We start from the raw sequence: 137,238 nt of genomic DNA, 5'->3' as shown, positions 1-137,238 counted from the left end.
CTATAGCAAGACACCTTCCTTGGGCTTTTAAGATGCAACACAACCAGCCATCAACATAGTCACCCATCAACAGGCTGCCTCCTTTTGTTTGGCATCAAGTGGGCACTAAAGGGGCCTCTCCGCTGGGGTGTGCAGGTGAGGAGACGTTTTGTCCAGGGCTGGAGGCAGTTTCCTTCCCTGGCCTTCTCTGAAACCCCCCCCACCCCGCCCCGACAACAACAAAACGATATCGCATGGGGGGAAATGGTGAAGCCTGGGGTATTCCTTGGGCAAGTAAGCGAGGCTGATGCAAAGTCAAAAGGGTATGGGGAGCAATGCCAGGGCCACCGCTGGAGCCCCACAGCTGCCCACCACTGCAGTCCTCTGCAGGAAGAATCCTTCCTTCCGTTCAGCTTCCCCATTCCCCCACCCACTCAGGTTTAAGGCCCCCCTCCCAAGGAAAGAACTGGGGCCACGCAGAAGACCACAACAGAGACAAAAGGAGAGGACAGGGAGGGAAATAGAAAGATTGAGGGAGATGAAAGAACAGAAAAAGCCAGAGACCCTGTCAAATTCTAGAGACAAACGGACGGTCGGCTTCTAGACAGAATGGCTAGCGGAGGTGGCCAGGAAGGGCCTGTCACTGTGGCCGCTCAAGATGGCAGGGCAGACGGAACCGGCGGCGGGCGGCGGGAGCGGGCGGCCCGCAGGGTGCGGGGGAGGTTCTGCCGCCGCCCCCGGCCCGCTGTCCCGGCCGCTCAGCGCCTCATTTCACACCTCGCCGCCCCCGGCCCCGTCTGTGCGGAGCCGGGAATACCCCCCGCCGCCCAGCCCGCACCTGCTCCTTCCTCGCCGCCCCCTCGCTTCCTCGCGGCCGCCCGCTGAGCCCGAGCAGATCCCCGGGGCCGTGCCCACCACTGGCCGCGGCTGGATGGGGCGCCCCGAGCTCGGGTGCTGAGCAAAGGATCCGGGGCCTAAAGCCGGGTTTCCGATGCCCGGAGGCGAGGCTCGCGGGGCAATGCGGACATCGCTGTGCCTGGCCCGCTCGGTCCGACGGATCGGCGGCCACTCGCAGCCCCAGCCGCGGCGGAGGCGCAGGGGTCGGGAGGCTTGGGGCGCCGCGGCAGGTGACTTGCTCGAGAAAATGGGTGTCGGACAGAGGCGAGGCGGGGAGGGGGGCGGGCTTCGGCCGGCGGGTCGGCGCCGCGAAGCCTGGGGACCGTGGGGCGCTGGGGAGGCGGGCCGGGCCAGCGCCGAAGGAGACAACAACGAAATGGACCGATGGCATGAGTCTGGCAACCCCGGGCTGACAGCCAGCCCAGGTCTGTCCTACCTCTTCAATCGCAGGCCGCCGCCGGCGCTGCTGCGGTCTCTGGGACTCACGAGGCGGGTGGTCTCCGAGCCTCCGGTGGCGGGAGAAGGCTCCATGTCCCCACTGCCGCGACCGTCTAGGCCGCACGAAGCGGGAGAGGCGGGGCTGGCCTTGCGCCAAATCCGAGCGGCCCGAGGACCACCCGGACTCCCCGCAGGACCGTGGGGCCACCAGAGTGGAGGGAACTGCGGCGACTGTGGCGCTCTGAGTCCGAACTGCAGAGCCCGCGGCAGCGAGAGCCCCGCCCCACGTGGAGCGAACTCCCCCCCCAAACCCCGCCTCCAGGCTCCGGAGTCTCTCTTTCTCTCTCTCTCACACTTAAGGCCCGCCTCCCGGACCCGCCCCTAAATCCAAAGCCCCATTCCCCCCCCCCCCCCCCCCCCCCCCCCGCTTTGAGCGCCAAACCGTGGGGTGGGGTGGGATAGCCACCACGGTACCCTGGCACTGGGGTTCTAGCAAGCGCTCCATCTGCACAGTCCTGCTCTCGCCCCAAGTCCCGCCCACCAGTTCCTAGTCCGGCTCTTCTCACCTAGGGACCCCTCTGGCACCAAACTTTGGGAAGAGACACTGCCCTATGCATGAGGGTTTAGGGGCGTCGTCCCACCACCCAATCACTTTGTGGCTCTGGCCCCCACGCGGAGGCAGAAACAGGTGCCAAATTGATCTGGAGAGAAACAGAGAGAATCTGGGGTGAGCAGTGACACATTCCCAAACAACTCTAAGGACTCCAGCCAGAAATCCCACTGTGGAGGCTCTGGAATAGGAATTCATGAGCAAAATCTGCTGCCAAGCACGGTACCGCTAATTACCATTTATTTTTATACAGAGATCTTGGGTAACAAAACCCTTTCTGCTGTCCTTCAATCCACACATGATCCCCACTTTCCAGATAAGTAAACTAAGTTCTAGAAGCGTCATGTGACCTGAAACAAATGCCTCATCCTTCTCCCCACCTGGATCAGGGCTAGAAATTGAATTCCTCTCACAGAGAGGTTGGGGCGGCAGGAGGTGCACTGTCACCTCTCCAGGGTCACCAGTCACTGTTTATAGAGGGAGGCTGCTTGTTCAGCCTGTCAGCACGTGACTCCTTCCTTGCCTACTTACTGTAACACAGTCTGGTGTGCTCATCTGGGGGAAGATGAAAGCCCAGAGAAAGGAGTGACTTACATCCCTCGGCGGCCAAGGCTGGAGTCGAAACTTCAAATGTTCAGTGCTCCATACTCCTTGCACCTGCCGCCACTGTGGAATGAAAAGGGGAGGGGAACTGGGTTGTACATTCTCAGCTGTGAGTCTGTGAAGACGAGGGTCCGTAGGAGGAGGAGAGAGCAGCCGTGGAAAGAGCGCTGGAGGTGGCGGGTAGTGAGCCCAGGCAATAAACCCACCAAGGGCATCTTTTGGAACTCACCGATCCTTCTGAACTCAAGGTCCTGGGAATTGACACCTGCCCTCAACATGGTTCTCACAAACAATGAGATCGTGTGTGCATTTCCAAAAGGCAAACCAAAGCAAACAAAAATGAAAAAGTGAAAGAAACGGTGAGCTCGCCAGTGTTTGGAAGTGATGGGGTTAAGCCGGGAGAGCTTCGCGGAGGAGGTGAGGCTTAAAACGGATTAGGCAAACCGGGCAGCGGGCTGGCTGTTCCGGCGGGGGAAGAGTGTGGCTACGCCAGGTTTGCCGGGCGGCTTGTGCAAACGGATGGCAGTGAGCAGAGAAGTGGAGTAGAAAACTCGGGTCTGCAGGCCATCGGCGCGGGCCTCTGCCCACGCGCGCCTAAGGCCACTGTGGCTTTCCCTCTGCACCCGCGCCTGGACCAAAGAGGGCTCTTTCCTCCCGCTCTCCCCTACTGTCTTGGGGGCCTCAGCTCTTGGGCTGAGTCTCAGGACAAACAGAGGGGAAGTCAAGGGAGGTCACCTTGCTAGCCTACGTCAGAGCCAAGGTGGAAATCACGGCCCTGCTCAGCTAAGCCAGCGCCTCGGGCTCGTCTTGCCCAGTGCCGTCGGTTTTCTAAACTCGCTGCTTGCCCTGGGGTTCCCGATTCCAATTGCGCTCGTGCTGGGGGTGCTGGAGAGTCATACTGCATTCCAGAGACCGTGTGTTAGCCTCGCCCCCAGTGGTCAGGGTGAGCTCCAGAATGGGGAACCGGCTCGTAGGCACGCCTCGGCCGATGACGACAGCAGGGAACATGACAACAATGACTTCCTCTGGGATTTCCCTTCCTGGGCAGCCCGCAGCGCGCAGAGCATCCCCGACTGCCCAGGAGGGGGCGCGGGTTTTGGCACGTGCCCGACCCGCCACCGGGTGGGAAGCCGGCAGGCCTGGAAGTGAAAGGAACGTCGAAGAGGATGGATGACAGCCTCACTGTGTGTCTGGCTGCCGAATGCGCCGCCTCCAGAAGCCCAGAGCGCCGGCAGTGGGAAGACCAACAGTTGCCTTCGCTTGGGAATCTATGTTAGGAAAGCTTGGCAGTAAAACCGGTGTTTGTGCCCGCTTCTCCGGGAGCCGCCAAGAGGCCCTACCAGGATTTCATAAAGGATCCTTAAGAACCACAGAGTCACCTGGAGAGGACGCTGGAAGGCCAGTCTAAGGCTGGTGTTCCTTACGGAACTGTCAAATTTACTCAACACAACACCTCTCACCGCCATCGCCACTACGCCACCTTAGCTGGGAATTGGTGCTGAACGAGATAGACAAGGTCCTCCTCCTAGCGATTTCTAGATGGTTTTCTTCTACAGTCCTTTGTTAAATCAGTGCGATATTGATTCATCCACATGCCTTATTACTTGCCCTGTTCTGCCTCTCTAGCAATCTTCTTTAAGGTGACTCACTGGTCATTCTTAGTCCCAAAGGCTTGACTGATGCAGGAAGCCCTGCCTGTCCCCAAGAGGACAATTCAAGGCCAGATTCCAAAGGGCCTCTGTCAGAACAGCCTGGAAGAAGCTACAGGGGTACCCAGGTTAAAACTCCACCTTGAATCAGCTCCTGTCGGGAGAGGAGGCAATGAAGTCAGGATTAAAGCCGGCAGACAAAATTTGCAATCTAAGCATGCTGTGCCCCAGCGCCCCACTAGTGGCTGCCACAGGGCTCTCAATTAAGCCATTCCAAACAGGAGAAGTGGGTTGTGAGATGGCAGCCGGGCAGAGGAGGCGGGCTTTTCGTTGGTAATAAAGAGAATGACAAGAGCCTGCAGCTTAAATGCCTCCTTGCCTCAAGGAGACTTCCCTGGCGCGTAATTAGGTCAGGTCTCACACTAAACACTCTCCTGCATGCTACTTTTTCTTCTTAGTGTCCACCCCTGAACTGTAATTGTCATTCGACAATTGTTTGATTCTTCACCTGGCTCCCAGGATAGCACTGTTTTTTCCTCCTGCTTTGCTGACCCCTTATTCTCTCTTCTCATCTTCTCAACCTTTTAATGATGAACTGATCCAGGACTTGGTCGCTGTTTCTCTTACTTTTCTGCACTCACTCCTACGGAGTTATCCTATGGTCTTAAGCCTTCATATGGTGTCAAGTAATAACAGAAAGCAGTGGTTTGTTAAGGCTGGATGTTGGGAGTGGGAAGCCATTGTCCTATTCAAGTTTTATGCTTGGAATTTATTTTAAAAGAATCAAAATAAATGACATCTGCAGATGATGGTTCCCTCGAAACTCTCTGCCCAGAGCTATTCTTGATGCTGTCTCAAATATCTAGCAGGGAAGCATCTTGGGTTATAAAGTTAAAAACCGAGCTCCTGATAACTGCTCAACCCCAAACCTCCTCTTCCCACAACGCCCTCAGGCCAGAACATGACACTATCCTCCATTCGCTCAGGTGAGAAACCTTACCTTGATTCCTCCGTATTCACCCACAACCACCCACCCTCCACACTGCCACCACCTGGCCTCCCAGTGGCTGTGCTCACCTCCCAGGTGACCTCCCCACTCCCATTTTTCCTCTTACCCTGTGACTATATTCCCAGTCCAGTCCAGTAGCTAGGCAGCACAAGTCAGAGTCTCCTCTCTCTCTCCCCTCCCCCTGCCCCGGGTTTCTCTGTGTAGCCCTGATTGTCCTAGAACTTGCTTTGTGGATGAAGCTGGCCTCAAACTCAGAGATCTACCTCTTTTGCTTCTCAAGTGCTGGGGATAAAGGAGTGGGCCACCACTGCCCTGCTAGACGTTTTCTCTTATGTAGAGTACAGGTCAAGACCCTTCTGCTGGCCTACAAGCCCCTACACTGACCTCATTTCCCCACCCCCCTGCTCCACTCCCCAACCATTCTAGCCTTATGTGAGTCCCACAGCGCTACAATGTACCAGGCATACCCCTGCCACAGGACGTCTGCACTCGCCCATATCACTAACTGTAGTGGATTCTGCCAGATGTGCCAGTGACCTACTTCCTCATCCTTTTTATTACAACAACGGGGCCAAACCCAGGGCCTGTGCATGCTTGGAAAGAACTCTCACACAACCAGTGAGCTACAAGCCCGGCTAACCAGCCTATATATCTTTTACTTATTTTTCTTGCCACTTTTGCTCAACAGAATGTAAACTCCAAGCCAGATGTGGTGGCATTTGCTTGGAATTTCAGCACTCAGGAGGCTGAGGCAGGAGAATTGAGAGTTTGAGGCCAACCTGGGCTACAATGTGCGTCCAAGCCACACTGGGCTGCAGATAGCAATCCTGTCACATTTAAAACTAAAGCAAAGCAGGGCCAGAGTGTTGGCTCAGTAGGGAAAAGCACTTGCCACCAAACCCGATAACATGAGTTCAATCCCTGACCTACACGGCCAAAGGAGAACACCGAACGCCACAGGCTGTCCTCTCACCCCCACACAGTGGTGCACACACACAAACTAAACAAGCAACATTTAAAAAGGGTCTTAGCTCAAGAAACCAAGGCAAAAGAAAAAAAATGGTTTTTAGCTAGATAGAGTGGCACACACCGTTGACCCCAGCACTCTGGAGGTAAAGTGAGTATGAGATCAGCCTGGCCTATAATAGTGAGTTCCAGAAGAGCCAGGGCTAATAGTGAGATGCTGTTCCACTGTCCCAAAAACTGGAGAAAAAAAAAAAAAAAGCTTTTTCAGCCTTGAATCCCAGTGCTCGGGTGGCAGAAGCAGGTGGGTCTCTATGAATTCAAAGCCAGCCTAGAACTATACAATGAGGCCTAATTTGTCTCAAAAGAAAAAAAAAATGGGGTGAGGGTGATGAAGAGATGGCTCGGCAGTTAAGAGTGCTTGCTCTCCTCTAGAGGACGTGAGTTCAGTTCCCAGCAGCCATCACCTATATCAGGGAGCTCACAGTCATTGGTAATTCTGTTTCCAGTGGGTTTGGTGCCTTCTTCTGGCTTCTGGACACTTGTGCTCTCTCGTGTGCATATACTCACAGATACACAAATATACATGAATTAGAAATTAAAAGTAACTCTTAAAAAGTTAAACAAAATGCTTCAAAAAAGAACATACACTTTGGAACATGTATGTGTATACATTTACACACATATATTAAATGTGTTTATTGTGTATGTATGTGGATACATGTGTACCACTGTGCTCAGGGGGTACCTGTAGGAGCCAGCTCTACCCTTCCTCCATGTGGGTACCCAGAATGGAACTCAGGTCATCAGGCTTGGCAGCATGTACCTTAACCCACTGAGCCACCTTGAGGGGTCCTAAAAGTTTTGTCTTTATTCCTGGCACTTAGACCAGGCAGACATGAATGATAACACCCAGTAAATATGTGTTAAAGGAGCTAATGGATATCTTATGAGGGTATGAGACTAGACAATAAGACAAGACTTTGGGGACTGGAGAGATGGTCCCTGGTTAGAACGTTACTGCTCTTGCAGAAGGCCAGAGTTTGATTTCCAGTACCCATGTCAGGCAGCTCACAAACACCTATAATGTAACTCCAGCTCCATTTTTGGCACCCATAGGCATCCATACACAAGTACACATACCCATACACATGTACACATACCCACACACATAAGACAAAAAAAATCTATTAAAAAAGACTTCGGAGGATTGGAGGGACAGCTTGGTAGTTAAGAACACTTGCTGCTCTTGCAGAGGACCTGGTTTGATTCCCTGCACCCATGTACTGGTTCACAACCATCTGTAACAGGTCCTGGGGATCTAATTCCCTCTTTAACCTCCATGGGGCACCAAGCACACATGTGACAAACATACATAAATGCAAGCAAAATACTCACACATAAAACAAACTGAATTTTTTTTAAAGTTAAAAAGAACTTTGGCCACTTATAAATGTATCTAAGGCATATTGGCAGTACTTAGTGGTTACTTCTTGAACAAGTTAATTGATAATTAATTAATTAATTAGATGTTTAATGGGGTGCATGGAACAAGAGCAGAAAACAGAGCTGAGGAACATCTGGAATATGGCAGACTAGCTAGATGACTGAGGAGGGTTCTGTGAAGACAACGGGAGACACCGAGTTTGGAGAGGTACAGAATTGATTGTCAGACTGAAGCACACTGGCAGAGAGTAAGAAACAGGGTCTAAGAGCCTGGGAGAAGGAGCAATAAGCAAATCTCAGAGAAGAGTCTTTGATTTTCTTCCTTCCTTCCTCCCACCCTCTCCCCCTCCCCCTCCTCCTTCCCCTCCCTCCCCCCCCCTCCCCAAGATGGAAAGCAGCTTCTTTCTTTTTGAAGTCAGGAGGAGACAGGACAGAATCATTACAATGATAGTAACAACAATAAAAAATCAAATAGGATAAATATACCTGGTGTGGTGCGACGTGACAATTATCCCAGTATCTGGGAGAAAGATGCAGGAGGAGCACAATTTCAAGGCCGTCTTCAGCTACACAGAGAATTAAAGACTAGCCTGGGCTACATGAGATCTTGTCTCACAAAGGCAATGCAAATTTCTTATAAAGCACACTGGGGCCAGAGCAATGATTCGGTAGGTAAAGGCACTTGCTGTCAAGCCTGATGACCTGAGTTCAATTCCTGAGATCTACACGATGGAAGGAGAGAACCAACTCCCACAAGCTGTCCTTTGACCTCCACACATGTGCCATGGCGCATGGGCTTGAACATGCACACGCCCCCGCACACACACACACACACACACACACACACACACACGGTCAATCAAAATATAATTGACTTTGCATCTTGAGACAGCCAATATTAGAATAGTCACGATGGAGAATAAGGTAGAAAAGACCAACTATCAGATGCTGATCTAGCAGTGGCTTACCTGCCTGCACTGCCTATTTATCAAGCATGGCTTCACTTGCTTGCTTCCTGAAAGAAAAGGACCTGGAGAAATAGCTGAAACAACAGATCATTGCCCTTAACAACCCAATGACGGCCATTCTGTAAACTCTTGCTTGCTTGGCCGCCCCACCTTGTGGTTTTAGAGTATGAAACAAAAATACAAGGGTACCAAGGATTTTCAGTATCTGTCTTAGCCTAGTTCTACCAACGACATCTTTTGTTGTCCACGTGTTCATTACCTGGGAGCCACTCTAAAAGTTCTTGTATCAGCTCTGTCTTTCTGGGGCAGGGGTCCCAACCTTCCTAAGGCTGCAGCCTTTAACACAGTTCCTCACGCTGTGGTTATGTTCATCACCACTTCACAACTGTAACTTTGCCGCGGTTATGAATCGCAATGTAAATATCTGATACTTCCAGTGGTCGTAGGTGACCCTTGGGAAAAGGGGTCCTAATTCACAGTTTGAGAATCACTGCTCTAGAGAGGGCACCCTGACTAACATAGAACAGAAACCATAGGGGCAGCCATTACACCACTGGGTGACCTTCAGCAGCTCAGTCCTCTTTGGGTAATACCTACTTCAGCTGGGAAATGAAATAACAGGCCGGGGTTAAATCTCCATGGTCCCTTCCAGCTCAAAACCTGTAATTCTAGAACCTGCTTGTTAGATGTGACAAATTATGATGTCTCTCTCTCTCCAGTTACATATGTTCCAGCGCATGGTGTTTTGGATATAAATATGCTAGGGTTTGCGTCTTGTATATGTGTGTATTCTAGCTATATGACTACAGTGTTTGTTTGTGGACAAACAAGAGATGCTTCACGGGTTCTTCAGACAGGACCAAATGGCTGTGGGATACAGTAAGCACTGACTCATGGCATTATGGAAAGACAAAGTACTCAAGAAATTTGACAAGGTTATTTTGTTGTTTCTTTTCCTAATATTATTATCGTTATTATTTTAGTTTTTCAAGACAGGTTTCTCTGTGTGGCCCTGGCTGTTCTTGAACTCACTCTGTAGACCAGTCTAGCCTCAGAGATCTACCTGCCTCTGCCTTCTGAGTGCTGGGATTAAAGGCATGCAGGGGCCTTTATTTCCAAAGAATACTTCCTATTTTTTTTTTTTTTGCAACTAAATCTAATTAAGTTTTGGAATCAACTGGGATCAGTTCCCACAGCTTGTTTGACTCAGAGCCAGGGCAATGATCGTGATATTCAACGCCTGACCTGCGCACTCGCACAGTGAGGAGCCATCAAAGGGCCTGTGGTTTCTGGAGAGCACAGCGTGCCAGGCCCTGCTCTGTCCCAGTGCTCTGCAGCCGCCTGGCTGCAGCACCTTCTCAGGTAGAGCAGGACCTCACAGGACTGAAAGGCTCTCTCGAGGACCGTGAACTAAATGTTAGAGGGCATAGATGAGAAGTAATTGTGGAGCCTCCGACAAAATGTGAAGGCTTCTTAGTAACTCCTTCCCAGGGCTCACCTCAGCAAACCAGGATGTGATCAGGCCAGCTCTAAGGGGCACGGCGGAGGTGCTCTTTCATTATGGCTTTATTATTACTTATTTAATAATAATAAATATATCATTTTAATATTCACCATTAATTATTAGTATATTTATTATATTAACATTATAAAATATATAATTATATACTATGATATAATTATGCTATGATACAATAATTATTAATATAAAATATTATATTTATTATTAAGACTAAATAAGCAATAATATCTATTATTACTTAATTATTACATTATTGCTTTCATTATTGCTTACACCCAGTACTCCAGTTGCTGTATTAAGAACTGGAGGGATACTCAGACAAAGAAATACCGAGCTCAGGATCGTGTTCCAGGCTCTCGGTCCTCACCATTTCCTTTTATTGGTCTCTTCACCTCTAGAAGCGTAGGAAGGAAGGTTTCTCCAGCCCCTACCAGGCTTACACTCCGCGGGGAGAGCGACCCTGTAGCTTTAGCTCATTCAACAGGTCATTCATTTGCTTATTAAGAGCCAGGCATAGCTGTAGGTACTGGAGACACCAACCAACAAGGTCCCTGCCCCTGTGGGCACTGTCAACCGAGAAAACCAGACACTGAAGAAATGAATATGAAAACAATGTTATATGTATATATGTAATGTCTGGTTTTGTGTGTTTTGACACAAATCAGAGCCATCAGAGGAAGGAGTTTCTGTTGAGGAAATGCCTCAATGAGATCCAGCTGCAAGGCATTTTCTCAATTAGTGATCAGTGGGGTAGGACCCAGCCCAAGGTAGGTGGTGCCATCCCTGGGCTGGTGGTTCTGGGTTCTATAAGGTGGGCTGAGCAAGTCATGGGGAGCAAGCCAGTAAGCAGCACCCCTCCATAGCCTCTGCGCCAGCTCCTGCCCCCAGGATCCTGCCGTCTCTTCCTTCCTGATGAACAGCAATGCTGAAGTGTAAGCCAAATAAATCCTTTCCTCCTCAACTTGCCTTTTGGTTGTGGAGTTTTGTTGAAACAAGAGAAACCCTAACTAAGATAATACAGAAATCATGGTGGAGGTTCTGAAGTAAGGAGGCGGAAGGAGAACCCAGTTTGTCTGAGGAAGCATGCTCCTGAGACCTCTGGGGGATGAGCTATAAAGCAAGGGCACCCTCCAGCCAGAGGAAACAAGGTCACAGGAAACACAGCGTCTTCACAGAGACGTGACAAGAAAGAAAAGGGGCAGATCCCAGAGCAAGCGGGATGGTGGTTCTCAACGAGACTGGAGGAAGAGGCAGGGCAGAGCCACCCTGGCCTGGGAAACCGAGGTAAGGAAGCCTCTGTCCATTCACTCTGCTTTAGAGCCTGATGCTCCCCCTCCCTGCGCAGTGCAGAAATGATCTAGTTTGTCCCACCGGTTCTACTGGCCCTGGGTGCTGTTGAAAATTGAGGTTAGAAGACTGAACACAGCACAGACCACTAATGTGGTCAGTTTCAGACTTTCCTGTAGGTTGGGTAACCTCAAAACTCCTCTGACCCATCCCGTGGGCTTGGTGAGTATGGTTTTATGTACAGACTCAGTGTGCCTAAAGACTGGCGTTCCAGGGCTGGAGTATTGACTCTGCATTTAAACCCTAGGAGAGGGAGCAAACTGCGACAACAGCCATAATAAAGAACAAAAGCTACAAAAGGAGAGATGGATAGGGATTACTGAGTAAGAAAGCTCATGCAATTACGTTCCAGGAGACACTGAGAACAAAAGCTACAAAAGGAGAGATGGATAGGGATTACTCAGTAAGAAAGCTCATGCAATTACATTCCAGGAGGCACTGAGAATTCTCCTCCGCAAGGGAAGTCAACGCCACAAATACCCCTCCTGTGAAGAATGAGAAGTTCCATCAGAGCCAGGTAGCCATGGCACACGCCTTTAATCCCAGCACTCAGGAGGCAGAGGCAGGCAGATCTCTGTGAGTTCGAGGCCAGCCTGGTCTACAGAGCAAGTTTCATGTCTTGAAAAACCAAAAATAACAACTAACACTGGCATTTGCTACAAAAAAAAAAAAAAAAGCCCGCTGACCTGCGTTTGATCCTAACCCATGTAAAGCAAAGCACCCATACGCGCCAAATAAATAAATCTTAAAAAAAAAGAAAAAAAAGAGCCAAGTTGGAAAAGTTTAAAATATGTATATTCAGGACCAGTTAGATGGCTCCTTGGGTGAATGTGCCTGTCACCAAGCATGGCCACCTGTGTTCAATCCCTGCGACCTGCATAATAGAAGGCGGAAACTGATTCTCACAAGGTGTTCTCTGACCTTCAAACGCCAGCCACTACCAGCATCCACACACTCTGCACGTGCGTGCGCGCACACACACCACACACACGCACACGCACACACACCACATAGATTTTTTTTTTCTTTCAATTTGACTCAATCCTTCCATTTCCACTACTCTACCCTTGGACAAAAATCAGAAATGTGTTCAAGCATTCTCATGAAAAGGGTTAGTATACCATCAATAATAACTCAATATACAATCTAGATTACATAATTACTTGATGGTATCTCCTTATGGAAGCACGGGTAATAGCTTTTCGAAAGGATTTTAAGGGCTGTGCCAACTACCAGTTACAGTCTGATGGTGCCTTAACAGGCAAGGTGGGGGAAACCCGAGGGGTGAAGGACAGATTTCCCGGAACACTGACATTTGAGGTAAGTCTCAATATTTGTAGAGAAGTTTCTAGGTGTAAGGGAAATAAAAAGGACCAAGTGAAGACTCTGAGGAGATCTGGAATGATAGTCCCCGCCTACCTCTCCTCTGCCAGGTCACCAAGCCCGTAGTGTTCCCAGTGTTCCCGTGAGTGAGCTGAAGAGCCATGACGGTGATCCGGATGGTCATGGCCTCTCCCTGGATTAGAGGGGTGATGTGGAAGGCTGTGCCTCTGCCCTGGGGGCTGGAAGTAACGCCCAGCCCTGGGCCTGAGGGTCAGGCTTCTGGAGCGAAATAAGTCCCAGGCCCAATATAGGCTTTCCACTCAGTCCCGCTAGGGGCGCCAGAAAACGACTCGCTGCTCCTACAACGTGCGCAAGCGCAGTTGTCCAAGGCCCAGCAGCAATATGAAGCTTCGCGCCCACCAGAAGGAAGAAGGCTTGTGTGAGACCTACCTGGCTTAATAGACCAATTCTGAGGTAAAGAGCCAGGTCGGGAGTCGACACAGGGCTAGGCTGTCCCAACACACCCGAAGTTCCCAAGTTCCCTGGATCCAAGTTCCCTGGATCCTCCTGGGGCCGACGAGCCTCCCAGGCCTCCGCCCCACTCTGTTGGGACCTGTTCTGGATCCCTCAGAGTGTGTCCCCTGCAGCAGCCCCTGCAACAGCTCCTGTACGCTTCCCTCCAGGGAGCCATCCTGCTCTCACTGCCGTGGGCTCTCTGAAGGGTAGAGGTGAGATGGCCAGAGACTGAGGGGCAAGCATCCTTGGCCTAGGCCCTCCTGGGATCCTGAATCTGAACCCGACCTTCAGCGGGCTTTGGTCTGGCTAGTTCTTTCCTGCCTGTTGTTACTTTTCTCCATTTCTCATCCACCCTTTATTTAATGGGTGGGTTACCCTGGTCTTTCAAACCCAGCGACCACCTTGGGCAGGTGTGGGGCGGTTTACAGGAAACGCAAAGAGAAGATGGATCCTCTTTACATTTCTGCATTCTTCCGATTCCAGTCACAGTAGCCATAGACCGTTGTCTTGTAATGTTCGTCCTTTTGGTCCAGAGCATGAGAGCATGCCTCAAAGAGATGACACACCCCGGCGACTGTCCAAGACTGGAACAAGCCTCTACGCAGTACTGGAACTAAAGAAAGGTGCCCGGCCTGAAGAGGTCAAAAAAGCCTACAGGTTCAGACCCCTGCCATTTATTCAACCCTGGCATTTCCCCTCAATCCCTTTACTTCAGCAGACCTTTTTTTTTTTTTTTTTAAATCCTAAGAAACTTTTATTTGGGGGCCAAAGAAGGCCACCCCTTCTTCAGTTGTGACCTAGTCTCCATCCTGTGTACACCCCATGTACTCCATGCATCATCTAAAGACCCCACTCTGCCATTCCTCCTAACCCTCCCTTCTGGGTCACTTCCTACACCTTCCACACTGTCCTTTGGGTATCGCCTGGGTAGGAAACTGGCCTTGCAGTATCATCCCGACAAGAATCCAGGGGACACTCAAGCAGCAGAATTCTTCAAAGAGATCAACACAGCCCATGCTGTACTCAGTGACCCTACCAAAAAGAAAATCTACGACCAGCATGGCTCACTGGGAATATATCTATTTGATCATTTTGGTGAAGAAGGCGTCAGATACTATTTTATTGTGAACAGCTGTTGGTTCAAGGTATTGCCATTCTTCCTAGTCCCTCAAAGTAAGAAAGGAATTAGGGGTGGGGGCTGGAGAGATGGCTCACAGTTAGGAGCGTTTAATGCTCTTTTAGAGGACCTGGATGTTATTCCCAGCATTCACATGATAGCTCACCACATCCTGTAACTCACATCCCAGAGCTATCATCTGGATTCTGAGGGCACCAGGCACGCACATGGTGCACAGACATACATGAAGGCAGAACACCCACACATAAAATAAGATAAAGCCAGCTGCGGTGGCACATGCCTCTGAGCCCAGTCCTTGGGAGGCACTGGGTAGCCTGGGCTACATAGTATGATTCTGTCTGTGTCAATAGAGTAAGGAAGCGGGAAGGGCTGCCTTCCTCTCTAGACAGATGCCTCTGTTCTCACTTTCTGGGCGTGAGGATGGAGAGAGGACCTTCAGGGAGCTACAAAAGGAACAGGGTGCCATGGCTCCCCTGTCTTGTAGACACTTGTCATCCTTTGCTGCCTCTTGACCGGCTGCTGTTGCTGCTGCTGTGGCTGCTGCTTTTGCTGTGGAAATCTTATTCCACCACCCGAGGAAGTTTATAGGAAGCAGCAGAGGAACGTCTGTGCTCAGCCCGGGAGATTAGGTAGGGAGGAGGGGCAGGGGTTGGGGTAAGGGATAGCAGAGCGAGGGACTGGTGAGAAAGGCCTGTGAGACGGGCAGTTAACCCCAAAATGGGAATGTTTCTAGTCTTGCATTGGAGTGAAGAGAGACTGAGAAGGCCCCTGATGCCCCTTCTGCTGCAGACTGACAGGTTCAGTGTAGTGTGGGGGAAACACACCTTGAGGAGGAGAGGTGAGGACAAGTCCACAGATGCGGACTCTTGTGACTGAAGGATGAGCTAGGGACAGAGTGCTGGCCCTGCACGTGGAAGGCCCTGGGTGCTATCCGCAGCCTTGGGGGCCCTGCACGTGGAAGGCCCCGGGTGCCATCCCCAGCCTTGCTGGCCCTGCACGTGGAAGGCCCCGGGTGTCGTCCGCAGCCTTGGGGGCCCTGCACGTGGAAGGCCGTGGGTGCCATCCCCAGCTTTGCTGGCCCTGCACATGGAAGGCCCCGGGTTCCATCCGCAGCCTTGCTGGCCCTGCACGTGGAAGGCCCTGGGTGCCATCTGCAGCCTGGCTGGCCCTGCATGTGGAAGGCCCCGGGTACCAACCCCAGCCTTGCTGGCCCAGCACGTGGAAGGCCCTGGAAGCCATCCGCAGCCTTGGAGCTGGGGGAATAAATTGTTTGAGACTGTTCCCACACCAGACAGTTAAAAGTATAAAATGGGATGTTGGCCGAAGTTCACACAATGCCACCTGGCGATGCCAGTGGGTAACGGTTGTTACTGTAGATATGCGAGCATGTTGTAATTCCACCCCAGGAGCACAGTGCAAGGTTGAAGTAGAGGATGAAGACAGCGATAACTAATACGGAAATGTGCATAAGAGTGAGGTATGCAAACGGGGAGCCGCAATGGCTACCAGGTAAGAGAAGCCCCTGAGATGGCTCAGCTGGCAAAAGGCAACTGCCACAAGCCTGACTGCCCGAGTTTGACCTCTGGGACCCATGTGGTGGAGAGAAGGACTCCTGCAGATTGTCCTCTGACCTCTGCACACTTGCCATGGCTCGGGAACCTACACTTGTATACACAGGCACACACATTATATATCATATATAATCATCTATGATATTCGTGTGCATGTGTGTATATAACACATATCTATATGTCTGTATTATATACTTTAAAGCATAGATAGTACTTCAATTATTGGTGGTTATCCTAATAAGGTTCCAATGAAACTGTTTCCGCCATTAGGTGCTGAATCAGTGAGAGCCTCCTGCCACCCAGCCCACTGGACTCACTGAAGAGAGAAGCAAGTAGCCCTAGCCTGACATTGACCCTGACTTGACTCCTGTTCTTAAAAACAATCGATGCCGACGTCAACCTAGAAAGGGCAGCATCTCCCTGTGCCCTCGGGGTGCCACCGAGCCTGTCCACACAGAGCCTTCTGCCGCTCTTCCTTAGCTCTAGCTCCATCCCCCATCTCTATCCACTCGAGGTCTCAGTCCATGGTGGCAGGCATTTCCTGAGAACTCCTTTTCCATTGCGTACCTAGCTACTTGTCATGTCCGGTGGGTCCCTGAGCACTTGCTGATCAGCTTCACCAAGACCCTCATCACCAAGCAAGGTGACTGCTGTCCCAAGGGCTGGTGGCCCAGTTAATCCTCCTTAATTGCAACTTTGTGTACCGAGAACTTCTAGCACCGGCCAGCCTCATTTCTTAGCGATGCCCCTTAGGGAGGCAAGTCTCACTCTCTTCTCATACCTCCACATTGGCATTGACATCCTACTCATAAGACAGCTTGGGAAATATGTGAGTGCATTTGAGGTTTGTGGTTTCCCTTTGGACTTCAGCCCCATGCCTGGACCCGTTATCAGCCGTGGTCCTGTGGACTGGCTACAGCCCATGCAGCAGTGCCTGCTGCCTCCACCCTTTAGACACCTCATACAGGCCATCACCGTGTATTTGTTCCTAACACGGACGTGGACTGTGATGGAGACAGACGGTCCTCGGGAACGTCACTCCAGCCTCAGAGTGCTGCTGGCTTGGCGCCCTCTCCATATCCTCTTCACCGTTTGTTACTCACATGGGACGGGGTACGAACCCTCAAACCTCTGTGCCCCCACTGGGAGAAGGGCTAAATAAAGAATGTTGGTAATAAAAAGCTTTGTCTGATTCCAGTGTATGTTGGTCCTCCCAAAAGACAAGTTATGTGGGGGACAGAGAAAAAGTTCAATGACTGCTGCTCATGTCTGGGATGAGGCTGCGTGCTGTTGTAGAGTTGATCACCATGGAGTTGGGGGTGGAAGAAGATGCCCAACGCTCCTAAGATTTCTCTGCAGACTGGCTCACTGGTGTTCCAGATATCTGCAGCATGTGGATTCTTTCTAGCCACATCTGTTTCTCACAACTTTTTCTTTTTTTTCTCTTCTTTCTTTTTTTATCAAGACAGGGTTTCCTTGTGTAACAGCTCTGGCTGTCTTGGAACTCTTGCTTTGTAGAAGACTAGGCTGGCCTCCAATTCATAGAGATCTGCCTGCCTCTGCCTCCCAAGTGCTGAGATTAAAGGCATATGCCACCACACCCAGTTTAACGTCTTTCTTTTTATTTATGTGTGTGTGTATCTGTGCATGCCTGTAGAGGCCAGAAGAGGGCGCTGATTCTCTCGGAGTTGGGGTGACTGGTGGTTGTGAGGGTTGGATTCTGAACTCCAGTCCTCATGAGTGAAAGGCAGGCTGCCTTAGCCACTGAGACATCTCCAGTTCACGCTTGTCTCAGTTTCTAAGCAATTTTAACACCCTTGAAATGGCGCCACTAATATAGTGGTGGACCAGAATCACACACTCTTACGTCCGCATCATAAGGCAGGCCTGGGCCCAGCACAGCAGCCTTCTCTTGCCTCTTCAGCTGCTCTCCCAGGATGATATAACAGGCTATCCAAGGGTGACATAGTTCAGTCTGTGGAAATTGCTTCTCTAGCACATGAGACCCTGCATTGATTCCCAGCACCTCATCTGTCTTTAATAAGGGAGAGGGAGGTGTGTGGCCAGATTTGTCACCAAGTCTGATGACCTGAGTTCGATTTCTGGAAGCCACACGCTGGAGATAAAGAACTGACCCCTGTCAATTGACCTGTGACCTCCACATATGCTCCATGCTTTCCCCCCCCTCCCTAAGTAAAAGTAACTTTATCTATTTATTTATTTATTTTTTAGGGCTGAGCAAGAACAAACATAGGCCAGAGAGATGAGGCAAGAAGTTCTTTCTCAGCCAGGCGGTGGTGGCACATGTCTTTAATGCAGAGGCAGAGGCAGAGGCAAGCAGATCTTTGTGAGTTCAAGGCCAGCCTGGTCTACAAGAGCTAGTTCCAGGACAGCTAGGGCTGTTATACAGAGAAACCCTGTCTCGAAAAACCAAAACAAACAAAAAAGTTCTTTCTCTAGTGTCTGTTGTTCTGAATCCTAATCTCCAGCAGGAGGGTCAGGGCCGCTGGCTAAGCCATAGAGGGAGAGACAGCACTGTCTACAGATCTGTCCAGACCTCCCTCCCACCCTGAACCATGTGTGGTATCTCTCCCACATGCTAATTTATGGAGATTGTATCACTATTTGGAATAAGGTCTCAAGCCAGAACCTTCCTAGTGACGAGTGAGCCCCACATCTTTGCTGGCCCGCCTTCCACTGAAAGCCGTGACATTCCTGCTCTTCTTGCTCAAGAAAGCCACTGGTTCCTGAGTGAGTCAGGGTCACTTGGTCCGGGACAGCTGTGGCTCGCCTTACACGAGCTAAATTGGGAACTGGAATGTCACACAGATGCCCCGTGTCTCCCTGCCCCCACAGTAATATTAATCTCTCTGGGGAGTGAGGGACAAACAGTACTGCAGAGTGGACAAAGGGTGGTTTAGGGGAGCAAGAGGATTTCACTGGGGGGCTAAAGCGACAAGTGCCTGGAGAGGCTTCTGAGCAAGGAGAGCAGACAGAAGAGTCTGGAAATAGCCAGGGGCGAGAGGAGCTGTTAGAGGAAGAGACAGGAGACATCACTCAAGAGGGAGCAATAGCAGGGATCCTAAGAATCCACAGTCTAGAGTTTGCAAGGAAGGGGTGCACAGAGAGCGAGAAGGCCAGGAACAGGGCCACAGCCAAGGCAGGCACGAGAGCGCCGAGGGATGAACTTCACGGTGGGTTTCAAGCCGCTGCTCGGGGATGCACACAGCATGGACAACCTGGAGAAGCAGCTCATCTGCCCCATCTGCCTGGAGATGTTCTCCAAGCCCGTGGTGATCCTGCCCTGCCAGCACAACCTGTGCCGCAAGTGTGCCAACGATGTCTTCCAGGTGGGCTCCGGGACAGATAGGAGGGCACAGGGTGGGAGCTCCCACAGGTGGGAGGTGGCGAAACTGCCCTGACTGAGCCGCAGCAGAGCTGGGGTCGTAGGATCCCGGAGTAAGCGTGAGTCAGCAGTGTTCTGAGGATGGCAAGCTCAGCCCATGTCCACAGCAGCCAGACAGTGGCATCTGAGGGAGACTGGCAGGGACTGGCAAGGAACAGTGGTCCTGCCTGGGTTATGTGGGAGCTTTACTAGATTTTGCTTACTTTGAGGCTTTGATTTTTTTTTGTTTTTTACAAACTGTACAAGAGATCAATGAAATATTGAGGTACTAAAAAATAATAGGGTCAACAAGATGGTTAGTTGTTGAAAGCACTTACTACCAAACCTGACAACCTGAATTTGCTCCCCAAAACATAACGTGGTGAAAAAGAGGACTCCTGAAAGCTGACCTCTGACCTCCATTTACAGGAGTGCACACACACACCCTTAAAATAATAGCTGGGTATGGTGGTGTACACCTGCAATTCCAGCACTTAGGGCCTGGGGCAGGAGGATTGTCATTATTTTGTTTTGTTTTTGAGACAGTCTTTATGTAGTTCTGGCTGTCCTGGAACTCACTATGTAGAGCAGGCTGACTTCGAACTCACAGAGATCCTCCTGCCTCTGCCTCCCTGGTGCTGGGATTAGAGAGACATCACCACCACCGTGGCTTGACGATCAATTGTTATGATTTTTAGGCTAACCTGGTTTACACAGTGAATTCTGAACCAACCTACAAGACCCTGTCTCAAACAGAAAAGAAAGAAAAAAACCTAAAATTAAAAATAAAGCCATGAGAAGGCGTATGAGCCCAGCAGAGTGATGTGCCTTTGAGACAGAACTCGTCTGTCCTTGACAGGGCTAGTTAGATACAGTGGCCCAGGGAAGCAGGAAGTCTCCCCAATCTCATACCTGTGAGCCTTTCTGACCTGGTAAAGAGGCTCATGGACTAACACTCAGGTGGCTTACAGACAGACAGACAGACAGACAGACAAACAGAAAGCAGAAGCAGAATGGTACTTTCCAGAAATGCCTATGTAGCTGTGGTCATGAGGCCAGGCATAGCTAAGGTATAAGTCACTGGTATCATTCTGTCCACACATTTCAAAAATAAAAACAAAAAGTCGGGCATGGCGATGCATGGCTGCAATCCCAGCCTCGGGAGATGGTAGCAGAATGAGCTCAAGGTTGGCTTGGGCTATGAGACCCTGTCTAACCAACTGAATAAATGCAGATGCCAGAATTCCTGATAAATTCATAGGCTTGCGTTCCTGCCCTGTGTCATTTGTAGAGGTTCAAGCAGGCTATAGACGGGGTCAGAGGTCAGGGAGAGCAAAAGGACAGGACACATGTGTACAGGCACGAGACCTTGAAGTAAAAACTGCAAGAGCTGGCTGGCTTAGTGTCTAGATCCATGACAGGAGCATCAGGAATAAGATTCTGGCCAGGCTCTGTGATCGAAGTGCCTGGGAGGAGCATCACAAACCGGAAGCTAGCCTGGTCTATGGAACAAATATACCAGTATAACCAGGGACTATATACAGCAAGACCCTGTCTCAAAAAGGAAAAAAGGTGTGTGGGGCTGGAGAGATGGCTCAGCAGCTAAGAACACTCATTGCTCTCCCAAACAACTCAGGTTCAGTTCCCAACCTCCACAAGGTAGCTCACAACCAGCTGTAACCCCAATCCCAGTGGATATGATGCCCCCCTCGAAACCCTTCCTGCATGGGCACCATGCATGCAGACAAAATACACAAAAATAAATCTTCAAAAAATTAAAAGAATTATCCCCACTTTTCACAGACTATAAGGAAATGAGTTGAGCAGTTTCCATGCCCCTTTACCCCCTTCTCTCTTTGGTGTTTTGGTTAATCCTGGGCATAGTGTGTGTTAAGCATGCACCCTACTATTGATCTATACACGTTTCAACACAAACTATGTAAAAATATTAATGAGTGTGTGTGCATGTGTGTGTGTGTGTGTGTGCGTGCATGCGTGTGTGCGTGTATGTGTGTACATACAGGTGCCCACAGAAGCCAGGAGAGGGTGTCAGACTCCCTGGAGCTGCAGAGTTTGTGACATGGAAGCTGACACTCAGAAAGAGCAGCTCAAAATGGCTGGGCTGCCTCTCCACCCTCAACACAAGCAGGTCTTACTTCGCTGAGAATAGTCTTTTAGGTTCCTTGGTGTAGCAGGCTTTCTTGAACTGGAAGCCCCCAAATCATGACACAGAATCTCTTATTAATTATGAATGCTCGGCCTAATGCGTATCCCACTAGCTCTTATAACTTTTTTTAACCTGTTTCTCTTCGCTTACATTGTGCCTAGGGGCTTCTTACCTGTCTTTCATTCTGTATAGCCTTCTATTCCTGCTTCTGTGAGTGACTGGCAGCGGCTGCCTGGTTCTGGATGTCTCCCTCTTTTTCGGTCTCTCGAGCTTAGATTCCTGCTCCTACTTAGTCTCTCTGCTTGCCAGCTTCGCCTATCCCTCTACTGCCTCGCTATTGGCCATTTAGCTTTTTACCAGACCAATCGGGTGCTTTAGGCAGGCAAAGTGCAACAATGACACACCATTACACAATTAAACAAATGCAGCATAAACAAAAGCAACACACCTTTACACAGTTAAAGTAATATTCCACAACACCTTGGGATAGGATGTTTGAAGGCAATACTGGGCTGTTAGGCCATCATAGCATGTCTATATGCCCTGTCTTCTGCCCCCTTCACTGAGTCTACTGCCACTGAATCCTTGAGTTATCTTCAGAGTTCCTTTTATTCTGGGTGTCCAAACCTACCATTATTTGGCTATTGAGACCTGAATCGCCCTGTCTGGAGTCCTAGATGGCATGTTGTTCTGACCCTGTCTCAAACCAAAAATTCTTACCAGGTGTGGTGGTGCACTCCTGTAATCCTGGAAGCAACAGGATTGTCATGAGTTTGTGGCCAGCCTGGGCTACATAACTAGTTCTGTGTAAGCGGTTATCCTGGAAGCATCAGGATTGTCATGAGTTTGTGGCCAGCCTGGGCTACATAACTAGTTCTGTGTAAGCGGTTATGTCTTTCCCACCATCTTGATTTCTCCTTTGGTCTGAAAAGCTGATACCTCTTAAGCTGAAATATCCAGAAAAGACATCTTTCCTGTGTGTTTATACAGACACATCTACTGATTTCTGTATGTGTGTGTGTGAGAGAGAGAACCTTCTCCTTCCTTGCCTTCCCCATCCCTACCTCCCCCCCCTGCATGTGCACATGTGTGGAAGAGGTTCCACTAAGTGAACGTCAGACTTGACAGGCAACTTTACCAACTGAGCCATCTCTCTGGCCCCAAGACAGCCCATTGTTAGAACCCAAAATATGTGAAGTCAAAGAAACATCTGGAACGCTAAGGAAAGTATTTGGTAAAAAGCAGCCAAGGGGCTGGATGGTGGTGGTACACACTTTTAATCCCAGCACTCAGGAGGCAGAGGCAGGCAGATCTCTGTGAGTTTGAGGACTGTCTTGAAAAGAAAAAAAATAAAGTAGCCAAGGGGCCAAATATGGTGGCACATGCCTTTGACCCCTGCACTCAGAAGTTGGAGACAGGTGGATCTCTTCTGAGTTTGAGACCGACCTAGTGAATTCCGGGCCTCCCAAGGCTATATATATATATGAGAGAGAGAGAGAGAGAGAGAGAGAGAGAGAGAGAGAGAGAGAGAGAGAGACCCTGTCTGAAAAGCAAGCAAACAAACAAACTGGAGAATATCTATTTTCAAATGATAAGGTATCTAGCACAGAGCCCAGGAATAGCCACTAGACAGACTACAGAGTGAGCGTGTGACCTTCCTTCTTCAAGGCACAGTGCTGAAGCCTGAATACATATGAATACATATCTGGGCCCAGAGAGATCTAGGAAGGTTCTGGGACAAGCCCTGTGCGAAAGCAGATTCGGTGGCACACCTGCTGGTGCAACTCAGGAGGCCGAGGTGAGAGGGTCACTTAAACCATCAGTTTCACATACCGAGATCCTGTCTTTAAAGAAATGGGAAGTGGGGGATGTTCTTAGTGCCTGCCTAGTAAACCCAGATCCCGGAGTTTAATCCCAGCACCAGGTAAACAGGGTGTGGCAGCTCACACCTGTAATCCCACACCTAGGAGGTGGAGGCATGACAAATTTGAGGCCAGCCTGGCCTACGTGAGACCCTGTGTCAAAAACAAATGAACGAGACCCAAGCCTGTGTAGATTATTTGAGCGGTAACGTGGCCAGCAAGGCCCTGAGATGGTTCTGTTGCAGAGCAACCAGCTCTCCTCAGGGAAGAGAGCGGACAGCTCGCTGCTCCAGGCTTTATTTGGTGAGGCCTGGGGGAGGCTGACCCAATTACCCAGCGGCACCCGTGTCTATACATCTCAGCTCCGTCTGAAAGATGAGCATATTTCGTGTTTCACACATTGCCTCCACATTTTGACAACTCTAGGCATAATCAGACTGTCTGTTTTCTAAGTATGGCGACGGGAATAGGACTTTTCGTCCCTCCATCTTCAGATCTCTGAGGAGGAAAGCCTTCAGAACACTACCTAGAAAGTTGGCAGTCGTGAACATGGTAACAGTGTAACACACTTAAATTTTTATGTGTACATTTTTTTTCAAACACCTTGGAAGTTCACAGCGTGAAGTTCATAGCATGGATCTGCCACTAACTTCAGATCTTAAACTCCCTTCACCAAACACAAACAACCATTACCAGCTTCTCTGAGAATCTTTCTAGAAATTTCCATGCCTAGGCACATGCTTGCACATATAGACACACTTACACTACACCAAGCACCTCTGTTCAATTCTCTTTTTTTGTTGTTTTGTTTTAGTTTGGGTTTGGGTTTCTCGAGACAGGCTTTTTCTGTGTAGCCTGGATGTTCTGGAACTCAAACTGTAGACCAGGTTAACCTTTAACCCAGATAGTCACCTGTCTCTGCCTCCCTAGTGCTGGGATTAAAGGCGTGGGCCACCACTGCCCTGCTGGTTTTTTTTTTTTTTTTAATTTGTTCCCTACATAGAAGACAGAGTATGTCTTCTGTTTTATCATTGCTGCTGTTTTAGCTTTTATACGTATTATTTTGGGTGGGGCATATGTGTTGAAGTCAGAAGACAACACTCTACCTTGTATAGTGTCAATTCTCTCCTTCTACCTTTACTTGGGTCCTGGGAACCAAACTAGAGCCACTGGGGTTGTGAAGCAAACGTCCCCCCAGTCCTGCTGGCTCCACTTGAGATAAGGTCTTACTCTGACCAATCCAAGTCCAGGCTGGCCTTGAATTCAAGATCCTCCTACCTCAGCCTCCCAAGGGCCTGAACACAGGTGTGAGTCGCCACACCCAGCTGTCTTCTGTTTCCAATAGCAGCACAGGGTCCATTGTTATGAGCAGATGACAGTCTATCTAATCCACCTGCTAAAATGTTTACCTGCCTTCAGGAGTTGTTGTCCGGTGTTTGTTGGAGGGATTGTGGTGGTTGTGTTAGGCTGGGGATGTATTCAGCTGATAAAATACTCACCCAGCACACACAAAACTCTGGATTTAATCCCTAACCCCGCATTTACAATCTCAACACACAGGGGAATCGAGGTCATTCTCTGCAATTTGGATGAGCACCTGGGCTATGTGAGACTTTTTTTTTCCAAAGGAAATTATAGATCAAGATAAAGGATCTGAGGAAACCATCTGTAATGTAATCCTGCCTCATCCAACTCAATTATCTTCATTTTTGCCTACTTTATCAACATTGCTTGAGACAGAATCTTACTATAGCGTTAGCTAGCCTGGCACTCACTAGGTAGGTGAAGTTGAATTCCTAACACTTCCTGCCTCAGTTTCCCCAGTGTTGTGATTACAGGTATTTACTGTGATGTCCAATTTATGTTCACATATTACTTGATTACCTTCAAGCCCTCGTCTCCCTAGTATTTTACTTAGCTGCTGCTCTAATTCTATTTAAAGCCCTAATCCTCTTTTTCTCTAATAAAAAACAGAAAACTTCAAAATATGACATTAGCCCCCTCTAATCACCCCCCCCGTCCCCACACTTGCACCCACTCAGCCTCCAGAAATTTGGACGAGAGCAAAGCTGTTGACGTGGGAAACTGACATAAACATCTCCCCGTGTGCTTCTGTCTGTATTTGTAAACCCGGTTCTCATCCAAACTACTTTCAAGCAAGCCTTCAGAGTATTTTTGTATCTGCCTCCGCTTTGCTGTGGGCACTTGTTTCTGAGAAGCAACCTGTTGTCATTTAGTAGAAAACCAGAAGGTACTGGAAGGAGGTTGCTGGAAGAGCCGTCTCCTTGGAGGAGGTCCAGGCAGGGAGGGCCTTACAGTGGGAGCTGTCAGAAAAGAGACCTTCTGGACTGCGATGCACAGTGCTTTCCCGCTGGGCACCAAGCCCTGATTTTGATCCCCAGCACTGTAGAAACCAGGCATGGCGGTGTGATGGTTTGCGCCTGCAGTCCCAGCGCTCGAGAGGTAGAGGCAGGAGGATGAGAAATTTCACAAGTCACCCTTAGCTCCATATAGTGAGTTCAAGGCCAGCCTGGGCTATATCAGACTGTGTATGGCTGTGTGTGTGTGTGTGTGAGAGAGAGAGAGAGAGAGAGAGAAAGAGAGAGAGAGAGAGAGAGAGAGAGAGAGAGAGAGATTCCCAGCAGCCTGCTGTATTTTTGGCTTTTTGAGGCAGCGTTCTGCTACGTATTTCTGACTGGACTTGCCTGATATGTAGCTGAGACTGGTCTAGAACTCACTGCAATCCTCCTGCCTGAGCCTTCCAAGTGCTGTGCCTCAACCCCCAGCTGAACACCAGGGCTTCTCCAGCCCACCTTGACCTGGTCTCCTTTTGGAGAACCTGATTTGTTGCAAGACTGAGCTGCAGTGACCTTGCTTGAGTTTGGGATTTTAATTCCCCAGGGAGCAAAACTCTCCACTGCTGAGACATCTCACCCTTCGCTATTTCTCACATCTTTAGATTAAAAGTGTGTGTGTGCGTGTGTGCGCGTGTGCGTGTGTGCGCATGTGCGTGTGCGCGTGTGCATGGTTATGCAGAGGACACAGGTTGACATCAGGTGTCGCCCATCTGCGGCTCCCTGTCCTCTTTCTCCTGCCCCCCTTGCCATCTCTCATCCCTGCCCAGCACTAGTTACATACCCGGCACCACACTCATCTTTTACACGGGTACCCAGGATCTGAACTCATGTCCTCAAGCTTGAGTGGCAAGCTATTTATCTGGCGACTCAGCTCCTTAGTTCCCAGGGCTGTTTAAACTAGTATGAACACCTCTTGTAACTTTAATAATCTGCTTTTAAAAATTCAAAACCAAAATAAGCTGGTTAGTGGTATACACATTTAACCCCAGCACTCAGGAGGGAGAACCCGGCAGAATCTCTGAATTCAAGGCCAGCCTGGTCCACAGAGTAAGTTCTAGAACAGTCGGGGATACACACAGAGAAACCCTGTTTTGAACTCTCCACCAAGAAGTTTTACAATGATTATGAATGATCATCTCTCTTACACACATGAACACATGCGCGTGCGCACACACATACATGGACGCATGTAGCCCAGGATAGCCCCAAACTTGCTATGTAGCTGAGACTGGCTTCGAACTCTTGACTCTCCTTTCTTTGTCTCCCAAATTTTAGATGACAAGCAGGAGTCACCATGCTTCGTCTGGATGACCGCTTTTAAGGCCTTTCTATTCCACCAGAGTCCTCCCTCAACCCATTCCTCTTTGCCTCTTAGTCCCTGTTTCCACAGAGGGGCTTGTTTTTCAGCCCCAGGGCCGTGTATATCCTAATCTCTCTTAGCCAGCATTTTAGATTGTAGTAAAATCTGGATTCTTCCACGGCTGGGCCATTTTCATCAGATGTCTTCTGCCCATTTTTGTGTTCCTGTACGTTCTCCAGTTACAACCTAGGGTCTTGTTCACAAACTTTACAAGGCCATCAGGTCTGCGGTGCTAGCTCATCCAGGGCCCATATTAGCATTCCCTGCATAGCTAGGGAAGAGGACGGGCCCTGTGAGATACGTACACATCTATCAGGGTGACTTCAGTACAGAGCTCCTCTAGACAGACGACAAAGGACCTAGAAGAATCACGCAGCCCTCAAGGGAAAGCTCTGTGCGTGGTTGGTCAAAGTCTTGAACAAGGGCCGAGAATTAAATTCCCTTTACTTGTTCCATTTTTTGACACAGGGTCTCCTGTGTTCCAGGATGGCCTTGAACACAAAATGTGGAGAATGATCTTGAACATCACATCCTCTTGCCTAGTGCGGGTCCAGGCGTGTACCTGCCAACCACACCCAGCTCATCCGATGCTGGAGATCAAACCCAGACCTTGTACATGCTAGGCAAATGCTGCCAACTGAGACACATCCCCGACCACTTGCTCCGTTCTCTGTTGTCTGTGGTGCTGAGGATGGAGCACCGTAAGCATCACTGCCCCACCAGCCCCGTCCGTGTCATTTTCACCTTCTCAGTGGAGAAAGAAGTTATTTCATGCCCCATGGCTCTATGCAGTCTTTTATCTTACCTCATGTTCATTTAGTGCTTTATAATTGATTGGACACCTTCACAAACATGATTCTGTAGAGCGGTACTATGGCTACCATACAGGCAAGCACACGGAATACAGATTACAGTCACACAAAGAGACAGGGCAGGGACATCCACCGAGGTGTTTCCTAGAGTGATGGCGTTTCCTTCACACGTCACATGGTTGGCACATGAAATTGTGCTTTATGGGGCTGACTCTGAGAATGACTTTTTTTTTTTTTTTGAAACAGGGTTTCTCTGTGTATTTCAAGCTGTCCTGGAATTCACTCTGTAAATCAGGCCAGGCCAGCCTCAAACTCAGAGATTCCCGTTTTGTTTTTGTTTTTGTTTTTTCTGTTGTTGTTGTTTTAGTTTTTTGAGACTGGGTTCTCTGTTGCTTTGGGGCCTATCCTGGAATTCACTCTGTAGCCCAGGCTGGCCTTGAACTCACTGAGAAACACCTGTCTTTGCCTTCTGAGTGCTGGGATTAAAGGCCTGCGCCACCATTGCCTGGCTTCCAAGTATGACATTTAAGGGAAGAATAAGACAGTTATGTGACATGACAGAGCATGATACATGACAACGCATGATACATGACTGAGCATGGCAACCAGTTTCCTGAAGTAGCAAGGTAAACAGGAGCAGAGGAACAGATTTGGCTAACTGAATATTAATTAGGTAGAGAGATTTTTAGCCCAGAATAGACATTACCATCTTTTTGAAAACTTCTTAAGGTTTCCACCAATACCCAAGAATCTGTAATTCCTATTTGTGATGACAAAGTTTAGCGGCCTGCAGTCAGGGCAGAAATTAATTTTCTTTCCCTCCTGTGGATCCAACTGTAAAGCCCAGGATCCCTGCCAAACTTGATCTTAGACAAAGGGCCAAGAAGCAACTCAGGGTTTCTTCTTCCTTCCTTCCTTCCTTCCTTCCTTCCTTCCTTCCTTCCTTCCTTTCTTTGAGACAAAGCCTCACCATGTAGCATTGCCCAGCTTGGAGGTTGGCCTCAAACTCACAGAGATCCTCCTGCCTCTGACACCGAAGTGCTGGGATTAAAGTCATGAGCCACCACACTAGCTATGGTTCCATTCTAAAACCAATGTTTTGTCAGGTGAGGTGGTCTACACCTTCGATTCCCAGCCCCGGGGAGGCAGAGACAGGTGGATCTGTGAGTTTGAAGTCAGCCTGGTTTACAAAATGAGTCTCGGGACAACCAAGGCTACACGGAGACCCCATCTCAAAGCCACCAAAAATAAACAAACAAGCCATGAAATCAGCAGAGGGCCTAATATCACAAAGAGGAGTAATCCAAGGGAAACACATGAAAACAACTGATATCTGTGGGGGAGCCACAGCTGCCGTTTGAACTGCTGTGGTTTGCAGTTTGCCTTCGCCGTTGGGGCAGACACTCAGTTCCACTAGAAGTCAGTAAAAGAGAAGATGCTGTCGTGTCTGAGTTCACAGACTCCCTGAACTCTCTTCATGGATCTTGCCGAGTCTGTGACCCTCGGGTGAGTCCTATGCCTGAAGCACAGCATCTTCCCAGTCACCCAACCCCAGAACCTCCCACCTCCCTCCTCTCCCCACGTCCGAGACACTGGTTAGTCCATATCCCACCTCTCAGTCAGGACTGTTTTTAGATCGCTGTCACCAACATCCCGTGGCCTGGCCTTGACTGTGCCGCTTGCCCCCTCTCCGACCCTTGCCTTTGCCCATCCATGTTAACTGGAAGTTCAGATCTACTCCCTGTCCACTCCCAGTCTAGAAACCCAGCCCAGGAAATCAAGTTTAGATCCTCACAGATTCAAAAGCCTTCTAGGGTGACCCCCACCTTTCCAGCTTCTCCCTGCCCCCACCCTCAGCTCCTGCAGTCCCTCCCCCTCCCCCTAAGCCCTTTCCAGACCCTCCTTCTTGGCTGCTTGTCTACCCTGACTTCAAGCCCCCCTCAAGTGGCACCTTCAATATCAGACCCTGTAAACCAACAGCAAACTCAGTTTGGGTCTCGCAAACCTCGCTTTGTTGGTTCTTCTTTACTATGGCACTCTAGCGCCCTCTTTTGTTCTGTTCAATTCGTCTTTCCAAACCCCAGAGTTCTTGGAAGAAATTTGGGACTGATAAAAAAAGTTGGGTGTGGTGGTACCCAACAGCAAAACCCAGCACGTGGAAGGTGGAGGCCGGAGGATCACGAATTCAAAGTCATTTTCAGCTACACAATGGAGTTGGAGGCCAGCCTGGGTTACTGTCTATTTATATAGCTAGTTACTGTGGTACTTTTAATCTCAGAGGAAAAAAAAGATAAAGATGGATGGTGGTTGGACCCGCCTTTATCCCAGCACTCAGCAGGCAGAGGCAGGTGGATTCAGTAAATTTAAGGCCAACCTGGTCTATAACGTGAGTTCCAGGGCAGCCACGGTTGTTACACAGAGAAACCATGTCTTGGAAAAAAAGAAAAAAGAAAAGAGGTAAAAAGGGAGGAGGGAAGAAGAGGTGGGAGGTGCCACAACCCAGAATGCATTGCTGTTGCCTGGAAAATACTGCTGGGGTTACAAGCATGCACCACCATGCCCCGCACTTTCGTGAGTTCTGGGTTTTGAACTCAGATCCCCATGCTTGTGAGGCAAGCATTTTACCAACTGGGCTATCTCAGAGCAAGCATGCATGTATGTATGCGCGTGCACACACACGCACGCACGCATGTACGTACGCACGCACGAATGCGCGCACACCTGCATGCACCCTTTTGTAGAGTAGGTCTCTTATAGCCCAGGCTGATCTTGATCCTCGGCCTCACAAGTCAAGTGTGCAGCAACGTGGCCAGGTTTGTCCACTGTCTTTATAAAAAGCTCTTGAAAATTAGATTAGACTCAACAACATCCGGGAAGCCTAGAGAGCCTGTGCTTGACCACAGCAGGCCCTCAACACCGGGTAGAATGCTAACAGTGAGTCTCACGTGTGAGGAAGGGCAAAGAGGGAGAGTAGCAAGTTTTGTTGGAGGCCTATAACGTAGCTGCTCTGTGCTCTCAGGAAACACTTCCCAGAAGATTTCACGTCAGTGAGGCTGGTCTCTTCTTAACCACTGCTCATTTTTTAGCTCCAGCCGACCAGCATCGAGTATCCCAGCATAACAAGTTTTGCTGTAGTAGTCCTGGTATCTTGTTAACCACAGTTGATTCTGCAGCCCCAGCTAATTAGAACCACGGGATCTTAATTAGAAAAAACAAGTGCCCCTGAGAGTCTTTAAACTTCACAAGCCAGGCCTCCATCCTGCCCTACTCTCAACATCTTATCTCCCAAGCTTCTAAGGAACATCCCACTGTGCTCTGAACACTCAGTGGTTCTTCTAGCTCAAAATTCCAAAGTCCTCCCCAAAATCATGGCCAGGTTAGTCACAGCAACGCACCACTGCACTGGTACCAACTTGTCTTAGCCAGGGTCTCTACGGCTGTGACAAAACACCATGACCAAAGAGCAAGCAGGGGAGGAAAGGGTTTACTTGGCTCAGACTTCCTCATTGCTGTTTATCACTGAAGAAAGTCAGGACAGGAACTCAGACAAGGCAGAATCCTGGAGGCAGAAGCTGTTGCAGAGGCTATGAAGGGGAAGCTTACTGGCTTGCTCCTCATGACTTGCTCAGTCTGCTTTCTTACAGAACCCAGGACCACGAGGCCAGGGATGACACCACTCACAATGAACTGGGCCCTCCTCTATTGATCACAAAATGAGAAAATGCCTTACAGCTGGATCTCGAGGAGGCATTTTCTCAGCTGGTGCTCCTTCCTCTGATGACTCCAGCTTGTGTCAAGTCGACACACAAAACCACCCAGTACAACTGATCCCTTGACACCCGGACACACAAACACATCACTATTAAGCCACAACCATTCCTTTCTTATTCATTCTCAAGATGTTAAATAACTTTAAAAGTACCACAGTCTTTACAAATTCAAACACATTACAATTTCACTTCCTTTAAAATGATCAATCTCTTTTAAAATCTAGTCTTTTAAAATTCAAGTGTCTCATCTGTGAGCTTCAGTAAAATATTTTCTTACTTCAAGAGAGAAAAATCAGAATCCCAGCACTTGAGAGGCAGAGGCAGACGGATCTTTGTGAGTTTGAAGCCAGGCTGGTCTACAGAATGAGTTCCAGGACAGACAAAGCTACATAGTGAGACAGTTTCAAAAAAAATTTTTTTAAATAAATAAAATATCTTTGTAGAAACATCAGGAAAGGGGGTTACAGTTAAATTTTGAAATCTCCGTCACATGTGCCGGGTGTTATCGGATGACATCTTTAATTTGGGGAGATAGTGGAAGCCCATGGTATGCCTGTACATTATAAAAGGAATTTGCCCAGTAGCCACAGGGATGGATATTAGGCCGAATGCAGCGGTGAGCAGTGGGCAACTGTGCAGAGCAGAGGACGGCTGTGCAGAGCGGAGGACGGCTGTGCAGAGCGGAGGACGGCTGTGCAGAGCGGAGGACGGCTGTGCAGAGCGGAGGACGGCTGTGCAGAGCGGAGGACGGATGTGCAGAGCAGAGGACAGCTGTGCATAGAACTACAACCAGCCCAAGATGACTGGGCTGCAGACTTGCAACACTGCAACGTCCCAGCTCCCTGCAGCCATGGAAGTTCACAGCCAGTTAATCCGCCTCGTAGAATCTTTATAATAGGTGTGGCTCTTGCCACCCCCCAATTTCAGTTCATTCCTGTGATCACCCCTTTTAAAGTTTCCCTAAACTTAACAGTGTCCAGAAAATCCTAAGAGGCAGTCTAAGAAGGACAGATGACAAACCCAACCTCGGGTGGCCTCAAACCCTCCTTTCCCAACTTTGTGATTCTTCAGGAAATCCCAAGAAAAACTGTCTTTACAGCAATGCTATTTACTCCACACAAACCAAGCTGTTGGTCTCAGTAGGGCCATGATTCCTGCCTGGTCACCAGAGGAAAGAATGAGACTCAGACTTGCATGTTCTGAGTGTAACGGATATTGCCTTACCCTCTGAGGGTCCCACCCGTCCCATCTTCCAGTTGGTACACAAGGAGCCCCCTGGAAACCCATTGGCGATATGCCAAGTCAAGGGTCTACTGTTTCCTTTGTTCTATGAGCTCATGATTCTCCAGCTCAGTGGCGCTTAACCTCCCTAAAGCTGCGACCCTTTAATACAGTTCCTCATGTTGTGGTGACCCCAATCATATCATCATTGTTGCTACTTCATAACTAATTTCACTACTGTTATGAATCAAAATGTAAATGTCTATGTTTTCCAAAGGTCTTAGGTGGCCCCTGTGAAAGGGCCATTCAACTCCCAAAGGGGTCGCGACCGAGAGGTTGAGAACCACTGCTCTAGCTGACCAGGTTAGGATTTTTACTGTAAATGGAAGGAAACGTGAAACAACTGGTTTTAAGGGCTAGGGTATGTAACTCAGTGATAGAATACTTAATATTTGAAAAGCCTTGGGCTAGACCACTAGGAGCAAGCACTCCCATGCCTCAAGTGAGCAATAACTTAGGGAGGAAGACACTTGATTTTCTCCACAGAGCAAGCTGGAAGGGCCATCTAGGATTGTCCCTGAGACTCTTGTTCCTTGATCTCCTTGCCATTCTCAGTGGGTGTCTACTACATCCTGACTCCGCACGCTCCTTCAGCACAAGTCTACACTCCAAATAGGAGAAAAGGAAGAATGGAAAAGAGAGGGCGTGGCTCCTTCCTAACACGGCACAAAACCTTTCTATCTGTGGCTCCAGAGCACAGTCACCTGGCCACACCCCACCAGGAGGGCTCGACACGGTCTTTATACTACGGGTCTTGCCAACTCAGACCATCTGTTTCTGAAGAAAGGAATGCAGGCGCATCCCTCCCAGTTGTTCACCTCTGCTTCTCAACAAAAATGCTTTATATAAACCGGACAGTGGTGGCGCACACCTTTAATCCCAGCACTTGGGAGGCAGAGACAGGTGGATCTCTGTGAGTTCGAGGCCAGCCTGGTCTACAAGAGCTAGTTCCAGGACAGGCTCCAAAGCTACAGAGAAACCCTGATCGAAAAACAAAATAAAAGTTAAAAAGTGCTTTATATATATTTCCTACATTTATTTACTTATGTGGGTGAGTGAACGACACGGAGTGGGTGTGGGTGTCAGAGGCAACTGTGGAGTAGGGGTCTCTCCTACAATGTGGATCTCAGGGGTCAAACTGAGAGCACCAGGCTTGCTGGAAAGTACCTTTATCCATTGAATCATCTTGCCAGTTCCAATAAATGATTCTCTTCACCTCTCTGTAGGCCAGCCTTCAGTGTTAATAGCTTCTGTCTCCCAGTTTCCAGGATGACCACAGATGAGTTCTTAACCCAATCCCATGAGCCTTTACAGTAGTCCACTTGGCTTCTGTATCTCAAGCCAAACTCAGGGAGAGAATTGGTTGCATCGGGTCAGGTGATCACCATCAGTCAGCTCTATGGTAGCAGGATACCTCTTTAGGGTCACCTGGAGCAGATCTCTAAGAAACGCTGTAAGGGCCTCTGCTAGGCCTTCATTGCGACGTCCCTGTAACTGCCCTAGCCTTCCCAAAACATCAGATGCAAAATGAGCAATCTCATGCAGCCCGTAACTTTACCGAGGCTGAATACTGCATAGATTTCAGAAGAAAGCATTGTCAAGGGCTGTGCAAGGGTCTATGTGTCCTGATTCACAACTTCCCAGAATTATCCAGCTAATCGTAGTTTCTTTTTCTTTCTTTCTTTTTTGTTTGTTTGTTTGTTTTGTTTTGTTTTTGAGACAGGTTGTCTAAACATGGTTATCCTCACCATGTAGATCCATCTGGGATCTAAGGCATGCATCGCTGTGTCCAGTCTTCCTTTTCTTTTCTTTTCTTTTTTATTTTATTTTTTTAAAAGGAGATACTCCTTTTTTAAATTTTTTATATGATTTATTTATCTTTTTATTTTATGTGCATTGGTGTGAAGGTGTCAGATCCCATGGAACTGGATTTTCAGACAGTTTTGAGCTGCCATGTGGGTGCTGGAAATTGAACCTGGGTCTTCTGGAAGAGCAGTCAGTGCTCTTAACCACTGAGCCATTTCTTCAGCCCCTTCTTTTCTTTTTTAGACAGGACCTCATGCACCCTGGGCTGGCCTTGGATGATCTCAAAGGATGGCTCGAACTTTCACTGGATCAGATCCTCCTGCCTCTACCTCCCAACTGTACCACTATGCCCTGTTTATATAGTGCTGTAGATCAAACCTAGACGCGCACTCTCCAGCTGAGCCACATCCCAGACCCTGGTCGCAATTTCTTTATCCCACTCTTCAGCACCTGGTATGTGTGCCTCTGCCCAGGACTAGAGAGAAGCTCCCTTAGGGCCCAGTATATTATCCCAGCATCAGAGAGGCGGGGGGCAGGTACATAGACATCCAAGACCAATTTTGTCCTTGCAGAGTATTTGAGACCAGTCTGGACTACACAAGACCATGGAGGAGGGGGGAGATGGTAATGGGGGAGGTACACCTATAATCCCAGCACTTGGGAGATTGAGGTAGTAAGGTTGGGAATTCAAGGTCATCCTCCACTACACATTGAGTTTGAGACAAGCTTACAATATCTTGTGAAACATGCACACACACACAAACACACACACACACACGCACAAACATTAACAACAACAACCTCCCCACACACATAAAACACCTCACATGTGGCCCATAGGGGTCCAAGCTGGAGGACACTGGCAATGCCGTCAGTCCCTTGCCTGTTCTGCCAAAACTCCATGCTGGACCCCACTGAGGACCAATACTGCTCAGGCCTTGGCCAAAGTGAGCTTCTGCATGCAGGGCACTCAAGGAGCTGGGCTGAGGGATGAAGCAGAGACAGACAGGAAGTCATCTGTCAGACTGCTCCTTGGGGACGTCAGATGCAGAGAAGAGCTAATGCCTCCTCCTTACCACTCCTGTGCCCACCACTTCCCTCATGCCTCACTACGCCTCTGTCGTCTTGTCTCCTGTCCTCGCAGGCCTCTAACCCTCTGTGGCAATCCCGCGGCTCCACAACTGTATCTTCGGGCGGTCGCTTCCGCTGCCCATCTTGCAGGCATGAGGTTGTCCTGGACCGGCATGGGGTCTACGGCCTGCAGCGGAACCTCCTGGTGGAGAACATTATTGACATCTACAAGCAGGAATCCTCCCGGTGAGATGTCTGGCTGCCGGCCTCTCTGGAGGGAAGAGCCTGCACCTTCAGGGATCAGAGGGGCTGTTTAGTCAGGGTTACCAGGGCTGTGGTGAAACACCATGACCAGAAACCACGTGGGAAGGAAATGGTTTATTTGGCTTATGCTTCTACATCATAGTCAATCCCTGAAGGAAGTCAGTTCAGAAACTCAAACAGGACGGGAACCCGGAGACGTGAGCAGATGCAGAGGTTGTGAAGGGGTGCTGCTTACTGGCTTGCTTCTCATGGCTTGCTCATTCTGCTTTCTTATAGAAACCCAGACCCAGCAGCCCAGGGATGGCCTCACCCACCCACAATTGGCTGGGCCCTCCCCATCAATCACTAATTTAGAGAATGCCCTACAGGCTTGCCTGCAGCCCCATTTTATGAAAACATTTTCTAAATTGGGGTTTCTTCCTCACAGATGACTTTAGCTGGCATCAAGTTGACTTAAGACTATCCAGTGTGAAGGGGGTAAGGGGGTGGGGGGTAGGGGGTGGGAGGAACAGTTGAGGGGAGACACGGACACACACAATGGGGAAAGAAGAGGAGGGGATTGGCTTCCTACCCAGGGAGGTCTGATTTTGTCTTTTATTATTATTATTATTTTTGGTTTTGCGAGACAGGGTTTTCCTGTGTAACAGTCCTAGGTGTCCTGGAACTAGCTCTTATAGACCAGGCTGGCCTCAAACTCACAGGGATTCACCAACCTTTGCCTCCCCAGTGCTGGGATTAAAGGCATGTGCCACCACCACTGCCCGGCTTTGTCTTTGGAGTCAGTGTTCAATCTTACTGCCTCTGGTCTGTGACCAAAGCCCACCCCAATGTTCTTGGCCTCACCAGCACTCACGACTTCCTGCCCCATGGGACCTCTTTGCCCCCTGCAATAGACTCTTCTTGGGCCCAGTCTTCCTTGGAGGCTCTTTTCTTCCCCAGGGTGAGAACACGGTATACGTTTCTCACCAGTCACAGCCTGGCCCCCTGACAATCGCTCCTCCCTTGTCGTGGTCCTCAGGCCGCTGCACTCCAAGGCTGAGCAGCACCTCATGTGTGAGGAGCACGAGGATGAGAAGATCAACATCTACTGCCTGAGCTGCGAGGTGCCCACCTGCTCTCTCTGCAAGGTCTTCGGGGCCCACAAGGACTGTGAGGTGGCCCCTCTGCCCACCATTTACAAACGCCAGAAGGTATCTAGCCAGGGAGGGACTCTGGAAGGGGGTTTAGGATAGGGCAGTTCTCACTCTGCTTAGGTGAGGTTTAGCAGATCAGGGCCAAAGCCACAGGTCTATTCGAGTCCACACGCAACCTTAAGGAGTCACCTGACCTCTCTGGTCCTGACGTCCTTCACTTGTCTGACAAGGTGAACACTAGGTTGCTGTCACCACAGCAGTAGCTAATGCAGGGCAGCAGCCATGGCACAGAGGGCTGCATGCCCTCAGGGGTCTTTAGCCACGCCTTTAGCTTCTCCACATGCTGTCATTTTACATAGGAAAAGAAATGGGGGGTGGGGAGGACAGGGTCAGAGAGACATTGCAAATAGAATAAATATCATTTCTCAGACGACCAATGCTGGCTGGAGTCAGGTAGTTATATCACGAAACCTGCCGAAGGTGTGTGGGGAGGGATGCCTTTTAAGACTCCTAACACCTCAGCTGGGACTCAGTGTGGGAGTCCCAGGCTATCAAAGCAGTCAACTGTATTGCCTGGTTTTTGACAGAAACAAATGCAGACTCTAAGCTGGACAAAGATCCCTTCAGTGTAGACCCTTAGGCTGAGCTTAGATTCCTCCCAACCAGTCATTCACAGCTGAAGACACCCAGAGGCATGGACTGTGAGCACAGTGAGCAGGAACAATTACAGTTCAGACCCCTGGGTGCCGAGAGCTGCTGGGAGCAGTGTCTTGGTCATAGGCCACAGAATATTTAGCAGATGGTCACTGATAGTTCAGGTGTCCACCCACCAGATGAGTCATTCTCTGATGGGGAAAACCATATCAAGTAAGGCTTACGGGGCCACGGACTCTGGAAACTGGCTGCTTCTGTCTGTAATTTTTCTCCTGTGCCTACATTCCCTCCCTAACAACAGCTGTGGGTATTTTTCCCACTGCCTGTGTTTGTCTCATGTGTATATTCCGTCTGCTGGGCACACTTATAGCTGTGGGTGGTCAGGAAGATGATATCTGCTTAAGTGTGTGTACAACTTTGATGACTAGAAATAATACTTCATAGCTCAGACTGATACAGGAAAACTGCATTGTTCTTAGTCACAAAGACAGCTTTTTACACGCCATTAGCTGATTTTAGATCTCAAAACAAATTTAAAATAGACTAATTACTCGTGCAAAATGTGCACATAGACACGTTACCAGGTGTCTGCTGACCTAAAGTCAGTCTGATAACATTAAGACACAAGTCCCCACAGTAACTGACTTTCTGCATGGACTCCTAAACCTCACTCTTATGATACAAGGCTCAAGGTTCAGCCAACTGTTTATTGCTTAGGTCCCGAATTTCAATGTTACTCTCTATGATGTGTCTCAGGCTACATGCAGACAGACCATGCCTCCTGCCTGCACAGTTGAGTGTTGCCATGGTTACTCATTTCCAGCTGGTCAGTGTGACATTCTAAGCCTGAGAGAAACCATATGATTCCTTGTGTATCCGAATGGTTTTGTCTCAGCTGTTTACTCAAGAAATGCTATGTGACCCTGAGAGTATAATGTTGGAGCCCATGTGGCTCCAACACAAATATCTATTTTCCCTAACTGGACTGGTACGGAGGTGCAAAGAATAACCGGGCACAACTTACACCATTATTACAGAAAAAGGCATCTCAGGCTTCTTCCTCCTGCAGATCTCCCCGCGTTTATTCTCCAGACAGCTTTTATACCAACACATAAATTGAGCGGGAAAATACACCAGCATTCTGTCACGTAGGCAACCAGGTGACTGGCCTTTTGTCACGTCCACATCTACCTGTCTGCTGAGTATGCTAGCTGTCACATAGGCTTGAATTAGCATCTCTATAAGGCATCCTCTAAATTACAAAGAAAGGGAGCAGCCAACATCCTGACATTTGTCAGGCAGAGACAGGCTGTCTGCAGGGCTACGTGATCATTTCGGATCGGCCCAATGGCTTCAGAGCCTGGCTGCGACACCATAAAGAAATATGGGCCTACAGTAGAATTTACATATTATCCAGAGTTTGTTCTAAGAGGAAGTGTGTGAGTGACTGTATGAGTGAGTGTGTGAGTGGAAGTGTGTGTGAGTATATGAGTGTGTGTGTGTATGTGTATGTGAATGAGTATGTGAGTGAGTGTAAGAGTGAGTGTGAGTGGAGGTGTGTATGAGAGTGAGTGTGTATGAGTGTTGAGTGAGAGTGTGTGAGTGAATGTGTGTGAGTGAGAGTGAGTGTGTAAATGGAGGTGTGTGAGTTTGTGAGTGGAGGTGTGTGTGAGTGTGTGAATGGTTTGTGTGAGCGAGTGACTGAGTGTTGTGAGAGTGAGTGTGTGAGAGTGGAGGTGTGTGTGCATTGAGAATAGTGTGAATGAGAGATATAAAAGAGGAATGTATCAGTGTGTGAAGAAATGTCACAGAGTAAAGAGAAGTGTATATAGAAGAGGGATGTGTGAAAAATGAGATGTAGCTGTATGTAAAGAGATGTAACTGTAGAGAGAATGTCAAGAAAGCAATTATTCAAGATGAATTAAAAGAGAAAGTTACCCTCAGGAAAGTGTATGCTTCTTCCTTTTTTCTTAAATTATCACCAGACTGTGTAAGTCTTTCCTTAAGACCCTCAGATGGATAGGAATTTTCTCTAAGTCCCACTACTCTGAAGGCATTCTTTCTGCAGCCCTGGGTGTGGTCCTGGAAGCTGGCCTCTCGGGCTGTAATACTTGGGGAATTCAGATGCTGGAATTATTGAAGAACAGAAATTCACTGTGCACACAAAGTTTTTAGAAGATGGAATAATGCCAGGCATGGTTGAGCACAGCACTCAGGATACAGCACTTAGGATACAGAGGCAGGAGGATCTCTAGTATAGGCCAGCCTAAGCTACGTAAGGAGTCCCAAGCCAAGCCTGGAATATATAAGGAGACCCTGTTGTTAAAGAAAAATAAAGATGAAATAAGATAACAACAAAAAGTAGGATTGGAGATGTACAAAATCTTGCCTAGCACAAAATCTTGACTAGATTTCCAGAACTGAAAACATAGATGTAAAATGACCATACAACAGCCTGTTGTGGTGGTGTACACTGTAATCCCAGCAACTAGGGAGGCTGGGGCTAGAGGATCATAAATTCAAAGCCAGTTCAGACAATATAGAAAGGTCCAATCCAAGAAAACCAAACCAAAAACAGACAGGAAAATAAATTTGGCAAGGAACGGAGTAGAGTCTTTAGAAATCAACAACTCTTGAAACACCGGTGAATGGATCAGGTGATGGAGTTCTCAGAAGAAAGAATCACTGCACACAGAAGAGTGCAAACAACCCACCAACCCAGAATGCTCCGGGAGGTTGAGGATGAGTAGGTCTAACGTGAGTCCTACCTGACTCGCAGAATGGCAGGCATAGAAGGGAGGCAGTGTTACTGAATGGGTAGCCCTAAGTATTTTAATGGCTACTGATAAAGCACTCAGGACAGTCTGGTACATAGTGGGTGATTAGAGAATGTCACTTGTCTTCACATCTGGGGGTGGGGGACTTCTAGAACCCACAGAAGGTGCTCCCAAACTTCTAGATCGTTGTAGATGTCCCTGAATGGGTGAGGTGGGGACAATCCCGTGGGATAAGAGGGAAGCCGCTGCTGGAGGGAGCCTCCATCTCTAAGAGCTGGCCCACATGTGTGACAGAGCGAGCTGAGCGATGGCATCGCGATGCTGGTGGCAGGCAATGACCGCGTGCAAGCAGTGATCACGCAGATGGAGGAGGTGTGCCAGACCATTGAGGTGAGCCTGGGCCGGGGGGACAATAGTCAATAGTCAGTAGTCAATAGTCAATAGTCAGTAGTCAGTAGTCAGTAGTCAATAGTCAATAGTCAATAGTCAGTAGTCAGTAGTCAATAGTCAATAGTCAGTAGTCAGTAGTCAATAGTCAATAGTCAATAGTCAGTAGTCAGTAGTCAATAGTCAATAGTCAATAGTCAGTAGTCAGTAGTCAATAGTCAATAGTCAATAGTCAGTAGTCAGTAGTCAATAGTCAATAGTCAGTAGTCAGTAGTCAATAGTCAGTAGTCAATAGTCAATAGTCAATAGTCAGTAGTCAATAGTCAGTAGTCAGTAGTCAATAGTCAGTAGTCAATAGTCAATAGTCAGTAGTCAATAGTCAGTAGTCAGTAGTCAATAGTCAGTAGTCAATAGTCAATAGTCAATAGTCAGTAGTCAATAGTCAGTAGTCAGTAGTCAATAGTCAGTAGTCAATAGTCAATAGTCAATAGTCAGTAGTCAGTAGTCAATAGTCAATAGTCAATAGTCAGTAGTCAATAGTCAGTAGTCAGTAGTCAATAGTCAGTAGTCAGTAGTCAATAGTCAATAGTCAATAGTCAGTAGTCAGTAGTCAATAGTCAGTAGTCAGTAGTCAGTAGTCAATAGTCAGTAGTCAATAGTCAGTAGTCAGTAGTCAATAGTCAATAGTCAATAGTCAGTAGTCAATAGTCAGTAGTCAGTAGTCAATAGTCAGTAGTCAGTAGTCAATAGTCAATAGTCAATAGTCAGTAGTCAGTAGTCAATAGTCAATAGTCAGTAGTCAGTAGTCAATAGTCAATAGTCAATAGTCAGTAGTCAGTAGTCAATAGTCAATAGTCAATAGTCAGTAGTCAATAGTCAGTAGTCAGTAGTCAATAGTCAGTAGTCAGTAGTCAATAGTCAGTAGTCAATAGTCAGTAGTCAGTAGTCAATAGTCAATAGTCAATAGTCAGTAGTCAGTAGTCAATAGTCAATAGTCAGTAGTCAATAGTCAGTAGTCAGTAGTCAATAGTCAGTAGTCAGTAGTCAATAGTCAATAGTCAGTAGTCAGTAGTCAATAGTCAATAGTCAATAGTCAGTAGTCAATAGTCAGTAGTCAGTAGTCAATAGTCAGTAGTCAGTAGTCAGTAGTCAATAGTCAATAGTCAATAGTCAGTAGTCAGTAGTCAATAGTCAATAGTCAATAGTCAGTAGTCAGTAGTCAATAGTCAATAGTCAATAGTCAGTAGTCAGTAGTCAATAGTCAATAGTCAATAGTCAGTAGTCAGTAGTCAATAGTCAATAGTCAATAGTCAGTAGTCAGTAGTCAATAGTCAATAGTCAGTAGTCAATAGTCAATAGTCAATAGTCAGTAGTCAATAGTCAGTAGTCAGTAGTCAATAGTCAGTAGTCCGAGGGGTAGAGGTAGAATAAACACAAGTCTCAGGTCAGCCTGGATGACGTATGGAGATCCTAGCTATAAACAAACAAACAAACAAACAAACAAATAAGCAACCAGGACGCGGTAGTCCAAGACAATAATGCCAGCACTCTGAGGCTGAGGCAGGAGGATTTCTCATCAAAGGCTCACTTGACACATATCAAAAATAAATGAATGGGTCTGGAGAGATGACCCAGGGGTTAATAGAAAGAACTGCCATTGCAGAGGACCAGAGTTCAGTTTCCAGCACTCACACTGCAGAACTCAAAACTGCCTGTAACTCAGCTACAGGGGAATTCAATTCCTCTGGCCTCCATGGGCACCCACACACCACGCACATATACCTAATTGAAAATAATACAACTAAAATTGTGGAATAAGTAAATAAGCAAAATAAATATTAAAAGATAAAAGAGGCTGGGAAGTGAGAGTAATCAGACTATATATATATATATATATATATATATATATATATATATATATATATATATGAAATTGTCAATGAATACACCTAATTAAAATTTTGTGGTGAAAAATAATTATATGCCCTTATTATGTCATATTAACTAAATATATTTGAATATTGAGACAGTATTTCCAGTCAATTAATTTTAGAAATTTAGATTCATTGTTTTCTTTCTAATTATGCATATCTGTGTGTGTCCATGTATGGGCATGTGCACATGACTGCTAGTGCCCGCAGAGGCCGGAAGAGCTTATTGGATCTCTTGGGGTTACAGAACCTTCTGGCATGGCTATAGGAACAGAATTCAGGACCTCTGCAAGAGCAGAACACACTAACAGCTGGAGTCATCTCTCCAGCTCTCTAACCAATGTTTATATTTAAAAATAAAGCTTAATTTCATAGCAGAGCAAAAAATTAAAAATACAAAATTCAAATAGTTTTTTTTAAAAAAAAAAACAACCTGCTGATAGTAACATGGTAGCTACCTCATTTTATTTCCTTTATAAAGTAAGTGACAATTAATGCAAAGCCAAGCCAGGGTCAGTGACATACATGGCTCCCAGAAAAAGCTTTGAAATTTGTTGTCATCATTGTTAATTGAAAAGATCTGAGCTGGATATTGTGCCCCTAACTCGATACCCTGCCAGCCGCGACCTCCTTCAGGCTTGCTCTGATCTTTCAGGACAACAGCCGCAGGCAGAAGCAACTGTTAAACCAGAGGTTCGAGACCCTGTGCGCGGTGCTGGAGGAACGCAAGGGCGAGCTGCTGCAAGCGCTGGCCCGGGAGCAGGAGGAGAAGCTGCAGCGCGTGCGAGGCCTCATCCGTCAGTACGGAGACCACTTGGAGGTTTCCTCTAAGCTGGTGGAGACCGCCATCCAGTCCATGGAGGAGCCGCAGATGGCTCTCTACCTCCAGGTGGGCGGAAACGGAGGGAGGCAGGCACCCAGGGTGGCGGGAATCAGGGTCTGGGTAGCCGGGTCAAGTCTTACCTGCGGTAATTTCTTGTCACCACGACCTGGGAAAAGTTACCCTTCTACGCGCGCACACACTCTCTCTCTCTCTCCTTAACGAATTGGGATGTACGCCCCCACCTACCCCGCAGGACTGGTGAGAATCAGAAATGGGGCTTTGCCGGGGCTGGCCCAGCGCTCACCTTCGCCCTCCTTTTCTCCCCTGCAGCAGGCCAAGGAGCTGATCAACAAGTGAGTGGTCTGCGCGGTGGGCAAGGAAGGGACCCTGTGGCTTCCTTCCGTTTGATCTGGGGAGGGGCTTGAGGGAGCGGAGGAGTCCTTCTGCTGAGCCCTGTGGCCATCACAGGGTCGGGGCAATGTCCAAGGTGGAGCTGGCGGGACGGCCGGAGCCAGGCTATGAGAGCATGGAGCAATTCTCTGTGAGCGTGGAGCACGTGGCCGAAATGCTGCGGACCATCGACTTCCAGCCGGGTGAGGGAGCCGAGGGAGTGACTGTTTAGAGCCGCCGTAAGGGTATGAAGTGGGCGCTCCAGTCAGTGGAGCAGGGGCTCCACATCACCAGCCCTGCCTTTCACCTAGGCGCCGCAGGGGATGAAGAGGATGACGAGGTGGCTTTAGACGGGGACGAGAGCAACGCAGGGCTGGAGGAGGAGCGGCTGGATGGGCCAGAAGGTGAGAGAGTAGGACGAGGGCTTTGGGGTGAGGAGTGGTTAGTCAGTCTTGGGCGATTGCCTTCCTAGCGGCACCAGGACGCTGGTAGCCCCCACTCCGGTAAGTGTCACTCAACAGGAGCCACAAAGCGCGCCCTCTAGCGCGCGCAGAAAAGCGCACTCTCTTCCCACGGTTGGTTCCGCACGGCTTTTGGAGACTATGGTGGATCCGCTAGTAGGAGAAACCCAGCTACCTGGGGAAAGCTGGTTGTCAGGGGTTGGGAATTTGTTCTTCTAGATCACCCGCCCACCAAACTGTCTTTTCCGGATACAGGCCTGCACTGACCAGACCCTGATCCAGAGCGCGCATTCGTAGCGGGAGGCAAGGGATGCTGAGGATCTACTCAGAGACTACCGCGCCTCCCAGCTCGGCGACCCGCCCCGGGAAGGGTCTCAATAAAGGACTCTTGAGTCCCACGTCCTTGGCTCTTTTCGCTGCCCACTCCTAGTCTCGGCTGTAGAAGCAAGCTCGCCATCAGTCTGTGTCTCCCTCCACCCCCCACGCCCCACGCCCTGAGACCCATTTGAAGGGGTGGAGGTGAAATAATAACCCCCTCGTGGGAAACTCCTTTACACCAGAGGTAGAGTCTTAAGCCCGAGACCTCGAAAGGGGGTCTGGAGTGGATCTCAGGACCTCTGAGTTCCGGATTTGGATAGGCAGGGGAAGGGGCAATGAGACCCCAGGGGCTTAACTGATAGTCTACCTTTCCTACCCCACTTAGCATGCTTGTATCTCCTACCGGCCTGGGGAACCCCACTCCCCCAAAAGTTTCCACCCTTCCTTAGTGGCCAGTGGCCCCCACGACAGAAGATAGAGGCTAAACTCTTGGGCAGTTTTATTAAAAAATAGCCACGCGGAGTGCTCAGGGTGACTCTGGGTGGCGCTGCACCGCGGGACTGAGCCAGCTTCGGTCGCGCGAGCTCCAGCCCTGGGGTATGTAGGGGAAAGGGTCGAGCCTTTCGGGGGCCCCACACTAGGCGGATCACTTGCCCACCGAATGAAGTATAATGCGGTTCTGCTCTGCGCGCTCGCGCTGGCTCTGTGTCCGGGCCAGCTCCAGCAGGGTCCGCAGCAGGTGGAAGGTCAGGTCGATGGACAGCGGAGGGTCGTCCCGTCGCTGCCGCTCGCCGCCTGGCGTCCCCGATCCCGCGCGGCGCGGGAAGCGCTCAGCTAACAGCAATAGGAGCGCGCGGGCGCCGCCGCCCTGATTCTGTGCCCCAGGACTCCATCGCAGATTCGGATCCTGGACCTCGGTCGCTGCCGCAGTCACCGGACTCCACTGACTGCTCCCAGGGCGCAGCTGTGCCAGGAGCAGCAGTGCCACTAGGAGTGCAGCGCGTCCCCTCTGCCTCATGGTGCCGCCTGCCCTGGACACACAGGGGCAGCATAGGGTGAGGTGCGCTTAGAGCAGCCGCAGGTGACACGAGCCCCTTCTCGTGCACGCCCAGTGCCCCCGCCGGGACCCTCCAGCTGTTGCCTGGTGTCCACAAGCCTGCCCATCAGCCCCAGCCGCTGAGCCAGTCCAGTTCCACCCTCCTCTCCCTCCTTCCCTCCCGGTGGGTCGCAGTGGGTGAACTGAGTGCAGAGTCTTGGTGCTAAGGGAGTCTGGATCGTTGCTCCGAGCCACTCACAGGTTGTCGGAGTGTTTGCCCGGTGCAAGATGGAGCTCCAGTCTCTGTCCCCCGGGACGGGCTGAAGACGCCTTGGGTAGCACGGGGTCTGTCCCGGGACCGTCGCCAGCCTTATATAGCACCAGGACAGCTCCGACTGACGTCAGCGAAGAACATGAACTGATTGTAGAAGCAATGACAGCGGCAGCTTCGAGCCCACAGAGGGGCGCGCGTCCTGACCCTGGAGCCAGCTTTGGAAGCACCTTGGCTGTAGAGGAGGGAGAAGCTGGCTGAGGCATAAAGATTGCTCTTTCCGGATGCAGGGTTCTTCCCCCACACAGAATAGTCTCCAGAACAGAGTAGTCCAGGGGCGGGGTGGGGTGAGGGGTGGGGGAGACCGAGAGACCCGTGGAGCTGTCCGTGGTCCTGAATGTCCTGATTTTTTTTTTTTTTTTTTCTTTTTTTTATCCGCAGCCGAGAATCTGGCCAGAAATTCTGAGGGGTGTCCTGTGCTGCTTAGACATAGGACCCAGGCTGGTTATCGAGTCCCTAAACTAAGATCACACAGTCCCGTCCAAAGGCCCGCTGGCCCAATTGGTCTGTCAGGATTCTTGACCATCTTACAGCAGCAGAATCTAAAATCTACAGGTGTCAGATTGTGTATGACATAAAAAGGTGTTTGGCTTTCAGAACTTAACGCACCAGTCTGTCCCGAGTTTGACAAGGTTAAGTCTTTCACCTGGAAACCACAGAAACGGTACTAGTATACCGTTTTGCCTTCTAGTTAAGGTCACCAAGCAGGAAGTGAGGAAACGTGGGCTGGAGTTCCTGCTCTGCCATCAACTCGGGATGCCATCAGCTTCCGCACTTCTGGAGCTGCTGCTGTCTTTGTAAATCAAGGCCAGGCTTGAATAGCCTCCACTTCTTCCCAGTTATAGACTACACATTGGTAGTCCCCTGAAGGGTTTTATCCATGACTGCTGCAGACTCCAGAGAACAATGTATTTATTTCTATGCCCATAAAGACACTGAGAGGGTCTGAAGGAGCACTGGGACTGGGGAAAGTTAGAGTGAAGATGTTCTAGGTTAGGGATGTAGCTCAGTGTTAGAGCACTTGATTAGTATGCACAAGGCTGAGTTCAGTCCTGAACACTGGACAGGAAGATGTATCTATAGAAGTGTGGATGAGCTGGACAGTGGTGGCCAACACTTTTAATCCCAGCACTCAGGAGGCAGAGACAGCTGGATCTCTGTGACTGAGAGGCCAGCCTGGTCTACAGAGGAGGTTCCAGGACAGTCAGGATTACACACAGTGAAACAAAAATCAAAGTGGAGATGAGTAATTTTTTTATTTATTATGTATACATTATTCTGTCTGTCTGTACGCCTGAAGGCCAGAAGAGGGCACCAGACCTCATTACAGGTGGTTGTGAGCCACCATGTGGCTGCTGGAAATTGAGCTCAGGACCTTTGGAAGAGCAGGCAATGCTCTTAACCACTGAGCCATCTCTCCAGCCCGAGTATTTTTTTTTTTAAGGATGGGTATTAATTGTTGGGACATGGGTGTAAAGTTGACAAGGTCATAGTATTCTACAAGCATTTGTGGAATATATACTATGTGGTAAGCAATAAGAGTAGTCATGCTGCATAATGACCTTTTAGTCAATGGTGACAACTTGTACCATGGTGGCTTCATATACTGACAACAGAGCTGAAACATTCCTACCACCTAGCAACATTAGCTGCCATAATGCTTAGTTCAACTCATTATTCACGTCCTTGTGATGATGCTGGTGGAAACATACTATGTTGGCAGTAACATGGAAAGACAGCTTGGGTAATTATGTACAGTGTGTACAACTTAACGATAAATGACAATGTCACTGGTTTGTGAATTTGCTATATTTATCATTACTTTAGGATGTACTACATATGAAAAAAAAGGCCCCTGTAAAACAGTATACCATGTGTACTGGCAGCAGCAGAACACACCTTAGTGCACTCAGAGCCCATGCTAAGCATCTGTCTGTTGCTATCGGTTTAAGTATATCCTATGATGTGTACACAATGACTACACTACTGTGCTTCTCACAGTGCCCATCAGTAAGTGCCAGAGTGACACAATGTTACAGAGGTCTTGGTGATTTCACAAGCAGTTACATCTTTAGAGTGAAATACGCTGTTTCCGAGTGGTAATCCATCCCGATCAGCACCTCCATACTTTGGAACTGAGAGACTCTCTTTTTACAAAAGATTTTATTTTATGTTTTATTATCAGTAAGTGTCCATTCATGCGTATGTGCGTGTGAGTGCAGGCACCCAAGAGGCCAGAAGACACGGATCTCCTGAAGCTTGAGGTGGTTGTGAGCCACCCGATGTGGCTGCTGGAACCAAACTTAGGTCCTGTGTAGAGCAGTTCGTGTTCTTAGTTAGCAGCTGAGCTGCCCGCCAGTCCTGATGTGCTCTCTGTGAGGACCATGTCCAAGCATTCCAGGGTGAAGATGCATCCGTGCAAGGTGTAAGCCACGGAGGCAGGCATGCTTAGAGCTGATGCGCCTTCCAGGACAGGTAAGAGTTCCAGACAACAGCAACACACTGGACGACAGCCAACCTAGGGGGAGAATGGGCAGGGTAGGGAGAGTGATGGTCAAGGACTTACAAGTTGCGGGTTTGGACTTCCTTCCTTTGAGCCCCATGGAGGAGAGGGACTGTATGGTTTGGACCAGGGGACAACCAACCCTGCTCTGCCTCAGAGCTCTGCCTCTCAGATGAAGCCTCAAAGCCTGAATAACCCCACAGCTCACCCCTTTACTTACTAGTTTTGTATGTGTGTACGTGCATGCACATGGAATTCAGACAACAACTTTGGGAGTGGGTTCTCTTCTTGCACCATGTGGGCTCCAAGGAACGAACTCAGGTCATCAGGTCTGGCAGCAAGGGCTCTTATCCACTGAGTCATCTCACCAGCCCACCAGCAGCTCTCTTTCAACAAATGACTCGTCATCCATGCCTCTAGCTAGACCTTTCCAAATATATCTGTACACCTTATACCAGCCAAGATTTCATTTCCAAAAATAATGCACTGCCCGTCATATAAAGTAACCATTTTATACATATATATATACGATTTATTTACTCATTCTTAGGCTCTCATATAGTCTAGGCTAGTCTTGAATTCTTGTAGACACTGTCACCAAAGACAGTGTTAAACTCCTTTGACTCTTTTTTTGTTTTTTCGAGACAAGGTTTCTCTGTAGCTTTGGTGCCTGTCCTGGAACTAGCTCTTGTAGACCAGGCTGGCCTTGAACTCACAGAAATCTGCTGCCTCTGCCCCCCACCCCACCTCCGAGTGCTGGGATTAAAGGTGTGCACCACCACTGCCCGGCTACTCCTTTGACTCTTTAGTGTTCCAGTATGCACCCTCATGCCTGGTCCCTCTCCCTGCCCTGTCCCATGTTCATTGGTGTTTGTCTGCATGTGTGTCTATGTGACAGTGTCAGATCTTGGAATTAGAGACAATTGTCAGCTGCCATGTAGGTACTGGGAATTGAACCTCAGTCCTCTGGAATAGCAGTTGGTACTCTTAACCACTGAGCCCCCATGCCTGGCCTTTTGCAGAAGACCCAAGACTGGTTCCCAACACCTACAACTGACAGCTCACAGTAGTCTATAACTCAAGTTCCAGGGAATCTGATGCCATCTTCTGATGTCTGTACATCCACATACATATGCATACAGCCACACACATAAAGAAGGTTTTCTGTTTGTTTGATTTGATAAAGGTCCCACTGTGTAGCCTTGGATAGCCTGGAAACTCACTATACAAATCCGATTGGCCTTGAACTCATGGAGATGCAACTGTCTTTATCTCTGTGTGCTGAGACTAAAGGCATGTACCATCCAGTAAAAGACTTTTAAAATCTTAAAAAAATAAGAATCTTAAAATTTGTACTTTTAAATTTATGTTGTTTTATCTATTTAAATATATTTTTATTCTTAAAAAGTTTCTTGAGGGGCTGGGGAGATGGCTCAGAGATCAAGTACTTACGGCTCTTGCAGAGGACCTGGGTTTAGTTCTTGGCACCCACATGTCTGTAAATTCAGTTGCAGGATATCTGACACTCTCTTCTGACCTCCATGGGCACCAGGCATACATGGGGTACACATACACTTATTCAGGCAAGACATTATATACAAATAAAAATAAAAGCTTTTTGGAGACAGAACCTATTGTGTCTCGGAGGGCCCTCAACGCCTACTCTGCCTGCCTCCACCATGGCTAGGGTTACCAGCATGGGACACTATGACTGGCCTAGTGCTGGGAGTAAAGGTCTGCACCTGGTTGACCTTGCTTTAGTTTTGAAGACTGCTACCAAAGACTCTGATGCTTAAGACCTGACTCACGTTGTATTCTTTTTAGTTAAGCTATTTAGTAGCTGTCAACCACAGTTTTATATTTTCCTGTGTTCTCAAGATCCCTCATCTGGAAGCATTTTTCCAGCCCCTTCTGAATGCCACTCTTAATTTTTTTATTTTAGATTTACTTATTTTTATGATTATTTTGTCTGGATGTATGTGTATGCAGTGCCCACGGAGGCCAAAACGGAATCCTCTGAGACTGGAGTCACACACAGTTGTGAGCCACCATGCGGGTGCTGAAACTTGAATTTGGGTCCTCTGAAAGAGCAGCAAGTTCTTTTAATCACTGAGCCATCTCTCCAGAACTTTTTATTTTATTTGATTATTATCATCATCATCATCGTTATTATTTTGGTTCTTTGAGACAGGGTTTCCCTATGTAACCTTGGCTGCCCTAGAACTCACTCTATAGACCAGGCTGGCCTTGAACTCACAGAGATCCACCTGCCTCTGCCTCCCAAGTGCTGGGATTAAAGGTGTACACCACAACTAGGCATCTTTTTTTTTTTTTATATTGCAGTTCAGCAGTAAGTTTTATTGCTAGAACAAAATAATCCTCCGAGGTGAACTAACCAGATAAGGCTCCTCCTTAGCATTTGAGTCTAGGCCTTTTTGTCTGACTTAGGCTGCCAGTGTACTGCAGCCAGGTACTGTCCCTGCAGATGAGCCACCAAACATGGAACTCAGGATGGGTGGATAAAGGTTTGTGGGAGCAGAAGTCTCCCAGGGGAGCTGACAGGTTAGCCAGGGGCACTCTAAGATGATCTCTGTAAAGGATCAAAGGTTCCAAATGAAATACTGGAGACTCTGAGGAGGCCTGACCAGGACACAGTGTGCTAGTGAAGATCTACAGTAGGTCAAGGTTGTGATGATTCTCATTTTGTCTCCATATGGGAAACAGGGGTCTTCCTTCAAGGGCAGGGGAGGGATCTGTCATACCTGTAATGCAGGGGAACCAGGTAGAAGTTGGCTAACTGCACAGCAGGCCAGATCTAGAAGAAGAAAATATGAAAGTCAGTGGGTGCTGCTACCTGACCACCAGACTCCCTGTCCTGCCTGTCCTGTTCCACAAACCACACATACGAATGGCTGGAGGAAGGTGCCTCCCTGAACAAGGCACCCATGGGAGACTGATCCTAATAGAGGGTTCCTATGTGATGAGCCCCAGTCTCAGAGATGCTCTAGACTAACGGAGGCAGAACAGCTAGCGGAGGGTCAACTCTTACATAGTAGTTGGTGATGAGGGCATCAGGGTAGTCCTGCAAAGACAGAGGGACCAGTTAACACGCATAAATCGTCCCTGCATGAATATCACACACAGATTCTGTTCCAAGAAGACACACCCACCCCAACTCCCCTAGGCTCCTTTTCTCCCAAGACTCTCCTTGCACAACGCTTGTGCCTGTCTCCTTCCCTTGGGGCAGCTGGCCTGCTAGCCAGAGAGCCACTTACCCGCTGTAATTTGGCCCAGTTGTCCTGGGCTGACATTCCATTGAGTACTCCTACCAGGGGGAGGAAACAGCCTAGAAAACACGGGGCAAAGGCCCCCTAGGGAAGAGGAGTCAAGGGAATGCTGTGAGGGCCCAGAGCCAGGCTCTCCTCCCCAGCCCCCTGTCTCTCAGCTCACCTGATCTAACAACATCTTCTTCAGTGCATCCACTTTGGTGGTGCCGGGGATAAGACGGTCTAAAACCTTATACCAGCCTCCGACGACAGGGCCCTAGGAGTAAAAGACAGGGCCGCAGGGCACAGTGACAGAGACCCTTGGCTTTTATATCACAAAGCTCCTCCCCAAGGCACCAGAGACCAAATCGTGAGGAAGGCAAACTTGAAGACAAAAAGAGAGCAGGGCACAGGCTGGCCTAGGTGTGAGAGGCCCAAGGGAACTACAGGGTGGCAGAGAATGAATGCCACTGCCCAAGGCACTGCAGTCCCACCGGAAGCAGAACTTACCACAAAGCCACAGCCCATGGACACCATGGTCAGAGTCCGGCCTGTTTGGTGTTCCTGGAGACCCCGTCTCTCCACCAGTTGCTGTGAGATAATGTCACCTAGGCCCATCAGTGACCCTGTGCAGGGTACACAGGTGTTGTCAGGACATCTCCCAAAAGGTAAGTCTGCTGGCCAAACAAGGCTCAGTACTCTGAGACCCGGGGCTTTGTTCTGGCAAATGATCATCCCCTTCTTGCCGCCTTGCAGCCCTCTGCTTCTCGAGGACAGTGACACCGTTCATGTGTCCTATCAAAAACTGGATGAAGAGTGTGGTGGTGCACACACGTCTGGCATTCCAGCACTTGGGAGGGCAGAGGCAGGAGGACTGCTGAGTTTGAGACCAGCATGGGCTACATAGGGAGTCCCAGGTCAATCAGGGGTACACAGTGAGACCACAGTTTAAAACAAACAAATCATGAGGGAAGTGGGGGGCAGAGAGAGAAGTGGGAGTCAGAAAAGCAGAGGAGATGAGCAGGCCAGGATCTATGAACATACAGTTGTAAGGGAACCAGGGCTGAAACCCCAGATAGAAGAAGGGAAACCTAAAGTCTGTGGCTAAGAACTGTAGAGACCAGAATTGAAAGGGCCTTCCAGAACGTTCCATTTAAACTCTTATTTTAGAGGTGTGGAAATGAAGGTCCACGATTTCATAGAGTTGGTAATAGAGCTTGACTCCTAGACGCTATTCTTTTGAGGACCCCAAAATACTAACAGATTATATGCAAGAGAATAAGGAACAGTCTCTTTCCTGCCAGCTTGAAGCTAGACTCTGGCCATTGTCTTTCGCTTTGGGCATAGGGGTCTCTACTGGTGGATAACAGCATGGATAACTCTTTCTAAAATGTGCCCAAACAGAGCCAGAAAAGCAGCTGCCTTGTTTGGATGATAAGAGCCTCCTTCACAAGGAAGAGTCCTGGCCACCTATTACACACACCGGAAGACAAGCCCAGACTCCCCCTTGGCAATAGGGATTGGGGTCATTTCCCCTCAGACCTCTGCACCTGCTTCCCCTCCCTAACTGCATAGATTACCCACTCCTAGGAGCCAAGACAGATTTGGAATCATTACTATTTAGAGCCTCTAGCTTGTCATGAAGGCATGATGGTTTCTAACAAACAGTCACGGGGCCGCCTGTGAGTGATCTCCAGCTCACCCATCCATCTTAGCGGGTAATGAAAGTCCCCTCTATCCCGAAGCCACCGCTGTTCCCATGCCCTCAATTAGAGCTGGGCAAACACACCCTTCAACCCCATTTCTTGGTCTGGAGCTGGCTCTGACGTCCATGCTCCACCCCCACACCCTCTCAGGCCAACCTAGCCAGAGGCGGCTGGGGAAGTTAGGAGCAAGAGCAGGTGATGGGCAACCCTCGGTGACCTGGGCAGCTCTTCTTCAGCATCCCATTAAGTTCACGCTGCCTCTTTCCCCTGAATCTCCCCAAAACAGTGAGACATGGCCTCCCCAAGGGCACAGGCAGAATTCCTAGAGGTTGGGGGAGGAGTTAGTTGGCCAGAATAGAATCCTAGAGATGTTTTTCTTGTCAGTCCCTACACCTAACCATGTCCCCAATAGGAGCTCAGAAAATAGTCAAACAACTTACAGCCCCAAACAATGAGGTTGTTTGGGGGAAGGGCACAAAGAACTCTAAACTCACTGGGCGGTGGTGGCACATGCCTTTAATCCCAGCACTCTGGAGACAGAGGCAGGCAGATCTCTGTGAGTTCGAGGCCAGCCTGGTCTACAAGAGCTAGTTCCAGGACAGGCTCCAAAGTTACAGAGAAACCTGGTCTTGAAAAACAAAACAAAAAAAGAACTCTAAGCTCAACCTGAAGAACTGTGTCAGGCACAAAGTATTAGGATGTCAGGGAACCCAGAGTGTGCTCCCTGGGCCCAGGCAGTTACACTTCCCTCAGCCCCACCACCTCCCAGTGCGTGGCCATCAGCTGTGCGCTCAAGCCTCTCTTCAGTACTCTCTCCTGGACAATGTATAAAGGAAAAAATGACCCTAAGAAGGCTGAAGGCACTTGGGAAATGAAGGAACAATAATCCATTTTGACAAGATGGTGACATTCCCAAAGGACTCAATCCTCACAAAAGGTCTGGGAAGTGGGTAACGGTATGATCTAACTAAGGAGTCTCTGAAACATGGAGTGACAGAGTAGGGTGTAGAGTTTGGATTAATTTAAGCCAGGGGAGCAAGGCCAGAGCACAGGCAGAGGCAGGCTGAGGGGCCACGGGCTACCAAAGGCTCCCACCCAAGTAATGTCCAGAAGGTTTGCATATCAGAGAAGTTTCCTGGGCAGGCATGATGCCCATGCCTGTAATCTCAGTTCCTGGGAGACAGAGGCCAAGGACTGTTTCAAGCTCAGAGAGCCTGGTCTATATTGTGAGTTCTAGGCCAGACAGGGCTAGGTGGTGAGACCTTGTCTTAAGCAAAATCAAACTAAAAAAATAGGAAAACAGACAAACAAGGGGCTGTAGAGACGACTCAGTAGCTATTAGCACTTAGAGTTCATGCAGAGGACCCAGATTGGGTTCCCAGCACTCACAACCACTTCCATCCAGTATAGCATCCTACAACCACTTCCAATTCCAGTTTCAGGAGATCTGCTGGCCTCTTCTGATCGCTGGGGGCACTAGGCAAAGCTGTGGTGCAGACATCCACATTGAAGGACACTAAAAAACTTACTTTGTTCTCATGCATTTCTGTATTATTTCCCAGACTACGATCCCCCTTGTTCCTTGTTACCCATAGGGAGGGCAGGCAGCAAGATTCTCGGAAAACAGAGACGTGCATATTTTCTCTCCTCACGACCTATCAATAGTCATACAAGCCTTTAGCAGAACTCGTATGAAAACCAACTTCCCGATGCCATGGCTCTGGAAGCCTTCGGCCATTGAAAAAGGCCTACCTGTGGTATCCTGGTATCCACGAGAGTAAGTAGAGTTCCCTCTCATTGGTTGTCTGTTTGTTTGTGGGGATGAGCCCATGGCATATTGATGATTAGTAGCCAGTGTGGGTCTATTCTCAGACTGTCTGATCCTGGATGGCAGGTGGTTGGGGAAGGACTCAACCCTTTAGTTAAGGTGTATCTGTTATATGTTATGTGGCGACTGTAGTTCCTGATTGCTTAGGGTGTTTTGATAAACTTCCTTTGGGGAAGTGGAAGTGGCCTGCACAGACTCGCGGACAGTCGTAGTATGGCACCTGTTATTCCTTTTCAGCACATGTTAGAGTAGGGGAGTGAGGCTGGCACATATGAACACTGTGTGAGCATATCTCTAGCCCAAACCTTTGAGGCTAGGTCCACCGAGCCTGAGGCAGAACCAGGTGACATGCCACCTTCAGAGCGATGAGGTGAAGAGGGACTCTATGGACCCACCCAGGTCTGTCCACTTCTGACAAAACAGCACCCTAAAGCTTGTCTTCTGCTCATAGGAGCTTATAACCACCGGACCCGCAGCAACTCCAGGATGGCCAAAGACTTTGGTCCATGCCAAGAGCAAGGCCTGCACTCCTGGTCCAAGTGAGCTTTCAACAGGAAGGACTATACATTCAAGTTTTTTACCCTATTTTCTCCAGCCCAGACCCCCAAAGCGCTTCAATATGTGGTTAACAATGGTGTAGAGATCTGCTTCCTCTCTTCTTGGACTTGAGAATTGGGAGTTGGAAGCCTCAAAATATATAATGTCCAGAGCCCTGGTGGGACAGGGTGAGAGGTTGTTGGGCAGTGGTGCCCCAAAGCCAGGCTGGGCACAGAGCCTAGTGAGTAGACACTGGTCCTGAGTATGACATCATGCCTCTGGGTAGGTGCCAGGTCTCATCCGTCACTCCCCACTGGATCCAGGGGGTGGCGGGGCGTGGGAGAGATGTTTGGCTCTGAACACAGATCTATTTGAAACCATCCCCTTCCTGCCCATCAGTGGAAAAGCCCCAATTTTCCCAACCCTCTCCCAAGACTCCTGCTTCCCTTTGTTCCCCCACTTGCTTTTGGAAAGGGTCGTATGTACAAGAAAATAAAGTATTAACAGAAGAGAAGATGCAGGTGGACAGCAAGTGGCTTCCTAGAATGACAGGGATGTGTGCTTTTAAATATGGGAGATGGGGGTCTGCAGGTAAAGATATTCCTGGCACAGAGCCAACAGTGCTGCTGACTAAGGGGCCTGCTAGCTGGTGCAGGAGTTTGACCTGGCCTAGGGCCCAGGGCCCAGGGGCAGCTTGAGGTCTACTGAGGAAGGGAGGCATAGTCCCTGGAATGGGTCTAAGTGCTCAGCTCACTCCTGTGCACAAGAATCCTATTGAAGAAAACGAGACAACATGGCCAGCTCTACAGTTTCTCATGCTTAAATCCAGCTGGACACTGACACTCAACGTCCCGAGGCTCCAGGGGCTCAAGTACAGACCTGGAGTACAGGTAGCAGTGCCCAGATTCTAATGCCAGATCAGAACTGCGTTGACACCTAAGCACATGTCACACCCTGCTTAAGCCTCTGTTGCCCTTTCTGAAGTATCAAAGCCTCTAAGACTCACATTCTGCTTAATTCAGGTTCCAAGGAAATCAGTGCCTACAGTTTAGCTGTTCTGGTGGCCTGCGATGGATGGAACTGGGCCCTGGGCTCTGGGCCCACTGCAGACTGGAAGAGCCCTCCAGAAAGGAAGGGACGAAGCTGACTCAGACTGCAGAACACAGACAACCTTTCTCCCAGGCTGCCCTGGTCGTGACTATTAGCCACTTCCGCGGAACCATTGCAGATCTTGATGCATCCACCTATTGCTCTAGTCATGACTGCAGCTGAAACAGACAGGCTTCCTTCAGGCCCGCCACACCCAGGGTCTCACTGTTGGTACCTTTGGGGACTACATAGGTGTGAAGAGGTAGTAGAAGAGTTAACTTTTCCCTGGGGTGAAATGCTGACCAGTGCAGGGTGAAAATCAGTGGATTAAGGCCTCTTCTCCAGAAATGACTTCATCCAACAAGGCATTTCAAATTGCTCTTTAGTCACTTCCAAGGTATGGAGCCACAAGAAGTCCTGAAGGGCAGCTGATTTAACAATGTGCCCATCACATCTGTTCTCCCTCTTGCCTCAGGAAGGATCACTTTCTAATCTGTCCATAAGCTTTAGGCTCTGCTGTTCGGAAAACCAGGGCTAAGATACTTATCCGTAAGCTGGGCATGGTACAAGTCTATGACCTAGGCTCACAAAAGGCTGAAGTGGGAAGACTGAAGAGTTTGAGGCTAGCCTGAGCTAGATAGTGAGTTTAAGGCAAGTCTGGACTACACAGTGAGATTCTGATTGAAAATAATGGCTCTTGGGGCTGGAGGAATGGCTCAGCGGTTAAGAGCCCTGACTGTTCTTCTAGAGGAACCGGGTTCAATTCCCAGTACCCACATGGCAGCTCACAACTGTTTCTAACTCCAGTTTCAGGGGGGTCTGACACACATGGCAAAACACCAAAGAACATAAAATAAAAATAAATAAATTAAAAAAAAGAACCTGCTGTACATGAGTTACCAACAATCATAGAAAGGGTCAAGTCCTTGAACCTTCAAGTTTATTGTACATTTAAAAAAGTTCCAGTCAGTTCAGGAGAGAACTGATTTCACATATGTAACCCATGTGTGTGCACACACACACTAAATAATATTAAAAAAAATAGAAGGTACAAAAGGATAAGCACATCGTCTAGAGAGAGTGTGGTTGCCTAGCATGTGTGAGACTGTGGCTTCCATCTTTAGCACTGTGAGTAGATAAATAAAAACACTTCCTTAGCTTCTTCTCAGAGATAATTCCTGTAACTGACCTTCAAGTTCTAATTGAGGAAACTGAGGCGCAAACAGCTTTATTGACGTGGGCTAATTAGGCAGCTACTAAGTGCTGTGCTCTGAGATTCAGATCTTGGCCTTCTGGTTCCAAGTCTGAGATTTCTGTTCTGTTTCCCAGTGTGAGCTATCCCATGGGACCTCTGCAGCCACTGTGCTCAGAAAACAGTCCAAAATGAGCTAGGTGAGCTAAATCCACCTACCCTTTATTTGCAGGTTGGTCCAAACAACCTGAGGAGCAAGGAAGGAAGTCTGAGGGAAATGCTAGGAGGCTACAGGTTGCTCCAGGACCATGTAAGATGCTACTGCATAATATAAGATCACGTACGAGAAACATACACATGGGACCACGGAAAGAGCCTAGCAAGACAACCAGGCACTCCAGTTAATCCCATGTTTGCACTTGTGCCTCTTCAGTTCCTGCCTCTGCCAGCTATGGAGCATTTAGGCAGGGAAACATGACTGTCCTTCCCTCTCCATTCTTGATGGCCGCAATGGGGGACCTTCTATCTGGCAGCCAGGGGCCCTGAGGGAATCTGAGACTGGGCAAAGGGCCCAGCGTGTCAGTTCCCATCACAGCCACACAGTCCAGCATGAGTCACCACACACTCAGCCAGGTGAGTCATGCAGGCCGGACACTCTGAGGACAAGAGGTGGCTGGGCACAGGATGCTATCAGGGGGCTAGGGAGGAGTAAGGGGGTCCACCTTCTGGCCAGTCATGCAGTGAATGTAGTTTCTACTGTTCATATAGGGCTCTTCTGCTAACAGAACCACCGTTCTACCCTGAACTTTAGCCTCACTCTTTCCTTTCAGAAGTTCACAGCTCTCCTTAGAATATGGGTTCTTTGTCTAAACATAGGCAAGGCGTCTTTATGACCCCATTCCCCCACTGCGCTACTCTGATGGTCAGAGGACGGATGATGCTTCCCTGTCCTGCCCCCTGTATTAGCTAACCAGCAAAACAAAGGTGGGAACAGCTGCCACTTCACCACTGACAAGGAGTCAAAAGGACCCAGTTAGTACACTGTCCGATGACAAGGATGTAAGAAAGCAAAACAGTGACCCAGGCCAAGCTCAGCACAGTGGTCACAGCCAGCCATGGTGTCTTGCACTTGAAGTTCAGTACTAGTAGACCAGTTCAAGGCCAGTCTGGCTACACAGTGAATTCCAGGTCAGCCTGGACTAGAGCGTGACTCTTGTCTTGAAACAAAACTCAAAACAAGGTGGAATGTACGAACTGAGGAGAGGAACTCCAGGAGTTCTAAAGCCGAGTGCTGACTCGGAAGCATTCAGTTTTAATAGTATTTGAACTTCAGATACATGACTGTTTTGTACACTTCACAGTAAAAAAAAATGCTGAAAATAAATAAACTATAGTAAGTTACTTCAGCACTTGTTAGGTGTGTGCTCTAACATGGACTCAAGGAATCTAGCAGACCTTTGGAGGCCCCTATGACATAATGCATGTACATTAATGTGCTATGAAATGTAGGAGGAAAACTTTAGCTTCCCAAGGTGGGTGGTCTCCTGGGGGAGATGATTTAAGAATGGACTTACCCCTCTAATCCCAGTACTTGGGAGGGAGAGAGGTAAGTGAATCTAAATTGAAGGTCAGTCTGGTCTATAGAGTTCCAGAACAGCCAGGGTTACTCAGAGAAACCTTGTCTTGAAAAAACACACACACAAATGAATGAAGGAATAAAAAAGGACTACTTAAGTTTGTGAGGACTTTAAGACTTACTGGACAGAACTATGTATCTCTTTTTAGATATATTGTTATCACTTTTAAATGATTGTAAATTATGTGTGTGGGGGGGTGTGAATGAGTGCAGGCACTCCAAGTGGATGGAGGTGACTGACAGAGCTAGAGTTACAAGAGACTCTGAGCCACCTGACACAGGTGCTGGATCCTCTGCAAAAGGAGGTATGTACCATCAATGTCTGAGTCATCTCTCTAGCGCCCTACTGTGTACATCACAGGAATAGCTTTAGGACCTCGTCCCCGCCCCCGCCCCCCCCCCCCCCCAAAAAAAACCAGAATAGTTGCGGATGAGATAAAGTCAACTCCTCTAGGGGGCTAAAAAGGAGGAAGTGGGTGCCATAATGTGGGTCTCTTCCTCCTCAAACAGCCACTCTAGTTACACCCAGAGTCACTCACCAGCTGTCAGAACCTGGACCTTCCACGGATGTGCAGCCAGGGCTCTCTGGTATGCCCGCCAGAGTGCCATGCCTCCTGCCAAACCAAGAGGAGAAGTCATCCCACTGCCCATCCTCATAGTAAAAACCACGCCTGCCATTTCCTATGCTCACGCTCTTCACTTTGAGAATCTGTAAGTGACAGAGGCCTCACAAAGGCTGCTTACTGGGCAGTGTCCTACCTCAAAACCACTTCAGACAACTGGAGAAGAGGCAGTCGGGTCACTTTAAAATTCCTAGAGGCTGCCTCTGCCACCCCAAACCCGGTACTGAAGCAAGACTGCCTGAGGGCCTGCAGACCTGATCCAGACACTCATGAGGTCAGGTTTAGTCTAGCTTCCATCCAGAATCTAGGTTTCCTCGCCCCACCCCAGGTAAACTTGATAGGTCTCCAAATACAGACTCAGTTGGAACTAAGCCGCATCCTTTCTGAGTGCAACTCCACACCGGAAATAAACCACGATCTGAGTCTGGAAGGTCACATGACTTGTAGGAGTTTCTGGCCCACAGGGCTTCAAAGCACTGATGGCCAAGAATCCTCCACTCACCTGAATGCCAGCAATGCGTGGAAGCTTCTCCCACGTGACTGGAGCTGGCCGAGGGACTTCCGTATTGAGCCCCGCCCCTTCCGTCCGCATGCAGCCTGTCGTTTGGACACTCGCAATCCCGGAGAAATGAAAATGTCTGGGGCCCTTGATACCCATTAAGGTCACCTAGTGGGTAGCCCCCTTCTTGTGGATGGCACCAAGTATCAGTGTGGCGTCTGATCTGTACTTCCGTATACCTCGTCTGGTCCCGGGATCCCAGGCTGTCAGCCTAGAAGTCCCCACTATCCCAGTCTCCCAGAGGTAGCCCGGTCTGGATCCCTTTTTGTTTGGAAACTTGAATGCTGGACTCGAACTTGTTCTATTTTTGTGCTTCATAACAAAATGTTAAGCTTTGTCCTTAAAAGCGTGCACCACCACCGCCCAAAATATCTTTTTCAATATGCAGTCGACTTCTACCGGCATGGGAGAACCCGAGAGTGCCCGTGTTAGCTCTGTAACTGAGGCTGCCCAGTCTTTGTTATGAGAGTTTGTGTTCAGTATTGCCTATCAGTGCTCCTCAAATTCTAGATGTGCAAAAGCGAACCGAATGAAGGGTTTGTTGTTGTTTTGTTTATGGAGTCATACAACTGTTTGAAAACCAGTTTGGGGACCCTTAATTCTTCGTCCTCCTCTAATTTATCCAACCCACTGCCAATTACCTTCCCCAGGTAGGTAAAAATGTATCTACTCCCGTCCTGAGAAAGCTCAACTTTCCGGTTCTGTCTGCCTACACCCAGCTTATGTACTCAATTCCCATGATTACAGGAGGATGAATCCTATTAGCTACTAGAGAATTCGGATTCCTGTGTATAGAATATGCTAAAGGAATTTATATCAGTAGATGTAATAGGTCAAATGTGCAAGGTTGGAAGAGTATTTTTAAGGAAGTGTATGGATTCAAATCTCAGTGCCAGTTTTGGTAGTTATATGACCTTATTTAGATTGCTCAGCCTCTTAGAATCTAATCATTACATAAAATAGTATAAAGCTCATAACGCTCATTAACATATGTAAAGCACACAAAATAGAGCAAATTTATCCGTCCAGCCTTTTCATCTAAAACACATGAAGTCCTGTCCCTGTCCACCATACCCCTCCTTGGAGAAATACAAAAAGGTCCCAAGGGAAATTCGATCTGGTTTTTCTTTTTTTGGAGGGCAGGGGGTGTAGGGTGAGTGGGAACTGAAGCAAGGGCCTTGTACATGCTAAGCACATGCTCTTCCATTGAGCTCTGGGATGGGATCTTGAAGGATGAACAGGATTTAGGTGATGCTGGGAAAAGATAACTGGAGAAGGCAACAAACTAAGTAAGCTGAGGCACAAAAGTAGAAAAGAGCAGGAACCAATGGATTATAAAGTAGATATACAAGGAAGAAAAATGAGGAAAGGCCCATCCATGGGAAAAGAAAAAGAGAGCAGAAAACACTATCCACATTTTCTTCTGAGTTCAACATAAAAAGGCTGACTCGAGGGCTGGAGAGATGGCTCAGAGGTTAAGAGCATTGCCTGCTCTTCTAAAGGTCCTGAGTTCAATTCCCAGCAACCACATGGTGGCTCACAACCATCTGTAATGAGGTCTACTTCCCTCTTCTGGCCTGCACACACACACACACACACATAGAATACTGTATACATAATAAATATTAAAAGAAAAAAAGGCTGACTCGATATCAGGAGCAGGGCTGCTGGCACCAGCCTACAACCTCAGTCTTTAGTTCCCAGGCCCCACCTTCTCTACCACTGCAAGTAGGGAAACAAGGATGTGCTTGTGTCAAGGGGATGCTCTGCAGGACAAGCCAAGCTTCTCTGCAATGGAAGGCACTTCTTTATTAGTTCAAAAAGCAAGCCTGATACAGCCTAAGCTGGATCACAACAGACTGGTACAACACTTGGCTCCTTCACACCAACATGGGTTGTGGTCCTTCTGTGGCTTAAGGACCTGAGTTTCCTACAGGCCTGCTTTCTTGTTTGTATAGGAAGGGGACTGAACTACTTGATTCTCTTCTGAAAGATTTTCTGGTATTTGATAAATCTTCTATACTACTCAGGCAGAAGCTGTTCCCAGATATGACAGACCAGACTTGAGTATGCTAAAGTCCAGGTTTGTTTCAGGCAATACTAATCTAGACTGCATCCCTTTCAAGAGGAAGCAGGCGACCTATTTGCTTCCTATTTCCTAGTAAGATGGTCTAACTACTTCCTTCCAAACCTCAGTCTGTACCCCTACGTGTTCCATGGCTGTGACTCAACCATTTCCCATCACTGGGCTGCCTGTGTTTTTGAGGCAGTATCAGTCATATGAGGTGCAGCTATCCACGAGAGGACTCTATCCAGATGACAATACATTATTGGGCTCTAAATACTTTCTATACAGTTTAAACATGTTTAATATGTCAACAGTGTGACCATATCATAAAGATCAAAAATCATGACTTGTAAAAGAATGATTGAAATAACTAAAGATATTTAATCTAGAGAAAAAAAATGACTTGAGAAACACATGATAGCTACTGTTAAGTACTGAAAAGGGCACTCACAGGGAATGACTATATCGCCTAACAACCATTAGTAAAATTAATAGAGGTATACTCTTGACTTGATATAAAGGAAGATTTTTTTTCTTACTTTTTGGTTTTATGAGATAGCCCAGACTGAATGCAAAATTATGATCCTCCTGCCTCAGCCTCCCAAGTGCTGGGATTACAGGTGTGCACCATTATACCCAGCTTCAAAAATTTTAAAAACACTACTATCTAGGAGTGTTCAAGTAGTGTCAAATGACCAATGATTGGGATATTTCATAAGCAGGAGCAACTAAGAGCTGGTCGCTGTCCTACTGATAGGGAGTTTAGGATGTTCCTCAGTTAAAGTATAACGAGCAGCTTCAGTCCAATAAATTACTGTCACCCATTGGGCCTGTGTGTTGGTTATTCTAAAGAGGAAGATTGGAAGGCAATAACATCAAATCCTGGAATTCGACAGGAGCCTTCATGAAGGTCCTTTCCGACTCTCCAAACACCCACTCACAAGTGGTCTCAAAAACACCCAGTACCTTTACTTAGCTTTACCTCCTTCACAATATGCTCAATATGAGCAATTTGACTCCCAAGCCTAGGTCAGGCCTGAGTGTTTCTTGTGAGCCACGGTTTTAGGCATAGGAATTGTTGTGGAGGGGGAGCCCCCCTACCTGCAGGGAGCTGTGACCATAGAAGTCTGTGGAAGGAGAGGGATTTAAGGAGTTCTGGGCAGGTAGGCCTAAAGATCTAGGCCCGGCACCATCACTGTCCAGGAAGGGCCCAGGTCCTATGCTCTGTGCATGGGGGCCATTTGTTCTTGGCAGACTTCAATCCAAGAGTTCTGTGTGGACCAGACTAGGGATTGGGGGGAAGGCAATGACTGGTTGGAGAGAAACCAGGCCCTTCAGTTGAAAAGGAGGTTTGGAACATAGCATTGAAGTGGGCTCGGCTTTCAAGCTGTACACGGTGGGCCAGCGGGGAAGTGAGTCCACGAACAAAATGGATCCGAACCAGCCCTGACTGCCCCCCAGATACCAGCCATCCATAGGAGTCCAGGTTTGGGCTGAAACGTACCTGTCAAGAGAACAGAAAACCAAAAAGAACCTCAGAAGTTGTGTCTTAAGGTGACCCCTAGATGTGTGAGCTTTAAAAACAGGTCACCCCACCTTTAATCCCAGTACCCAAAGGACAGAAGATATATACCTCTATCTCTGTGAGTTTCAGGCCAACCTAGTCTACAAAGTGAGCTCCAGGAGAGCTAGAGCTACGTAGAAAGAACACCCAAAACCAACCAACCAAATAAAAACAAGTCACTATCAGGACTAGACCATGAGATAATCCATGAATGAGCTCTCTGTACCATGACCCGGGTCACCAAGGCTGCTTCTCCTCTAGCCACCTCTGCTGCCTTTTAGTCTCTCACCTTGTGAATAGCTTCAAGTTGCAGCCTATCCAGGCAAAGCTGAGAATGCCCCTCTCCTTCCTGCATGCGCAGCATCGGTTCTCTACGGAGTAGATTGTGGAAGGAACTCTGGGGAACACAAGTGGAATTCCTTAGGATTGCCTGTTATCTAAGGTTTCTATCTTTTCCTTTAAGATTTATTTATTTATTTATTTATTATGTACATGCACCGTGTCCTGCTTGAACGACAGAAGAGGGCACCAGATCTCATTACAGATGGCTGTGAGCCACCATGGAATGCTGGGAATTGAACTCAGGATCTCTGAAAGAGCAGCCAGCGCTCTTAGCCTGAGCCATCTCTCCAGCCAAGTTTCTACCTTTTCTAACGCCACACTGACTTGTAGCCACAGCTTACCAGATCTGTATCCTGAAAGAGTAGGTAGTGGTGATTGATGGTCTCAGTGTACGTTCTTGCTTTGGGAGGATTGGGGGTTTCAGAGGAGGCCGAGGAATCTTGGTCTTCAGGGCTGTCCTGGTATGCTATCAGATCTGCTTTATAGATAGGCTAGGAGAAGACCAAAAATTAGTGTCTTACAATTTTATTTACAACTGCATGCATTCACACATGCCAGTATGAGGAATTCAGGGACTAAATTCAGCACATGGGCTTAGCAGACCATCTCTCTAGCCTTAGATTTCTTTTCTTTTTCTTTTTTTAAGGCAGGGTTTCTCGGTGTAGCCCTGGTTGTCCTTGAACTCTCTGTCGATCAGGCTGGTCTCTGCTTTCTGCGTGGTGGGATTAAAAGCGTGTACCACTACCTGAGATTAGATTTTAAAATACTGAACACAAAAGCAGAAAGTAAACTGGCTTACTGTGGCAAAGTCTCAAAAGTAGTAAGAGTAAAAATACACTTGATGCCAATCTGTGATGGTGCACCCCTTTAATCCCAGGACTTATGAGGTAGAGGCAGACGGATCTCTGTGAGTTTGAGGCCTGGTCTACAAAGTAAGTTTCAGGACAGCTAGGGCTGTCACAGAGAAACCCTGTCTTGAAAACTCAAAAGAAAAAAACAAAACACCAGAGCTAGTGCGGTGGCTTGGGTAAAAGCTCTGGATGCTAGGCCTGGTAACTTGAGTTTAATCTTCAGGATCTAGATGGTGGAGAGAGAGAGAAAAAAGAGAAAGAGAGAGAAAGAAAACCAACCAACCAACCAACCAACCAAATACACATGCTCAGTTCCAACAGGGGAGAGAATATTATACCTAATTCCTTGCCATAAGAAGGACAGTATCAGAGCTTGGAGACCAAGCACTAGTTTGCATTCTACCAAGAGCTGACGAGGCAAGTAGATTATCACCTATAGATTAGATGTTCGTATACTCACAAATCTTCTTTCTGCAGGTTTCTTGACATTAATTGGGTTTGATGCCATGTCAGGTAAAATAGCTGCAATGAGCTCCCCAGATATATCTCCTGCAGCTACTGTCCCGAGCCAGTCTGAACCTGAAAGACTCTAATAGGAAGAGACAAATTTATTTCATCCATCCACTCATTCCTTTACATATGATAGTGACTACACAGCCTGAGGCTGGGGAGAGAGATACGAAGAAACAACTCAAATCCTAATGATGGAATAATCCTATGTCGTTCCTCCTTATGCCCCAACTACTACAGTGAGCAAATGAGCATCTCCTGCATACTAAAGCTTGAAGAAGGAGAAGCTCACCCAGACGGTGCCTTTTCGTGGAGCAGTAAAGTAGGCCTTAAAACCAAGGTAACCAGCATCGATGTAATGAATTCCACAGAGTCCGTAACTAAAAGAGAAAGAGAGAATAAACCATCCTTCTAAGAATAATAAATTCTTTTCCTACAGAATTCAGAACAACCCAACCCTCCTTTCCCATTTCTGCTCCAACCCTTAGAGCCTGTCCCAACTCATAGCTTCATCTTGCCGTACGAGGCATAGCAGTTGTCCTGAGCCACGGTGACACCATTGTAGGGGAGCAGCCAGGAAAGCTCTGTACTCAAGAAGCGCTTGATACAGTTTATTGGTTCATAAGGTCGCCGAAGATCCCAGAATTTGATTTTCCGGTCACTCCCCGCAGAAACCAGGAAATGACTGAAAGACGGGAGAACACATCAGAGCCAATATGGAAAAGGTAGCCTGCTACAGCCTCCCCTTCCACAGCCCTCCTACTCTGTACCTGTTAGCTTTGCACCACTGAATTGTACGAACAGCCTGGTCATGGGCTAGGAAACACTGGAAAGGGTACAGCTTTAAGGAGCCATCAGAGAGACGTATCCGTTGGAGAGGTGAATTAGTGGGAAGATTCCAGAAAACCACCATGCCTAAAGTAGGGATAGAATATGTAGACATTAAAGCAGTGGTTCTCAACCTGCACCTAATTTCAGTTTGAATGTATCTGACGGCTGCTAAATAAGTAAAGAAATTTTTTAAAATTTGAATTATGTGTCTATGTATGGATATGCGCCTATATGAGTGCATGGATGCCAAAAGAGGGCTTTGGATCTCCTAGAGGAGGATTTACAGGGGGCTGTGAGCTGCCTGATGTGAACACAGGAACAGAATTCAAGTCCTCTGCAAGAGCAATACATGCTCTTAACTGCTGAGTCATCTCTTGGGCCTCAAATAAGAGTTTTAAAAAGTGCACATGGCTGACACAGTGGCACATGTTTATAATCTCGGCCTTCGGGCTGAGGCAGGGTGATCTACAAGGGACACACCATGAAACCCTATCTCAACCAAACAAACTAAAAGCCCTTCAGAATAGCAGTTGGCAGACTACAACCAGCAGATCTGACAGATTCAGTTTTGCCTTTTTTATTTGGGTACTAGGAATTAAATGTGCCTCATGCATGCCAAGTGCTTCGTCTCATGGGAATGGAGTTAATTAGTGTCCCACTCTTTGGAGACAGCATCTTAGTGTGCAGCCTCAGCTGGCCTCACACTCACAGCATCCTTTGGTCTCTGCCTCCAATGTAGTTATCAGCCATAATGTCTCGCTTAGGCTGCCTGTTTTGGCAAATTATACTGAAACACTGTCATACCTATTCATTTACGCAATGTCTTGGGTTGATTACATACTCAAATAACAGAATTTAGCACCAACAATGGCAAATTAGCTTAAAAAGTCTAAAATCACTATTATTTTGGCTCATTACAAAAAATTTCTTGACTGGGCGATGGTGGCACACACCTTTAATCCCAACACTCGGGAAGCAGAGGCAGGCAGAGCTCTTGAGGCCATCATGGTCTACAAAACGAGTTCCAGGACAGCCAGGGCTGTTACATGGAGAAATCCTCTCTCCAAAAAACAAAACAAAACAACAAAAATCCCAGAAAATTTCTAATTCTCCTCTACAACAATAAAAGCAACAAAATGCAGAGGAAGAGACAACAAATGTACAGACATAAAACGACTTGACTTAAAACAAGGCTGGCGAGCCAGGCAGTGGTGGCACACACTTTTTTTTTTAATTTTTTCAAAACTTTATTTAATGTGAAGTGGTGTGAGGTATCAAATCCCCTGGGGTTACAGACAGTTGTAAACTCCATGTGGGTGCTGGGAATTGAACCCAGGTCCTCTGGAGGAACAGGCAGTGTCCTTAACCTTTAAGCCATCTCCCCAGGCCCAGGCACACACCTTTAATCCCAGTACTTGGGAGGCAGAGTTGATGGATCTCTGAGTTCAAGGCCAGTCTGGTCTACAAAGTGAGTTCTAGGACAGGCTCCAAAGCTACAGAAAAACCCAGACTCGGGGGGGGGGGGGGGACAACAAATGAAACCAAAAACAAACAAAAAAACAAGGCTAGCAAAGAAGAGGTATTCAGAAATTTAGCTCAGATAAAAAGAAAAGATAAAGGACATTAAAAATCTTATATGTATAAGCATAGCAAGTATAGCATTTATGAACATTTTTTAAAAAACAAAACAAATACAGTGAATTTAGATGAGCAATGAAAATAACTCAGCAGCGGAGGCAGGAGACAGCAGAGAGATCTCGGGGACACAATCACTAGATCACGTCAGCTAAAGCAGCTTATCTCACATATGCAAGGGCTGTGTTCAATCCCCAGTACTGGGAGAGGTGTAACAACAGCAATACAGCACGAGCCATTTTCTCGAAATACCATCCGAGAAAAGCAGAAAACAGACAAGAGTGACGTAGGAGGTTTAAAAAAGCATTAATTTCCCTATCTTCCTGAGAGAAAGTATACTGATCTCTGAAAACGAAAACTGTTACTTAAAAGCACTAAAACAGGAGAGATGGCTCAGTAGTAGGGTCGTCTGCTGCCAAACCCGAGTTTGATCCTGGGAATCTACCTACATGGTTGAAAAAAAGAACCAACTTCTATACATTGTTCTCTAACTTCCACACACTGCCCCTCGAGTTAATAAGTATATGTAAAAAATATATAATTAAATTCCTTTAAATTGTACTTATTTGAAGAACTGGGGGATTATATCCAGAATCTAAGATTAGGCACTTGCTATCTTTCTATTTTTGAGATGTGTCTAAAATGCCTGTGCATTCCTTGAGCTTGATCCTCCTACCTGAGGCTCCAAGTAGCTGATTATAGCCTTGTACAGCAGGCCCACCACACACTGGACCCTGAAGCACTACAGTAAGCTGTGACCTGCCTGTAGATGCCAGGAATCGAACCCAGGTTCTCTGGAAGAGCAGTCAATGATCTTAACTGAGCCACTTCTCCAGCCCCTATACCTTTACATTAAACAGCTTACATGTATGATCTTTTTCTATAAGGTTGTCCTTCTTTAAATACCCATGATAAACTCCTGTATTATCAGAGAATTTTTCTCTTTTCTATTTTATAGTGGAAACATTTATGTGAAGTATATTCATTTCAAGCACACGATTCCATGAGTTTGATAGTTACTTGCACCAGGAAAAAAAAAAAAACACAAATAAGAACCCAAATATTCCCATCAATGTCAAAATTTCTTGACTCTTTATGAATGAGGAAAGCAACTATCTGCGTATCACACTAGTGATCAGCAGGCATTGTGGTAACTGTTCTGAGCTGGATCCATGCTATATGTCAGGAGACATCATTTTTTTTAAATTGCTGAGTACTTTATTATATGTACATACCAGTTCTATCCATCTAATTATTTTTCAAATTATATAAATTTGATTTTTATTTGTGTACCACAGCATGTGTATAGAAGATCATCTTGAGGGAGTCAGTTCTCTCCTTTGAATGTGAGAATCCTGGGGATCAAACTCAGATTGTCAGGCTTAGCAGCAATTTTACATTCTGGGCTGTTTATTCAGCTGCCCAGTACTACTCCTCCACCCCTCCCAGAAACAGGGTGTCTCTGTGTAGCTCTGGCTGTCCTGAAACTCGCTCTGTAGACCAGGCTGGCCTCAGACTCACAGAGATCTGCCTGTCTCTGTTTCTGAGTGTCGGGATTAAAGGCATGTGCCACCACCAGCTAGTAATGTCCAGCTTTTCTTAAAACTCTTTAATTGGCCTGGACAGTGGTGTTGCACATCTTTAATCCCAGCACTTGAGAGGCAGAGGCAGATGGATCTCTGTGAGTTCAAGGCCAGCCTGGTCTACAAGAGCTAGTTCCAGGACAGGCTCCAAAGCTACAAAGAAATGCTGTCTCAAAAAAAACCAATCAAACAAACAAACAAAAACTTTAAATTAAAAAAATATATATTTTTTAAAATATGTATGTCATGTGTTCCCTGACAGGCTGGAAGATGTCTGCTGTCCGAGAGCTGAGTTGCAGATGGGTGGGCTGCCCGACACTGGTGCTAAGAACTGAAGATGGGTCCTCTGGAAAAACAACAAGGACTGTTTACAACTGAGCCACCTCTCTAGATCCCCTAATTTGTTCTATTAACTTAAAAAATTATTGTATGTCCTTCTTTTATGTGTGAGTCCAGGCATGTCATAGCTGGTGTGTGCAGGTCAGAGAACAACCTATAGCGGCTGCTTCTCTCCTGTTGTGGGGGTCTCAGGGATCAAACTCAGGTCATCAGGCCTGAGGGCAGATATCTTCACCTAATGAGCCAGCACCTCCATTTAATTCTGAATTGACTTTTAACTAGCAAATATTCAATGTTTTCTCATCATTATAGAGGATGTTCACATCTTTCTTTCTTTTGAGATTAAGGACAAAATAGCCCAGGCTAACCTCAAATAGTTGTGTGTGTGTGTGTGTGTGTGTGTGTGTGTTTTAAAGACAGGGTCTCTCTGTGTAACCCTGAAAGTCCCAGAACACTAGCTCCAAAGACATGACCCTGAACTCAGAGACCTGTCTGCCTCTGCCCAAGTGCTGGGATTAAAGGTGTGTGCCACCACTACTGGCTCAAACACCTATTTTCTTCAAGACTGACCTCAAACTTCTGCAGTCAATGCTCTACTACTGAGTTATACCCCCAATCTTGAATTTCTGATCATCCTGTCTCCACCTCCCAAGTGTTAAGATTACAGACATGTAACATTGTGCCTAGTTCATGGAGTGTGGGGACTGAAAAAAGAAATGCAAAGTAAGCATTCTACCAACTGAACTATATATATCCCACCCAATAATTTTCTTACTGGAAAAATTATAGTGACATTTCTTCTTTGTGTATATTTTTTACAATGCTTGAATTTGTATAAAGATTTACTCTATTTTATGCCTATGAGTATTTTTGCTTGCATGTCTGTTTGAGCACCACATGCATGCTTAGGGTCCTGAGACCAGAAGGCTTTGGATCCCTTGGAACTGGAGTTATATAGATAGTTGTGAGCTATAGGTAGATGCTAGAAACCAAACCCAGGTCCTCTCCAAGACTAGCAAATGTACATAACTGCTAAGCAATCTCTCCAGCTCTGCTTGAATATTTTATTTTATTTTTTTAAAAACATTTATTTATTATGTACACAGTGTTCAGCCTCCATGTATGCCTGCAGGCCAGAAGAGGGCACCAGATCTCATTACAGATGGTTGTGAGCCACCATGTGGTTGCTGGGAATTGAACTCAGGACCTCTGGAAGAGCAGTCAGTGTTCTTAACCTCTGAGCCATCTCTCCAGCCCTGCTTGAATATTTTAAACTATAATATAATGTTATGTTTAATCAAAAGAGGATACAATCCAAACCCAAGCACATATAAAAAGCTTAAAGAGCAACAGGCCTTGGTTTTTACCATTATAGTATCCTGCAGCCAGGTGGTGGTGGGGCCTGGTAGGCATCCAAGCCAGGCTAAGGCACTGACCACACTCAGAGGGGTCTGAAGCTTGCACAGACCCCACCTGAAGGGTTGCCAAACACTGTACCTGTAAGGACAGAAGAGCTGGGATTAGGGTTAGGAGCTCTTACTGTTTCAAAGGAGACTCTAGTTTTTTTTTCCTCAAGGTTTATTCTATGTTAGGTTTAAGTGGCTTGTGTGTGCGTGCGTGTGTGTGTGTGTGTGTGTGAAGGCACGTGTGTACCACATAACTGCTTGGTGGCCACGGAACTGAGAAGGGGCAGGGTCAGATCTCCTGGAACCAGAGTTATGGTTGGTTGCGAGCCTCCATGTAGGTGCTAGGAACCAAACTTCAGTCCTCTGCAAAAGGACGAAGTGTCTCCAGCCCCCTCAAATCAGTTTTTCTTCTTTTTCTTTTCTTTTTTTGCTTTTGATGTAGGGTTTCTCTGTGTAGCCTTAGCTGTCCTGGAACTCACTCTGTAGCTAGGCTGGTCTCCAACTCACAGAAATCCGCCTGCCTCTGCCTCCCAAGTGCTGGGAATAAAGGCCTGCCCCACACCACCCGGCTAAGAAAGGGGATACTTTCAGAAGTGAAAGACTCACTGTAGACTCTGTAAAATAAGGCTCTAGGAAGATGCAGCCTCAGCTAAGTTAACGGGCTCCTCACTCACCTTGTAGATGGCAGGCTTCATAGCATCTGTGAGGAAGAAAAATAAGAATAGTTGATGCTTTGGATCCACAGGACTAGCTCCTCCTCTCTCATGCCTCAGCAACGCCCTTCTTTCATTCTTTCTCTATGTCCACCTGCCCCACTCCTTCCCCAACACTAGCTTCCCTTCTATGAGAAACGCTAACTCCTCCAGATGTTCTTCTCTCCTTTCTGTTTCTAGAACTCCGCTCATTTGCTTAGAACTCTGTTTTCATTATCCACATGTTCTTTCCTTACTGACTTGTTCCTACATTTCTATGTAAATAAGTTCTACTGTCTCTTCTATAAGAGTTATTAAACACATAGAGTCAAGTGCGGTAGTGCAGACCTGTAATCCCAGAACATGAAGTAGAAAAAGAAGGAAAAGAAGTTCAAAGTTATCCTCAGCTACATGGTAAATTCAAGGCCAGTCTGGGCTACATGAGACTCTTATTCAAAATAATCAACTAAAAGAAGCACATCAAACTTCCCTTTGGCCGGGCGGTAGTGGTGCACACCTTTAATCCCAGCACTCGGGAGGCAGAGACAGGTGGATTTTTGTGAGTTTGAGGCCAGCCTGGTCTACAAGAGCAAGTTCCAGGACAGGCTCGAAAGCTACAGGGAAACCCTGTCTCAAAAAACTAAAAAAACAAAACCTCTCTTTGGCCCATATTCACTGAGCGGCTTCCTCATTTATTTGCCTCCTTTTATATCTAAACCTTTTTTTTCTTTATCTTCTTTTTTTTTTATTTATTTATTTTTTCCCAGACAGGTGTCTCTGCAGAGCTCTGGTTGTCCTGGAACTCACTTGAAGTTCAGGCTGGCCATGGACTTACAGAGATCCAAGTACACACCTGTCTCCCAAGTTCCCTATCATCTCCAAACTTTCTAAAGAAATGATCTATGAGACTTGTCCAATCTTTAAGCTGCATACAGCTAAGAATAGCTAAGAATGTGGCTCAACACAAAATGGCAACTTTACTGAACACATTACCAGCTTTTTCATGTTTTGGTAATTCAAGTGTGGAAATGAGCTTTGTAGATGATGTTACATCACAATGTCAAACAACTGGACAGGCCTGATGTTCTATATCTGCCTCAACCTATTTCTCCAACAGACTACCAAACACAAAACATTCAAGGGCTTAAATCCAGATACCTTCCTTTTAAATACTTAAGTATTGCTGGGGAAAAAAATAGGATCTGCCTTTTTTAACTCTTCCTAAAAGATACTGCCTAAACATAGGTGAGGGGAATCCTGAGACCAGCACAAGGGAAAAATGTAGGACAGAGGAGGTGAGTCCTCCTTGTCAGCCTCAACCCTCAGCAACTCTTTATACAGTCAATTTATGAGGGCACAGAAGGGGGAAGTGATTGGTAAATGCTGAAAGGACACAGTTAGCCTGGAAAAGAGAAAAAGCTTAAGCTCAAGAATGAACAACTGCGCCAGATGGTGGTGGCACCTTTAATCCCAGCACTCGGGAAACAGAGGCAGGTGGATCTCTGTGAGTTCAAGGCCAGCCTGGTCTACAGAGCTAGCCCCAAGACAACTAGGGCTATTACACAGAGAAACCTTGTCTCAAGAAACAAACAAACAAAAATAACAACTATAGTCATATTTCCGTCACAGAACTCTGCCTGATCAAGCTTTTATGCTCGAGACTATCTATCTAGGTCACGGGAGGTAGACAGGCTGAGAGTCCGGCCTCCACTACGGTAGTAGTTGTGCTACTTGCCTGGAGGCTGCTGAGCCAGAAGAGCCTCAGGATGCGGCAGACTGAACAGCAGTACCTTCCCATCTGAGCAGGCCAGGGCTAAAAGACCCAGCCGAGGCAGGAGAGGAGCCTAGAGGGGGAGGGAGAACAGATCTGTGCTGAGGTTTGCTGCTTTCAGGTGCCTCTCAGAAAACCTGAGGCTCTGTCTCTCAGAACATGACGTGGGATCTCTGGAAAACCCCCACCCACCACACTCTAATATTCCTTCTCCAGCCCTAAGACCTCCCAGAGCTAGCCCATAGTCAACTAGAAGTACCTTCCGAGGGGTTTCTGGATGTTCCCATGCCCCACTGGGGCAGAATTTGAGGTCCCAGATACATCCACTGTCACAGGCAATCCCATAGACAAAGTGGGCCCTGTTGCCAGGACTGGAGAGAGAAACATGGGACACAGTAGGTAGGAAAAGCCTAGGACTAACAGCTCCATTTCCTCGTCTCGTCTCAGCCCATGCAAGCCCTTTCCCAGCCTTGCTTCTCCCTCACCCACCTGCCTGTGGCAGTGTCCCAGCCCCACCTCACCAGCTTTCTTGCTGCAATGTCCCAAGGCCCCAGAGCTGCAGCAGCCCAGGGCCTGAATGAAGCTGGCTCAGTGGATGTGTCTCATTCATGTCTGGGCTGGAGAAAAGGGCCACATACTGTGAGGCTGCCGACCCTTCAGGCACTGGGCACCAGTCCAGAGCCCAGAGTGGTCCTCCTGTGAAGAAGGACACATCCCAGCGCTCTGGGTGTGCTGTGATCGAGCTAAATCTAGAGAAAGGCCAGAGAATAACAGAGATATTAGGAAATGCAAGTCCCACTGGAACAAGTGACCGGCTTATATGAGGCTCTGAAAATTAGCCTGCGGCTAGAGCAGGACTCGCTTCTAGTCACGCTTCCCTCCCTTCACTCTCAGAAATGAACGCCAGCCATCACTTCCAAAGATGAGAAGCTGTTCTTTCATGCTAAATGCTAAATCTTGTGACTCGGACCACCTGAGTCTCCAAACATCTCTAGCCCAGCTTGGAGAGAGCTGAATACTGTACATTACAGAGGACTAGCTTGTTACAGCTGGACTCTATTCTCAGAACCAACCAGACCAGCACTCAGGAGAGGACAAGGCTAATCTGTTAATCCTTGAAACATCTGTTTTTCCTATTTCTCTCTTCAAGAATCAGAGGAAAGGCTGAGTGGCTATCTTTTACCTGTTTATTCTGTAGATTGTGCCATCCTCAGGAATTCCTTCACGGTGTACTGAGAACAGGGGTGACTTCTCCTCCTGTGGTAGGTAAGGAGCTGCTTCACTGTGGGAAGCAAAAACATTAGCTTTAACTCAGAAGAATTTCCCCACCATACAATTCCCACTGTACACTTAAGAATTCTTTGTCGAGGGCTGCAGAGATGGCTCAGAGGTTAAGAGCACTGACTGCTCTTCCAAATGTTCAATTCTCAGCAACCACATGCATCCATAATGTGATCTGGTGCCCTCTTCTGGCCAGCAAGCATATATGCAGACAGAATACTGTATACATAATTAAATCTTTAGAAAAAAAAAAGAATTCTTTGTCTGTCCTCTCCCTCTCCTTTGAGGACTTTGATAGTGTTTCTTGACAGGGCCTAGAATTACCAATTAGGTAAGTCTGGGGACATACCTGTAAAGGCTAACCTAGATTAGGTTGGCCTCTGGGTAAGTCTGTGAATGATTTTATTAGGTTAATTGAAATGGGACAATTCACCCTAAATGTTCATGGGCTTGGGTCCTGGACTGGATAAAATAGCTGAACACCCACTGATCTCGCCTTCCCAACTGCAGATAAAGAGCAACCAGCTGCTTCAAGGTTCTGCCAGGACTTTCCCACCATGACTCGCCAGTGCCTTTGACTGTGAGCCAAATGCTTCCTACTTTTGTCAGATTATCCTATCACGGTAATAAAAAAGTAATACAGCTTCAGGGATGTCAGCCCAACTTACAGTTCCGATAACAGCTGCCACTTCCAGGCTACTGGAATCCATTCAGCAAACTCCCAGAATGAATGCTGCTGTTCTCGACTAGAAAGACAGAAGCATCATCAGTGGAAAAGGAGACAGATTCTACACGGCACTATCTAAAACCATTTTCTGTAAGGGTGGGAGTACCTAGCCCTAAAAACGTGGTCAAGTAAAGAAAGATCTTGCCAGCAACAGTTTCTCTCAGTAAAGATGCTACCACCACTCTCCACATTAGCAAGAGCTTCCCTCTTTTCAGATGGTCCTTATATTCCTCCTCCATCCCCTCACCCTCAGTCCCTGTTCCCAAAGCTCACAGGTCCTTGGTGAGGTGCAGGCACTTCCAAACAGGAGCCATGATGTAATTGGGTAAGCCATTGGGAGCCATGCCCCGGCAGTGTGGTTTCTGCTTCTGAGGACCAAATTAAAGAAAGTATAAACATTCTAGGTTGGAGAAAGTCCCAGAAGATAGCTTTCTTTCTCGCTTTTTAACTTTCTTTGGTTTTTACATATCCTCCCAACTGCCCTATCAGCACCTATACAGACTTGTGGTCCAATTAACTCTATCTATTGAATCATTCTCTGGTCTCCTTCCCCAGAGGACCCTCATACACCGAGCTGAAACTCCTGCCCTGAGGGATTCCTCCCACATCCAGCACTCCTTTAAAGACACGCCCTCCTTGGACAGGTCAAGGAGAACACTCTTTAAACACTCTATAAGTCCTGGAATCTCACCCACATTTTAGGGATGACTATCACCTTTAAGCGCAATTATAAAGCTTACAACATTATAAATTTGGCTCTGTCACAACTTTTCTACAAGTTGGAGGTCTACAGAACTATATTAAGGACCAAAGTAAAAAGAAAAACCAGAAGTCAATTAAATTAAGAAATAAGTAAATAAAAGTCAAGTATGGTGGCTCATGCTTCTATCCCTAGCATTTGGGGGAGGAAAGGGACCTGATCTAAAACAAAACAAAACAAAACAGCAGTGGAGAATAACAGACGGAGACATTCAAGGTCTAGCTCTAGCCTCCACACACATGCACATACACTATACACATGTACAAAGTTTCTTCCTTTCCATGCTGGCTGAGATGGTGCACATCTGCAATGCTAGTACTAAGACAACTGCAGTAGGAGGATCAAGTCTGAGACCAGTCTGTACTAAACAGGGTTAAAGCCCAGCTTGCGGTATAAGAACATGACTAAAAAAGTTAATAACATGTCTAAAAAGATGGCTCAGCAGGCTAAGTGCTTGTTGCCAAGTCTGATGTCCTAGATTGGATCCCGAGGACCCACAAAGGAAGAAAGAACTGATTCTCGAGTTGTCTACTGACCTCCATACTCACTCTGTAGCATTCAAGTACCCACACACTATTTAGATGATATTCTTAATACAAGTGTAATATATATGTTCTATACACAGACAATATAGACATATATACTTTTTAATATTTTGGATTTATTTGTTGCATTTTTATTTTTAAATAATAATTTTTTTCGATCTCAAAGAATCACTTATCTTAATTACTGAGGGTCTCAGTACTCCCTTAAATGTGTTCTTAAGGCAAGGAAGGGACTGGGAGACCAGACAATTATACTATGGATTCATGGCCCACAGGCACTTCCCATTCTACCTATCAGAAAGGCAGTTCATCATGTCCCTGACACCTACTTCACATGATGTTCCATAGCTGGAACGCACCAGTTCCTCCCTTTTCTCTCTCTCTCCAAGCCCTGTGAATCCTCTCATCTCCCTAAAGGGATCTCACTTCTGCTTGTTTCATTGGTTGGTTTAGGACTCTGCAATCTTTCATCTGGATAAATGAAAGCTTCAGAATGTCAACTGCAGTTTGTCCTATTTCTTACCCATGCTCTTTTTCAACTTAAAAAGAGTCTGCAGCCTTAGCTGGAAATGTTAAAAACAGTTTTGGAAACCGTCAGGTCTGGTGGCACAGGCTGAGAATTCTAACTGCTCAAGAGGCTGAGGCAGAAGGATTGCAAGTGTAAGACCTGCCCAGGCTACACAGTAAGTTTAGGGCCACCCTAGAAAACTCAATGAAACTGTGTCTCAAAATTTAAAATAGAAAAGTAAGTGGGGTGGTAGTGGCGCAAACCTTTAATCCCAGCACTCGGAGGCAGAGGCAGGCAAATCTGTGAGTTCAAGGCCAGCCTGGTCTACAGAGTGAGATCGAGGACTGGCTCCATAGCTACTGAGAAATCCTGTCTTGAAAATCAAAAAAACTGAAAAAAGAGAACTTGCCTAATGGTGTGGGAGAATTGTCTGTATTCTGTCAATCATATTTTAATAAAACGCTGATTGGCCAGGCAGGCAGTATAGGCAGGAAAGCCAGACAGGAAGTAGGGGTGGAGCAAAGAGACTGGGAGTATTCTGGAAGCAGAAGCTCCCTCTGCCAATTCTGCCCAGACCATCGGAGAGGAAAGATGTAAGCTGCCCCGCTGGAAAAGGCACTGAGCCATGTGCTAACATAGATAATGATAATGGATGCTTGCCGGCAGTGGGGTACTGGGCAGGACAGATACCCCAACAAGCCAGCCCCGTCATGTTACAGCCTAACATACGTGAGGGCTTGGGTTCAATCCCCAGTACCACAAAAAAAGAATAAAAAGTTCCAGACATGGGGGGCTGGAGAGATGGTTCAGTGGTTAAGAGCATTGCCCACTCTTCCAAAGGTCCAGAGTTCAATCCCCAGCAACCACATGGTAGCTCACAACCATCTGTAATGAGGTCTGGTGCCCTCTTCTGGCCTTCAGGCATACACACAGAAAGAATGTTGTATACATAAAAAAAAAAAAAAAAGTTCCAGACATGGCTGGTGATAACAGCTACACAACAGTATAGATATGTGTAAGTTTATGCTATGTATTTCTATTTCAATCAAAACCAGCACGTGTTGGTGCGTACTACTGCAAGCCCTTCCATTCTTCCTACCAACCTTCCTATGACATCATTCACCCAGACCCTGCTTATCTGCTGCAATCACCTTCTGGGGAAGCACCACTGCCCCTGGAAACCTGTACTTGCCCTTCAAGGCCCAGCTCAAGTATCTTTCCTCTGTTAAATTTGAGCAGTCAGTTCCCCTCCCCCATCTCTAAGCTATTCTGTAGCATTCAGTAGAGAAGCAGGATCCTTTTCTAGCAGGAAATACTCTGGAGTGAACCATCTTATTCACCGTGTTCTTCCCCCAATAACCTCCCCATTATATCACATTTTTGAAGTCTTTCCCTCTTTTGGTACTAGTTTTGGCTATGAAAGATCAAAGGCATTCTCTTGGGTACTCAATGCTTCCTAAAATTCTCATTTCCCCATCCTTTTACATCAACTCAAGTTACCCCTGCAGTGGGTCCTCGTGGGGTGCTTCGGGGTGCAACAGGCTCAGGATCAGAGGAGTTCTCACTTGGGGCCTCACTTTCTTCCTCATCTTCACCCTCGACCTGAAGAACAAAGTCTTCATCCCGAGCGCTGCCATCTTCGTCACCCTGAGAGGTTGCTTGCCGGGTCTTCTTCGGCTTGGTGGGGCTGCTCACCTTGGGACTCTTAGGACCTGACAGCGGAGCAGGCAGGGCTGTTGAGAGCTCTTCAGCCAGTTCCTGAAGGTACAGAAGTGCCCTGTGGGACAGGGTGGAATCAGAGCCATGCTCACAAGCACTGAACACAGCCCACATTTCCAGACTTTATTATTATTTTACTAATCTCAGAAATGCTGGGAAGCAGCTGCCAGTTTCCCCTTCCCTCCAAAAGAAGCAGAAACAGAAATCCAGGAAATTAAGTGATTTGGCATAGGCAAGCCAGATACCAAGGAATATGAGTTTAGGTTTTCTAATTCTAGGCCAATACATTCTTTACTCTACCACATAGAACATGAAGGGCAAGGGAAAGAAGGAAAGGCACATAAACACTGAAATATATTGAGTGGTAAAAGCAATGAAGACCTGGGGGAAGTCTGTGAAAAATGTGATGGAGAGCCAGGTGTGGTGGCGCACGCCTGCAATCCCAGCACTCGGGAGGCTGAGGTGGGAGGATCGCAAGTTCGAGGCCAACCTGGGTTAGGCAGCGACACCCTGTCTCAAAACAAAAACAAAACAAACAAAAAATGTGATGGAGTATGAGGTACAGAAAGAAATCACTTAGATACAAAAGTTAGCAACACATACCACAAAAGTGGCTGTAAGAGCTAAAGGGCTGCCCCACCCAGAACCCAGACACCACCCCTACTTACCTGACACCTCACCAGTCTTCCCATCTCTCCAACATCTGCCCCACCCTCCCCTTCCACCACCACCCCTCCACCAGGCTGTGCCCCAGAATCCTTACACTTGGGCAGCCCTTCGGCGGGGTCGTTCCCCAGAAGGGGTCTCAAAGTCCTCAGGGGGCCTCTTTGGATGTGGAGACTCTGGCTGATCTAGGCCTTTGGACAACTTCAGAAGTAGCAGGTCTCCCTTGGACTTTTGACTTCGTTTCTTAGGCATGGGGGTAGACAGAGGGTTGGACTGATCTAAGAGACCAGGAACCAGAGGGGTGGATGGAGGTTTACGCTGCTGAGGCCTTTTAGGGCCTCTTGGTGTCCTACCACCTCTCCTCCCGGAAGGCTTTGAGGCCCTAGGGTTTGAGACCTTTGACATCTCTGAAGAAAGATCTGTAGAGAAGAATATGCATGGTCTATGAGATGGTCCAGAGCTCAAGGTTCTTTGGAGTACAGCATATGGTACCCAAGTTTGTAAGAACCCACGAGCTCAACATGCTCTCTCTTTCATCTTAAGCTAAGCATGGAAAGACAAGAAGAGCAAGGGCCAGGCACATACCTTGCTGTTCCAACCTGGCGAGGCTTTCCTGCTCTGGAGGAAGCCTCTTGTCAGAAGAATCCTCAAACCCAGGCAAAGGAGTAGGCAGTGACATCTCGATGGAAGTCTCCACACTGGATGTTTCTGAGGAAGCCTTGACATCCAGCTGGTTTAGTTCTTGTTCAGGAGAGTCTACCACAATCATGTTCCCCACGGGGTCGGCCTCCCCCAGGGCAACATAGCCGACCCCGCAGGTATCCATCAGCACCCCCCAAAATGGCTGCCCTGCATACAGAGATACAACAATGAGTGGAACACTGAAGTTATTTGTAGAGGTTCAGATTTTTCCCTTTCCCTTCATCCCACAACCAGAACCAAGCATCCTGATCAATCATTCACCCATTCAAATAACTACTGGGGTGGTAAGATGACTTAGTAGGTTAAGATGCTTGCTGCCAAGTCTGATGACTTGAGTTCAATCCCCCGATCCACAAGGCATGCTGTAAGGAGAAAACCAACTTGTACAAGTTGTATTCTGACTTCCGCATTCTCACGTGTGCCCCCCTCAACAAACAAATGCACCCCCAACACATAACTATTATGTTAAGCATTGTTTTAGGAACTAGTAAATGACAAGGCAAACAAGGAGCTGAACATAGTAGCGCACACCTGTAACCCCAGCTCCCTGGAAGCTGGGGCAGGAGAGATGCTTTGATTTTGAGACTAGCATGGGCTACACAAGCCCCTGTTTTAGAAAAGAAAAAAAAAAAACCAACAACAGAAGACAGGCGAGATGCTACCTTCTTGAGATTTACATTCTCACGTAGCAGACAATAAATAAGTAAACAATAATAAGCTACCGTTTATTAACTGCTTACTATATAACAAACATGATACTTTATGAACATTACTTAAGCCCCATATATCTTCATAAGGATATGGAAGTGAATATACAATTAACTTAGTTCTTACTAAAAATAATAAAATAAATCCTATTCAGATTTCCCACAAGGGAAAAGAAGATGAAAATTATGCACCTCTAGGGAAGAATTGTAACTTCCTAAAAAAAATAGACTAATCAACAGCTGCCAAGCAGATGAGACGGTGCAGTGCAAAGTCCTGGCTACTATGGAAACTGAAGCAAAAGGAATCTGGGACCAGCTTGGGATAATACAAAAAGACTCTTAATGATTAAATATACAGAGTTGCCAGATACTATAAAATTGAGACCAAGCTAATATAGGGTACCCAGAGGCAACATCCATTTCTGTGAGTATTTAGTAAAGGGACAGATTTCCTTAAGAATAAGAGTAGTACTGAACTAAATGGGATAGCACATTATGAAATCCTAGCACTTGGGAGATTGGAGGCAGAAGTTCACGGCTAGCCTGGGCTACGTGAGAACATGACAAGAGAGAAAGAGTTAGTTTTCTGGAACCTAGTCATCAATGTACATTTGAATTGGGGAGAGGAGGTGCCTACTGGCCAGAATATAATTAAAAATCACTCTATCACATTAAGAGAACTTCCTCACATCAAAAAATGGACTAAAGTATCCCAAATCTTTATGAACCCAGAAAAATCAGATGGATAACCACAGACCAAGGAGATTGGCAGAAGTAAAACATTGACCACAAACCAAAAAATTGGGCAAATATAACTTTGTATGGATCTAGATTTTGGTCAGGGCAACCTGTTTGCCTTTGACAAGAGGCAGAAATAGTTCAAATCCCAGAAGTGAACCCTCCATAGGTTACGGCATAACTAAAAGATAAAGAATTCATGAGCCTCAGTGGAAAAGTGTGTTCATATAAATTCTAAAAGAAAATACACGCTCAAGCCTCCACCGCCCTCCTTACGAGTAGCTACAGCACTGGCAGCAGTAAATCTTTAACCCATGTGTGAGGATACAATGCAACCTCATATGCTAAAGATACCATGTATGGTAGCATCACTCTTTGAAGACCTGTATCTCATTCAAAACTAGTAATAAGTAAAAAAAGAATCCAATGTAGGATCTATGCACAGACAGGACAGGAAGAAAAAAAAGTTGAAAAGTACCTTTCAAAAGAACTATTCCAGAAAACAGAAGAAAATTTTCAGCAAACACAAAAACTACAGGATCTAGGAAATAAGAAAAAACAATGGCAAGGTGGTTTGAGTAAACGGTCAGCCATAGGGAAAGGAATTAAGTAAAAACTAAGTTCTTGGAAATTATATCCACAGGAAGAGAAACAGCGAATTAAAACTACACTGCTAAAAAGTGAGATGAAGGGCAGGTTTGAGAAAAGTCACAGACTGCAGAGAGGGAAAAAGAGTTACTGAAAAAAAAAAAGACAAACTGAGGAGAGGTGAGGGGTTAACAATTAGTAATTTATGGCTTTCCTGTTGTTTTTGAAACAAGGTTTCACTATGTTGCACAGCCTGGTTTTGAACTGACAAAATTTGCCTGCCTCTGTTGGAATTAAAGGTGTGCTCCACCATCCCTGGATTAAATAATTTAGGATTTAAGAAAGAAGGCAAATGTAAGGACACATAATACTTATAATCCAAGGCCATCTTGGTCTACATTAATATAGTTAAGGCCCTATATTAAACAAAACAAAAAAAATAATAGAAGAGAGGGAGGAGTGGTGGTTGGCACCTGTAATCCCATCAGTAGAAGGTAGCAGAGGCAAGAGGATGGAAGCTTGCAGACCAGCAGGGATACAGTAAGACCCTGTGCCCTCTCAAACTCTCCCCACTTCAAATACTGAAATAAGAAAGACCTCAATTTATAGATCAAGAAGGCGTGAGCGAGGAGTCGGAGGCTGGAGAGATGGCTCAGCAGTTAGGAACATTTGCTGCTCTTGCAGAGGGCCTGGATTTGGTTGACAGGACCCATGTGGTGGTTCACAACCAAAACTCCAGTGGTGCATAGACATACAAGCAGGCAAAGCACCCACACACATAAAATAAATGGCTTACTATGCAAAAGAAAAATATGATCAATAATAAAGAATTAAGACCTGAGTCAGATGGTGGTGGTGCACGCCTTTAATCCCAGCACTTAGGAGGCAGAGACAGGCAGATCTCTGTGAGTTTGAGGCCAGCCTGGTCTACAAGAGCTAGTTCCAGGACAACTAGGGCTATGACACAGAAAAACCCTGTTTCAAAAAAAAAAAATTTGAGTGACAACGCTAAAAATCTATGCATATCTCATCTCTTATAGAGGAAAAGGCATCAGAGAAGTCATTCATGTAAAGGCAATAGCATAACATTCTTTCCTATGGGCTAGACAAGCAGTTCAGCGATAAAGCACTTGTCTAGCACCTCCCAAAGCCCTGGATTCAATCTCCAGTACAGAAAGGGAAGGAAGAAGATTTTCTGATAGAGAAGCTGTGATGTTGAAAGACTGGCAGTATTTACAACAGTGAAACAGTAAATTGAAATTTAGTAACTATGGTAACTATATTTATGAAACAGATTCTAATTTCAAATTTTAAAAGTTTTAGTTGGCCATGATAATGAATACGTGTAATCTCAGTCCTAAGGAGTTGAAGCTAAAGGATTTGGTGTTCAAGGCCAACCTGAAATAAAAACCTGTCTAAAACAAAGGCTTGCAAAATGGACAACAACAAAAAACAATATTCTGGCTGTAGTAAATAAGACAAAATCTATCTTCCTTGAAAGTTTGAATAGAGCACTTGTTGCTTGCCAGATTTACTCCAGTATTCAAATCTGATGCACAGTAAATACAACAATTTAGCTCATAACTTTTTCACCAGGTGGTTCAACATACAAAAACATCCTTTAGAAGAATCACTTCTTATGAAAGGCAGTGGCAGTGAGTGGTTTATTTCTTCATTTGTTTGTTTTGAGATACTGTCCTGAAACTAGCTCTAATTGACCAGGCTGGCCTTGAACTCAAAGAGATCCTGTCTTTGCCTCCAGAGTGCTGGGATTAAAGGTGTATGCCACCAATGCCCGGCTGAGTGGTGTAATTTCTAATAAGGAGTGTACAATACAAATTTTGGACAGACAGTAAAGGAAGAACTGTTCAGTAAATTCTAATTAAGAGTTTTTACATTCCCAAATTGTCTGCTTTCCTTGCTGCTTCAGGCTGCTAACCTGATTACTTAGGTTTAAAAAAAAATTAGATAACACTATATCATAAACACGGAATCACTTCACATACACTGTTCCCCAAAGTATTTCCATCATACAACTAGTGACATATCAGATAATTTAATTTTACGGGTACACAAATGAACACTTTCATTTAGCTGCATTTTTATTTTAACTTGCACAGAAATCTGCAACTCACGTTATTCAGTTTATACTGCTAGCGACTAAGGAGTGTAAACTTGAACAACTTAAAACTCGTAAGAAAACGGTACTACAGGTGGAACCGGTAAAAGGCAACGCTAGCAAGATTATTTAAATTTATATAACAATATCACCCCCAAGGGCAAACTTATCTGATTATATCCTAAACCACTCCAGCGAAGTGAATTACCTCCTGAGGGGGTGAAGCTGCCATCTCTGTCTTGCCCAGCCGACGGCCAATTTGCCGCGGGATAAAAAGCCCAGACAAGAAAACATAACTGGCCCGTGGCTGCGCCAATAGGGTTGCAGCGCGCGGGGCACAACCCCCGGGGTTAGAGCCACTGGGAAGAAAAAGGCTGGGACACAATAAGAAGGGACTGAGCACAACGAGGGGGGACAGACTGCATCAGTCTAGACGCCACCACCTGCCATTCCCCAATCCTGGCCGTGGGGGCAGCTTTCTCCACCCGCCTGTGCAGCGGGCGAGTCTGATTTCCCTCGGCCTGAGGACAACAGCGGGTTCACCGAGTCCAAGGGAAGCAACGTAAGCAGCGCGGAAGCCTGGAGCCAGCTTTACTGCGCTGCACGCACCGCATGGGGGAAGGGGGGAAGAGGGGAAGACAGGCTGGCAGGGATGGGGGGGATGCTCAGTGACCACAGTGGGGACTGAGGTGAGAGCGCGACGGTTTTCCGGGGACGCGCGGAGGCTGGGAGGCGCGCTGCCTTGCGCGGGGGTCAGAGCGGAATCGGGAACCGGTTCCCAGTGCCTTAGCGCTACGGCGAAAGAAGGGGAGGAGTAATTCTGGGTCCCCCGCACACCCCGTTGCGGTACACTCACCCGCGCCAAAGTCCTTCCGGAAGTCCAAGTTCGAAGATGGCGCCGCCTGTCGGGTCGCGGTTTTATGACGAAACCGGGAGCTGCTCTTCCTTGCCCCGCCCCCGGCACAAGGTAAACGCAAGCTCGGTCGGGAGTGCGTTCCCTCCCGAGTTTTCTACTAAACTCTGTGTTCCATAATGCAGCGCGGCGCAGCGCTGAGCCCTCCGACGCCCGCGAGCTGGAGCCTGGCTTCCGCGGCCCTGGGACACTGCAGGGCCTTCTGGGAATTTCAGCAACCGGAAGGGGAGGTCGGCGCCTGCGCGGCACCGTGGCTTCCTCAGCGGCCTTGCTGAAAAGCCTTGAAGGTGAGGTTGTCGCGCTTTAGTTGTCGCCGAGCGTTCCGAGCTGCCATTACTCAGGCTGTGGTGAACAGAGCCAGACCACACTGCTTCTTAACGGCAACCCCGAGCTTCGACGGACTAGGAGAGGATCTCTTGGTTTTCTGCTGCTAGTGAATGAGCAGAGACAGGAAGAAAATAAGGAGGACTTGGAAAGAGGCCAAGAAAAGGAAGGGGGCGGGGGAGCCTAGTCTGGGTGGGTACGCTGCGCTGCTAAAGAACTCGTCAGCCCACTGCCAGGCCTCCCGTCTCTGGAGGTGGCCTATGATGTAGGAACAAGTGAAACAATTTTTCCTGAACTATTTAAAACCAGATAAATTTTCCAGGTCTGCCCATACCTGTGCAGAGGAGGCGGGTGAAAAAAAAATGAACAGGAAGGGGTGGAGTAAACCAACATTTCCTTTTCCAAATACTCTTGCCCATTAATTCCCTTGGTTAAACATTTAGAAAACGTGTAGAAGTCGGGTATAATGGTGCACACCTATAATCGCAGCACTGGGGAGGTGAAGGCAAAAGGATCAGTAGTGGAGCTGGAGAGATGGATCAGAGGTTAAGAGCTTCCAAAAGTCCTAAGTTCAATTCCCAGCAACCATATGGTGGCTCACAACCATCTGTAATGGGGTCTAGTGTCCTCTTCTGGCCTGCAGGCATACACACAGACAGAATATTATATACATAATAAATAAATAAATATTTTTTTTAAAAAAAGGATCAGCAGTTCAAGGTCATCCTGAACCAAGAAGTTGGAAGCAGCCTTGTCTCAGAAAAAAAAAAAAATGAAAAATAAGGGGAAACATGGGGTATGCTTACTTCCCTCTATAGTCCTTAGGTACTCAAAACTAAAGCAGGAAGATCTCTTGAGTCCAGGACTTAAGGTCCTACTTGGGTCACTCGGACACTTAAAACAAAAGTATGGAGTTAGCCAAAACCTATGGGAGGAAAAGGGGACACCCAGTTCTCTCCTATCCCCTTATGCCCAAAGGCAGCATTTTGAATAGATGTCTTCTCTCTTCCCTCTTTTAGGTACTGGCTCCTCAGTATTGTGTAGGGAGTCACAGATTTACTTCTGTAATGAACAAAATCTCTTAAACTTGTCCTACCTCTGACTGCGTGGTGGTGCGTGGCTATAATACCTGAACAGGGAGGCCAAGCCCAGCTTGTTCTACAGCCAGGGATATGCAGAGAAACCCTGTCTCCAAAGAAAAACCAAAACAACAACAAAAAAAACTCCCTGCCTCTGATTAAGTTCCCTTTCATTTTGCCACAAAATGAATGGCTTTATTTTTGAAAAAAAGATACTTTGTAGTTCAGAGTTCAAGACACAAAGGGCATCAAGACTATTTTCAAGCTTCACTAACCAAGGGGCAGTTAGCCCTTTTCTCATTGTTGATTGTGTTTATGCTCATATTCCATTCTTTCTCAGTCTCATTCATTCCCTTACTCTAAGTGCCCTGGAGCTAGTCACTGACCTGACTCAACCTCCTAAGTGCTCTCAGTACAAGCACAAACCTCCATACCTAGTTTGTCTCAACAAAACAGACCAATGCTTTCTTATTTATGTGAAATAGAGTATGCACACATTCATGTCAATGCCTTTGGAGGCCAGAAGGGTATATTAGGCCCCCTGGTGCTGGAATTAACAAGTAGCTCTGAGTCATCTAATATGGGTGCTGGGAGTCAAACTCTGGTTCCCTTGAAGAACAAACAGCAAGCACCCTTAACCACTGAGATAGCTCTCCAGCTACTTTTAACTTCGTATACTTGTATGTTCCATATCTGTATGAAAATCTTCCTTATTCTACATGCCTGCTTGGCATGTAACTATGTAGTTAATTACTTAGTGGTAACTGTGTAGTTAACTATTTTGTTATTTACTGATACTGCTGAGTATTTGTGTGGTTTCTGGTCTTTTGGTGGTGCATTGTTGCTATAATTTATGTCTAAATTACTTCAGACATGCTATTCTGTGGCTAGGATGAATGCCTCAAAGCTGAGTTGCTGGCTCAATGTTTAGGTAGGAACATTTGTAGTTTTCATCGAAAAGTATTCTTTTGAGTGTTCTGTGTCTTGGTCTAATGTCTTTTTTGTTTGTTTGGTTGGTTGGTTGGTTTTGTTTTGGTTTGGTGGGGTTTTTTTTGTTTTGTTTTTGAGACAAAGGTTTCTCTTTGTAGCCTTCAGTGTCCTGGAACTTACTCTGTAGACCAAGCTGGCCTTGGAACTAACAGATCTGCCTGTCTCTACCTCCTAAGTGCTGGGACTAAAGGTATGCGCCCAGCTATGTCTCCAATTTCTTAATCATTACCTTTCTGAGCATGAGGTTGACCTTGTTGATTTGCTTAAATTTGGTGACTGAGTGGTACATTCAATCTAAAAAGTCCACCAGCCCATAATGACCTAAAAGTAAAAAGACTCCACCCTCCACCAAGTGTCATAGTCCAAAGCCTGTAGGCCTACCCCTGAGATGGCCAAGATAGGTTTAAGGGTAGCGTAGGTTACGTGACAAGATCCTGTCTGAAAAAAACCAACAACAACAACAACAAAAAACTGAGAAAACACAGGGACCAATTAAGTGTTTATCTTGCCTTTCTAGTATGATTTAGAGTTTAGAAAAACAAACTGATGTGAGGTTCTTACTCCCCGCCCACTTCCTTTTTGAGTAGGGTCTCTTGCTAAGTAACAGCCCGTGCTGTCCGCAAATTCGTGATTCTGCTACTTCAGCCTACCCTGGGCTGGAATACAGGCACATGTCTTCATACTCTTCAAAATGATTGTCATAGATAAATATGGAATGTGTGAGAGTTAGAAAAAAGGCACTTTTATATTCTGGTGAAATTATTATTCAGACAACCATTAGCATTTGGATAAAACCACTAAATAAAAGGTTCAGGGGAACCCTAAATTGTCAGAACACATTTATCACTACAAATAAAGTCACAAGTCATTGTTTGCTCGCCGATACAAAGCAATATGAAATACTTCGTCAGAAAGAAACATTTCTGTTGAGTGCAAGAGCCAGAACCCTAAGATCTATAGACTGGACAGGTGAGATGGTCTCCTACTGAGCCACAACCCAATCCTGCTTTTTGAAATATAATAATCAGTTATATGAATTTATTCAGGCTCTGATTTAGAGTAACCTACTGTAAAAAGCCAATTTTGAGGGCTGGAGAGGTGGCTCAGCGGTTAAGAGCGCTGGCTGCTCTTCCAGAGGTCCTGAGCTCAATTCCCAGCACCCAAATGGTGGCTTACAACCATCTGTAATGAGATCTGGTGTCCCCTTCTGGCCTGCAGGGATACATGCAGACATAACACAGTATACATAATAAATAAATAAATATTAAAAAATATTTTTAAAAAGCCGATTTTGAGTCAACCATGAACATTTGATTTCGGATTAGATAATCCTAAGGAAGCATTATTTAGCGTGTGAACTGTATTTATTTATTTTTCTTACATTTATTTGTTTATCTATCTATTTATTTATTATTTTTGGTTTTTTGAGACAGGGTTTCTCTGTGTAGCCTTGGAGCCTGTCCTGGAACTTGCTCTGTAAACCAGGCTGGCCTTGAACTCATAGACCTTCTCTGCCCCCAAGTGCTGGGATAAAAGGCTTGCACCACTCTTGCCTGGCATGAACTGTATTTTTAGTTGATACACTGAAGTCTGCAATAATGAAAATGATCAATGTCTGGAATTTTCTTTACAATAACTTCAGCAAGGGAAAAAAATAAGGACTGGGAAGATGAAGTTGTCATCTGATTGCCATCCCTGTATACCCCTCCACAGTTCAATATAATAAAAACTAAAGTGTGGAAAGTGTGGCATATTTCAGCCCTCGGGAAATGGCAGTGGGAAGAGCTTGAGTTCAAGGCCAGCACCAGCTATACAGTTCACTGTTGGGAAACCTTGTGTCAAAGGAAACAAAAAATGGCAAGTTTTGATAATTGTTGCATCTAATGATAAGTATTCTCACACAGTTCACTCTCCCCTTTGTCCTATGTAGAAATAAAAAAACTGGGTGGTGGTGGCTAGTCCCAGTGCTCCGGGAGACAGGAAGGTGAATTTCTGTGAGTTTGCGGCCAACCTAGTCTACATAGTGAATTCCAGATCAGCCGGAACTACATAGTGAGACCCCTGTCCTAAAAAACAAACAAATAAAAAACACCTTTACAGATGATTTCTATCCCAAGGCTCAGGATCACTTGGCTCTCACTAAAGCCCTAGTCTACCTTCGTAGCTTTATCTGTCAACATCACTGCACTTTACTCTGCAGCTGGCTAGACCTGCTAAGAACTGTTCTTTCTTTCTTTTTTCTTTTTTCTTTTTTTGAGACGGTTTCTCTGTAGCTTTGGAGTCTGTCCTGGAACAAGACCAGGCTGGCCTTGAACTCACAAAGTTCCACCTGCCTCTGCCTCCTGAGTGCTGGGATTAAAGGCATGGGCCACCACCGCCCTGCAAGAACTGTTTTTTTCCACGAAGCTATTTCCTCTGCTGATCTGCCTCCTGGTTCTTTACTGAGAAAGGATTTTCCAAGGACTTCATCATGTGTTCCCCATTGAAGACAACTATGCTTGCTAGACCCAGTCACATCATTCAAGCGTCCTGTTTGTGTTGCCTTTAGCTCACAGTGAAGATAGCTTTTCTTCCTACACTGTCTGTTAACCAAAGGGCCATAAAAGCAGAACCAGGCATTGTGACTCAGCCCACCATCCCTAGCACTTGGAAGGCATGAGTTAAGCCAACACCTTTTGTTATGGAATATTTTCAGATGTGTTACATTGCTTATGCTGTAGAACATTTGTTCTAATGATGCAACAATGTGTTGCATTCTTTTATATTGTGTTTGTGAAGCTGTGTTACTTTACCTGACTAAAACACCTGATTGGTCTAATGAAGAGTTGCATGGCCAATAGCAAGGCAGGAGAAAGAATTGGCAGAGCTGGCAATCAGAATAAAACAGGAAGAGAAATCTGGAATGAGGAGGATAAAGGAGCAAGAGAACTAGGAGAAGAGTGAAGAGCTAACTTAACATTAGTGCAGCCATGACAGGCTGCAAACTAACAATGCTGGGACTAGGCCTCACCATTACAATAACCAGGAAAAGCCACAGTGCACCCTGTGGGAGACTAATCAGAATTGAGACAAACAAATACTAAATGCTCTAGAACATTAAAGATAATTTACATAATCTGTATATAGATTGCCAATTTCCTTGCAACAAAACCAGTACCAATCCCTGTTTGACAAAACTTCTGTTACCTTATTCCTGCCCAGTCAGGAGTTCAGCCCCCATCTGAATCCAGAATTCCCGTCCCCCCATTCTTTACTGCTTAAAAACCCTGCCATGGCTGAGCTCAGGGCTCTCTTATCCAGTCGCTGTGTCAGAAGGGACAGATGGAGAGCCCACGTTCGAGCTTGCAGTGAAAGCTTTTTGCTTTTGCATACAAACTTGGACTCCTGGTGGTCTCTTAGGGGCTCATGATGCGGACATAACAAGGAGGAGGCTAGGGGCCAGCCACCCAGCTATGTAGCTAGACACAGAATAAGGAGGAAAAATGAAATAGAGAAAGGTAAAAGGCCAGAGACAAAAGGTAGCTGGGATAATTTAAGAAAAACTGACTAGAAACAAGTCAAGCTAAGGCTAGACATTTACTAAGTAATAAGATTCCGTTTGGATTTATTTGGGAGCTGGATGGTGGAGCCCCCCCCCCAAAAAAAACCAAAAAAGTAAAACAACCACAATCTTTTTTAAAAATTATTTTTATGTGTATGTATGTATGCCTATGTGAGTTTATTTGCCCACATGTGTGCAGGTGCCTGTGGAGTTCTAAGGGTATCAGATTCCCTAAAACTGGACGTAGATAGTTATGAGCCACGTTCCTGGTATCAGAGCCAACCAACAATGTCTCAGAAAGTTAAGTGGTGTCACTTAAGGCGTGTCTTTAGGCCCAGTAATTCCATATCCGCCTTATGGTAGCAACCCCTAAATGGGTCAAGGTACTTCATATTGCTTTGTATCAGGAAGCAAACAATGATTTGTAACTTTATTTTATTTTATAGCTAGGGTCTAACTATGTAGCCCAGACTGGCCTCAGACTCAGAAATCTGTCTCTTTTACCTGATTGATGGGATTTAAGGTGTGTCACTTCAGGCTCAGGGTTGTCCTTATCCACAGCCCTAGGTTTCATAAAACCCTGACCAAAACAAAACAAAAAAAACTTATGGATTTGGATTCAGACTGCTTGTGACCACATGAACAACTGTGTTAAGTGAGTTCTTTGTGCCTCAGCTGTATAGCCTTGGCTGAGTAACCTAACCTCTCTGTGACTCCCTTTCCTCACCTTTAAGAGTCAGAAAGATGTATTTATATCCAGGCTTTCTCTGTATAGCCCTGGCTGTCCTGGAACTCACTCTGTAGACCAGGCTGGCTTCGGATTCAAAGGTTAGCCTTCCCCTGCTGTAATGCCCTGTCTACCCTGTTTCTGAGGCCAAGCACAGGATGCGAGAAATGTTTACACTAACCAGCTTAGCTTCCCCTGCTCGATTCTGCCAGCCGGAGAGGATTAGTTCAGAACCTTGTTTCCCTCTTTGATATGGTAACTTCACCTGCTAAGGAGGGTTCTCACAGTTCTCACAGGCGCCCTGAATCTCCTATCTGTCTGTCAGGGTTCCCAGCTCGGTACCCCCTGCTGAAAGCTCCTGCCACTGGTGCCAGGCGCTCAACACCTTGATCTCACTCCTGGCTGGGAGGGGGCTCTCCACTTCTGGGGCAAAAGTATTTAACCCTGGATTAAGATTGAATAAATGGGGCATTCTCCCTGAGAATGACTAGAATTCTCTGTGTCGTGTGCATCTTGTGTTCAACCCCTAGGACATTATAGAGCTCGTGGAAAGTATGGAATCGTGGTCCATACCGGGTAGGTGGTGATGCAGACCCCCTGGCATGGAACGACTGCCACACCCTGCCTCTCCAATGCTGGGTAAATGTGTAGCCGAGGCTGGCCTTGAACTTGTGATCCTCCTGCCTCCACCTCCTTCAGCAAATCCTACCAGTGTTACTCATCAAAACTGGCCTTTTAAAAAAGTTTTGTTTTTATTTTATTTTTTTTGGTTTTGGTTTTTCGAGTCAAGAGTTTCTTTGTAACAGTCCTGACTGTCCTCGAACTCACTGAGATTCACCTGCCTCTGCCTCCGAAGTACTGGGCTTAAAGGCATGCACCACCATGGCCACAATGGGCATATTAACAGTATAAAAGGGCAAAACTATTTCTGACATATACTAAATATGCAAAAATGCTAATTTAGAGCTAGGAGTGGTGATCATACCTTTAATCCCAACTCTGTGAGTTCCAGGACAGCCAGGAGGACTACATTGAGTGACCCTGTCTCAAAATGTAAATAGATAAATCGACCGGGTATGGTGGCACACACTTCTAATCCCAGCACTCCAGAAGCAGAGGCTGGCTGATATCTGAGTTCGAAGCCAGCCTGGTTTATGAATTGAGATCAAGGATAACCAGGACTGTTACACAGAGAATCTTCTCTTGAAAAACCAATAAATAAACACCAACTTATTACTAAGGCTAGGACTTGTGCTGAGGATGGATCCAAGGCTTTGTTCAAGGTAAGCATGTGTTCTTCTACCTAGTTTTTTGACTTCATCTTTCTGCTTCTGCATCTGAGCACTGATATTAAAGGCATGGGCCTACCATATCTAGATATGACATATTTTTATTTCTCCTCATTCCTAGCTCAGGTACAACACAGTATTAGCTAATATTAGCTCTAATGACTCAAGACATGAATAGCTTATTTATTTACTTATTTGGTTTTTCGAGACAGGGTTTCTGTGTGTTACATTCCTAACTGTCCTGGAACTTGCTTTGTAGACCAGGTTGGCCTTGAACTCACTGAGATCCACCTGCCTCTGCCTCCCAAGTACTGGGATTAAAGGTGTGTGTCACCATTGCCTGGCACAAATAATTTTTTATTTGTTTAAAAAAAATTTTTTTTAAAATTATTTAAGGGGCTGGAGAGATGGCTCAGTAGTTAATGGCTGCCCTTCCAGAGGTCCTGAGTTCAGTTTCCAGCAACCACATGGTGGCTCACAACCATCTGTAATGAGATCTGGTGCCCTCTTCTGACCCGCAGGCATGGAGGCTGAACACTGTATACATAATAATATCTAAAAATATATATATATATAATTTAGTTTTTTTTAAAATATTTATTTATTTATTTATTATGTATACAATATTCTGTCTGTGTGTATGCCTGAAGGCCAGAAGAGGGCACCAGACCTCATTACAGATGGTTGTGAGCCACCATGTGGTTGCTGGGAATTGAACTCAGGACCTTTGGAAGAGCAGGCAATGCTCTTAACCTCTGAGCCATCTCTCTAGCCCCTATAATTTAGGTTTTTATTTTTGAGTTTAGTTTCTTATGTAGTCCTGGAATTTTGCTGACCTCAAGCTCTTCTTGCATATGCCTCCTGAGTGCTGGGATTAAAGACGTGTGCTATCATATCAGCTGTTATTTTATGTGTGTTCCCATGGTCTGTGTATGGGCACCATATGCATACTTGAGGTCAGAAGAGGGCGTTGGATATTCTGGAACTGGAGGTACAGATAGATATGAGCCACCCTATGGATGCTGAGTTGAACACAGGTCCTCTGGAAATTAGTCAGTGAGCCACTTCTGCAGCCCTAGTAGTTGTTTTTGAAACAAGGTTTTGTTTGTAACACTAGCTAGCCTGGAACTCACGATCTAGACCAGGCTGGCCTTTAGTTTTACAGAGACTGGCCACCCCATCTGGGATTAAGGAAAGCTCTGCCAGTGCCACCATGCCTCTGAATACATTTGATGCCTACACAAACCATCATGCTCCCAGCACAGGCCTAGAGCTCACCCCCCGAGAAGGGTTTCCATAGAGAGCTTCACAGTGGGTTATGAAGGGTTGCAGGGTGTGGGTTCCTGACCCAAGAGGTAGGGATGCTCAAAGAAATACAAAGGCAGTAGAGTTATGGTGATCGGGAGTAAGTTTTTATTGACCCTTGCTCCCTTTCACTGGTCACTGCTCTTGACTCGAAGGACAACAGGCACAGAACTACAAGGGATCATGCCCAATTCTGTGATCACCAGATCCACGAGCTCAGGGGGAGTCACGTCATAGACCAGATTTAATAACCGGAGTGATGGATGGTTCTGCCAGTTCGCCAAGACCACCTGTTCTCCCCGCTTACACTGCAGATCATCGGGGTCATCTGCAATGAAGAGAAGTGTCACGGTTTAACTTCCTCTCCCCCTCAAGGCTTCTCCGGTCCCTGAAAACCTCAGTTCTACTCTACTTACCTAGCTCGTTAGACACAAAGGCATCAGTTTGCACACGCTCACAGAACTTGTATGTTTCACAGCAGACCAGTACTGGAACATTATGTGCTCGAGCTACGAGGGCCAACTGTGCTGTCCCTACCCGAGACATCACAGATCCATTGGCCAGGAGTGCGTGAGCTCCCAATAGCACCTTAGAAACCTGTTTGTTTTAGACAATGTGGAAAGGGAAGAAAAAATGTCATGTTCTATCAGTATATAACAAGGTCCCCTGCTACTGCCCAGAACAGCAGCACTAAGCAACAAACAATGTTGGCTGCTCTTAGAGAACACCCAGCCATCTTGTATCATCCCAGAACAGGAAAACTGCCCTGTTCCCTTTAGTGACTACTATGTTAATATGATTTCTTGTAATAACTAACGGTGCTATTGCATGGAGCAGTTGTGGTTTTCTTCTTTTTCTTTCTTTCTTTCTATCTATCTATCTATCTATCTATCTATCTATCTATCTACTTATTATTTATGCAGTGTTTTGCCTGTCTATCTATCTATCTATCTATCTATCTATCTATCTATCTATCTATCTACTTATTATTTATGCAGTGTTTTGCCTGTATACCAAAAGAGGACACCAGATCTCATTACAGATGGTTGTGAGCCATGATGTGGTTGCTGGGAACTGAACTCAGGATCTCTGGAAGTGTAGCTAGTGCTCTTAACCTCTGGGCCATCTCTCCCGCCCCCCTCTCCCCTACTTTTTTTTTTTTCTGGTTTTTCAAGGCAGGGTTTCTCTGTGTAGTCCTGGCTGTCCTGGAACTCTGTAGACCAGGCTGGACTTGAACTCAGATCTACCTGCCTCTGCCTCCCAAGTGCTGAGATTACCAAGTTATAGGGCAACTAGTTGCTTTTTTCTATTAAGGATAAGACATATTGAGTTTGGTGGTTTATACCTTCAATCCCAGTACTTGGGAGGCAAAGGCAAGCAGATCTCGGAGTCCAGGCCAGCAAGGACTACATAATGAGGCCCTGCCTCCAAAATAAATAAATAGGTTACACAAAAAACCCTGTCTCAAGGAAACAATAATTATAATAATAATAATGTAACAAGGCCATAATAATAATAAGGCAAGGGCCATGAGATGGCTCAATGGGTGAAGTCATTGCAGAGCCTGACCATCTGAGTTCTATCCTCAGGATGTAAATGGTGGAAGGAAAACTGACTTTTCCAAAAGGTGTTCTCTGACTCCACACGGAGCCAGAGCATTCTGCCTTTGTTCACTTCCACCCCTCACTCCCCTACTCCTTCACAATGAATAAGTAAGTGTAAAAAAAAGAATAAAAGATTATGCCTGTATTACTACACCCTTTCCCTTCATCCTCGAAGTTCCTTTCTTGTGAGAACCCTCACCTCTGGGAGCACATAGGAGGCTGCAGGAATCAGCAGGTAGGAAGTTGGGACCCCAGCACGGACAAGAGAACGGAGCATGTGCCTTCCCTCAAGTCGGGGCCGGCTGTCCACCACTACCACTCGAAACTGCTTACCCTCAACCCATGCTTCCTGGAGAATCCGTGACACCAGAGAGGAGCTAGATATGGAGGAGAAAGGTGTGACTAACTGGTGGCCAGCCTGTTTGCAAAGGCAAGGGGCAGGCATTTCTCTGATGGTTCCCCTCCCCAGTTTTCTCAGTCAGGTGTTGACCATACCATCCATATACCAGGATCACGTCCCCATCACTGATCTTCTTAGAAGCAAACCGTGAAATTGCCTGAGCTGCAAGCACAATCTTCTCTTGCACATAACGATCGATGGCTTCTCTAAGTTCTGACTTGGCCTAAATGTCAAGAGAGCATGGTGGCACACACCTTTGATCCCTCCCAGCGCTCAGGAAGCAGGAGGATCCCTGAGACTGAGCCAGTTTGGTCTATATAGCAAGATCCAGGACACAATCAAGACTATATAGACTATCTCAAAGCAAAAATCATGCCATATGCTTGAATAAATACATAACAATGGGCCTGAACTGGGCCCCAATATGCCAAGAGTGCAAGTCACTTCCCTAGGCAGTGACTAGGGTTGTGTGGCATGCCAACACACGTCTTTTGAGAATTTGGAATGTGCTGTTTATCCTAACCACAGGCACATGCCTTTCCCGTTCCCAGAACCCTTCATCACCTCTTCTTCCCTCTTGGAGCTGCTCATGCCAGTGATTTCCTTGTTAAGGAACTTGATGGCGTTGCACATGCTTGCCGACAGGGGGCGGCATTGGGTCAGGAAGCTGCAACAACAATACCTCAAGTTTGTGCAACTGGTTAGGACTTAAAGAGAACAGTAGAATGAAAATAGTGATGGGCATAAAAAAGGCCCTGCATGGCTGTGCTCACCTGATGTAGGGTTTTAGTTTATTTACAAGATCCCTGGAGAGTTCCTCACTGGGAGGTGTTGTGTAATCTCGAATCACCTAAAGAATACACACTGGGATCAGCAAAATGCCCCCTAACGAAGGTCTCTGAAATGGGGCAGAGGCAAGCTTCATTAGGAAAGTGTTCAGCGTGTGAGTTGTTACTTTTTTGCCCTGGAGATGACTTTGAGGAAGACATGCTGGGTAGTCCTGCAGAGTCAGGTAGGGTCAGAGAACAGGACGTACCTGCTGCAAGGCATGGAGGAGTGCGATGCACCGGGCATTGGAGCCACTGACGAGGCCCTGGGAGTACTGCAGACCAAGACGCACCATGGCTGGGTGGATCACAGAGGATGGGACGCTGATGGGATGGTGGTGTCACATACTTTTTAAGGGAACTTGAGTACCCCTTGCCCTATGCCCCTGATGAGAAGGAACCCTCTTCACTAGTACAGACTCCCCGATTCCTGTAGTTTCACCTTGAGTTGTACCCCCCTACACACGTCATCTCTAATTTCCAGCTACTTTTAACACTGGGTTCCTCAAACCCCTAAACTTAGAAGTTAGAACAATTTCCTTAAGATCCTACCTCATGTACTGGGTCAAGGAGTTTTGTCTGCTGTACTGGGGTAGGTGGGAGAAGAGACTGACTTTGGATCCATAATCCTTTCGTGTAGGAACCTTGACAAAACCAAAGGAATGTGACCAATAATTCAGAGCTCAAAACTTCCGGGACAGAGCTGGAAAGAAAGTAAACTCTCTTCTTTGACCCCACTGCTCAGGGCATTTCCAGACCTTTACTTTGCCAGGGCAATTCTCCACTTCCTACCTGTTGTCGCTCTGGCTTTCTAATAAGTCTCCTCAGAGGTGAGGGGTCGTGGACCTGGGTGGACTCAGGGAGGCGCTTCACACCTGGAAGTTAATGGTATGGTTTTTTGTTTTTGTTTTTGTTTTATTTTTGGTTTTTTGAGACGGGGTTTCTCTGTGTAACAGTCCTGACTGTCCTGGAACTCACTTTGTAGACCAGGCTGGGCTTGAACTGAGATCCGCTTGCCCCAGTCTCCCAAGTGCTGGAGTTAAAGGTGTGAGCCACCACTGCCTGGCCTTGACATGTGTTTTTAGTGCATATCGGACAGCAGGAAATTAATAAGTTGCGAAGATGGAGCAGGGAGAGTCAACAGAAAAAGTTCAAACTCTGTCTCCTAAGGTAAGAATGGGAGCCCATGCTGGCACAAGAATTTGGAGAAATTGGAGTTTTAACAAGAAAAGAAGATACCTGAGGAGGCTTCTCCAGCTGTACTGGGGCAGGCCTGAGGAGGGGGCCCTTCTTGTTCCCCTTTCCTTGCCTGTTTCAGGGCCCGCTCTGCCTCCTGCTTGGCTCTCCTTTCAGCACGAAGTTCGGCCTTACTCCGGCCAGCTGGAACTTTCTCTCCAGCAGTGCCTCCCGACTGACTACCGGGTCCTGGGAGTTCTCTGGTTGGGTCTACTAAAGACAGAGGAAGAAGGGCCCAAGCCTAAGGATGGTCTCTGCCCCAACCAATGTTTCTTCCACCCCACCCCCCCTTTTTTTTTTGTCACTTTATATATCACTGGTTGGCCTGGAATTCACTGTGTAGACTAGGCTGGCCCCATTTGCCTCTACCTCCCACGTAATCTCTTTTGTACTTGCTCAAATAAACTTTGTTCTGTCTTCCCCACCAAATCCCTCAACCAGCGGCCTACCCCAGCTCTTTAAAGAGTCACCGCACCTGGCTGCTGAGCTGCAGATACGGTAGAGCCAGCGTCTTGGTCTGCCCCCTTTTCCTCCTTCCGCTTCTTCTTCTGCTGTTTCTTTTCTTTCCGAAGCTGAAGCTTCTCTTCTTGGGTCATCTCTCGCCCCGCTGCCTGAGACACAGACACAGTAACTGCTCTTCCCCAGGCAATGCCAAAGGTGTATCAACACTACTGGATGCGTACTAGATTCCCACAAGGTTAAGTCCCTAATCTTCTCTGACTTCTGTTACAAGTCTACATCTCACACGGAGAGAAACTTCTTCAAAACCATAGTTACATACTGTTAAACTCTGTAAAAATCTGGTTCTACTGAGAAACGAACTGAAAAGGGACGGGAGATGGGGCTGAAAGGTGACACAGCTTTCTATGCAGCGCTTGACAGGCGACTTGGGAGGTCTCCCTCACTTACCCCTGGCCGAGGAGAAAGTTCGGTTTTCATCTCGGATCTGGACTCTGCATCAGAAAACAGGGCACAGAGTGAGCCAGAGAGGCTCCGGGAGGGCTTGGGGAGACTTGTCGGCGCAGTAGGCTGCTGGGTTGGCATGACCACAGCTCGGGTGCCCGGCGCGAGGCGTTCCGGGTTCCGCGTGGGGACGCACTGCGCGGCAGGATCAAAGGACGGGCGGGGGAGGAAAAGGGTCAGTCACCCTTCTGGGAACAGCCGGCAAGCAGCACCGAGCTGCGCCCTAGATCATGTAAACCAGTCCCGGGATGCTCAGAAACCGGGAGGCAAGGCCCAAAGGCGTTCGGGGCTCCGCACCAGCGACCCGACGCTCATCTGCCCCTGTACCAGTTGGTGCATCCAGCCTTCCACTTACCTTCGCGAACGGCCACCGCCACCGCAGCCATGACTGTCGGTCCTAGGCTCCTCCCGCCGAGGCCACTCAGACTACAGCGCCACTTGGGCTACAGGCTCTTCTGCCGCCTCCGGCGGAGTTAATCCCAAGCGGACTACAACTTCCGGCGTGCACTGGGCCCCGCCCCGGACTACGGGTCGTGGTGAGGACCATGGGACGTTGGGCTGCCAATTAGGATAGTCTTTGACCCTCGACTACAGCTCCCAGCATGCCGAGGTTGCTGCTCGCAGAGCCTACGTCCTACAGCCTTCCCACCTCGGAGTTCAGGCCCCCCAAAATGGCGAGCTGGGCTGCGGAGACGCGCTGAGTGGCAGAGGCGAGCGAACAGAGCCGCTACGGCCCTGGTAGTCCGGAGCTCTGCCTTAGGGAACATGCACTTTTCCATTCCTGAAACCGAGTCCCGCAGCGGGGACAGCGGCGGCTCCGCCTACGTGGTGAGGAGCTGATAGAGCTGGGCCGGGGCGGGGATAACGGGCCGGAGCCCTTGGAGCGGCCTCCAGCCTTGGAACCTCCCTGGAAGCCATCTCACGTCTCAGCTTCGTACAGAAGTCATCCCAGGCTCCAATAGGTTCTTTGGGCGATTCCTTCCCCCGGTCAGGCCGCGACTGGTGGTGGGCATTACTGTCATCTCCGGGAGGGAGACTGCCGCACAAGCGCCCGAATTTCCCCTCAACTGGGCCTTCTGCTTGGAACCTGGCCCCGGGGGGAAAGAGAAAACAGGCCACGTCCTGAGAAGTTTCGGCACGTTGCACAGACAGCCAGGCTTCTGGGGGCAAGAGAGGGTTCGGACTTCGACCCTGAGCTGTTTGCCTGCTTTTGTGTCCTCAGGCTTATAATATTCACGTGAATGGAGTCCTGCACTGTCGGGTGCGCTACAGCCAGCTCCTGGGGCTGCACGAGCAGGTGGGAGGAGATCCCCTATCTAGATGCAGTTTCAAGCTCTTCCATACTACTCATGGATATTAATCCCCTTTCACTGCATTCACCTTTAACCACTGCCACAGTGGAAGGTGTGTCTTGTTAGCATGACATTTCGGGGACCTCCCTAAGCAACTTGCCTCACAATAACTGCTCCTCCCTATAATCACGCCCATCTTCCTTCTTTTCTGAACTGCTTTTTCATCCTTTGCCCCTGCATGGAAAAAACAAAACAAAACAAAAACGAAGCAGATTAGCCCAAGCACGTTCCTTCTGTCACTCCAACCTAGAACTTTGAAATTCCTTTCCCTCCTTACTGCAAACCATTCACTGATTCCTTTGCTTGTTCTTGGCTTCTTTCATGTGTAACTGTTCGGATAGTCTTGTATCTCTGATACAATGTTTCCTTTCCTCACCAGATAGTGAGCTCTGTTTTACTCCATAGACAGCCCTCGTTCTACTGACAGCTAGTTGTCAGTCCTGAGCGAGTTACCTAATTTCTCCAAATGAAAACTAGATAGTTAGCAAAGTCCCTTGCATACACTGTATGAGTATACTGTGACTTTATTTGTGCATGTGGATGTTCCTGTAAATGTCTACTTCCTGTGACATCAAAGGGAGTCCTGGACCCCATGAAAACCCACCCTACAATGTGGAAGTGCTTATGCATATTAATTTATCTAAGAATTTATACCCAGGATCCTTGAGATCCTGACTCTTCCAAAGTCATCTTTCCTCAGATGACCACTTGGAGAGGGGAACTCAGGACTTGGCAAGTCTCAATTGCCACTTCTCCGTTTACATTAATTTTTTCTTTCTCTCTCCACATAGCTTCGGAAGGAGTATGGGGCCAATGTGCTTCCTGCGTTCCCTCCAAAGAAGCTTTTCTCTCTGACGCCTGCAGAGGTAGAACAGAGGCGAGAGCAGTTAGAGAAATACATGCAAGCTGGTGAGTGGATGGATGAGCTCTAGGACCCTGGGAAGAGAGTAAGTCAGGGGCTCTGTCTTGGGCCCTGTAATAACAGAGTTAGAAAGCCTTCCGTCTGATATTCCCTAATTAGTAAAGTGCCATCATGGATTTGAAACTCCATACTAGTAAAGCAACCTGGAATTTCTAGTATAACACTAGCTGTTTTTTTAAGACAGGGTTTCTCCACGTAGCTTTGACTATCCTTGACAGCCTCTGTCCACCTGCCTCTGTCTCCCAGGTGCTGGAATTAAAGGCGTGTGCCACCACTGCCTGGCTGTAACATTAGTTTTAAGAGTAATTTAGATGGGCAGATGGGTGGGGAGAACTTTGTATCAGATATGCTTTAGGTTAACGTCATTGTTATTTCCCTAGTTCTGTAAACTGGACTCAACTAGATGGCAGCCAAGGGTGGGGCAGGTGAAGAATTTATACAAACTGTGTGTGAGGTGAGGCCAGCTGGGGGATGTGGCAGGCCACCATCAGCCCAGGAAATGAGGTTGGGGGACTTAAGAAGAAGAGGACTTGGGGAAGCCAAGAGTGAGTCCTAAGTTACTATAATACCATTCTCTTGACCCCACAGTTCGGCAAGACCCATTGCTTGGGAGCAGTGAGACCTTTAATAGTTTTCTACGTCGGGCCCAACAGGTAACCCTATTTAAGAGAAAGACCTGATAGGGGACCATGTCATTTTAATTGCACGGTTATCATCTGGCATTTAAAAAAAAAGTTGTTTTTTTTTTTTTTTTTTTTTTTTTTTTTTTAATGGAACAAAGCTCCTATTGCACCACTGAAATTCAGAGAAGTCCAGCCTGAGTTTAAGAATGATACCTGCCGGGTTAGGAAGTTAGGGTGCATCTAAGCAAGACCCTAGGCCTATATTAATAAGGTAGTGCCTCCCGTCCTTGTCTGTCCATACAGGAGACGCAGCAAGTCCCCACAGAGGAGGTTTCCTTGGAAGTGCTGCTCAGCAATGGACAGAAAGTTCTGGTCAATGTGTTAACGTCTGACCAGACTGAAGATGTCCTGGAGGTGAGATGCGCTTAGTGCAGCCCCTCTGCCCACTGAACACCAAGTCCTGCACTAGAACTAGCCGGTTGGATAAACTGTGCTTCCTGTACCCAGGCTGTGGCTGCAAAGCTGGATCTTCCGGATGACTTGATCGGATATTTTAGTCTCTTCCTTGTGCGAGAAAAAGAGGATGGAGCCTTTTCTTGTGAGTGTCTCTGGCCCTTACTGCTTGAGCACTGCTTCTGGCAGTGAGTTCCGTCTGCCTCTTGTCTGAAGGGAACATTTCCTCCAAGCACTTCCATTGGTTTCCCTTCCTCTTTAGTCTGACCACACTTTTCTTTTTTAATCCATAGTTGTACGGAAGCTGCAGGAGTTTGAGCTGCCTTATGTATCTGTCACCAGTCTTCGGAGTCACGAGTACAAGATTGTGCTCAGAAAGAGGTCAGGGCCTGGCCACATGCTGAGGGGGCTTCATCTGGCCGAGGGAGCAATGCTGGATGTTTTACCCACACCTCCCACCCTCCTTCCAGTGTACCACAATTAATTAGCCCATAGTTGCAATTACTTCTGTTTGCCCATTTCCATCCTACCTTTGCCTTTACCCCCTTACTCATTTCCACCCCTTGGCCTCACAGTTACTGGGACTCTGCCTATGACGATGATGTCATGGAGAACCGGGTTGGCCTGAACCTGCTTTATGCTCAGGTGAGCTTAGAGCTGCGTCAGAACCCTTGCCCCGAAATGACTATGGTACTCCATTTTCCCAAGAAAACGCATGTCTCTGGCCCCCGTTCACAGGGAAGTTCGTAGAACACAATCAGAGCTCCTAGCACACTCTGCCTCTCTGAACTAATAAAATCAGGGTCTCACACAGGTGCTTCTCAGCTCATTTTGATCACTGTATTGAAGCCCCAGCCTCGCTCATTGTCTCCGCTGTATGTAGACGGTGTCCGATATTGAGCATGGGTGGATCCTGGTCACCAAAGAGCAGCACCGGCAGCTCAAATCTCTGCAAGACAAAGTCTCCAAGAAGGAGGTGAGTTTTTTGCCCTGTCTCCTTGCATAGCCAAGTCTGCGCTACCCCATCGTGACTAAGCATACTCGGTGACCATCTTTCAGTTCTTACGACTGGCCCAAACCCTGCGGCACTATGGCTACCTGCGCTTTGATGCCTGTGTGGCTGACTTTCCAGAGAAGGACTGCCCTGTGGTGGTCAGCGCAGGCAACAGTGAGCTCAGTCTCCAACTGCGACTGCCTGGCCAGCAACTCCGTGAAGGCTCTTTCCGGGTTACCCGCATGCGATGCTGGCGGGTCACCTCCTCTGTGAGTTGAGTTTTGTTTCTGTTTTTGAGACAACTTCTAGTTATGTCCCTATTACTGACCTGGAACTATGTAGCCCAGTTATTCTTGAACTCATGATCCTCCTGCCTCAGCTTTCCAAGGCTTAGGATTAGCACACCTGACTTTCTTCTGTGACTTGGGATGAGAGGGATGGCCTTCTGAGATGGGACATGGCAAGCCTTGCGATCCCAGGCTGCAGAGGTCCACAACTTGGCCACAATGAAATCAGCCCAAGTCCTGTTCCTCTTTTAGGTGCCACTCCCCAGTGGAAGCACGAGCAGTCCAAGCCGGGGTCGGGGTGAGGTGCGCCTGGAACTGGCTTTCGAATACCTCATGAGCAAGGACCGGCTACAGTGGGTCACCATCACCAGCCCACAGGTGTGAGCCCATAGGTCCCCAAGTCTAGGCTTCCAGGATTCCATGTGAGTGGGAGTCCTTGTTAGGAGATCTGGCTAGGGATAGTGTCTTTAATCAGACTGAGTTTCTTCCCCTCAGGCTATTATGATGAGCATCTGCTTGCAGTCTATGGTGGACGAGCTGATGGTGAAGAAGTCCGGGGGCAGTATCAGGAAGGTAAATGGCACCAGAGACCAAGCAGCTGTGTGGCCGTGCTCTCCTGTTGTGTTCTAGGAATAAGGTTTCTCTTGGGAGGAAGGGGAAGAGACTGGGCTCTGAGGTTTCTGCCTTTTAGCAGCATTTTGGATCTGTCCTTAGATGCTGCGTCGGCGAGTGGGGGGTACCCTGAAACGTTCAGACAGCCAGCAAGCAGTGAAGTCTCCACCATTGCTTGTAAGTTAATGTCCATCAGTGCTTTGGCTCCTAGCTCTGCCTTGCCATCCCTGTTCCTAAATCTAACTGATCTGCCTCCTTTTTCCCAGGAGTCACCAGATGCCAGCCGGGAATCCATGGTCAAACTCTCAGTGAGTTACTGGGTTGGTGAGGTTGACTACAAGGGGCTCACAGGCTGCTGCCCTCTGACCCTCCTCCCACCTCTGTTACAGAGTAAGCTGAGTGCCGTGAGCTTGCGGGGAATTGGCAGTCCCAGCACAGATGCCAGTGCCAGTGCCATCCATGGCAATTTCGCCTTCGAGGGCATTGGAGATGAGGATCTGTAATCTCAGCTGCCTGGATGTCTGCCCTCTACCCCAGAGGAAATTTACACAAACCTGCCCTGTGCCTATGCTCCCAAGTTAGGGAGTCTTTTCCTACTCCCTTCCTACTTTTTTTTTCCTTTTGGCCAGGGGCCTCCTAACCTACCTTCCTTTTCCTGGGCTGGCTACACAAAAGATCACTCTTTTTCAGAGCTGGCTCTTGATGCCAAATTAGCATTTAGTATTTTGCACAAAGTCCAAGGGACCAGGACTGCTTGCCTTGGGGAGGAGCTAGTGCTCCTCCATGGGCTGTCTCTGGCTTTTTAGGGCCAGGCCATGGGCAAAGGGGTGGGCAGAGGTCTGTGAATGGTCTGACCAACTCCCCATCATTAAACTCAGCCTGACTGCTGCCTACCTCTGGTTCCCTCTCACTAAGGGTAAGGCCTGTGTGCTATTGCCAATTCAGCATAGACATGGCTTTGTTAGTGTTTCCTTTATTATAAAGCACTGAAATAAGTTAAAACAGGTGAGAGGCTGGGCAGTCCCCAACCAGTTCATCCATGGCCCCTGGGAACAGTGACGGTGAATCCAAGGTCCTAATCACTGAGCTCATTAAATTAAGTACATGAGCCAAGACCAGGCCCCCTGGTCCATATGGCCCCCTGCCCATTTGATTGAGGCTGGTCCATATAGTGCCTAGGTTAGTCTGTATGGAGCCCCTGGCCAGCGGGGGAGGAAGGGGAAGGTGGTTTCTAGTCCATTTGTATAAAATGCAGGAGAGGCAGGGCTAATTCCTAGGACCCCAGGTAAAACAGGTAAAAGAACCTAGTTCAAGGTGAGTCTGTATGGAGAGCCCTGCTACCAGTAGCACCCAGGGCTGCTGGCCCCCGAGTGCTCATAACAGAGGGTGGGCTATGAGGTGGGGCCCAGCCCTCGGGGGCAGAAAGACCAGGTCCTCCTGCCCCACCATGGCCATGCACTTTCTGATGGCGCTTGTAGTTGTCCCAGTGGCCTGTGGTGTAGGCGCAGGTGGCACAGCGGAAGGGCTTCTCGCCCGTATGGCGCAGCATATGACGTTTGAGGTTCATACTCTGGTTGCAGCTGTAGTTGCAGAGGCTACACCGAAAAGGTTTGTCACCAGAGTGGATGCGACCATGACGTTTGAGGTTGGCCAGGTTTCCACAGGCGTACGGACAGAGGGGGCACTTGTAGGGCTTCTCTCCTGTGTGGACACGCTGGTGCCGTTTCAGATTATCCAGATGAGCAGAGGCATAGGGACAGCGGGCACAGCGGAAGGGTTTCTCACCACTGTGAGTCTTCATGTGCCGAGCCAGGTGGTTGGGATAGTGAGTGGCGAAGGGGCAGAGACTACAGGCGAAGCCTTTGTCACTGGGGCCCTGAGGTCCCCCACTGGCACCCCCTCCAGCTTCTCCTCGCATGCAGCGCCCACACATGGCAGTTCCCAACCGGCTGCCCTCACCCTCCTCCAGTTCTTGTCCACAACCCCGGCAGGTCCAAGGGAACAGCAGCTCTGGCAATGGTTCCGATCCAGTTCCACACAAACCCTCCCCTTCACCCCGTAGCTGCCCACAGTCTGGCAGGTAGCTGGTACCACCTGGTGGCACATGGAGGTTCAAGTCTGGAAGGAGCAGAGCATCTGTGGGAACAATGAGACATGGGCCATTAATCCAAGTATCGCTCTTAACTACCCACCCACGTCCTATGCCCCAGGATCTCTGGTGGTCTGCTTACCTTCCGATCGCCGGGGCATTGTCCCCTCCTGCTCTGTGGGGCTGGGAGGCCTGGTTGGTCGTGGAGCACAGCATCGGAAGCCACAGGTCGGGCAGGGAGGAGTGGGAGGCCCTGTATGGGTGCGCTGATGCCGCCTCAGGTTGCCCAGGCTGCTGCAGGCAAAGGGGCAGTGGGGACAGCGGTAGGGCTTCTCGCCAGTATGGGTGCGGGTATGTCGTGTCAGGTTGACGAGCTGGGCTGAGGCGTAGGGGCAGCGACCACAGCGGAACGGCTTCTCCCCGCTGTGTGTCTGCATGTGCCGCTTCAGGTGGCTCGAGTAGTGGGACACGAAGGCGCAGAGGCGGCACGAGTACAGAAGCCGTGGGGGCAGCGGGGGCCCCCCACCCGGCCCTCCTGCCCCACAACACGGCCCCTCACCTGTCGGCCCCCCACACAGCTGGCAGGCTGGGCCTGGCCTCTCACCCCTGGCCTCCCCTGGACCCCTTGCTGGTTCCTCAACTTCACTCTCCGCACTTAGTGCCCGGCCGCCCCCAGACTCGTCGTCACTCAGCCCATAGGGAAGTCCAGGTCTGGCCCCCTGAGAGTCTCCTGGTGAGACAGAAATAAGGGGTGGGGGGGAGGGAAAAAAACAACATGGTTCGGAAGTCTAAGTTCCAAATTGTCATTTCTCCCTTATGGCCGCACTTAGCTGCCCCACCCTTCATTTGATAAAAACAAAACCTTTTAGATCTCTCCCAGGAATCTGTTTCCCTATAGTGACCTCAGAACACTCAATCTGCCTACCTCTCTGAGCCTAATTACTGACAATAAGGTTGACCCACACACACCATTTCTGCTAAATGGAAAAGATCAAGGGCTTGAAGAAGGGGTACAGGCTGATGTAAAACAGCATTAATTCTTGAGATAAAGTAAAAATACAAAAGTCCCTGAGACCCTTTTAGTAAGCACTGGTTTTTGTATAAGGCTGACAATAAAATAAAGCACATCTCAAGAAGCCACAATTTGGAGCAAGTGGAAACAATGTAATGTAAATTACATTGTTTTTCGAGACAGGGTTTCTCTGTAGCTTTGGAGTCTGTCCTAGAACTAGCTCTTGTAGACTAGGCTGGCCTCGAACTCACAGAGATCCGACTGCCTCTGCCTTCCGAGTGCTGGGATTAAAGACGAACGCCACCGCTGCCCAGCGAGCAGATTCTTTTATATGGGGGTTCGTTCACACCCCGATTTAAAAATATTTGGGGAAAAAAGAGTCTTAAAAGAGTGGAAACAAACCTCTCAGTACAAAGTATCTGCCGCTACAGGTCAAAGACTAGCTTATTTACAGAAGCCCCTTCCATGCACCTCCTGAAGAGCACAGACAAGGAACGGGGCGAGGGGCAAGGTTATTATAAAAGGGCACCAACTCTGGCCATGTGAGTCACTCATCTTTGTATTCATGACACTGTCAGCCCGGACCCAGAACTTCACCCCAGCAAAATGATGCTGCTGAGGGACCCTTAAGCAAACCAAGTAATCAAGTGGGAAGCCAAGCAAGTCCTACACTGTAGCAGGAAGTGGTGTCTTGGTCACTGACACTTCTAAAAGGCTTGAGTCACCACCAATAGTCACTACTCCTTAACCACGATCCCTAAACACACCTTCGGAGTCTCTCTCAAAACCCATGAGCTGGTCGTTGTGGCCGTCACCTTCCTCCTCTTCCTCTTCCTCCTCAAACTCCAGGTCTTGGCCTAGCAGCAAATCACTCTCCAACACCAGGGTCCCAGGTCCTTCGTCGAAGGAATCTTCAGTATCCACTAAAGAGAGTAGGGTGTTTGTGGAATCTCCCTCCCAAGCGGTGCCCATAATCCGAACCAGGGAGCCAGCCATTGTAAACTGCACTTCCCGTACTCGCTGACCCTCTCAGGTTCCTTAATACTTTGGTAGGTAGCTATGAGCCCAGATCATCCGCCCCCAAAACCTCAGGAGTCCCCCTCCACCCAGACCTGAGCCCACTATACTGACCCCACCCCTGTTCCTCCCCGCTCTAGGCCCCTGACCCCTGACCTTTGACCCCCTCGCATTTCACGGGCTGCGGGTGGCTTTGCTTCCTCCGGGGCATCGTGACCGGCTCCAGCCCGACGCGCCTCCGGCCCGAGGCCGCCCGGCCCCGCCCCTCCCAGTTCGGCCCAGTCGCCGGCCCTCGCTCTCAGGGTCCAGGAGCCGCCCCCATACACCAGTGCGGGTCCTGGGCAGCCCCCGGCCCTGGACCCGGAGCCAAGCTCAGGTCGCTCCCGCCGCCGCCGCCGCTTCCATTCATGGAGCCCCCTATCCCCCTCCGGAGACCAGCTGGTACCTCCGTACCCGCTTCCGCTTCCGCTGCCGCACAGCCGCACGGGACGCGTAGTTCGTGGGATGCACAACGGGAACGCGGACGCAGCGTGACCGGGAAGTGATTGGGATGCTCTGCTAGCCGACCAATTGGAGGCTGCAGGAGTAAACCGGCCAGCCAGCCAGGCAGAAAGTGCCCTGCCCCCTCTGCGTACGAACTAGGAAGTCGCACCTGAGAGCGAGGCGCGCCAGGGTGGCCTCCAACAGGCGGACTTAGCTCCTGCTCCCCACTCGCCCCCTGCTGAACGCGCGGGATTGACTCGCAGGCACACACCGAGAGCTCCCGATGTGCTCCCCCGTGTGACCCAGTTTGGGGCCAAGGTGGGAGAGTAAAAAAGGACACTATGGGCACGATTAGGTTTTGTTTGGCCTTTAGTCTGAAAAAGTGTTGCTCGAAAGTGTACAACAGAGAGCGGGTGCAAGCGGCTAGGGGTCACAGAGCCGCCAATAAAAAAGAATGTCCTTAAATAAAGTGTTCACAGAGTAAAAATCAGAACTACTCGTCCTTCCCTCCAACACAACAGAGCACAGGCACAGAACCGACCGTCGATGAGCCCGAGTAAAGATGAGGCTGGAGAGGACAGCAGAGGCTCCCAGGCTGCCGTGTGGAGGGAGAGCCCTCTTTGGAATGGGCTGAGGAAAGCCACCCAGCTCCCCCTGCACACCTCATAACCACTGCTAAGGCTAAAAGAAAAAGACAAAACTCAGTCTTGGGTCCAAGGGCTCAGAGAACAGTCCTGGTGGGCAGGGTCAGGACAACTGCTAGTCCCGCTTGGCCTTCTTCTTGTCACTGTTGCCATTCTCTTCAGTCCCCTCCGCGGAGAGCGCCTCCCCGAGTTTCCTCTTGCCACTCTCTGGCTGGAGCTCTACTGTATTTCGGGGCTTGAAGCAAATGATGATGCATGTCATATTGTCACACCCTGTACCGTCCCCAGAAGTGTCTGGCGCCAGGCACTGATCCAGCAGCTACAAAAAGGTTGAGGCAGTTTAGCACAAGGTTTGAACCCTTTCCTGGGAAGGCCTGGCTTTGCTGACACAGGGTTACAGAGGGAAGGAATGGGCAGCAGGTATTATGAAACTGACACTGTGAACTTTTGCCCCCTAAGGCTACATCAGGGACACCACGAAAGATACAACTTTTTAATCAAGGTCTTCTAGTGTTTGTGAGTGATTAATACCAATCCCAGCCTTAAGTCTCAGCTCAAGCAGAGAGAAAAAAGTTGTGGCTATGGGGCTGGAGAGGTGGCTCAGTGGTTAAGAGCACTGGCTGCTCTCCCAGAGGTCCTGAGTTCAATTCCCAGCAACTACATGGTGGTTCACAAACATCTGTAATGAGATCTGGTGCCCTCTTCTGGCCTGTAGGCAGAATACTGTATACATAATAAATAAAATCTTAAAAAAAAAAAACGTTGTGGCTGTGTAGACTACATACCCTCCTCCAACTTCAGACTCACCTCTTCCACAATGGATGACAATAACCGAAGTTCCCCATTTTCATCACGTTGGCTGATCTTTGATTGAATAAAGTCTACAACCTCCTGGCTGCTCATCACATTCCTGGGGTCAAAAAATGACAGACAGAATCCTTAGTCCCACCAAGGCAGAGCAAAAAGTCACGTAGGCAGCAGTACTGATGCAGGCCAATGTCAACACGTGAAGAAATGCTCCTCAGCTCTGCCTTAGGCTCAGTGACTTTAATTCACTGAGAAGCTGACCTTGAAGCTACCGCCCCCTCTGTAGCTCCAAGCCTTAAAGTAAGGTTGCAGAGCGCATTTAAGGGTATTCACCAGTGCTCACCAGATGCCATCGCAAGCAATGACCATGAACTCATGGTCATCAGTGAGAGTCAGCACCTTGATGTCAGGAAGGGCAGAAATCATCTGTTCCTCAGGTGGCAAGTTTTTGTTCCTCTTGTAGAAATGGTCTCCTGAAAGGTAAGAATGGTCAGCAGTCTGAACGCTTCCCAGACGTATATTAGAGGCAGGTCCATGACTTAGTGGAATAAAGAACCAAGTTCTAGCTTTTCTAGTTTCAGACCTGCTATCAGAAAAAAGACCTCACCTGCCTTTTTTTTTTTTTTTAAACATCCAGGACAGTGAGAACTATAACTTCACTATTTCACAAAGATGTTTTTGATTATTCTGAACGGCACAGGGCTTAGAATGTTAGGTAATCTGGGACAGAGGGCAAGATCCCAAGATTTCCTTATAGCTTCTTAGTCCTTACCAATGGCCCTGGAGAGGTTGAGGCCTCCATTGACGCGCCCATCCATCGTGACCTTGCCACCAGCATTCTTGATGCGTGCTAGCTCCACTTCATCCTCTGGTTTATGGTCGTAAGACATATCTAAAGCTTTGCCAGCTTCTGACACCACACAGCGAGAGTCTCCTGCATTGGCCACAATCAACTGCTTCCCCCGTATGAGAGCCACCACTGCTGTTGTGCCGCTGTCAGAGCCAGGCTTAAGAGGAAGAAAGGGAGCCTTGTGGGAGTGTCTAGGCACGAGCATACTCCTCACCAGTCATCTATACTAAAGAGCTTTAACACATGTGAAGAGCTGTCCAGAGACAGCATGTTTCCTTGCCATCTTAAAGGCAATTCTATCCGGATTTCCCTTGTAGTTCCCATTGTAGGATTAATACTCCTGAATTAAAGACTAAAATATTGCCAGGGGTGGTGGTGCAAGTCTTTAATCCCAGCACTCAGAAGGTAGAGGCAGGTGAATCTCTGGGAGTTCGAGGCCAGCCTGTCTACAGAGCGAGTTCCAGGGCAGGCTCCAAAGTTACAGAGAAACACTATCTTGAAAAACAAAACAAAACAAACAAACAAACAAAACAAAACAAAAACAAGACTAAAATAGCAAGGGGATATACTTCTTAAAATCAAATCAGGAGATTTACACTTGTTTCTTGTTCTTTCCAAAATCACTAGTTCCTGCCTCCACACACCTCTTCTTTGCCTTCCATTCCAGGTACCATCATCTCTTCTTCTTCCTCCTCCTCTTCATCATCCTCTTCAGCCTCCTCAGTATCATCCTCATCTTCCTCGTTCTCTGCCTCCTCACTGCTGTAGCCGTCTTCTTCCTCACTGCATTCCTACCAGGAAGATTCCAAGATACTGAGATGCCCCCCACTCCGCCCCCCTTCCTCAACATAGACTCAAAATAGAAATCCTAACAACTGTCAAAAGATATAACCAACGTTGTCATGAAAATCTGGGGCAGCAGAGAGACTAGGATAAGCATGATAAATTGACATTCTGAACTGGGCACAGATGATATCAGCAAAACAAGTCCTGGGGAAGTCAGAATACCTTCCAGAGAATAAACTGTTGGGAAAAGGAGACACCTAAATACCTAAACTAATAAAAACTGCCTTCCTATTCTCTCTCTAGGAGACAGATCCTAAAAGGCCAGAAGTAAATCACTTTATTGCCAGCTGGCTCTGGATAAAGCCTAGTGACTTAGGTTCAGTCTTCAGAACTCCCATGGTAGAAGGAGAAAGCTAACCCTCTCAAGTTGTCCTCTAACATGCCCTGGCACTCAGGTACACACATGCACACAACACAAAATTAAATAAATGTTCATTTTTAAATCTTAATTTATTCTTCTGAATATTAAATCAACAAAAGAAAAGGGGGTTAAAGGTATAAGACAATGCACTCAAAGGCAGCTTAGAATGCAGCGAGTCTTGGGAAACGAAGACGGTAAATTAGGTGCTGGCTGGCAAGCCTGATAAGCTGATATTGAACCTCAGGACTGACATGAGAGAAGTAGAGAACTGACTCACACAGTTATATATCCTCTGACCTCAACAGACAAGCATGGAAACACACATACATGCAAAATATAGTACAAACTTGACAAGAATTGAGGCTAGGGATGGCACTACACAGCCCTCACTGCAGCTTCAGTGTCTGCCTGCCTCACAGGCCCTTACCTCACTGTCATCCTCTTCCTCCTCCGCCTCATCTGATTCATCCTCACTGTCCTCAAAGAACTTGGACTTAGCAACTCGAGGCAGCTTGTCAGAGGCTGAAGAGCAGGAAGGTCCAGCCTCACCAGTAGCTGTACCAAGCTCACCAACTTGGCCTGCCTCAGTCTCATGTTCCGAGTTAGAGGAAAGGCCTGTGTGACCTTTGGCTGTGGGGCCATTTTCCTGGGAAGGAGTTTCCCTAGATGGGTCCTCAGGTCCGGCCTCCCCATTGAGGCCCTGAGGCCCTGGTTCATCGCCTGTCCCAGTTCCAGATTTGGTGTGGGGAGGGCCCTTCTGACAGTTCTGCCCGTATCGTGTCAGCAACTCTTCAATAGTCATGGCAGCCTCTTCATGCAGCAGTGCGGCCTCCTCATTGTCCACTGCAGGGAGAGGCTAAGTCAGAGCCCCAGCCCAGACTCCTCAAAGGCTAGCAGTCCCTTTAACTAGTTCAACCTCTGTGACGCGGCGGTACACTTCCCGATTACCTCCCACTTATGAGGCTCCACTCACTAATCAAGTCTCACTGTCTCCTCAATAGTCTTCTGGTCTTTCTTAGTCCAAGGAGCACCAGTTATGTTTCCCTATTGTACCTCTCATTTGTATTACTAACTTGAAACCTTTACACCGAGGACCCAGATAGCCCATATAGTAGTTTAGAAGAAGGATTAAGTTGTAATATCTGGCTGTCAGATAAAAGACAAAAAGATAAAAAAAGAACATATATAATATACAACATACGTGTATATATAACATATATATATATATAGGAACCAGGAAAACCACATCAAAATAACAAAACACAATATATGCAAAAATGCTTAGAGCTATGCACTAGACAAAGATAGATTCTCTTTGCTATAGCAACATATAATACAGAATACCATATAGGGTTCTTAATGTGAAAATTCCCCTGGTCCTTTGGAAGACATCCTTTATTAGAACGGATAATAAACTGTTTCTAACAGGATGCCACACTCACCATCATCTTCATCTGCTACTTTTTCTTTATCATCCTCATCTTCTGTGGGTCTCCCTGCAATCTGTGCCAGTTCCTTAATGACTTCCTCTGTGGTCAGTTTGGCATCAATAGCCAAGAAGGCATCTTCTAAAGCCTGAATATAAGCAAGGTAGTGTAAGACAAAAGTAGTGGGTACAAATGAACTGCCTAAGATACACATTCACACGCACACGTTGGGATGCAAATTCAGGAGTGATCAAGAAACACACAAATAGAGAAAATGGTCTAGAGACCCGAGGATAAGGTAATTCTGAAAATATCCAACTGGGAAGAAGCTTGTTTTGAACACAGGACTCTTTCAGAAAAAAATGCAATAGGTAAACAAAGTGAGAGCACAGAGAAGTGACGGTTAGAAAATGGGGGAGAACCCTCCAAGAACTAAGGTGGAGAATTAACAGTGTAGAAAGACAGACCTTCTGTAGCTTGCCTTCCTTGTAGGCCTTCTGATCTTTGATAATATCAGGAAGATATTTGGCACAGTACAAGGCAACTTCCTCACCTAAAAGAAAAGTTTTATTAACAAAACAACGCTGCTCACATGCAAGGACACAGGTGATAAACACTTTAACATACCCGAGACGTAGCTGTAGAACAATGAGAAAGTCTGACCCAGAAAACAGATTTCAATATCATTTCTCTGAGGAGTATATCCCTTGAGTTTTCCTTACCTATTATATTTAGTTCAATCCTGTAAAGTAAAAGAACAAAAGCATCCCTTCTCTTGCCCGTTAAAGTCTAGGGTTACCAATAAGATCTGCTAAAGTTACCTCCATGTCCATCATAGACAGAAAACATGGCTGTCTCGTTGTCCAGCTCGGGAATACAGTTGTGAGCATCCTAGAAGAAGAAAGAACATAATCAGCATGTCTCAAGTTTAAAGCTATTTCTCCTATATTTCAGGACACAAGGTACTTTCATATCTTTACAGTACAATCCTTCTCTGGCTGGGCAAACATGAACTAGAAATGAGAAAGGAAGGTAGGTTGATAAAAATACAGGAGAGGAAAACAAAGAATGGGACAAAAAGGAATAAGAAAAGCAGATTCGCTAGATGGTGGCGCACACCTTTAATCCCAATTCTTGGGAGGCAGAGGAAGGTGGAGTTCAAAGTCAGCCTGGTCTACAAGAGCTAGTTCCAGGAGAGGCTTCAAAGCCACAGAGAAACCCTGTCTTGAAAAACAAAACAAACACAAAAGCAAAAAAACAAACAAAGAAAGAAAAGCAGACTCAGACCATCACCTCTGTAATATACCATTTTCTCTAGATCTTGGTCCAGAGAAGAGTATTTGGTTATTGGATGTTTAGTAAATGTAGACCTGATCCTTCCAAACTATAGAATCAGAATACAGGCTCTTTACAGTTACTTCGGGCCCATGTGATGGTTCAGAGAGTAAACATGCTTGCTGCCAAGCCTATATACTTGAGTTTGAGCAGCAGGACCCACAGGCATGGTAGAAGGAAAATAACGAACTCCCAGAAGTTGTCCTCTGATCACACATGTTATCACAGCTTGGGAATACCCTCCCTCCAAACTAAACAATACATGAGATTAAAACAATAAAGTTACAGCCTTCTATACACAAATGACAAACAAGCCAAGAAAAAAAAATCAGAGAAACATTACCCTTCACAATAGCCACAAATATAAAATATCTTGGGGTAACTCTAACCAAACAAGTAAAAGACCTATATGACAAAAACTTTAAGTCTCTTAAGAAAGAAACCGAAGAAGACATCAGAAAATAGAAAGATTTCCCATGTTCTTGAACAGGTAGTCAACATAACAAAAATGGCAATCTTACCAAATGCAATCTACAGATTCAAAGCAATCCCCATCAAAATCCCAACATAATTCTTCACAGACCTTGAAAAAACATTACTCAACGTCACATGGAATAACAAACAAAACAACAACAGCAACAACAAAAAGAACAGCTAAAGCAATCCTGTACAATAAAGAACTTCTGAAGGCATCACCATCCCTGACCTCAAGCTCTACCATAGAGCTATAGTAATAAAAACAGCTTAGTATTGGTACAAAAACATACAGGTAGACCAATGCAATCGAACTGAAGACTCTGACATTAATTCATGCAAATATGAAAACGTGGTTTTTGACAAAGTCAAAAAGATAAAATGGAAAAAGGAAAACATTTTTAACAAATGGTACTGGCAATTGACTGGATGTCAACGTGTAGAAAATTGCAAATAGATCCATATCTATTGCCTTGCAGAAAACTCAAGTCCAAGTGGCTCAAAGACCTCAACATAAAGCCAATTACACTGAACCTGAAAGAAGAGAATGTGGGAAGCATTGGCACAGGAGACCACTTCCTAAATATAACCCCAGCAGCACAGACACTGAGAGAACAATTAATAGATGGGACCTCCTGAAACTGAAAAGCTTCTGTAAAGCAAAGGACATGGTCAACAAGACAAAACGATAGTCTACAGAATGGGAAAAGATCTTCACTAACCCCACATCAGACAGAAGTCTGATCTCCAAAATATACAAAGAACTCAAGAAATTGGTCATCAAAAGAACAAATAATCCCCAAAAAAGGGGGGGGGGGTACAGACCTAAACAGAGAACTCCTCAACAGAGGGATCTAAAATGGCTGAAAGACACTTAAGGAAATGCTCAACATCCTTAGTCATCAGAGAAATGCAAATCAAAACAACTCTGAGACTCCATCTTACACCTGTAAGAATGGCCAAGATCAAAAACACTGATGACAACTTATGCTAGAGAAGCTGTGGGCAAATGGAACACTTCTGCATTGCTGGTGGGAATGCAAGCAGGTACAACCGCTTTGGATGTCAGTGTGATGATTTCTCAGAAAATTAGGAAACAACCTTCCTCAAGAACCAGTAATACCACTTTTGAGTATATATCCAAAGGATGCTCAATCGTGCTACAAGGACATGTGCTCAACTATGTTTATAGCAGCTTTGTTTGTCATAGCCAGAACCTGGAAACAACCTAAATGCCCCTCGATCGAAGAATGGATAAAAAAATGTGGTACATTTACACAATGGAGTACTACACAGCAGAAAAAAAAAATAATGACAGCTTGAATTTTGCAGGAAAATGGATGGAACTAGAAAACATTATTTTGAGTGAGGTTACCCAGACACAAAAAGACAATTATCACATGTACTCACTCATAGGTGTTTTTTAAACATAAAGCAAAGAAAGCTAGTCTATAAACCACAATCCCAGACAACTTAGACAACAATGAGGACACTAAGAGAGACTTACACAGATCTAATCTACATGGGAAGTAGAAAGTAGAAAAAAACAAGATCTCCTGAGTAAATTGGGAGCATGGGGATCTTGGGGGAGGAATGAAGCGGGGAAAGGAGAGTCAGGGAGGGAAGCTGAGAAAAATGGAGAGCTCAATAAATATCAATAAAAAATATTCTTAAAAAAAAAACCAACAAAACTGGGTTTGTTGGCATATACCTTTAATCCCAGCACTCAGGGGGTAGAGACCGGCAGATCAAGACCTGCCTGGTCTACACAGTGAGACCCTATCTAAAATACAAAAGAAACTATAAACCACCTCTGCTACTAATGATTGCAAATGGAACTAACTTCTCCAATAGAAAATAAATAGCTACTAGAAACGATAACAGTGGTGGCGCACCCCTTTAATCCCAGCACTTGGGAACAGAGGCAGGAGGATCTCTGTGAGTTTGAGGCCAGCCTGGTCTATAGAGCTAGGTACAGGACAGGTCCCAAAGCTACAAAGAAACTTCAGGTGGGGGAGGGGGAGGGAAAGAAATGGCTAAATACCAAGTCAAACATCTGGTTTACAGCTGTAATTGCATCACTAAGGAGACAGAGGCAGGAGGATCACTACTTTGAGATCAACTTGTGTTACACAGTAAAACCTTCTCTCAATCAAAATAAATAGTATTAAAGGTATGTTTATGTACACAAAAAATGATTCATGTGTTAGAGAAATAAGTTTGCAATATATTAAATTAATAAAGAAAAACATTAAGGTATATTTAATGCCTGGAAGATAATATATTAAACTTAAAAGCAAGGGACGAATAATATTTTTTCTAATTTTCAACATACACTTAATTTTCTACAGAATAAATAACTTTTTTTTTTCCAATCTAGATAACAAGCCAAGACGTTGAGTACCATTCTACCACAGAGGGCCATTTTTTGGTATCTATGGTGTACTGCTTCTAGAACACTTTGTTAATACTAAATCTCCATATGCTCCAGTCCCTTTCACAAAATGGCACAGCATCCACAACAACCATCTACACAGATCCTCCTATAGACTTGAATTTTTTTTGTTTGTTTATGAGACAGGGTCCTCACTATGCAGCCATGGCTGGCCTGGAACTTACTATGCAGATCTGCCTGCCTCTGCATGTCCTCTGCAGATCCTGAGTGCTGGATCAAAGGCATTCATTTACCGCCATGCCTGGCCCTATCTGTACACTTTAAATCACTTCTAGATTACTCACATTATTTAATTCAAGGTAAATACTATAAAAATACTTGGTATGCTGTATTCTTTTAAGAATAACATCAAGAAGTATTTGGGTTCAATTAGGGGGATTAATACATATTCAACATAGCCATGTTCCCCTCTCCCAGATTTTTGTTTTGCTCTGGTTTTTGTTCTTGTTTTCTAGGTTGGTTGGTTGGTTGGTTGGTTGTCTTTCTATACAGTCCCAGCTGTCTTCAAACTCAACAACTTGCTTCTGCCTCCCCAAGTGCTGGGATTAAAGGTGTGCACCACCATACCAGGCCAGCTTTGTTCTGTTTTTGAGATAGGCTCCCCATGGCTATCCTCAAACTCATGGTTCTCCTGTCTCATCCCCGAAAGTGCTGGGATAACAGGATGAGTCACTTTAAGTTAGCCTTTTCCAAATATTTTTGATATGCGGTTGGTAGGATTAGCTGATACAGAGGAAAGGGTGGACTGTACTAAATGATCTTCTGGGAACTTCTTTGTGTCAATTTTATCCTCTTTTATAATATGTAATAATAGTAATGGTTTAACCATTTTATCATAGGACAGTCACCAAGATGACACAAAATTGTAAAATGCCATTTGCTATATAGATATTCTACTCTGAAATTTGGCACTTGGTTCACACTTTTCTTGCGTATTCTTTTTCTTAAAGAGAAATGCCCACAATAGATTCATCTCATATCCAGGTCTTAGTTCCTAGAGCGATTCCACATTACCTTTTCACTTTCAGTAAGAATATTTGGAATTGTTCCACCTTCTCTAAGAACTTTAATTTCACCTACATCTTTACTCAGAATCTTTACTCTTGGCTTTTTTGTCCTTTTCTGAGTCACAGCCAAGTATTTTGACACTATCTCTTAGCAATCTAGAAAAACTCATCCAACCTTGTATAACTGCCAACTGCTTTCTTTAGTTAGTCCTGAATCAGAAACACTAAGTACTGTTGGTCACAAAATGTATGGGATCATGTTGACTGTGCCACGACTCTCATTCAGCATTTGTGAGTGTGTGTACTCTGTGTGCACAGCTAGTCTCAAGTCTTTCCCACACTGCTCAAGTTAGCTGGTGCTACTCTCTCACTCTAGGCTGACAGGCTAACCTCTCACATTATTTTTCCCTTAGCAGAAATACTTCAATATTCTACCTCAGGGTTTCTCCCTACTTATCTGAACTTTCCTTTACTTCTAGTTCTTCTCTTCCTAGACTAACATTTCTTACTTAAGTCATGATCTCAAATCCTTTTCTATCAACATTTTATTTACAGCAAAACTATATAAGAGAAATCTAAACAACCTTTTTGCAGGCTTCATTCTCTAGTACTTTGAAGAACTGACAAGTACAAACCATGTTGTCACTGTTTCAGGTTCTCTTGAATTTAGCGAACTATACTTCTATACTTTAAACTGATTGTTCTTGAGGCTGTCTATTCCACTTCAATACTCCTATAAACAGGAACACAGAAGTCTCCAATAAAAATAATAAGGTGGGTGGTGGTGGCACATGCCTTTCTCCCTGTACTCAGGAGGCAAAGGCAGGCAGATAGATCTCTGAGTTCAAGGTCAGCCTGATTTACAAAGCAAGTTCCAGGACATCTATGATGTAGGTGGGCCTTCTGTCTATGTGTTATTTTCATTGGTTAATAAAGAGACTGCCTTGGCCCTTTGATAGGACAGAAAATTAGGTAGGCGGGGTAAACAGAACAGAATGCTGGGAAGAGGGCAATGAGGCAGACGCCATGGAGCCAGCCACCAGTTCAGACATGCTGAATCTTTCCCGGTAAGCCACCACCTCGTGGTGCTACACAGATTATTAGAAATGGGTTAATCAAGATGTGAGAGTTAGCCAGTAACTAACTCTCTAGAGATAATGGGCCAGGCAGTGTTTAAAAGAATACAATTTGTGTGTTGCTATTTCCAGGGCTAAGCTAGCTGTGTGGGAGCTGGGCCGGACGAAAAGCAGGCCTGCCCGCAGCTCTTCGCTACAGAATAGTTTCCGTGTAATTATTTCGGGTGTAAAGGTGGGTGGCGGGAAGTGGCCCGCCGTTTCTTCAACACAGCTAGAGCTGACATACAGAGAAACAAACAAACAAACAAAACATCTTCAACTATACAGTGAGTTTGAGAGCAGCTTACAGTACACTGGACCCTATGTCAAATAACCAAACAAAAGGGCCACTGTGGTGTTATTTTGTTTGCGCTGCAACAAATAAAGCTTGTCTGAGGATTAGAGTGTGGAGCCAGCCTCTAGTTAGCCATAGCGGCCAGGCAGTGGTGAAACACATCTTTAATCCCAGCATTTGGGAAGCAGAGGCAGACAGATCTCTGTGAGTTCAAGACCACCCTGGGCTCACAAGATTGACTCATCTTAAAAGAGAAACAGAGTCAGGCAGTGATGGTTCACACCTTTAATCCCAGTATTTGGGAGTCACATGCCTTTAATCCCAGCACTAGGGAGGTGGAGAAGGGATATGTCTAGGCAGAGAGAGGAATATAAGGTGGGAAGAGACAGAAGCTCAAGAGATTTGGTTGGAGGATTTGTAGAGACAAGACAGAATACCCCATTTGGTTTGAAGATTTTGTAGAGACTAGTAGCTGGCTGATCTGCTTCTTTGATCTTTTAGTTTTCACCCCTTAATATCTGATGTCAGGTTTATATTAAGGCCAATTAGAAATTTGCACTACAGGTCACTGAGATGGCTCAGTAGGTAAAGGTGCTTGCCACCAAGCCTGATAACCTGATATTGGGTTCATGGGTTCCACACAGAAGGAGAGAACAGACACAAGTTATCCTCTGATCTTCATTATGTACACTGTGGCCTGTGCATGGCTCTCCATACACACACACATAAGAAACAAGAAATAAATTTAATAATAAACAAATAAACCAAACAGCCCTAATATAAATATTACTTTAAAAAAAATTAGGTGCATTCAGCCTGGAAAGATGGCTCAGTTGGTAAAATGTTATCATGTATCTGATTCTCAGTACCCACATAAAAGCCAGCATAGGGCTACATAAGTGAGAACCTGTCTCAAAAAACAAAACAACTGGGCAGCAATCTCTCTGTGGTCCCAGCCCTGGGTATATGGGGATGAGAGGCAGAGATAGGTAGATCCCTGGAGCTTACTGGCCTGCCAGACAGTCTAGTCAAATGGATGACCTCAGGGTTCAGTGAGTAACGTTTCAAAAAATAAGTTGGCAAGGAGATTCAAGGAGACACAGGAAACCATCTGATGCCAGCTATTCAAACACATGCATACCACCACATTGAGTAGGGAGATACTATACAAACACGCACACACACACTTTATGCAATTTATACATTTTTATTTGTATTTAATGAAGAATAAAAATTAAACCAGGCACGGTGGTACATACCTCTAATCCTAACACTTGGGAGTCAAAGGCACAAAGATTATGGCAAGTACAAGGAGAGCCTGATACAAGTAGATAATTCTAGGTCACCTAGGGCTACATAATGGGACAATGTCTCAATTTCCCTACCATTAAAAAAAAAAAAGTCATTCAGAGCATAAGCGCGTACCAGGGACTGAGGAACTGTCTTGTGATTACAAACTTCCAGCTTTCCAGAATGAAGAGTTCTGAAAACCAATTACACAAGTGTGAATATACTGAATACTACAAAATGCATTGTTCTTTTCCTTCTGAAATGGGGTTTTGTGTAGCATAGACAATCCTTGAATTCCTGCCTCAACTTCCCAAGTGCTAGGATTACAAACATACACCATCACATTTAGCTTTAGACTGTACACAATTAAAACACCTAGCCAGAACCTGGCAATGGTGTGCACCTGGGAGGCAGAGGCAGGTGGATCTCTGAGTTTGAGGCCAGCCTGGTCTACATAGTGAGTTCCAAGACAGCCAGGACTACTCAGAGAAACCCTGTCTTGAAACCCCAAAACCCAAAACAAACAAAACAAAAGCAAACAAAACAAAACAAAAAAACAAACAAACAAACAAAAACCCACTTAGCCAGAAGTAGTGCCATACACCTATTGTTTTTAGTTAATTTGTTTATTTTTGGGGTTTTTTTGTTTTTGGTTATTGAGCCAAGGTTTCTCTGTGTAATAGTTCTATCTAGTTATTCTGGAACTAGCTCTTGTAGACCAGGTTGGCCTTGAACTCAGAGATCTGCCTGCTTCTGCTTCCCAAGTGATGGGATTAAAGGCCAATCTGGCCTGACACCATACACCTATTTTAACCCCAGTATTGGGAGGCATGGGAGGCATGAGAGGCATGAGGACTGCTGTGAGTTAGAAGTCAACTTGGATTAAATAGTGAGGACAGTCTCAGAAAGATCTGAAAACAACACAACTTCTTACAATAAAAGTCCAAACTAAGATGGCTTCCCTGGTGAACTCTACCAAATAGAAATATTAATATAATTGGTCCAATTGGGCCACACAAGTAACCTAGAGACAATTTAAACTTTATGAGATGACACAGTTGAATTATATGTAAATAACACTATTATTATTATTATTATTATTATTATTATTATTATTATTATTAAGTTTTTGAGACAGGGTCTTACTATATAGCCTTGTCTAGCATGGAACTAGATCTGATTGCCTGAGATCTGATTGCCTCTGTCTCCAGAATGTTGGGACTAAAGCAACACCACACCTCCTCATTTTATATAAGGGACTTGAGAATCTTAACAGGATATCCTGAATACAAGAGTCTTTGTTGATTCCAAGAGACACCTGTACCAATTCTTCCCAAATTTCCAAAACATAGATTAAGAGGAAATACCTCCAACTAATTCTAAGAGGTCCTAATACCCTTATACTAAAACTAAGCAAATATATCTCAAACTACAGGTAGATAACCTATTATTAACAACAAGGTTGAGACACATACCTTTAACTCTAGAACTAGGAAGGCTGAGGCAGGCTGATCTCTGAGTTCAAGAACAGCCTAGTCTACAAAGTGAGTTCCAGGACAGCCAGGGCTCTATAGAGAGACCCTGTCTCAGAAAAACAAATAAACAAAAACTCAACAAAATGGTAGTCAAACAAATCCAGCAACTTTAAAAGGGTTATACTCAATGATCAAAGCAATTCATTCCCTGAATATAAACTAGACTTAACATTCAAAATTAATTAATGTAGTACATCATACATTAATCGTATAGAACAATTACAAAGTCACATGGTTATTTTAATAGATTAAAAAGGAAGAAGAGGAGAAGAAATAAAGAAAAGGCTGTGGGATAGTGTTCTTGTACACTGTAAAGATTTGGTTTAATAAAATGCTGACTGGCTAGTAGCCAGGCAGGAAGTATAGGCAGGGCAACCAGACCAGAAAAAATCCAGGAAGAGGAAAGGCAGAGAGACAGTCACCAGCTAGACACAGATAGTAAGACGAGAATGCCTTACTGAGAAAAGGTACCAAGCCATCTGGCTAAACACAGATAAGAATTATGTGTTAATTTAAGTTGTAAGAGCTAGTTAGTAATAAGCCTGAGCTAAGAGGTCAAACAGCATATAATTAATTTATTAAGCCTCTGAGTGGTTATTTAAAAAGGGGCTAAAGGACCAGGCAGGATGAGAAACCTCCAGGTGAAAGAGAGAAAGAGAGAGAACAAGCTGGGTGGTGGCAGCTCACAACTTTAATTCCAGCACTCAAAGGCAGAAGCAGGCAAGATCTCAAGTTAAAGACCAGCCTTGATCTACAGAATGAGTTCCAAGACAGCCAAGGATACACAGAGAAATCCTGTCTCAATACGTCCTATCCCCCACCCCCCACCAGCAAAAAAAGCAAAAATTCAATTGAGTAGTTGACAGTGCTGGAGAGATGATTCAGTCATTAAGAACACTTACTGCTCTATTAGGACCAGAGTTCGAAATCTAGAACCCACATTTAAGAGCTCACAAATACCTGGTATTCTACTCCAAGCAATTCTATACCCCCTTCTGGATCCTGTAGGCACCTGGGCACACATGCAAGCATATGCAGACATAAATAAAACAAAAATTAAAAAAAAAAAGATTTGACAAAACTTAAAATCCATTGATGACAGAAAAATTCAACCAAACTAGGAAGGAAGAGAACCTCCTTACCCTGGTAAGAGCTCATCTATAAGGGATGGAGCTATATACCTCAGTGGTAGTATTCTCACAATACCAAACACTTCTGTAACCTCAAGGCTTTTCCTCACACATCAAATAAGTAATCCTAAAGCAGTAGACAGGAAGTTCCAGCACCTCCTTCCCTAGGTTCAATCAATTTGCTAGAGCAAATCACAGAATTCAGGGAAACATTTAGTGAGTCCAGGGCTGGGCATTATCAAACCATCTCAACAGACTGAATATGAGGCTCAGCTTTCATGCCCTCTGGTGATCTCCACATATATTGTAAGTTCCCTTACAATCAAATCATTGGCCATTGGCATTAGCCTACCAGTCCCTCTACCATCCCCAGAAGTTAAGGATGAATGCTGAAAGCCCCAACCATTTACAACTACACCTGTTTTTTTTATGACAATCCCTCACCTCAAAGATATACAGGGCGTACGAGTTATCACTCAGTTCATTAGCATACAAGACTTTAATAATTTCAAGGATTTTAACATGACTAGATACAGACAAGGGGTAAATACACATTTCCTAGTATCACTCATATCAATTCCATTCTTAGGTATACTCCCAAGATATACTTCCACACAGAAAGTTGTGCACCCACGTGCAGAGCACCATTATTCACAATAAGCAAATGTGCAAATCTAATCATCTATCAACAAAGAAACAAAATTACAGAGAAATATTATTGAGCTATTAAAAATGAAGGACCGAGTCACAACACATTTAATGACATTTAAAAATACAAATGGGGGTTGGAGGAAACAGCTTACTGGCTAAGAGCATTTGTTGTTCCTCCAGAAGACCTGGATTAGGTTTCCAGCACCAATGTGGCGGCTCACAACTATTTGTACTTCCAGTTCCAGAGTATCCCCTCTTCTGACTTCTATGGGAACCAGATAAACACATGGTGCACATACAAACACACATGCAAAACACTCATACCCATAAAATAAAATTTTAAAAATCTTAAAAAGTTTAATCTTAAAAAAAAATTAAGCCGGGTGGTGGTGGCGCACATCTATCTATAATCCCAGCACTTGGGAGGCAGAGGCAGGAGAATTTCTGTGACTTTCAGGCCAGCCTGATCTACATAGAGTTCCAGAAAAGGCTCTAAACCTACAGAGGAAGCCTGCCTTAAAAAAATTTAGGGCCAGCAAGATGACTCAGCCAAACCTGATGATCTGAATTTGATCCCAGTAATCAAGATCATGGAAATAAAGAACCACTTCCTACAAATTGTCTTCTGATGTCTAAATGGGCATTGTGGCACAGGCATGCAGACACATACACATGAAAGAATAAAGAAATGTAACAAAAATAACCTTAAAAATTACACTTAGTAAAAGCAGCTTGATATTAAAGGTGACATACCAGCCACCATCCCACTGTCCTCTCTGTTTCCCCTGGTAAATGGCACATTCTTCTCTTGCAGATTCCCCTGAGCCAGAGACCAACACCACCAGTACTCTAGGATGACAGGGCTCAACAGTACCATTTTTTTTTTCCAGACAGGGTTTCTCTGTAGCTTTGGAGCCTGTCCTGGAACTAGTTCTTGTAGACCAGGCTGGCCTCGAACTCATAGAGATTCGCCTGCCTCTGCCTCTCGAGTGCAGCTGGAATTAAAGGCGTACGCCACCACTACTCGGCCAATTGTACCATTTTCAAATAAAACTGACAAACTCTAGGGCTAGAGAGATGGCTCAGTGACTAAAAGCACTTGCTGCTCTTACAGAGGACCCCAGTACAATTCTCAGCATCTGCATGGTGGCCCACAAACACCTGGAACTCCCGTTCCAGAAGATCTTCTCTTCTTATCTCCATGGGAACCAGGTATATACAAACATGTTTTTGAGAAAAATACTCATATTTATAAAATAAAAACTTGTTAACTCAAAAGGTCAATTCAATTCTCATAAAATGTTCAGAAGAGGCAAACCAGAGACAATGTAAATTAATGTAAGATAAAATTAGGCAGTGGTGGAGCATAACTTTAACTCCAGCACTTTGGAGGTAGAGGTAGGTGGATCTGAGTCCATGGCCAGTCTGGTCTACAGAGTAAATTACATTACAGCCAGGGCTACACAGAGAAACTGCCTTAAAAAAAAGAAAAAAAAAAGTTTGGGGCCGGAGAGATGACTCAGTAGTTAAGAGCACTGACTGCTCTTCCAGAGGTCCTGAGTTCAATTCCCAGCAACCACATGGTGGCTGACAACCATCTATAATAAGATCTGTGCCCTCTTCTGTCATGCAAGCATTGCAAATAGATTATTCATATACATAAATAAATTTTAAAAAGTTTGATTATATCCTAGACCATAGATAGGTTCTTAACTTGTAGGTCAGGACCCCTTTGACAACCTCTATCTCCAAAAATATTTACGATTCATAGCAGTAGCAAAATTACAGTTATGGAATAGCAATGAAAATAGTTTTATGGTTATGGGTCACAGCAACATGAGAAACTGTATTAAATAAAACGTGGCACATTAGGAAAGTTGAAAAATACTGCCCTACACAAAGGAATTTTGAGCTGGTTCAGTAAATAGAAGGTTTTTTAAAACATGTTTGAGGATCAGGTAATAAAACGCTCCTTAACCATAGATTTGTTCCCTCTCTTAAACAGAACCGCAAGGCACACTTTATGATACCCCATCTTATATTTTCTCCATTAAGAAAACTGAAGCTGCTGGGCGGTGGGTGCATGCCTGCCTTTATTCCCAGCACCTGGGAGGCAGAGGCAGACGGATATCTGTGAGGCCAGCCTACTCTACAAGAGCTGGTTTCAGGACAGCTAGGGCTGTTTACACAGTGAAACCCTGTTCTGAAAAAAAAAAAATCAAAAAATAAATTTTGACTTCAATGTTACTTTGGGGGAGAGGTTATGCTTTTGTTTCCACAGGAAATGAGAGACTCTGGATTCACTCTGGGTTAAGAAAAAAAAATCAGGTTTCATTGAGGAAGACCCCCCCCTGAAAAATCTCCAATGGGAATAAATGGCCCAGATGATCCAGCATCTCAAAGTACCTGCTACAGTTTCCTCTGAATTCTACATCCAGAAACAGCTTCAAGGATGCTGGCTGAAACCATCCAGTCTCACAAAAAACTCCAACCAGGACTTGACCATAATTTTAATTTTTTTCAGGATTTCCCAAAGATAACCAGTGGCCCCAACGAACAGGAAGTAGTTTAGAGAACTAAGCCCCCATTCCCAAAAATAAATTATGAATGTTTGCCATCATTTAGGGAGGTTGGAAAAAAGCTAGCCAAAGGAGATTAGATTCAGGGATCTTGTTTTAAAAAAAGGGAGATATAGAAATGATAGGATAAAAGGGTAGATTACTGAATCTACTTTAATCCAACTGTTAATCTTACATATTTTACATTAGTAGAGATTTTGGTTTATTGATATAAATTTAAAGTTATTTTTGGTATACTGTGTGTGTATGTATGTATGTATGTGTATATATATGTTCTTATTTAGGGTATTATGTTTATGCAGCTCATTTAAAAATACAATATGCTGGGCGGTGGTGGAATATGCCTTTAATCCCAGCACATGAGGCAGAGTCAGGCAAATTTCTGTTAAAATTAAGAAATACAGATTAATAATCATCTACAATGGCAAACTTACAATCAAGTTAGATTTTCAAAGTCATCAGATATTTCAGATAGATAGGCAATCTTCAAACACTTCCAGCCCTACAGAATTTGACATTTAAAATGTTTTAAGAACTTGTCAATGTTTTCTTAACTGTGAGACATGTCTGCTTCTGGAAGCATCAATTACTTCAAAGAGGATTATGGGCATTTAAGAAAGTTCATATGGGGCTTGTTTTCTTTGTGGCAAAATCTAGCCATGTGGGCAAAGAAACTGGTCTTGCCTCAGTTGCTCACAGTTACTGTCCAAACTGGACCAGCAGGACACAAAAAGGCAACTGCCAAACTTTGAAAAGGTGGTCAGTCCTTCAGAATTCCCTGCTTCACAGGAAAGTCTGTCAGATAATTCTAGGCTTGTAGGCCTGAGGTGAATACCCCAACATTGCAGAGAACTTTGGGTAAGGGTAACATTTCATCTTTCTGGAATCTTTGGTGGAGTTGAATACTAAATAGAGTTTTCCTTAGTTATAATAGAAAGTAAATAATATATAAAACTTTAGACTCAAAAAAATAAGATAAAAAAATAAGATAAATGGTAGAGTATTATCCCTAATTTTGTCAAATAAAACGGACTAGATATTATAACTGTAATTCTTATTTAATAATCGTTCTGTGTATGTGTGTGTGTGTATATATATATATAATTACTACGTATGTTGAAAAAAATACCTTCTTTTTTGATTAGACAAAAGGGGAAAATGCTGTATAATAATCCTATGATTATGTATTACTGTGAATATGTAATTATCACTGTGAATATATATTACTCTCATTGGTTAATAAAAAAATTGATAGGCTGATAGACATGAAGTATAGGCAGGATACCCAGACACAGAGGACTCTAGGAGAAACGGTGATGCCAGGCAGCCACCAACAAAACCAGACATGTATAAAATGAGACGACAAGCCATCAGTCAAGCGGCAAAGCATAAATAGAAATATGGGTTAATTTAAGTGTAAGAATTGGTTAGTAACAAGCCTGAGCTATACCGGTTAAGCATTTATAAACAATATTAAGCCTCTGCGTGCTTATTTGGGAACTGGTGAGCAGGAGAGAAACATCCAGTTACAATATATTTTTACTTTATGTGCATGGGCATTTTGCCTGAATATTTATCTATACATCACATGTATACCTGGTGCCCCAGGAGGCCTGGAGAAAGTGCTAGATCCCCTGGAACTGGAGTTACAAATGGCTACAGGTCACCACACGGGTGCTGAGAATCAAATCAGAGTCAAGTGCTCGTATCTATCACTTCATCACCTCTTCAGACCCTTGATTAATCTTTTATGACTACTACTCAAAATTAAACTCAAAACATATCAATACCATATAGGACATGGCAATGCATACCTGTAATCCTAATATTCAGGAGACAGAGACAGGAGGATACCCACAAGTTCCAGAACTGACAGAACTACAAGTCCCTGTCTCTTCCTCTCAGCTTCCCCAAAAGGCTGCAGAGGTGACAGTAGAAAGGTACTTGCCACCAAGTCTGGCAACCCGAGCTCGATCCCTAAGACCCACACGGAAGAAAGAAGTGAAGATGAAATTTCCACGAGCTGTCCTTTGAACTCTTCATGTGTGCTATGGCACATGCATACACCCACACAAGAAATAAATGTAAAAAAAAAGACATTGACACAGCATTTTAAAAAGGAAAAAATAGTTATTGAATTTTGTAAATCCTAACTCTCCATAGAAAACTGTTTTTGTTTTTCTCAGAGGCGCCTCAAAATTCCTTTTCCTTTTTAACAGTACACTGCCTTTAGGCTGGACTTCTCATCTGCCACCAAAACCTCACAATTGTTTATATTTCTCAGCACCCCCTACTACTCCTACAGCACAAAGCTCAACCAGTTGGAGGATCCTCCAAACGATGAAGGAGGAAACATTTTACTATGGTACTGACATCTCCCCCCATTCCAGTTCCACAGCAAGAGGGTTGGAAAGAGGCAGAAAGTATAAAATGTCAGCTTTTGATGACTACCATTCACCCTTGCTTCAAGAGAGAGAATAAAACAGGACTAAGACTAAATATCCATGTCTCAGAATTTTAGCAACCTCTGTAAGGTATACTAATTAACCTTACCTGAACTCAGTCATTAGGACCAAGCCAACAATGTAAATGGGCTTCATTAACAGGTGGAATCAAGCCTGTTTTTTAGGAAAGAAGGGACAAAGATGCACTACAACCTTTCCCCACCTTTCTGGACCACTGAGCTATATACACTACTAGGCCAAGAGCTTATTTTCTGAAAAGGTTCATTTAAAAGACTAGAAACCATAGTATCTTAGTTCTTTTCTTACAACAGCAAAGATACTATGTGATACCTTGAGGTAGGAAACAAACCTAGAAAGAAAAGTATCTATGAAGCAGAAAGGGGTCTGAAATAGTACTCCAATATTAGCATATTTAACTACTCAAACAAGAGTAAATTCAGGAACAGCATAGCAGGAAGGCTTTAATGCTCAAGCAGGTTGATTGCCTCTTAGAACGAAGATTATGATCTCAAGAACAGTTAAGCAAAATTCTTCACACCAAACATCCCTAAACTAAAAATGAAGTAGTTCTCTAATCACCAGTGCAGAAACCAAAAAAACAAAAGGAAATACTTAGCAGACAAGTAAAAACACAGAATCCCTGGGTTTGAAAACACTCAAGCAACTCAATTCATTAAAAAAATTAAAATAAAAAAAACTAGAAAGCGTTCCCCCACAAAGTGGAAAAATGTTTCATCCCACAGAAATAGAAATCAAGGAATGAGAAACTTGAAAAGTCTATGAAATGAGACAGTCACTAAAAGAAAACACTATCACCTAACTCAAACTAACACTATGACCGTGTCTCCCACTTTAAATGAATGAACCAATGAGAGAATAAGGCAGCAGCAGAGGCCAGAAGAGGGCACTGGATTCTCCGGAGCAGGGGATACAGGTGACTATGAGCTGTTTGACATTAGTGCTGAGAATCAAACTCTGGTCCCCTGCTAGAACAGCAAGTGCTCTTAGCCACTGGGCCATCCCTAAGGTTCGTCTTCTGAAGCTATGTCCAGGTGTCTCTAACTTTACCCAGTTAGTTCTATAGTGTATCACCGAGAAATTAGTTTGACACCTATAAAATTAGCACCTACTGTCCCAAACAACTTAATATATAGCAATTCTTTGTATCTAGGTACAAGTGTCCTAACCTTTTAGGCCTCAGTTTCCAAGTTGTCAAATGTGGGCACTAAGGCAGATGAGACCGATGGATAGGACCCTCTCCTTGTTGAAACTGTTTATCTAGATGTATAGATAATGCTAGGACCATTAGCAGAGGCTGCTGAGAGAATACATTCTGAGTCTGAGAACAAATCATTTAAGTTCACACTGTCATTCCAGAGTTAACCACAGGGAGGAGCGAGGGATTTGAGAAAAATCCCCAAGGGAGACAGTATTTGGCTGTTACCTGAAGCCCACCTAAGGAGATAAACCCTCAATTCCAGACGTAATTAGAGCATTTACCTAGTCCCTCTACCTAGAGCTCGCCGAATCTCAAAGACATTTACTGTCCAGCTTTCCAACTCCCATCTACCAACCAGTTTTCCCTGTTCATTGCAGTTTCACGTCCATTTGCTCAACGCTGTTAATACAGATGTTTGTTTTTCCTTTCATTCAAAGTGGATTTTTCTTTAAGAAAAAAAGTTATCTACAGATTGTGACGAAAATAATTGAAAATCGAGTAAGCTACATTATAAGCACAGGCGAATGCCAACTTAGTAAGTTTTAAAGAAATCGAGAAAAAAAATTATAAGCATATTTTTTTTTAAAAAAAAGCAAGGCTGGTGACTGGTACAATTCTTTTCCTAAAGGTCGTAAAAAGGTTTCTAAAAGGATACAAACGAGTGACAATTCTCAAAGGTCAAGAGGAGCCTCGCAAACTAACACGAGGTGTTCAAGGCTCACGCAAGGAAGGGTTAAGAATGGGAAACACATTATCTGCCCGGGCTCCTTTTCCCCATCAAGTTTCTAGCCCCAAGAGGCCTGCCACATCACGTATTTGAAGAATAAAAACGAACTCGTCATTCTCTGCTATTCCGCAAATCAACGAACAAACAGCGATCCCTTCCTCTCCGCTCTGACAACTGCACCCCGCGCCGCCTGGGAGCCCGGAGGGCTGGGCTGGCAGCAGAGGATGGCGCGAAGGCACCGAGAGTCCGCGGCCAGTGGGCGGAAGGTGCCTCTCCCCACATGGCAGCGCTCTCGGCGCCACCGGCCATCGCGCCGCGGTCCCCCAAGCTCAAGCTGCTCCCTCTCCGCCCGGATCCCGCGCTCGCCGCCGCCTCCCGCACTGTGGTCGCAGGCTCCCGTCAGGGACCCTCGCCCGAGGAGAGCCCCATCCCCTCCCCCGCTCCCTTTCTCTGTCAGGCTTTCGCCGTGCAGCGGCCAGCCTCTGGGGCCCTGTCGCCTCACCTCCATGGAGACGCGCCAGCCTTGCATGGCGGAGAAGCCGTAGGGCAGCGGGAGGCGCGGGGCGCCAACCCCGTCCCCGGAGCACTTCACCGTGTTGGGTTGGGAGAGGTAGGCACCCATGGCGGCAGCTGGCCGGCGGCCTGTGAAGCAGGCGAGCGGGACGCGACCCTTGCCGGCGCCGGAGCCGGGGCCCCGGGGGCGCGCGTGGCAGGGAGCAAGCCCGGCTGCACAGCCGACGCAAGGTGCCGGCGAAAGGCGCGAGGCGGGCCAGGAGGCGGTAACGGGACAGGAGCGGGGAGAGAGCGGAAACGGAAACGCGCTGCTCCAGACCCCGCCCTGCTGGCACGGTGAGCCGCTGCGGGCGGTCATTTCCTTAGCAACTCGCCCCGCCCTCGGGGACAACGGCCCGCCCAACCGCCGCTCCCGCGAGACTGATCGCCACGCCCACCAACGGCCGCGGACAGAGGGAGCGGCGGGAACGTGCGGCCATCTCCTGGCTGACCCTGCCTGGCTCCCCGGCTCTGGTTTTTGCCTGAAGTCTCTTTTGTGTGGGGCCCGGAGCTTCCAATTGTGTCCCGCGGTATTGTCGGTCCTGCCTCTCCCTCCACACGCCCTCCGATTCCGACAAACACGGCCGGATTCGGTTCAATTAGAGTTGACTGAGCGTTTGTTCTGCGCTTCCGCGGTATTTAGCCAGGCTCCGTGAGGCCTGTACTGACAAAGGGAAACGGAGACATCGTCTGTGAAAAAAAAAAATAATGCGAGTTAATACAGGGTAGAAATGCTTTGTGCAGTCTGCAGACCGAGACGAGAGATGAGAGCCAAGAGGCGGGAACAAGCTTCTGCTCGCCAGTGGTTGATTTAGACAACCGGATGGCGCTGTACCACGGGAGAAGGGAATTCGCTTACAGGGCTAGAGGACGGATGAAAGTGTAAACTAGCTTGGGGAGGCTTATTGAGGAAGCTACTGGCCTCGTGGGAGAAAGAGTCTAGCAGGACAGGAACAGATCTAGCCATGGTCGTACATATCAAGATGGGTAATGCGGACGTCACTACTGGTGCGGCTTTTTTTTTTTTTTTTTTTTTTTGGTTTTAGTCTGATTCTGTGTGCAGTGTTCACTACAGGGAGAGTCTGGGTCCTGTGATTGGTTAGAAGGCTCTTAACGCGAACATGATGGACTGAGACTGGGGTGCAGGCAATGGAGACACAAAGACAATCCCCCAGTTTTGATAGATAGGATGTAAGAAAAAGAATTTCCCCGACGTATAGGGAAATCAACTCATTGAAAACAACTGGGGGCTGTAGAGACGGCACAGAGTTTAAGCCACTGGCTAGCGTTCTGTATTAGCCAGGTTCAATTCCGGAACCCACATGGCAATTCAATTCCGGGGGCTCAAACGCCCTCTTCTGGCGCCAGGCATGCTAGTGAAAAGTGGTGCACGGACTTCAGGTTAAACACAGATGTACATAAATTTTACCTTAAAAACAAAGCCCAGCATGATGGCTCATACCAGTAACCCCAACACTTGAGGGGCTAAGGCAAGATCACAAATTTCAGGTTTCAGGCCCGCCTCGGCTACAGAGGCTGTAATCAAATCCCAGAATTAATTATGACTCTTCAGTCTAAATTCTTTAATTATCAGAAATCACTTGAATTGGTCCACGCCACAGCTCTTGAATGGGTCCTAAAATGTCTCTCCCGCGTCTCTTCGTTTCCCCACAGTGGTTCAACATTTAGCCTTCTTGTGCCTCCAAAGCCATGCTTTCTTTTCCCGTGTTTCCACCCTCCCCATGGTGAGAACCTACTTTTTCAGGTTCTCCAATATCCCTCGCATAGTTTGGGTCCGCATTTGTCCTTCCTGTGTTCCTAGCACACTGTGTGTGCTCAGTATTTAAATATTGAGTTCATACATAACACCAAAGCTTTGACTCAGGTGTGTCAACAGAAGATGGTACCGTTTGGTATGTGCACTAGTTGGGGAGAAACTGTCCTGTTTAAGGTGATAGTTCTATATAAAAAATGGTGAAAATTCTGACCAGGAGGGTAGATTTGAATGAGGCTTGCAGGTTGTCATGACCCTCAAGTGAGATCTCTGAAAAGATAATACTGGGGAAGCGTGATATAAATTACTCTGCTGCCACTGTTGCTGTTTATTCTTGGGCTTTGTTTTGTGCCTTAAAATGTGACACTGAAGAGAGAGCAAGCAGGGTGGCTTATGCAGACAGGAGGCTCAGGAGCTCAGGGTCATCCTTGGCTACATACCAAGCTCCAGTCATGCCTGGGTTACAGGAGAACCTGTATGAAAATAATAAAGAAACTCAAAACTTTTAATCCCAGGACGCTGGAGGCAGAGACAGGTGGAGTTCTGTCAGTTCGAGGCCAGCCTGGTCAACAAGAGCTAGTTCCAGGACAGCTGAGACTGTTACACAGGTTATGCAGAGAAATCCTGTCTCGCAAAATAATAAGGAAAGGGGCTGGAGAGATGGCTCAGAGGTTAAGAGCACTGACTGCTCTTCCAGAGGTCCTGAGTTCAA

General features: G+C 46.7%; 10 protein-coding genes across 33 annotated transcripts in view; 3 read left to right on the top strand and 7 right to left on the bottom strand.

Moving 5' to 3' along the window:
• Slc30a3 (solute carrier family 30 member 3) overlaps positions 1–13,027 on the bottom strand; it is a 19,534-nt gene extending 6,507 nt beyond the window's left edge. For 2 of the 8 annotated variants that reach the window (XM_087907418.1, XM_087907419.1), the window contains exon 1: positions 1,313–1,549. In XM_087907418.1, the coding sequence (XP_087763544.1) occupies positions 1,313–1,407 (95 nt within the window). In that variant the 5' untranslated portion in view covers positions 1,408–1,549. Of the gene's footprint in view, positions 1–1,312; positions 1,576–2,455; positions 2,601–12,850 lie in introns of those variants that run through there. The other 6 variants (XM_048436558.3, XM_048436562.3, XM_048436564.3 and 3 more) reach the window with 6 other exon arrangements.
• A 76-nt stretch (positions 13,028–13,103) lies between these two features.
• On the top strand, positions 13,104–17,154 carry Dnajc5g (DnaJ heat shock protein family (Hsp40) member C5 gamma). 3 transcript variants are annotated; one of them, XR_007232528.1, is made up of 6 exons: positions 13,104–13,228; positions 13,754–13,927; positions 14,202–14,415; positions 14,893–15,037; positions 15,815–15,917; positions 16,250–17,154. XR_007232528.1 is itself a non-coding variant. In XM_048436567.1 (6 exons), the coding sequence occupies exons 2-5, from the start codon at positions 13,815–13,817 to the stop codon at positions 15,859–15,861; spliced, it is 519 nt and encodes a 172-aa protein (XP_048292524.1). In that variant the 5' UTR covers positions 13,104–13,228; positions 13,804–13,814; the 3' UTR covers positions 15,862–15,885; positions 16,250–17,154. The 3 variants fall into 3 exon arrangements, 2 of the variants coding, with proteins under 2 accessions (XP_048292524.1, XP_048292522.1); XM_048436567.1 differs by having other exon boundaries at positions 13,804–13,927; positions 15,815–15,885; XM_048436565.1 differs by having other exon boundaries at positions 15,815–15,885.
• Positions 17,155–18,778: 1,624 nt separating this feature from the next.
• Trim54 (tripartite motif containing 54) lies at positions 18,779–45,068 on the top strand. The gene is made up of 9 exons (XM_048436553.3): positions 18,779–19,329; positions 35,924–36,096; positions 37,133–37,304; positions 40,973–41,068; positions 43,652–43,885; positions 44,150–44,172; positions 44,288–44,412; positions 44,521–44,613; positions 44,926–45,068. The coding sequence occupies exons 1-9, from the start codon at positions 19,162–19,164 to the stop codon at positions 44,934–44,936; spliced, it is 1,095 nt and encodes a 364-aa protein (XP_048292510.1). The 5' UTR covers positions 18,779–19,161; the 3' UTR covers positions 44,937–45,068.
• A 566-nt stretch (positions 45,069–45,634) lies between these two features.
• On the bottom strand, positions 45,635–46,006 carry Ucn (urocortin). The gene has a single exon (XM_087906734.1). It carries the CDS (start codon positions 46,004–46,006, stop codon positions 45,635–45,637), a length of 372 nt encoding a protein of 123 aa, XP_087762860.1.
• A 2,493-nt stretch (positions 46,007–48,499) lies between these two features.
• On the bottom strand, positions 48,500–62,937 carry Mpv17 (mitochondrial inner membrane protein MPV17). 5 transcript variants are annotated; one of them, XM_048436548.3, is made up of 8 exons: positions 61,238–62,937; positions 60,652–60,726; positions 52,635–52,750; positions 52,309–52,401; positions 52,134–52,229; positions 51,908–51,940; positions 51,621–51,673; positions 48,500–48,873 (listed from the first exon to the last, which is right to left on the bottom strand). In XM_048436548.3, exons 2-8 carry the CDS (start codon positions 60,719–60,721, stop codon positions 48,804–48,806), a joined length of 531 nt encoding a protein of 176 aa, XP_048292505.1. In that variant the 5' UTR covers positions 60,722–60,726; positions 61,238–62,937; the 3' UTR covers positions 48,500–48,803. The 5 variants fall into 5 exon arrangements, with proteins under 5 accessions (XP_048292505.1, XP_048292506.1, XP_048292507.1 ...); XM_048436549.3 differs by lacking the exon at positions 61,238–62,937 and adding an exon at positions 61,093–61,231; XM_048436550.3 differs by lacking the exon at positions 61,238–62,937 and adding an exon at positions 60,990–61,072.
• A 786-nt stretch (positions 62,938–63,723) lies between these two features.
• Positions 63,724–87,054, bottom strand: Gtf3c2 (general transcription factor IIIC subunit 2). 5 transcript variants are annotated; one of them, XM_048436543.3, is made up of 21 exons: positions 86,803–87,054; positions 83,718–83,780; positions 81,678–81,941; positions 81,190–81,511; positions 80,808–80,936; positions 80,208–80,484; positions 77,168–77,262; positions 76,836–76,913; positions 76,070–76,168; positions 75,408–75,635; positions 75,146–75,257; positions 74,851–74,959; positions 73,098–73,123; positions 72,385–72,514; positions 67,400–67,544; positions 67,153–67,314; positions 66,922–67,009; positions 66,580–66,708; positions 65,610–65,759; positions 65,216–65,323; positions 63,724–64,866 (listed from the first exon to the last, which is right to left on the bottom strand). In XM_048436543.3, the coding sequence occupies exons 3-21, from the start codon at positions 81,916–81,918 to the stop codon at positions 64,648–64,650; spliced, it is 2,847 nt and encodes a 948-aa protein (XP_048292500.1). In that variant the 5' UTR covers positions 81,919–81,941; positions 83,718–83,780; positions 86,803–87,054; the 3' UTR covers positions 63,724–64,647. The 5 variants fall into 5 exon arrangements, with proteins under 5 accessions (XP_048292500.1, XP_085547352.1, XP_048292499.1 ...); XM_085691226.2 differs by lacking the exon at positions 86,803–87,054 and adding an exon at positions 82,056–82,156 and having other exon boundaries at positions 83,718–83,751; XM_048436542.3 differs by lacking the exon at positions 83,718–83,780.
• Positions 87,055–96,199: 9,145 nt separating this feature from the next.
• Eif2b4 (eukaryotic translation initiation factor 2B subunit delta) lies at positions 96,200–101,655 on the bottom strand. Of its 4 annotated transcripts, none has more exons than XM_048436533.3 (13): positions 101,500–101,655; positions 101,091–101,134; positions 100,657–100,792; positions 100,185–100,394; positions 99,738–99,820; positions 99,498–99,589; positions 99,155–99,269; positions 98,892–98,968; positions 98,683–98,785; positions 98,214–98,341; positions 97,918–98,095; positions 96,531–96,711; positions 96,200–96,442 (listed from the first exon to the last, which is right to left on the bottom strand). In XM_048436533.3, the coding sequence occupies exons 1-13, from the start codon at positions 101,528–101,530 to the stop codon at positions 96,243–96,245; spliced, it is 1,578 nt and encodes a 525-aa protein (XP_048292490.1). In that variant the 5' UTR covers positions 101,531–101,655; the 3' UTR covers positions 96,200–96,242. The 4 variants fall into 4 exon arrangements, with proteins under 4 accessions (XP_048292490.1, XP_048292491.1, XP_048292488.1 ...); XM_048436534.3 differs by having other exon boundaries at positions 100,185–100,391; XM_048436531.2 differs by lacking the exon at positions 101,500–101,655 and having other exon boundaries at positions 101,091–101,240.
• Positions 101,656–101,777: 122 nt separating this feature from the next.
• Snx17 (sorting nexin 17) lies at positions 101,778–107,280 on the top strand. 2 transcript variants are annotated; one of them, XM_048436540.3, is made up of 15 exons: positions 101,782–101,972; positions 102,367–102,441; positions 103,288–103,405; positions 104,007–104,071; positions 104,345–104,455; positions 104,549–104,639; positions 104,788–104,875; positions 105,070–105,139; positions 105,378–105,470; positions 105,554–105,757; positions 106,028–106,153; positions 106,271–106,348; positions 106,490–106,564; positions 106,654–106,695; positions 106,777–107,280. In XM_048436540.3, the coding sequence occupies exons 1-15, from the start codon at positions 101,910–101,912 to the stop codon at positions 106,888–106,890; spliced, it is 1,413 nt and encodes a 470-aa protein (XP_048292497.2). In that variant the 5' UTR covers positions 101,782–101,909; the 3' UTR covers positions 106,891–107,280. The 2 variants fall into 2 exon arrangements, with proteins under 2 accessions (XP_085547355.1, XP_048292497.2); XM_085691229.2 differs by having other exon boundaries at positions 101,778–101,972; positions 106,654–107,280.
• Znf513 (zinc finger protein 513) lies at positions 104,788–111,198 on the bottom strand. 3 transcript variants are annotated; one of them, XM_048436538.3, is made up of 4 exons: positions 110,959–111,198; positions 110,256–110,411; positions 108,619–109,206; positions 104,788–108,523 (listed from the first exon to the last, which is right to left on the bottom strand). In XM_048436538.3, exons 2-4 carry the CDS (start codon positions 110,278–110,280, stop codon positions 107,697–107,699), a joined length of 1,440 nt encoding a protein of 479 aa, XP_048292495.1. In that variant the 5' UTR covers positions 110,281–110,411; positions 110,959–111,198; the 3' UTR covers positions 104,788–107,696. The 3 variants fall into 3 exon arrangements, with proteins under 3 accessions (XP_048292495.1, XP_048292492.1, XP_048292493.1); XM_048436535.3 differs by lacking the exon at positions 110,959–111,198 and adding an exon at positions 110,662–110,936; XM_048436536.3 differs by lacking the exon at positions 110,959–111,198 and having other exon boundaries at positions 110,256–110,609.
• A 141-nt stretch (positions 111,199–111,339) lies between these two features.
• On the bottom strand, positions 111,340–134,968 carry Ppm1g (protein phosphatase, Mg2+/Mn2+ dependent 1G). The gene is made up of 10 exons (XM_048436530.3): positions 134,703–134,968; positions 116,745–116,814; positions 116,391–116,476; positions 115,939–116,071; positions 114,924–115,339; positions 113,934–114,080; positions 113,212–113,446; positions 112,783–112,912; positions 112,440–112,542; positions 111,340–111,951 (listed from the first exon to the last, which is right to left on the bottom strand). The coding sequence occupies exons 1-10, from the start codon at positions 134,820–134,822 to the stop codon at positions 111,748–111,750; spliced, it is 1,644 nt and encodes a 547-aa protein (XP_048292487.1). The 5' UTR covers positions 134,823–134,968; the 3' UTR covers positions 111,340–111,747.
• Between the last annotated feature and the right edge of the window lie 2,270 nt (positions 134,969–137,238).

This window comes from Myodes glareolus, chromosome 6 (genome assembly GCF_982192425.1).
Source record: "Myodes glareolus chromosome 6, mMyoGla1.1, whole genome shotgun sequence".
NCBI lineage: Eukaryota > Metazoa > Chordata > Mammalia > Rodentia > Cricetidae > Myodes > Myodes glareolus.
Note: the sequence above shows the minus strand (reverse complement) of the source record. Positions and strands in the feature narration are given on the sequence as shown.

What these genes read in the sequence shown, in the direction of transcription:
- Dnajc5g (XM_048436567.1), top strand. Translation starts at nt 13,815, where the DNA reads ATGCCTCAAAGAGATGACACACCCCGGCGACTGTCCAAGACTGGAACA. An exon ending in GAGGTCAAAAAAGCCTACAG is followed by an intron (nt 13,928 to 14,201) that starts GTTCAGACCCCT and finishes TCGCCTGGGTAG; the next exon opens with GAAACTGGCCTTGCAGTATC. An exon ending in TGCTCAGCCCGGGAGATTAG is followed by an intron (nt 15,038 to 15,814) that starts GTAGGGAGGAGG and finishes ATTCCACCCCAG; the next exon opens with GAGCACAGTGCAAGGTTGAA.
- Gtf3c2 (XM_085691226.2), bottom strand. An exon ending in TTTTCACAGACTTCCCCCAG is followed by an intron (nt 80,485 to 80,807) that starts GTCTTCATTGCT and finishes CCTGTCCCACAG; the next exon opens with GGCACTTCTGTACCTTCAGG. An exon ending in GGCTGCAGGATACTATAATG is followed by an intron (nt 67,545 to 72,384) that starts GTAAAAACCAAG and finishes TCCCTACTTTAG; the next exon opens with GCATGGTGGTTTTCTGGAAT.
- Ppm1g (XM_048436530.3), bottom strand. Translation starts at nt 134,822, where the DNA reads ATGGGTGCCTACCTCTCCCAACCCAACACGGTGAAGTGCTCCGGGGAC. An exon ending in GAATGGAAGGCAAAGAAGAG is followed by an intron (nt 113,447 to 113,933) that starts GTGTGTGGAGGC and finishes CTTCCTCTTAAG; the next exon opens with CCTGGCTCTGACAGCGGCAC. An exon ending in CAACCTCTCCAGGGCCATTG is followed by an intron (nt 112,913 to 113,211) that starts GTAAGGACTAAG and finishes CTTACCTTTCAG; the next exon opens with GAGACCATTTCTACAAGAGG.
- Ucn (XM_087906734.1), bottom strand. Translation starts at nt 46,006, where the DNA reads ATGAGGCAGAGGGGACGCGCTGCACTCCTAGTGGCACTGCTGCTCCTG.
- Trim54 (XM_048436553.3), top strand. Translation starts at nt 19,162, where the DNA reads ATGAACTTCACGGTGGGTTTCAAGCCGCTGCTCGGGGATGCACACAGC. An exon ending in AGGTGTGCCAGACCATTGAG is followed by an intron (nt 41,069 to 43,651) that starts GTGAGCCTGGGC and finishes CTGATCTTTCAG; the next exon opens with GACAACAGCCGCAGGCAGAA. An exon ending in GCCAAGGAGCTGATCAACAA is followed by an intron (nt 44,173 to 44,287) that starts GTGAGTGGTCTG and finishes TGGCCATCACAG; the next exon opens with GGTCGGGGCAATGTCCAAGG.
- Znf513 (XM_048436536.3), bottom strand. Translation starts at nt 110,484, where the DNA reads ATGGCTGGCTCCCTGGTTCGGATTATGGGCACCGCTTGGGAGGGAGAT. An exon ending in TTTTGAGAGAGACTCCGAAG is followed by an intron (nt 109,207 to 110,255) that starts GTGTGTTTAGGG and finishes CTGTCTCACCAG; the next exon opens with GAGACTCTCAGGGGGCCAGA. An exon ending in AATGCCCCGGCGATCGGAAG is followed by an intron (nt 108,524 to 108,618) that starts GTAAGCAGACCA and finishes TTGTTCCCACAG; the next exon opens with ATGCTCTGCTCCTTCCAGAC.
- Snx17 (XM_085691229.2), top strand. Translation starts at nt 101,910, where the DNA reads ATGCACTTTTCCATTCCTGAAACCGAGTCCCGCAGCGGGGACAGCGGC. An exon ending in TCCTGGGGCTGCACGAGCAG is followed by an intron (nt 102,442 to 103,287) that starts GTGGGAGGAGAT and finishes CTCTCCACATAG; the next exon opens with CTTCGGAAGGAGTATGGGGC. An exon ending in AGAGGATGGAGCCTTTTCTT is followed by an intron (nt 104,640 to 104,787) that starts GTGAGTGTCTCT and finishes TTTAATCCATAG; the next exon opens with TTGTACGGAAGCTGCAGGAG.
- Mpv17 (XM_048436548.3), bottom strand. Translation starts at nt 60,721, where the DNA reads ATGGCACTCTGGCGGGCATACCAGAGAGCCCTGGCTGCACATCCGTGG. An exon ending in GGTCCAGGTTCTGACAGCTG is followed by an intron (nt 52,751 to 60,651) that starts GTGAGTGACTCT and finishes TACCCTGCACAG; the next exon opens with GGTCACTGATGGGCCTAGGT. An exon ending in ACTGGGCCAAATTACAGCGG is followed by an intron (nt 51,941 to 52,133) that starts GTAAGTGGCTCT and finishes CTGTCTTTGCAG; the next exon opens with GACTACCCTGATGCCCTCAT.
- Eif2b4 (XM_048436531.2), bottom strand. Translation starts at nt 101,225, where the DNA reads ATGCCAACCCAGCAGCCTACTGCGCCGACAAGTCTCCCCAAGCCCTCC. An exon ending in AACTTTCTCCTCGGCCAGGG is followed by an intron (nt 100,793 to 101,090) that starts GTAAGTGAGGGA and finishes TCTGTGTCTCAG; the next exon opens with GCAGCGGGGCGAGAGATGAC. An exon ending in GTGATCCTGGTATATGGATG is followed by an intron (nt 98,096 to 98,213) that starts GTATGGTCAACA and finishes CTCCATATCTAG; the next exon opens with CTCCTCTCTGGTGTCACGGA.